Genomic DNA, 144,179 nt, shown 5'->3' on the forward strand with positions numbered 1-144,179 from the left:
CAAATCATTAGTCACAGAACAGACCGCCCCCCGCCACCCCGCCCAGTTCATTTGCTCTTTTCATTTTCCTAGATGTTACAAGGATAATCTGGAACACCTACTTAAAAAACTCTCCTTCTATAGAAGATTAATACAACTGTTGATAAAATTAGTCCAATGAGATTCTTTTAAGAATTGATATTTTTAATCTACATAATGTTAAACTGCCTAAAAAACAACATGTTCTTTGCTGCTCAGTAAAAACCCTATCTCAATTGGGGACAATAAGATGGGGAAAGGTGAGGTTCTGGCAGTCTGGAAGAAGTTTCTTCATGACATAGAGACAAGAAAATTGAGATGAGTCTACTCTGCTGTAGATTCCCTAAATGTTTCTGTGTTCTGTTTCAGTTCTATGGAAACTGAAAAAGGGCTCTGAGTAGTTCTAGTCAGTGTTGTCAAGCTCCATTTCTCCCAGTTCACAATGCCTCATCTTTTCCTTAAGGGATGAAGTCAAATAAACTCCCAGCCTGAGAGAGGTTTTAATACTACTTAACTAGTATAATGAAGGCACATCCCACCAGGTGTTACGGAATATATAAAATTAACCATTCCTGGACCTCATAGAAAGAAGACTTACATCTCATAAATACTATTTTCCCTCAACTTTTTATTCATTCCTTCTCCAGTTGCATCCTGAAATAGACTTTCAACACACCTCAGGCCTGGATTACTACCACAGATTCTCCGACTGCCATCAGTCAGCCTATAGGTTAACTTTCTTTCAAAATTCCTTTGTTGTTTCCTATCACATTGTACCAAAACTCTTCTGCCTAGCTTTAAGGCTATCATTTGGCTCATCCTTCCTACCAAACTTTATTTTGTACTATTTCCCAAACAGCAGGTCCCCTTCCCCTAGGATAACTGAAATTCACTTGCGCTTTCTTAGGGAAAAGTTGAAGAAACAAGGAAAAGAAAAACAGACACTGAAATCCCTAACAGCAAAAGTTTATTTACAATTGTAGTTAAGGAATATTTTTAATGCATGCCGAGAAAACAGTAATATTCCAAACGTATAGGTTACTCTCTGGTAAGGAGTACAAGATGACGTTGGGAAAGGCTTTGGCATACACAACAACTGGAATCAGGTTAACAGAACACCTGCACTATTAGAACGTTGTTATCAGAACACTTATATATCACCTACTTTATATGTCACACCAACTTCATAAACAGCTCATCTTCTAACTCATCACTGGCTATTTGAGTAAATAGCATTCAAGGTTAAACATTAAGACTGGGGAGTAGGGAAGAAATACAGAAGTCATAAGCATCACAACATTTCAGAGCCTATATATACTAATACAACATTAAGATTAAGAAACAGTATTCCAATTTTTTTCTGAAACAGCATTTGGCAATGTTTTAGCGCATGAGAAGACACTGCTTTGGTCCATCCACTCTTTCCAGCTTTTCAAAGTGTTTCCTGGCATTGCGGATATTGATCAGAGTAGCTGCAGAAGCTGAGGGTGGGGTAGGGAAGATAACCAACAGACTAAGTACAAGCAGCCAAAGGAATAATTGATTAGTAAAAACAAATCAACAAAAGAGAGCCAAATCCCTCAATGTATGTCACAGAGAACATAAGTCCCAAGTTAACCAGAGTTTAATTTTTCTGAATAAATAAAAGATTTGTTTATATTCTAAGCATAGTATTTTCAAAATAAATTTTCAAACTCTTTTGGTTTGGAGCTAATAGTAAAAAAGAACATTATCTTATGCTGTATTCTAATATTAACCTAAGATAGATAACTTAAGAGATAATTTAAACTTCTGGGAGCATCCTGGAAATACTGCTAGAACCTTTATTTCAATGGTTGTGATGGATATGGATATTATGGCATGGAAGCACCAAATATCTCTCTTTATGCCCATAACAGAAATATGTATATTTCTGTTATATATATATATAGGAATATACAATGACATATAAAATGGTTCAACATTTAATAGTTCAGAGCTTAGATTGACTAGTCTTTTAAAAATCTACCCCACATGGAGCATAAGTCATACATTTGGGTTCTTTTTCTTTAAAATCCTTAGATGTAGTAACTATACATAAGTAATTTTTTTTTTTTAAGATGTTGGGGGTAGGAGTTTATTAATTAATTAATTTATTTTTGCTGTGCTGGGTTTTCGTTTCTGTGCAAGGGCTTTCTGTAGCTGTGGCAAGCAGGGGCCACTCCTCATTGCGGTGCGCGGGCCTCTCACCATCGCGGCCTCTCCCGTTGCGGAGCACAGGCTCCAGACACGCAGGCTCAGCAGTTGTGGCCCACGGGCCCAGCCGGTCCGTGGCATGTGGGATCCTCCCAGAACAGGGCTCGAACCCGTGTCCCCTGCATTAGCAGGCAGATCCTCAACCACTGCGCCACCAGGGAAGCCCACATAAGTAATTTTTAAAGTTCCCATGAAGAAGACATAATACCCTAGAGTCTAAATTATCTTTAAGTTTCAAAATATGTCTATTAAATAAAAAGTATTTACCACTAGTACTAATTTTTTTTTTCATTGTGGTAAAATGCACATAAAATGAAATTTACCATTTTAACCATTTTTAAATGTATAGGTCAGTGGCATTAAGTACATTCACAGTGTTGTTCACTACAAATAGCTTTTCAGTATCTTTAATAATGTACTACCTCTAGGGAAATTAGTTTAAAGAATATGTGGCTTTGAACCTATGTCAGCTAAGTTTAAACTTACGAATGGATGGATCAGACATCACGACCATCACATAAGTGTTGGATGTAAAGATGTCAATGAAAGCAGCAAAGTTAGAGTTCCTGACTTCCATGCTCTGGAAAGAGGCAGCCAGCTTGCTATAGGAGAAAGGAGAAAAGCGAGTAAAGAACATAAAATAATAGCAACATAAGACATTCTTATCTTTCATGTTAAACATTTTCATAGCATTATATCTCAATCCACCACCTCATTAAGACAGTTAATCACTAATCCCACTTTGCTTTCCAAGGAAACTCTAATGACAAATTTAACACGTGCTGGAAAGTGACTTAGAAAGTGGACTAGGACTTGATACTGACTGTGAAATGAAAAGTGGGCTTAGACCTAGATTCATATTAAAAATCATGTTACCAAAGATTTCTCTAATATTTAAGAAGTTTATTCAGTTGAAATTTCCCTATCATTGAGATTAATAACTGTATCTTCTGAATGTTAGTTATGCTGAAATTCTAGAAATGATCCCATTTCTTTGAAAACAAAAAGGGTAATGATATTTATATGCCATTTGCTATTTCTTCTTTAAAATGTTAGAATAAACATGGCAGAAAGTCTCAAAGTGTGCTATGGCATAAAAGGGAAAAACTTACACTTATTCTATTGTCTGGGCATCAAAGTTTTACCAGGATAAGAATTTTGATTATTAAATCTTTACTAGATTATGATGTTCAGCCATTCCTTCTTCCTATATTCACAATGCTAAGATTCAAATTGTATTTAAACAAAGCTGAGACAATATGATCAGATATTTCTCGACTCTCTGCTTTGTGCCATTCTTGAATCAGTCCCTCACTATTTTAATTACTGTAGTTTTATAGTAAATCTTGGTATTTGGTAGGGTAAATTCTCCTTTCTTGTTTTTCAAAACTCTCTTGGACATTTTCTGTTTATCTTTTCCCAAATAGTATCAAACATCTTGAAGGGGTACTCTGCTTAGATATTTTTCATATGCTTCTTCTGCATCAGTTGACTTGGCATTAAAGATGTCTTTCACTTCAGTCAACTGTAGGCTCCCTTAGAGTTTAGCTCTATTTTTAATACAAAGAAGTATGCTGAATATAGAAGTGCAGTCTACTATAGTTATTTGAACCTCTCAAAAAATGACAATGTGTTCCATAGATAAATACATCACATAAGATCTCTTACCTGCAGCTCAGCTTAAATTGCTTAATAATGTTGCTGATTTTCTCAAATCTGTGGACATCACGCTGTTCTTTACATTGATAGTGAGAAATCACCTATGAAAAAGAGCAATGCCCTTTAAATCCATGCAGTGTTGTCATATCACACTCTACCACTCTTCAAGGCAATACATTTGTCAGTCTCTTGGTCACCCTGATTTTCAGGGTAGACTTGGCACCTGGCTTTACTGCCTCTATTCCTCTGTCCCATATCCTGTCAACATCTGCATAATTTCAACATCCCTACGGATGACCCATCCAGTACTGTTTGGTTATAATTTTATTAGATCATTTAAGTACTGTATTATCTATTTTGGTTCATTGCTGTCCCTTCTCACTTACTTTAATCATTAAATATTCATCTTATTTCAATACGATGGTCTTTGATTCAAAAAAAGTACAAATCAAAAAGGAAAAATAAAAATTCTTAGCTGTTCTTTTTTTAATATTTTATTTATCTATTTATTTGTTTATTTATTTTGGTTGTGTCAAGTCTTAATTGCAGGCACACAGGATCTTCGTCAAGGCATGTGGGATCTTTTCGCTGTGGCATGCAGGCTCTTCGTTGCGGCACTCAGGCTTCTATTTGTGGCACGTGGGCTCCAGGGTGTGTGGGCTCTGTAGTTTTCAGCATGCGGGCTCTCTAGTTGAGGTGTGCAAGCTCAGTAGTTGTGGTGCACAGGCTTAGTTGTCCCGTGGCATGTGGGATCTTAGTTCCCCAACCAGGGACTGAACCTGCATCCCCTGCACTGGAAGGTGGATTCTTTACCACTGGACCACCAGGGAAGTCCCTCTTAGCTGTTGTTGAGGTGTACTTAATGTATTTGATTTTAATGAAGGCTATAACCAAGTGGTTTTTCGTATCATATTTAAAAATCTTAACTGAAAGATTCTGACCTCTGAGGATTTACTATTTATAAATGAACCTATTCATGATGGACACCAATGCCAGCTGAAAATACTTCCCCTAACACTTTCAGATTAATGAAACCACACGAGTATTTCCCATAGGCTGATGTAAAGTCTCTAGTAGGAAGCAAAACTGAGTCATTTGCCAGAAGAAAATTCACAGGGCAATTCCCTGAAACCATGTGAAATTTTCAAAACATAATCCCTAGACCAATGGTGGAATAGGTTCCTGTTGCTTGACTTCAAGAGCTATAGTGAAAATGGTCAATCACAACTAAACTTAGCCCTCAAGAGAAAGCAAAAGCTACTTGTTACTGCCAGTGAAAAACAGAGTTTATATTAGGTTAACCTCTATGATCATGTGTGGTAGATGTGGCAGGAGAATACTGCTGAGGCAGGATTCTACCATGCCACGTGTCTCAAGATAGACAGAAGAGCTCACTTGCTTGTTGCTATTACCACTAGCAGGAAAGACAGGGCTCAGGGTAGTGAACTTCCAAGCAAGTGATCCCTGCCTATGGGCTGAGGCAGAAAGACACTCTAGTTAGGACTCCTTGTCTCAGCTGTACCAGTTAGCAGGAAGGATGACTCCCAAATATGCTACCATTAAAAATAATGTTTCTACAAAGGAAGGAGAAAAATTGTACTTTGCATTCTCTGCCCTCTGTTGGCTGCAATATCAAAAGAAATCAACGTTTAACAGTTTGCCAACTGTATGATAAACTTTGTGCTAGGGCTTAATGTTACCTTGTCCCATTTTAATCCACACAATAAACCTATGATATAGATATTATTATCTCCATTTTATAAAAGGGGAACCAAACTCAGAGAGATTAAGATATGTGTCTACCATATATATGCTGTCTACAAGAGACCCACTTCAGATCTAGGGACACATACAGACTGAAAGTAAGAGGATGGAAAAATGCATTCCATGCAAACAGAAATCAAAAGAAAGCTAGAGTAACAATACTCATATTAGACAAAATAGAGTTTCAAATAAAGAATGTTACAAGAGACAAAGAAGGATACTACATAATAATCAAGGGATCAGTCCAAGAAGAAGACATAACAATTGTAAATATATATGAACCCAACATAGGAGCACCACAATATATAAGGCAAATACTAACAGCTATAGAAAGAAAAGTCGACAGTAACACAATCATATTGGGGGACTTTAACACCCCATGTTCATCAATGTAAAGATCATCCAGACAGAAAATCAATAAGGAAACACAGGCCTTAAATGACACATTAGAATAGATGGACTTAATTGATATTTAGAGCATTTCATCCCAAAACAGCAGAATACATTCTTCTCAAGTACACATGGAACATTCTCCAGAATTGATCACATGCTGGGCCACATAGCAAGCCTTGGTAAATTTAAGAAAACTGAAATCATATCAAGCATCTTTCCCAAACACAACACTATGAGATTAGAAATCAACTACACGGAAAAAGCTGTAAAATACACAAACATATGGAGGCTAAACAATACGCTACTTAAAAACCAATGGATCACTGAAGAAATCAAAGGAATCAAAAAGTATATAGAGAAAATGAAAATGAAAGCATGAGGATCCAAAACCTATGTGACACCCCTAGACATCCCTCTAGGAGGGAAATTTATAGCAACACAATCTTGCCTCAGGAAACAAGAAAAGTCTCAAATAAGCAACCTAACCTTACACCTAAAGCAACTGCAGAAAGAAGAACACAAAGTTAATAGAAGGAAAGAAACCATAAAGATCAGAGCAGAAATAAATGAAATAGAGAGAAAGAAAACAACAGAAATGATGAATGAAACTAAAAGCTGGTCCTTTGAAAAGATGAACAAAATGGATAAACCTTTAGACAGACTCATCAAGGAAAAAAGGGAGAGGACTCAAATCAATACAATTAGGAATGAAAAAGGAGAAGCTACAACAGACACCACAGAAATACAAAGGATCATGAGAGATTACTACAAGCAACTATATGCCAATAAAATGGACAACCTAGAAGAAAAGGAGAAATTCTTCAAAAGGTACAATCTCCCAAGACTGAACCAGGAAGAAACAAAAAATATGAACAGATCAATTACAAGAATGAAGTTGAAACTGGGATTAAAAAACTCCCAACAAACCAAAGTCCAGGACCTGATGGCTTCACACGTGAATTCTATCAAACATTTAGAGAAGAGATAACACCTATCCTTCTGAAACTATTCCAAAAAATTGCAGAGGAAGGAACACTTGCAAACTCATTCTATGAGGTCACCATCACCCTGATAACCAAAAACAGACAAAGATACCACCAAAAAAGAAAATTACAGGCCAACGTCACTGGTGAACATAGATGCAAAAATAGTCCTCAACAAAATACTAGCAAACCGAATCCAACAATACATTAAAAAGGATCAGACCCAATGATCAAGTGGGATTTATCCCAGGAATGAAAGGACTTTTCAATATCCCCAAATCAATCGGTGTGATACACCACAGCAACAAACTGAAGAATAAAAACCATATGATCATCTCAATAGATGCAGAAAAAGCTCTTAACAAAATTCAACACCCATATATGAAAAAAGCTCTCCAGAAAGTGGGCACAGAGAAAACTTACCTCAACACAATAAAGGCCATATATGACAAACCTACACCTAACATCATACTCAATGGTGAAAAGCTGAAAGCATTTCCTCTAAGATCAGGAACAAGACAAGGATATCCACTGTCACCACTTTTACTGAACATAGTTTTGGAAGTCCTAGCCATGGCAATCAGAAAAGAAAAAGAAATAAAAGGAATCCAAATTGGAAAAGAAGTAAAACAGTCTCTGTCTGTAGATGACATGATACTACTATACATAGAAAATCCTAAAGATGCTACCAGAAAACTACTAGAGCTCATCAATGAATTTGGTAGTTGTAGGATACAAAATTAATACACAGAAATCTCTTGCATTTCTATACACTAACAATGAAAGATCAGAAAAAGAAATTAAAGAAACAATCCCATTTACCAGTGCAGCAAAAAGAATAAAATACCTAGAAATAAACTTACCTAAGGAGGCAAAAGACCTGTACTTCAAAAAACTATAAGATGCTGATGAAAGAAATCAAAGATGATAGAAACAGATGGAAAGAAATACCATGCTCTTGGATTAGAAGAATCAATATTGTCAAAATGATTATACTACCCAAGACAATCTATATATTCAATGCAATCCCTATCAAATTACCAAGGGCATTTTTCACAGAACTAGAACAAAAAATCTTAAAATTTGTATGGAGACACAAAAGACCCCGAATAGCAAAAGCAATCTTGAGAAAAGAAAATGGAGCTGGAGGAATCAGGATCCCTGACTTCAGACTATACTACAAAGCTAAAGTCATCAAAACAGTATGGAACTGGCACAAAAACAAATATAGATTAATGAAATAGGGTAGAAAGCCCAGAAATAAACTCACACACCATGGTCAATTAACCTATGACAATGAAGGCAAGACTATATAATGGAGAAAAGACAGTCTCTTCAATAAATAGTGCTGGGAAAACTGGACAGCTACATGTAAAAAAAATGAACATTCTTTAATACCATACACAAAAATAAACTCAAAATGGATTAAAGCCCTAAATGTAAGACTGGATACTCTAAAACTCTTAGAGGAAAACATAGGCAGAACACTGACATAAATTGCAGCAAGAGTAATGGAATACTAGAGTAATGGAAATTAAAAAACAAAAAGCAAAAAACAAATGGGACTTAACTGAACTCAAAAGCTCTTGCACAGCAAAGGAAACCATAAAGAAAGCACAAAGACAACCCATAAAATTGGAGAAAATATTTGCAAACGAGGTAGCAGACAAGGAATTAATCTCCAAAATTTACAAACAACACATGTGGCTCAGTATGAAAAAAAACAAACAACCCAATAAAAAAATGGGCAGAAGACCTAAATAGACATTTCTCCAAAGAAGACATACAGATGGCCAGGAGGCATATGAAAAGATGCTCAACATCAGTAATTATTACAGAAATGCAAATCAAAACTACAATGAGGTACCACCTCACACCAGTCAGAACGGCCATCATCAAAAAGTCTACAAACAATAAATGCTGGAGAGGGTGTGGAGAAAAGGGAACCCTCTTGCACTGTTGGTGGGAATATAAATTGGTACAGCCACCGTGGAGAACAGTGTGGAGATTACTTTAAAAACTAAAATTAGAGCTACCATATGATCCAGGAATCCCACTCCTGGGCATATATCCGGAGAAAAACATGGTTTGAAAGGATACATGCACCCCAATGTTCATTTCAGCCCCATTTACAATAGCCAAGACAGTGGAAGCAACCTAAATGTCCACTGACAGATGAATGGATAAAGAAGATGTGGTACATATATACAATGGAATATTACTCAGCCATTAAAAAGAATGAAATAATGTCATTTGCAGCAACATGGATGGACCTGGAGATTATCATACTAAGTGAAGTAAGTCAGACAAAGAAAGACAAATATCATATGATGCTGTTTATATGTGGAATCCAAGATAAATGATACAAATTAACTTGTTTACAAGACAGAAACAGACTCACAGACTTAGAGAAGGAACTTGTGGTTGCCAGGGGCGAAGGGTGGGGGTAGGGATAGATTGGGAATTTGGGATTGAGACGTACAGACTTCTATATTTAGGATAGATGGCCAACAGGGACCTACTGTATAGCATGGGGAACTCTGCTCAATATTCTGTAATAACTTAAATGAAAAAAGAATTTGAAAAAGGATAAGTGTGTATGTAAAAAACAAAAAAAGCAAGAAATGTGTCTAAAATCATGAAGCACTGGTAGAGCTCAGAAACCAATTACTTACTGTGAGCTGCTCTTAGAGTTATATTTGTTAAGCTGATCAGCAATTACTTAAGCAGTGCTTTGTGACAGCTCAAGTCAATTTTTATTAGTTATTTAAAAATTTTACTTATAAATATAATATTGGGTTTTGCATACCCCCTCATGGCCAAATACAGGTGCTAATATCATTGTTAAGCCGAATTTATAAGAAAAATAAAAATACCGACATACCTCTTTGCCCTTTCACCTCCCCATCTGAACTCTTAGCTACATCACTGAGTTGACCATTACATCTCTTCCATGTTAAAAGCTTTAAACTCAAAGAAAAATACCCATCATTTCATAATAAAAGTCAATAGGAAATAGGAATTCTTTAACACAAATGAACAATTATTCACAAAAATAATCTAAACTCTATAGTAAGGCTTACCTGCAAACATCTAAGTTTTACTAATTACTAAAGATCCACACACCAAATAACTTCTTTCAAGTTACTTGCTGACAATACTACTTTGTAAATAAGGCTATGCATGGTGAAGTAATGACAAGAGGGAAAAAGGTTCTTCCTGAAAGTGGCAACATATTCTCCGTTGCTGAATAGAAGAAGGTGAGTATGAAGTACATCTGCAGAGCAGAAAGTTCTCACCAGAAAAGTGGCTCTCTCAAATAGAAGCACTTCATCAGCCTCAATAATTTCAGCAAAATTCCTTAGGTTCATTTCCAGCTGCTGAACATTGGGAATCAGCTGATAAACAATGCTGGACCAAGCCTAACAGAACAGAAGCACAGTGTAATATTACTAACAGGTAGCCAGTCCCAGATCTTTGCAAATGAGTAAGTATACTATAACATACAGACAGCAAAATATGGTGACAATTGAGTCCCAAACAAATTCTGGCAACAAGTATAACACAAACGAAGTGAGAAAATGAAGATAATATTTGATTTTTATCCCTCAGTTGGATTTTTTAAAGTTTCAAACACTTTTGTAAAATACTTCTTTCCATTGATAATTAAAAATAAACAAATATTTAATTCCATCATATTGCCTTAGGGAAGTTGAAAACTCTGATATACTGGGCTAAAGAACTTCTAATCCAGCCATTCAAACAGATATGTAAGTCCAATAGTGTAGATTCCTCTAAAGATCAGAACCTAATAATGCTATATTTAACATACATCTAAGAATCAATTTTATGAAAATATCAGAGCCATGTAGAAAAATGACCCCCCCCTTCAATGGGATAACATACAATAGAAATTACAAGAGAAATTAGTGGCATTATCATTCCAAAAGGCTTATTGTCAGCTTTATAAATTATTGATCCAATTGAATTAAAAACAGTCCACTGCGTGTTTGCCTAAAACTGACTTCATCCAGAGGAGTATGACTAAAATAAGGAGTTGAAATTAACCACACCCTCCCTCTATTCTCTTAAGGCTCTTTTATTTGAATTTTCATTAAAATATTTCTTTCAATTTCGCTCCAATTTGTCTGGTAAGGTGTACAATGTTCTTCTCTCCCCTACTAGAGGGCAGGAACCTGGTCTTAGCCATCTGTGCGTCCAACAGCATCAAGCAGATTGCAATGAGTGCTTGTAGAATAAAACTTAATATAAAAATTTATGTCAGCTCTATGCAACGTTGATGTAAGAGAGAGTAGAGCCATGTCTCTGTTCCAATTAGTTTTATTACTTAGGCATGGGGGTTCAGGTTCCAAGTTCCCAGGTCGGTGTTAATGTCACTGCTGAATTTACCTTGGAGAAGGCACCAAAGCTAACCACAGCAGAGACATTGTCACTCACAGCAGTGTTGTGATTAGCCAATTGTCTTTGGTCGTGTTATGTATTGCCATCCTTCACACCGCAGTTGGTTCTTATCAGTGCGTCATGTCCATCCTTATTCACGGTTACCTGTTCTATGGGAATAAGGCTTTGAGAGAAATTCGGCCCAAATTAATCTAGAACAGTATTTCCTAGATAGGTATCTCAAAATGATCTGTTATTAGAGCGAGGCTGGGTCAACATATTGGGGGGAAAATGAATTAGTTAAAAAAATAAATCAGTGGCTATGTTTAAAGTCCAATTGTTTTTCTCCTTGGCAAATCAGGTTTCTGTGCTTTTGGTTGTAGATACTTGTCAGATGGAGTTGATACTGAGGCTGTAGCTACAAGTCACAGAGAAGGATGCTTTCCTACCCAGACTTGTCAATGGATACCAGAAGCAGTCTGACCACAGGAGGACCCAAAAGGAGCCAGTCTTTCAAATCACTAAATCAGTGGGAGAAAGGGAGGAAGCAGGATAAGGAGCCCATGTGCCAATAAGGTAATTTCAGCTTCAACCATAACACAGCTATTGTTTGTAACCTCTACAACTACTACAAGTAGTGTAGCATCCATTCCACCAATGGGAACAATCTCTCTGGTTGAAAGAATGCTAGTCTCTAATTTGGCATGAAAGTTGAAGCTATCATACTCTAGAAATAACATATCCCATTCTAAGACTCCCTTCTCCAATCTCTCCCCTAAATACTGTTCTTCTATTGCCATCCAAACTTAGGCAGACTAGCTTATATCCTGTAGAGGTACCTGAATATTAGATACAATTCCAGTCAGCACTGAGACCACAACAGGTCAAAATGGATGATGGCCAGTGAAACCTCTACTGTCATGAAGATCTGTATCAAATTAATCAGGACCAAACTGGGTTAATTCAGTGTGATCTGATAGGTATGTCGACCCAATCTAAGATCAAAACCAAAATTTCTTAAGGTTAAATTGGGTATTTTTCAAACAATTTATTGTAGATTATTTCTTCTTTTGGCTCAACAAATCTAGATGGCTATGAAAGAGTTTAAAATCTTTTAGTTTTGATAATACCCTTCTAGCTTTTTTTTTCATGCTCTTTAAATGAGAGAACTCAGGGAAACATACACACCTTATAGAGAGTTTCATCCCAGATAGATGTTCGGAAGCAAGAACATTCCAATGGGCGAGACAAACGCCTCAGATCTTCTTCTCGCTCTTTAAAAATCTGAAGTAAATAGACCAACATACTGGTCAGCATATAACTAACAGCTCTCCTCTCTCACTGCAAAATCTGAGGTGTAATATTTTAGCATATTTTAAACAAGGGCATTTCGTTTTTCCTCAGAGGAATTTTTAAATGTGTACGTTACTTTACAGACTAGGATGGCAGAAATGATTTCAAGTCAGGTCTACAAAGTGCAACGGCTACTAGAATTCTTCAGGACTGTGCTGCTTGTTCTGAGTACTCACTGAGAACACTATGCTGGAAAATAAAATTTACCATACAGAGGAATCTTAATAAAATATATCTAACATTCCAAATAATCCAATCGGGGTCATTTTTAAGATATCTATACCAATATCAAGATTTTATAAATCAAAATACTTCAACTTTTGTAGATATCTTACTCTCATACACACATGCATACACATATATTATTTCTGTATGGACTGTATTTATTTGGCTACATAGATATAACAACGCCTTACACACAAATATCTATTCTTGGCTATGTATCTATCTATATATATGCCCATATATACATGGAAAAATATCTATTTATACAAATATAAACACATACACAGATATTTTCCAGGACTGGGTGGGCTTATAGTGAGTGCACTGTTCACACTGTGATGGATAATTTTATGCAACAACTAGGTTAGGCCACAATACCCAGACATTTGGTTAAACACCAATTTAGATGTTGCTATGAAGGTATTTTTTAGATGAGATTAATATTTAAATCAGTGGACTTTTAGTAAAGCAGATCCCCCTCCATAATATGGGTAAGCTTTATATAACCAGTTGAAGGCCTTAAGAGAAAAAGACTGCCATTCCCCAGGAAGAGGGAATTCTGCCATCCAGACTGCCTTCTGACTCAAGCTGCAACAAGGGTCTCTCCCTATCAGTCGGCCCTGCAGATTTCAGACTTGCCAGCCTCCACAATCACATGAGTCAATTCCTTAAAAGTAATCAGTCTCTCTCTTATTCTCACTCTCTCTCCCTCTCTCTACACACACACACACACACACACACACGCACTTCTTATTGGTTTTGTTTCTCTGAGGAACCCTGACTAATACACACACATAGAGGGAAACGCCTATCTTGCTTGAAACTGATATTCAGGGAAGCACCCTAGCCATTTTATTCCAAAACCTCCAAGTCTGAAACTTTAATGAAAGAGAGTATACTTTTCTTAATTAAGCTTAAAATCCCACAAAGAATATTAATGTATCTTTGGGGATATTTACATAAGCATTTCGAAAACAATATGTTGATCACTAAAAATTACAAGTAATTAAAAAATCCATAAGGAGGTCATTTATTGGAATGCTCTAGGTTTTTCTGTTGCAAATTGGGCCAGGGAAACAAAACAAAAAACAGTAATAATAACAAACCCCTCACAAGCTCAAGATCAAGCTACATACAGAATTTTCTGCTGAATTAAAACAGAATTGATACGTAGTGAGAGGGAGAAGGAACTAAAAAGAATACTCAAAAGTCCTTTTCAGAGTCAAATACGGAACCCTGTCAAGTGGTTTCTGAAAGCCTGTAAGCTAATCTAGAAACACCAAAACATACTCAAATACTGGAACACTGAAGGCAATCCTGTAACTAATTATGGAAAAAAAAGTATTCCTGACCACAGTTATTACCAAAAAATTCTTAAGTTAAAGGGGATCCTTAGACTCCTAGGTTCCAACCCAAAGAGGAACTGTATTCTTCCACATCACCAGCATATTCTAAAACTGCTTTCCTCAACTTTACCCTTGGAAATAGAGGATCTTCTCTTTCAGCTTAGACTTTAAAATCCAATCCTCTTATTTTATATGGAGCAAACTAAAGCTAGACTCTATTTGTGACTTGCCAGTTCTGGGGTCTCATAGCTAGCTAGGAGTTTGCCCTTTCTACTGTGTCTTTTCTGGTTTAAATTTATGTGTACCAACTCCCATGCTAGAAAAGAAAATATACCATATCAGTGCAATTATGAGGGCCTTGGCATTGTGCCTAACACAGTATAGTTGGCATTTGAATTGGTGCATACCAGTTTCCTAGGTCAACCTAGTGAGCTATGACCTTTCTTTATCTCACCCCTGGTGGGTCTTCTGGCCTTGACAATAACTGCCTGCTCTAAAGGACAGTAAAACAGTGGTAGCAAATATATTTTAAAAATACATAAAGCTGCTTAGTGATATCACACGGTCAGGATCCTTTCCCAAATTTGAAGATTATTTGCTAAATGAACATTATATTTCCCTTACCACCATGGAACATTTGTTTATAAGTTTTTTTTTTTTTTTCGGTACGCGGGCCTTGCAGTGCTGTGGCCTCTCCATTGCGGAGCACAGGCTCCAGACGCGCAGGCTCAGCGGCCATGGCTCACGGGCCCAGCCGCTCCACAGCATTTGGGATCCTCCCGGACCGGGGCACAAACCCACGTCCCCTGCATCGGCAGGCGGACTCCCAATCACTGTGCCACCAGGGAAGCCCCAAAGCTTTTTTTTTTTTTTCCCCTGCGGTACATGGGCCTCTCACTGTTGTGGCTTCTCCCGTTGCAGAGCACAGGCTCTGGACGCACAGGCTCAGCAGCCATGGCTCACGGGCCTAGCCACTCTGTAGCATGTGGGATCTTCCCGGACCGGGGCACGAACCTGTGTCCCCTGCATCGGCAGGCGGACTCTCAACCACTGCGCCACCAGGGAAGCCCTGTTTATAAGTGTTTTTAAAAACAAATGTCAACTTCATTTTGAAAGCTTATGCTGAGATTTTTTTTTCCTAAAAAGAATGGTACAAATTTACCTATATCCCTACAGAAGAAGTCTACAAAGGATGTCAATTATTTGGTGCACCACCCTTTCTATTTCTTACCAGGTCTCGTTGATCCTCCTGTACCAGATCCATTTTATGCACCAAGCAAAAGATTTTGGCATCTGGAGAATTCTGCAGAATGGCCTCCAGGCATGACTGGTAATAGTGCATGTCCTTTTCCAGTTCTCGGCTTTCCACATCAAATACATAAATCAGAACCTCCACATTACGGAAGATGTTGTCTCGTTGGCTGGTGAAATAATTTTCCATGAAGGTGTCCTGTCTAGTAGGAAAAAAAATCTAGGTAATAAGCAAGTCATCACTTAATCACTCCTATTTATGATCTATTTTTGTTGGCTTAATCAGTGTGAAAGATAATCCTAAAGCTTCAAATTAAAGGGAAAATGATAGCAAATTAGGATGGCCTCACCTTCTTACTTCTAAGGCCACATCTTGTGCCACCTTTTGCTCCTCTCCTTGTGTTCCAAATATACTTTGACCTTCCCTCAGTTCTAGTGGCCCATGGTCTATCCACCGAGGGGCCTTTACATGTGCTTTACACTCTGTCTCACAATCTATCCCCTTAATTTTTGTGTGTGTGTGTGGTATGCGGGCCTCTCACCGTTGTGACCTCTCCCACTGTGGAGCACAGGCTCCGGATGCACAGGCTCAGCGGCTATGGTCCACGGGCCCAGCCGCTCCATGGCACGCAGGATCCTCCCAGACCAGGGCACGAACCCGCGTCCCCTGCATTGGCAGGCGGACCCTCAACCACTGCGCCACCAGGGAAGCCCTCCCCTTACTTTTATACCTAATTAACTCCTACTTGTTCCACTGGATTTCAGTTCAATTCATACTTCCTCACAGAAAATATCCCTGACCTCACTGACTTGGGCAAATCTAGTCACCATAGGCAATTATACTAACACACTGGTTTTATTTTTAACACTCACCGCAAGTGTGATATTATACATATTTGTGTGAGTTTTTAATTAGTGGCATTCAATCCCCTAGACAGCAAGCTCCATGAAGGTAAGGACCATGTCTGTTACAGTTTGACATTGTTTCCCAGCTTTTAGCATAGAGCTTGCCACAGAGTAGTTGCTCAATGAATATTTACTGAATGAATAATTAGTCAAACACTCTAAACTATATGAAAATGGCTCCAAGTTAACTTTTTAGCAGAATGTTCCTCTTTGCTCCTTAGGCTGTGTGTTGCTTCCCAAGAAATTCTCAATTGCCAGCTGGCTAGAAGAATACAGTAGTGTTCTGTCCTAAACAAAAAAATCAAGGGGTGGCATCAACAATATGGTGGAATGAAAAGCTACCTCTGTCTCTCCCCTTCAATCTACAACCACTAAAACATTCACAACTCAACAAAGGTACTTTTGTCCAACACACCAGGATGCTAGAGTATTCCACACACCTGTACATCTAAAGGTGGACGGACTGGAACAGATAGAGGAGGCAGAACTGAAGGAACGGTAGAGGTAGTGTCTATAATCCTGGCCCTCTGGCCATGGCAGCTAAGCCTGCAGCCCCAGAGAACCTGGTAGCAGCAGAGCAGACAGCACACACAACAACAGCCTCCTGGCTGCAGTGGCACCCATGGCCACATCTAACTGTACAGCAGTGGGAATGGGGCCTGCGGTCCTGTCCCTCCAGCCACTGAGGTGCCCAAGTCTCCAGCCCCCCTGCTCTCCCACCAGCAGTGGCAGAGCCTAAGAACCTTAGAAAACCAGATAGGGAAGAAGCACTGGTATGACCCTGGTTCCCTCCACCCCTTCCCCCTGTGGTGGCTGAGCCTGTGACTCAGAGGATCCTGGAAGCAAGGGAAGAACCCACCATCCAGGTGAACCAGGTAGCTTCTGCCAGTGACATAGGCAGAAGCAAGCTGCCAATGACCATGAAAACACCAGAAGTGATAATGAGAGTTGGGACAGGGGGCACACCTCTGACAGAGGCAGCTCAGGTAAGAGAAACCAAAAACTTGTGCTATAGTGCCACCTATGGATAAAGAAAAGACCCCTAATCTCTAACTTGTCTCACTTCACACGATCTGGCAGAAGGAAGTACCATGAAGAAGCACAGTAACACCGCACCACAAAAAGAAAATGACAATTCTCCAGAAACCAAAGTTAAAGTCACAGAATAATGTGATCTGATAGAGAATTTAAAATAGCTGTCATGAAGAAATTCAACAAGCTACATGAAAACTCAGAAAGGCACATCAATTAGCTCAGGAGTAAAATTAATAAACAGGAATGCTTTACCAAAAAGGTTGAAACTAAAAAAAAAAAAAAGAACTAAAATTCTGGAGCTGAAAAACTCAATAAATGAGATAAAGAATGCATTAAAAAGCACTGGAAATAAAGCAGACCATATGGAAGAGAGAATTAGTGAGTGTGAAGATAGAAATCTAGAAAAGATACAAGTAGAAGAGGAAAGAAAAATAAGATGCAAAAAAATGAGGAAATTCTACAAGAGCTATCTGACTCTTAGGTAGGGCAACATTAGGATGATGGACATCACCAAAGGAGAAAAGAGGGAGAAGGGAGCAGAGAGTTTATTTAAACAAATAATGGCTGAGAATTTCCTAAACTGTGCAAGGCACTGGATATACAAGTCCATGAAGCTAAGAGAACACGTGATTACCTCAATGCAAAAAGACCTTCTCCAAGACACATATTAAAACTGCCAAAAGTCTATGACAAGGAAACAATTTTGTAGGCAGCCAGGGAGAAAAAAATGGTGAACTACAAAGGAACCCAAATTAGGCTATGAGCAGATTTCTAAGCAGAAACTCTACAGGTCAGGTGGGAATGGAATGACATTATCAAAATACTAAAAGATAAAAGTTGTCACCCAAGAATACTATATCCACCAAAGTTATCATTCAGATATGAAGGAGAAGTAAAGACATTCACAGACAAACAAAAGCTGAGGCAGTTCATCAACACTAGACCTGCCTTACAAGAGATGTTGAACAGAGGTCGTACACCAGAAACAAAGACAAAAGTACACAAAACTTGCAGTAAGGTGATAGACAGACAGAATCAGAAGATTTCAACTATTTACCAGAAAAGGTTCTTAAACACTTTATTACAGTATAAAGGTTAAAAAAGGGAGAAAATGCAGAAAAAATAACTATAGCTACTTCAATTTGGTAACAAACTTACAATGTAAAAAGGGAAAGTTTGAGACAACAAAAACACAAAAGGGGAAGAGGAAAACCATACAGTTAAATGAAGATAAGATGCTATCAGCAGAAAAAAACTATTTATCCATGTGACATTTGATACAAACTTCATGTTAATTACAAAACATAAATCTAGAACAGAGACACAAAACAAAATGAGGAAACTGAGAAAAATATCATAGAAAACCACCAAACAAAAATGGAAGACAAAAACACAAGGAAAAAGAAACAGTGAGACCGTCCTGAGGAAAGGGAAGTTGGAGACTGAGTTGGTCACCACATTGGGATGCTCCTGGTAGGGAAGCAGCACAGAAACGACCGTGTGGCTGACAGGGTCTTGGTGTTCCATCTGGGTGTCAGGCCTGAGACTCAGAGGTGGGAGAGCCAAGTCCAGGACATTGGACAACCAGAGACCTCCCAGCCTGACTTAATATCAAACGATGAAAGCTCTCACAGAGATCTCCATCTCAATGCAAAGACCCAGCTCCACTGAACAACCAGCAAAATACAGTGCTGGACAACCTATGCTAAACAACTAGCAAGTCAGGAACACAAGCACACCCACTAGCAGAGAGGCTGCCTAAAATCATACAAAGTTCACAGACAACCCATACCACACCACCGGGCATGGCCCTGCCCAGCAGAAAGAAAAGATCCAGTCCCACCCACGAGAACACAGGTACCAGTCCCCTCCACCAGGAAGCCTACAGAAGCCACTGAACCAACGTCACCCACTGGGGGCAGACACCAAAACAATGGGAACTACGAACCAGCAACCTACAAAAAGGAGACCCCAAACACAGTAAGTTAAAAAAAAGAGAGAAGACAGAGAAAAATGCATGAGATGAAGGAGCAATGTAAAAACACACCAGACCAAACAAATGAAGAGGAAACAGGCAGTCGACCTGAAAAACAATACAGAGTAATGAGAGTAAAGATGATCCAAAATCTTGGAAACAGAAGGTAGAAAAGGCAAAAAAAAAAAAAAATTTCACAAGGACCTAGAAGAATTAAAGAGCAAACAAACAATGATGAACAACACAATAAATGAAATTAAAAATTCTTTAGAAGCAATCAACAGCAGAATAACTGAGGCAGAAGAATGGATAAGTGACCTGGAAGATAAAATAGTGGAAATAACTGCCACAGAGCAGAATAAAGAAAAAAGAATGAAAAGAATTGAGGACAGGTTCACAGACCTCTGAGACAACATTAAACACACGAACATTCGAATTATAGGAGTCCCAGAAGAAGAAGAGAAAAAGTAAGGGTCTAAGAAAATATTTGAAGGGATTCTAGTTGAAAACTTCTCTAACATGGGAAAAGAAATAGTCAATCAAGTACAGGGAGCGCAGAGAATCCCATACAGGATAAATCCAAGGAGAAACATGCCAAGACACATATTAATCAAACTATCAAAAATTAAATACAAAGAAAAGACACTAAAAGCAGCAAGGGTAAAGCAACAAATAACATAGAATGGAATCCCATAAGGTTAACAGCTGATCTTTCAGCACAAACTCTGCAAGCCAGAAGGGAGTGGCAGGACATATTTAAAGTGATGAAAGAGAAAAACCTACAACCAAGATGACTCTACACAGTAAGGATGTCATTCATATTCAACAGAGAAATTAAAATATTTACTGACAAGCAAAAGCTAAGGGAATTCAGCACCACCAAAACAGCTTTACAACACATGCTAAAGGAACTTCTCTAGGCAGGAAACAGAAGAGAAGGAAAAGCCCTACAATAACAAACCCAAAACAATTAAGAAAATGGTAATAGGAACATACATGTCAGTAGCTACCTTAAATGTAAATGGATTCAATGCTCCAATCAAAACACATAGACTGGCTGAACGGATTCAAAAACAAGACCCATATATATGCTACCTACAAGAGACTCACTTCAGACCAAGGGACACATAAAGACTGAAACTGAAGGGGTGGAAAAAGATATTCCATGAAAATGGAAATCAAAAGAAAGCTGGAGCAGGAATTCTCATATCAGACAAAATAGTCTTTAAAATACAGACAAGAGACAAAGAAGGACACTCATGATGATCAAGGGATCAATCTAAGAAGAAGTGAAAACAACTAAGTATTTATGTACCCAACATAAGAGCACCTCAATACAAAAGGCAAATACTAACAGGCATAAAAGGGGAAATCGACAGTAACAACAATAGTAGGGGACTTTAACATCTCACTTTCACCAATGAACAGAGATCATCCAAAATAAAAATAAATAAGGAAACACAAGTCTTAAATGACACATTAGATAAGATGGACTTAATTGATATTTATAGTACATTCCATTGAAAAACAACAGAATATGTTTTGTTCCCAAGTGCTCATGGAACATTCTGCAGGATAGATTCATATCTTTGGTAAAATCAAGCATGGGTAAATTAAAAAAATTGAAACCATGTCAAGTATCTTTTCCAACCACAACACTATGAGACTAGGTATGAATTACAGTAAAAAAAAAAACTGTAAAAAATACAAACACATGGAGGCTAAACAATACACTACTTCATAACCAAGAAATCATTGAAAAAATTCAAAGAGGAAATAAAAAAATACCTAGAAACAAATGACAATGAAAACATGATGATCCAAAACCTATGGGATGCAGCAAAAGCAGTTTTAAGAGGGAAGTTTATAGCAATACAACCCTACCACAAGAAACAAGAAACATCTCAAATAAACAACCTAATGTTACACCTAAAGCAATTAGAGAAAGGAGAACACAAAAACCCCAAAGTGAGCAGAAGGAAAGAAATCATAAAGATCAGCTCAGAAATAAAAAGAAATGAAGGAAACGATAGCAAAGATCAATAAAACTAAAGGCTGGTTATTTGAGAAGATAAACAAAATTGATAAACTGTTAGCCAGACTCATCAAGGAAAAAAGGGAGAAGACACAAATCAACAAGACTAGAAATGAAAAAGAAGAAGTAACATCTGACACTGCAGAAAGACAAAGGATCATAAGAGATTACTACCAGCAACTATATGCGAATAAAATGGACAACCTGGAAGAAATGGACAAATTCTTAGAAAAGCACAACCTTTCAAGATGGAACCAGGAAGAAATAGAAAATATAAACAGACCAATCACAAGCACTGAAATTAAAACTGTGATTAAAAATCTTCCAACAAACAAAAGTCCAGGACCAGATGGCTTCACAGGTGAATTCAACCAAACATTTAGAGAAGAGCTAACACCTAACCTTCTCAAATGCTTCCAAAATACAGCAGAGGGAGTAATACTCCCAAACTCATTATATGAGGCTACCATCACCCTGATACCAAAACTAGACAAAGATTTTACAAAAAAAGAAAACTACAGGCCAATATCACCGATGAACATAGATGCAAAATTTCTCAACAAAATAGTAGCAAACAGAATCGAACAGCACATTAAAAGGATCATACACCATAATCAAGTGGGGTTTATCGCAGGAATGCAAGAATTCTTCAATATATGCAAATCAATCAACGTGATACACCATATTAAGAAACTGAAGGAGAAAAAACATATGATAATCTCAATAGATGCAGAAAAAGCTTACAACAAAATTCAACACCCATTTATTATAAAATCTCTCCAGAAAGTAGGCATAGAGGGAACTTACCTCAACATAATAAAGGCCATATATGACAAACCCACAGCCAACATCGTTCTCAATGGTGAACAAATGAAACCATTTCCTCGTAGGTCAGCAACAAGACAAGGTTGCCCACCTGCACCACTATTATTCAACATTGTTTTGGAAGTTTTAGCCACGGCAATCAGAGAAGAAAAGGAAATAAAAGGAATCCAAATCAGAAAAGAAGAAATAAAACTGCCACAGTTTGCAGATGGCATGATACTATACACAGAGAATCCTAAAGATGCTACCAGAAAACTGCTGGAGCTCATCAATGAATTTGGCCAAGTTGCAGGATGCAAAATTAATGCACTGAAATCTCTGGCATTCCTATACACTAAGGATGAAAAATCTTAAAGAGAAAATACAAAAACACTCCCATTTACCACTGCAACAAGAAGAATTAAATACCTAGGAATAAACCTATCTAAGGAGACAAAAGACCTGTATGCAAAAAACTATAAGACACTGATGAAAGAAATTAAAGATGATACAAAAAGATGGAGAGATATACCATGTTCTGGGATTGGAACAATCAACACTGTGCAAATGACTTTACTACCCAAAGCAATCTACAATTCAATGCAATCTCTATCAAACTACCAATGGCATCTTTCACAGAGGTAGAACAAAAAAATTCACAATTTGTATGGAAACACAAAAGACCCCGAATAGCCAAAGCACTCTTGAGAAAGAAAACTGGAGCTGGAGGAATCAGGCTCCCTAATTTCAGAATATACTACAAAGCTACAGTAATCAAGACAGTATGGTACTGGCACAAAAACAGAAATACTGATCAATGGAACAAGATAGAAAGCCCAGAGATAAACCCACACAAATATGGTCACCTTATCTTTGATAAGGGAGTCACAAATATACAATGGAGAAAACACAGTCTCTTCAGTACAGGGTGCTGGGAAAACTGGACAGGTACATGTAAAAGAATGAAATTAGAACACTTCCTAACACCAAACACAAAAGTAGACTCAAAATGGATTAAAGACCTAAATGTAAGGCCAGACACTATAAAACTCTTAGAGGAAAACATAGGCAGAATACTCTATGGCATAAAACACAGCAAGTTCCTTTTTGACCCACCTCCTAGAGAAGTGGAAATAAAAATAAAAATAAACAAATGAGACCTAATGAAACTTAAAGGCTTTTGCACATCAAAGGAAACCATAAAGAAGACGAAAAGACAATCCTCCAAATGGGAGAAAATATTTGCAAACGAAGCAGCTGACAAAGGTTTAATCTCCAAAATACAGAAGTAGCTCATGCAGCTCAATATCAAAAAAACAAACAACCCAATGCAAAAATGGGCAGAAGACCTAAATAGACATTTCTCCAAAGAAGATATACAGATTGCCAACAAACAAATGGAAGAATGCTCAACATCATTAATCATTAGAGAAATGCAAATCAAAACTACAATGAGATATCATCTCACACCAGTCAGAATGGCCATCATCAAGAAATCTAGAAACAATAAATGCTGGAGAGGGTGTGGAGAAAAGGGAATACTCTTGCACTGCTGGTGGGAATGTGAATTGGTACAGCCACTATGGAGAACAGTATGGAGGTTCCTTAAAAAAATATAAATAGAACTACCATACGACCCAGCAATCCCACTACTGGGCATATACCCTGAGAAAACCATAATTCAAAAATAGTCATGTACCAAAATGTTCATTGCAGCTCTATTTGCAATAGCCAGGAGATGGAAGCAACCTAAGTGTCCATCAACAGATTAACGGATAGAGTAGATGTGGCATATATATACAATGGAATATTACTCAGCCATAAAAAGAAATGAAATAGAGTTATTTTTAGTGAGCTGGATGGACCTACAGTCTGTCATACAGAGTGAAGTCAGAAAGAGAAAAACAAATACCATATGCTAACACATATATATGGGATCTTAAAAAAAATGGTTCTGACAAACCTAGGGGCAGGACAGGAATAAAGACGCAGACACAGAGAATGGACTTGAGGACATGGGGAGGGTGATGGGTAAGCTGGAATGAAGTGAGAGAGCAGCACTGACATATATACATTAACAAATCTTGTACAGCAGAAACTAACACAACATTGTAAAGCAATTATACTCCAATAAAGATGTTAAAAAAAGAAACAATGATAGTATAGAACAAACAGAAATCAGAAGATAAAATGGCAGTACTAAGTACTCATCCATCAATAATCACCCAAAATGTAAATGAACTGAATTCACCAATCAAAAGACACACAGTAGCTGGAGAGGCTATGAAACAATACTCAACTCTGTGCTGCCTCCATGAGATTCACCTCAGATCTATAGGCTTTTTGTAAACAGACAGAAGATGATAGTCTTAGCGAATGTCAGTGAAAACAAAGTGGGTGTAGCCATACTCATATCACACAAAATGGACTTCAAGCCGAAAAAGGGTAGTAAGAGATAAAAATGACATAACAGTGATTAATATGGGAGCACCAAAATATATAAAGAAATTATTAACAGAAGTAAGAAAACAAATTGACAGCAATGTGATAATAGTAGGGAACTTTAACACCAATACCCCACTTACATCAATGGATAGATCATCCAGACAGATGGCCTTAAATGAAGGAAACACTGACCTTAAATGAAATATCAGACCAGATGGATTTGATAGATTTGTACAGAACATTCCATCGAAATGCAGCAGAATACAAATCTTTCTGCACATGGAAGTTTCTGAGAGATAGACCATATGTTGTAACACAAAACAAGGCTCAATAAATTTAAGAAGACTGAAATCATATCAAGCATCTTTTCTGACAATGGTATGAAACTAAAATCAACTACAAGAATAAAGCTGGAAAAATAACAAATATTTGGAGACTGAACAACATGTTACTGAACAATATTGGGTCAATGAAGAAATCAAAGGAGAAATCGAAAACTACCTGAAGGCAAATGAATATATGACATACCACAATCTATGTGATCCAGCAAAGTGGCACAAATAGGGAAGTTTATAGTAATACAGGCCTACCTCAAGAAACAAGAAAAATCTCAAATAAATAACTTTACACCTAAAGGAACTAGAAAAAGAAGAACAAAGCCCAAGATCAGTAGACGAAAGTAAATAACAAAGGTCAGAGCAGATATAAATAAAATAGAGACTAAAAGGACTAGAGAAAAGGTCAATGAAATTAACAGTGGGTTCTTTTGAAGGATAAAAAAACCTGACAAACCTTTAGCTAGACTCACAAAGAAGAAAGAGAGAAAATCCTGATTAAAAAAACAGAAATAAAAGAGAAGAGTAACAAAAGATACCACAGAAATACAAAGGATTATAAGAGAATACTATGAACAGTATATTCCAACAAATTGGACAACCTAGAAGAAATGGACAAATTCTTAGAATCATACAACCTTCTATAACAGAACCATGAAGAAATAGTTTGAATAGACTGATCATTAGTACAGAGATTGAAACAGTAATCAAAGAGCCACCAAAAGAACAAAGTCCAGGACCACATGGTTTCACAGATGAATTCTACCAAACATTCAAGGAAGATTTAATACCTATCCTTCCCAAGCTACTCCAAAAAACTGAAGAGAAGGGAACACTTCTTAACTCATTTTATGGGGCCAACATTACCATGATGCCAAAACCAGACAAAGCCAACACACACAAAAAGAAAATTACAAGCCAATATCTCTGATGCACACAGATGCAAAAATCCTCAATAAAATAATAGCAAACCAAATACAATGCATTAAAAGCATCATGCACCATGATCAGGTGGGATTTATTCCAGTTATACAAGGATGGTTCAACACCTGCAAATCAAGCCATGTGATATACCACATTAACAAAATAAAGTATAAAAATCATGATTATCTGAGTAACTGCAGAAAAAGCATTTGACAAGATTCAACACACATTTATGATAAAACTCTCAATAAAGTAGGTATAAAAGGAATGTACCTCAACATAATAAAGGCCATATATGAAATACCCAGAGCTAACATCATATTCAATGGTGAAAAACTGAAAGCTATTCCTCTAAAATCAGGAACAAGACAAGAATGCCCACCCTAGCCACTTTTATTCAACATAGTATTGGAAGTCCTAGCCAGAGCAATTAGGCAAGAAAAAGAAATAAAAGACATCCAAATTGGAAAGAAAGAAGTAAAACTGTTACTATTTGTAGATGACATGATTTTATATATAGAAAATTCTGAAGTCTCCACCAAAAAAAACTATTAGAAATAAGAAACAAAGACGTTAAATTTGCAGGATATGAAATCAATATACAAAAATCTGTTGTGTTTCTATACACCAATAATGAGCTAGTAGAAAGAGAGATTAAGTAAACAATACCATTTATAATTGTGACAAAAAGAATAAAATACCTAGGAATAAATTTAACCAAGGAAGTAAAAAAGAACTGTACACTGAAATCTATAAATCAATGATGAAAGGAATTGAAGAAACAAATAAATGGGAAGATATTCTCTGCTCTTGGATTAGAAGAATTAGTATCATTAAAATGTCTCTATTACCCAAAGCAACATAAAAACTGAATGCAATCACTATCAAAATTCTAACAACATTTTTCACAGAAATAGATCAAATAATCCTAAAATTTGAAATTTGTATGGAACCATAGAAGATCCCAAATAGCCAAAGCAATCCTGAAAAAAAGAACAAAGCTGGAGGTACATCACTCCCTGATTTCAAAATATACTACAAAGCCACAGTAATCAAAACTGAATGGTATTGGCAGAAAAACACACACAGAGCAAGGAACGGAATTGAGAGCCTAGAAATAAACCCATGCATATATGGACAATTAATTTACAACAAAGGAGCAAGAATTCACAGTGGAGCAAGAATAGTCTCTTCAATAAATGGTTTTGGAAAACATGAAGAGTGACATGCAAAAACGTGAAAATAGACCAATATCTCAAACCATACAGAAAAAATAACTGAAAATGGTTTAAGGATTTCAACACAAGATTTGAAACCATAAAAGTCCTAGAAGAAAACATAGGCAGTATGGTCTTTGATACCAGTCTTAGCAATGTCTTTCTAGATATGTCTCCTAAAAGGAAACAAAAGCAAAAATAAACAAATGGGACTACATCAAAATAAAAAGCTTCTGCATAGCAAAAGAAACCATCAACAGAACAAAAAGGCAACCTACTGAATGGAAAAAGATATTTGAAAATCATATATCTGATAAGCAGTTAATATCCAAAATATATAAAGAATTCATACAAACTCCTCAACAACAAAACAAGCAACCTGATTGAAAAATGGGAAGAGCAGGGCCTCCCTGGTGGCGCAGTGGTTGAGAGTCCATCTGCCAATGCAGGGGACATGGGATTGTGCCCCGGTATGGGAAGATCCCACATGCCGCGGAGTGGCTAGGCCCGTGAGACATGGCCACTGAGCCTGCACGTCTGGAGCCTGTGCCCCACAATGGGAGAGGCCACAACAGTGAGAGGCCCGCGTACTGAAAAAAAAAAAAATGGGAAGAGCACCTGAATAGACATTTTCCCAAAGATATACAGATGGGCAACAGGCACATGAAAAGGTGATCGATGTCACTGATTAGTATGGAAATGTAAATCTAAACCACAATAATATACCGACTTACGCCCCTTAGATTGCCTATTATCAAAAAGGCAAGAAATAACAAGTGTAGAAATAGCAAGTGTAGAAAGGGGAACCTTCATATGCTGTTTGTGGGAATGTAAATTGGTGCACAGACTATGGAAGAAATATGGAGAGTCCTAAAAAACCAAAAATATGGACTTCTCTGGTGGTGTAGTGGTGAAGAGTCTTCCTGCTAATGGAGGCGACACAGGTTTGATCCCTGGTACAGGAAGATCCCACATATCATGGAGCAACTAAGCTCATGTGCCACAACTACTGAGCCTGCACTCTAGCACCTGTGAGCCACAACTACTGACGGCCACGCACCTAGAGCCCATGCTCTGCAACAAGAGAAGCTACAGGAACAAGAAGCCTGCACATCACAAAGAAGAGTAGCTCCCACTCGATGCAACTAGAGAAAGCCCGTGTGCAGCAACAAAGCCGAAAATAAATACATAAGTAAATAAATAAGATGTAAAAATACATCAAGAATAGAACTACCATATGATCCAGCTATCCCACTTCCAGGTATTTATCCAAAGAATATGAAAACTCTAATTTGAAAAGATACATGCACCCCTATGTTCACTGTGGCATTATTTATAATAGCCAAGATATGGAAACCACCTAAGTGCCCATCAAAAGATGAACGGATGAAAAAGATATGGTATCGGAGGAGGAGCTTCAAGATGGTGGAAGAGTGAGATGCGGAGATCACCTTCCTCCCCACAAATACATCAGAAATACATCTACATGTGGAACAACTCCTACAGAACACCTACTGAACGATGGCAGAAGACCTCAGACCTCCCAAAAGGCAAGAAACTCCCCACGTACCTGGGTAGGGCAAAAGAGAAAAGAATAAACAGAGACAAAAGGATAGGGATGGGACCTGCACCAGTGGGAGGGAGCCGTGAAGGAGGAAAGGTTTACACACACTAGGAAGCCCCTTCGTGGGCGAAGACTGTGGGGAGTGGAGGGAGGAAGCTTCAGAGCCACGGAGGAGAGCGCAGCAACAGGGGTGTGGAGGGCAAAGCGGAGAGATCCCGCACAGAGGATCAGTGCTGACCAGCACTCACCAGACTGAGAGGCTTGCCTGCTCACCCGCTGGGGTGGGTGAGGGCTGGGAGCTGAGGCTTGGGCTTCAGAGGTCAGAACCCAGGGAGAGGAGTCGGGCTGGCTGCATGAACAGAGCCAGAAGGGGCTAGTGCACCACAGCTAGCCAGGAGGGAGTCCAGGAAAAAGTCTGGAGCTGCCGAAGAGGAAAGAGACTTTTTCTTGCCTCTTTGTTTCCTGATGTGTGAGGAGAGGGGATTAAGAGCGCTGCTCAAAGGAGCTCCAGAGATGGGCGCAAGCTGCGGCTATCAGCACGGACCCCAGAGACAGATATGGGATGCTAAGGTTGCTGCTGCAGCCACCAAGAAGCCTGCATGAAAGCACAGGTCACTATCCACACGTCCCCTCCTGGGAGCCTGTGCAGCCCGCCACTGCCAGGGGCCCGTGATGCAGGGACAACTACCCCGGGAGAACACACGGGGCGCCTTAGGTTGGTGCAACGTCATGCTGGCCTCTGCTGGTGCAGGCTCGACCAGCACTCCGTTCCTCTCCCTCCCCACTGCCTCAGTGAGCCAGAGCCCCCGAACCAGCTGCTCCTTTAACCCCGTCCTGTCTCAGCGAAGAACAGAGGCCCTCAGGCGACCTATAGGCAGAGGCAGGTCCAAATCCAAAGCTGAACCCTGGGAGCTGTGCAAACAAAGAAGAGAAAGGGAAATGTCTCCCAGCAGCTTCAGGAGCAGTAGATTAAATCTGCACAATCAACGTGATGTACACTTCATCTGCGGAATACCTGAATAGACAACGAAACATCCCAAATTGAGGAGGTGGACTTTGGAATCAACGATGTATATATTTTTCCCTTTTTCTCTTTTTGTGAGTGTGTATGTGTATGCTTCTGTATGTGATTTTGTCCTAGGGGTCTGTCCATCAATTTTTTTTTAATTTAAAAGTTTTTTTTCTTAATACTTATTTTTTATGTTAATAACTTTATTTTATTTTACTTTATTTTATTTTATCCTCTTTCTTTCTTTCCATTTTTTCTCCCTTTTATTCTGAGCTGTGTGGATGAAAGGATCTTAGTGCTCCAGCTAGGAGTCAGTACTGTGCCTCTGAGGTGGGAGAGCCAAGTTCAGGACAGTGGTACACAAGAGACCTCCCAGCTCCACGTAATATCAAATGGCGAAAACCTCCAGAGATCTCCATCTCAACACCAAGATCCAGCTCCACTCAACGACTAGCAAGCTACAGTGCTGGACACCTTATGCCAAAAAACTAGGAAGACAGGAACACAACCCCATCCATTAGCACAGAGGCTCCCTAAAATCATAATAATGACACAGACACCACAAAACACAGCACCAGACGTAGACCTGTCCACCAGAAAGTCAAGATCCAGCTTCATCCACCAGAACACAGGCTCTAGTCCTCTCCACCAGGAAGCCTACACAACCCACTGAACCAACCTCAGTCACTGGGGACAGACACCAAAAACAACGAGAAATACAAACCTGCAGCCTGTGAAAAGGAGACCCCAAACAAAGTAAGTTAAGCAAAATGAGAAGACAGAGAAACACATAGCAGAGAAACACATGAAAGAGCAAGGCAAAAACCCACCAGACCTAACAAATGAAAAGGAAATAGACAGTCTATCTAAAAAGGAATTCAGACTAATGATAGTAAAGACGATCCAAAATCTTGGAAATAGAAAGAAGAAAATAAAAGAAACGTGGAACAAGGACCCAGAAGAACTAAAGAGCAAACAAACAGTGATGAACAACACAATAAATGAAATTTAAAATTTTCTAGAAAGAATCAATAGCAGAATAACTGAGGCAGAATAACGGATAAGTGACCTGGAAGATAAAATAGTGGAAATAACTATGGCAGAGCAGAATAAACAATGAAAAGAATTGAGGACAACCTCAGAGACCTCTGGAACACCACTAAATGTACCAACATTCGAATTATAGGGGTCCCAGAAGAAGAAGAGAACAAGAAAGGGACTGAGGAAACATTTGAAGAGATTATAGTTGAAAACTTCCCTAATATGGGAAAGGAAAGAGTTAATCAAGTCCAGGAAGTACAGAGAGTCCCATACAGGATAAATCGAAGGAGAAACATGCCAAGACACATATTAATCAAACTATCAAAAATTAAATCCAAAGAAAACATTGTAAAAGCAGCAAGGGAAAAACAACAAATAACATACAATGGAATCCCCTAAAGGTTAACAGCTGATCTTTCAGCAGAAACTCTCCAAGCCAGAAGGGAGTGGCAGGACATATTTAAAGTGATGAAGGGGAAAATCCTACAACCAAGATTACTCTACCCAGCAAGGATCTCATTCAGATTTGATGGAAAAATTAAAACCTTTACAGACAAGCAAAAGTTAAGAGAATTTGGCACCATCAAACCAGCTTTACAACAAATGCTAAAACAACTTCTCTAGGCAGGAAATACAAGAGAAGGAAAAGACCTACAATAACAAACCCAAAACAATTAAGAAAATGGGAATAGGAACATACATATCGATAAGTACCTTAAATGTAAATGGATTAAATGCTACAACCAAAAGACAAAAACTGGCTGAATGGATACAAAAACAAGACCCATATATATGCTGTCTACAAGAGACCCACTTTAGACCTAGAGACACATACAGACTGAAAGTGAGGGGATGCAAATAGATATTCCATGGAACTGGAAATCAAAAGAAAGCTGGAGTAGCAATACTCATATCAGATAAAATAGACTTTAAAATAAAGGATGTTACAACAGACAAGGAAGGACACTACATAATAATCAAGGTATCAATCCAACAAGAAGATATAATAATTATAAATATATATGCACCCAACATAGGAGCACATAAATACATAAGGCAACTGCTAACAGCTATAAAAGAGGAAATAGACAGTAACACAATAATAGTGGGGGACTTTAACACCTCACTTACACCAATGGAGAGATCATCCAAAATGAAAATAAGTAAGGAAACAAAACCTTTAAATGACACAACAGATGAGACAGATTTAATTGATATTTATAGAACATTCCATCCAGAAGCAGCAGATTACAGTTTCTTCTCAAGTGCACACGAAACATTCTCCAGGACAGATCACAAATTGGGTTACAAATCAAGACACAGTAAATTTAATAAAACTGAAATCATAGCAAGCATCTTTTCTGACCACAATGCTATGAGATTAGAAGTGAATTACAGGGTAAAAAAACGTAAAAATCACAAACACATGGAGGCTAAACAATACGCTACTAAATAACCAAGAGATCACTAAAGACATCAAAGGAGCAAACAAAAAATACCTAGAGACATACGACAATGAAAACACGACGATCCAAAACCTATGGGATGTAGCAAAAGCAGTTCTAAGAGGGAAGTTTATATCTATACAAGCTTACCTCAAAAAACAGGAAAAATCTCAAACAAACAATCTAAATTTACACCTAAAGGAACTAGAGAAAGAAGAACAAACAAAACCCAAAGTTAGCAGAAGGAAAGAAATCATAAAGATCAGAGCAGAAAGAAAGGAAATAGAAACAAAGAAAACAATAGCAACAATCAATAAAACTAAAAGCTGGTTCCTTGAGAAGATAAACAAAATTGATAAACCATTAGCCAGACGTATCAAGAAAAAGAGGGAGAGGACACAAATCAATAAAATTGGAAATGAAAAAGGACAAGTTACAACAGACACCACAGAAATATAAAGCACCCTGAGACTACTAAAAGCAACCCTATGCAAATAAAATGGACAACCTGGAAGAAATGGACAAATTCTTAGAAAGGTATAACCTTCCAAGATTGAACCAGGAACAAATAGAAAATATGAACAGACCAAACACAAGTAATGAAATTGAAGCTGTGATTAAAAATATTCCAAAAAACAAAACTCCAGGACCAGATGGCTTCACAGGTGAATTCTATCAAATATTTAGAGAAGAGATAACACACATCCTTCTCAAACACTTCCAAAAAATTATGGAGGAAGGAACACTCCCAAACTCATTCTATGAAGCCACCATCACCGTGATACCAAAACCAGACAAAGATACTAAAAAAAAGAAAATTACAGATCAATATCACTGATGAATATAGATGCAAAAATCCTCAACAAAATACTAGCAAACAGAATCCAACAACAAATTAAAAGGATCATAAACCATGATCAACCGGGATTTATCCCAGGGAGCAAGGATCCTTCAATATTTGCAAATCAATCAATGTGATACACCATTTTAACAAATTGAAGAAGAAAAACCATATAGTCATCTCAATAGATGCAGAAAAAGCTTTTGACAAAATTCAACACCCATTAATGATAAAAACTCTCCAGAAACTGGACACAGAGGGAAACTGCCTCAACATAATAAAGGTCATATACGACAAACCCACAGCCAACATTGTCCTCAATGGAGAAAAACTGAAAGCATATCCTCTAATATCAGGAACAGGAAAAGCATGTCCACTGTCACCACTATTATTCAACATAGTTTTTGAAGTCCTAGACACAGCAATTAGAGAAGAAAAAGAAATAAAAGGAATACAAATTGGAAAAGAAGAAGTAAAACTGTCACTCTTTGCAGATGACATGATACTATACATAGAGAATCCTAAAGATGCCACCAGAAAACTACTAGAGCTAATCAATGAATTTGGTAAAGTTGTAGGATACAAAATGAATGCACAGAAATCTCTTGCATTCATATATACTAATAATGAAAAGTCTGAAAGTGAAATTAAGAAAATACTCCCATTTACCACTGCAACAAAAAGAATAAAATACCTAGGAATAAACCTACCTAGGAAGGAAAAAGACCTGTATGCAGAAAAGTATAAGACACTGAGGAAAAAAATTAAAGATGAAACAAACAGATAGAGAGATATACCATGTACTTGGATTGGAAGAATCAATACTGTGAAAGTGACTATATTACCCAAAGCTATCTACAGGTTCAATGCAATCCCTATCAAATTACCAACAGCATTTTTCTCGGAACTAGAACAAAAAGTCTTAAAATTTGTATGGAGACAGAAAAGACCCCAAATAGCCAAAGCAGTATTGCGTGAAAAAAACAGAGCTGGAAGAATCAGAGTCCCTGACTTCAGACTATACTAAAAACCTAAAGTAATCAAGATAATATGATACTGGCACAAAAACAGAAACATAGATAAATGGAACAAGATAGAATGCCCATAGATAAACCCATGCACCTATGATCAACTAATCTATGACAAAGGAGGCAAGGATACACAATGGAGAAAGACAGACTCTTCAATAAGCGGTGCTAGGAAAACTGGACAGTTACATGTAAAAGAATGAAATTAGACCCTAACACCATAAAAGCAGCAAGGGAAAAACAATAAGTAGCACACAAAGGAATCCCCATAAGGTTAACAGCTGATGTTTCAGCAGAAACTCTACAAGCCAGAAGGGAGTGGCAGGACAAATTTAAAGTGATGAAGGAGAAAAACCTACAACCAAGATTACTCTACACAGCAAGAATCTCATTCAAATTTGACTGAGAAATTAAAATCTTTACAAACAAGCAAAAGCTAAGAGAATTCTGCACCACCAAACCAGCTTTACAACAAATGCTAAAGCAACTTCTCTAGGCAGGAAACAAAAGAGAAGGAAAAGACCTACAATAACAAACCGAAAACAATTAAGAAAATGGGAATAGGAACATACATATCGATAATTACCTTAAATGTAAATGGATTAAATAATCCAACCAAAAGATACAGACTGGCTGAATGGATACAAAAACCCAGGTCAGACGTTGGAACACATACAGACTGAAAGTGGGGGGATGGAAAATGATATTCCATGCAAATGGACATCAACAGAAAGCTGGAGTAGCAATTCCCATATCAGACAAAAAAGACTTTAAAACAAAGACTATTACAAGAGACAAAGAAGGACACTACATAATGATCAAGGGATCAATCCAAGAAGATATAATAATTGTAAATATTTATGCACCCAACATAGGAGCACCTCAATACATAAGGCAACTATGAAAAGCTATAAAAGGGGAAATCGACATTAACACAATCATAGTAGGGGACTTTAACACTCCATTTTCACCAATGGACAGATCATCCAAAATGAAAATACATAAGGAAACACAAGCTTTATATGATACATTAAGCAAGATGAACTTAATTGATATTTATAGGACATTCCATCCAAAAACAACAGAATTCACATTGTTCTCAAGTGCTCATGGAACATTCCCCAGGATAGATCATATCTTGTGTCACAAATCAAGCCTTGGTAAATTTAAGAAAACTGAAACTGTATCAAGTATCTTCTCCAACCGCAACACTATGAGAGTACATATCAATTACAGGAAAAAAATCTGTAAAAAATACAAACACATGGAGACAAAACAGTACACTATTAAATAACCAAGAGGTCACTGAAGAAATCAAAGAGGAAGTCAAAAAATACATGGAAAAAAGTGACAATGAAAACAGGATGACCCAAAACCTACGGGATGCAGCAGAAGCAGTTCTAAGAGGGAAGTTTATAGCAATATAATCCTGCTTTAAGAAACAAGACACATCTCAAATAAACAACCTAACCTTACACATAAAGCGATTAGAGACAGAAGAACAAAAAAACCCAAACTTAGCTGAAGGAAAGAAATCATAAAGATCAGCTCAGAAACAAATGAAAAAGAAATGAAGGAAACGATAGCAAAGATCAATAAAACTAAAAGCTGGTTCTTTGAGAAGATAAACAAAATTGATAAACCATTAGCCAGACTTATCAAGGAAAAAATGGGAGAAGACTCAAATCAATAGAATTAGAAATGAAAAAGGAGAAGTAACAACTGACAATGCAGAAATACAAAGGATCATGAGACATTACTGCAAGCAACTATATGCCAAAAAAATGGACTACCTGGAAGAAAAGGACAAATTCTTAGAAATGCACAACCTTCCGAGACTGAACCAGGAAGAAATAGAAAATATGAACAGACCAATCAGAAGCACTGAAATTGAAACTGTAATTAAAAATCTTCCAACAAACAAAAGCCCAGGACCAGATGGCTTCACAGGCGAATTCTATCAAACATTTAGAGAAGAGCTAAAACCTATCCTTCTCAAACTCTTCCAAAATACACCAGAGGGAGGAATACTCCCAAATTCATTCTACGAGGCCACCATCACCCTGATACCAAAACCAAAGATGTCACAAAAAAGAAAAACTACAGGTCAATATCACTGATCAACATAGATGCAAAACTCCTCAAAAAATACTGGCAAATAGAATCCAACAGCACATTAAGAGGATCAGACACCATGATCAAGTGGTGTTTATCCCAGGAATGCAAGGATCCTTCAATATATGCAAAGCAATAAACGTGATACACCATATTAACAAATTGAAGGAGAAAAACCATATGATCATCCAACAGAGGCAGAAAAAGCTTTTGACAAAATTCAACACCAATTTATGATAAAAACCCTGTAAAAAGTAGGCATAGAGGGAACTTTCCTCAACATAATAAAGGCCATCTATGACAAACCCACAGCCAACATCGTCCTCAATGGTGAAAAACGGAAACCATTTCCACTAAGATCAGGAACAAGACAAGGTTGCCCACTCTCACCACTCTTATTCAACCTAGTTTTGGAAGTTTTAGCCACAGCAGTCAGAGGAGAAAAAGAAATAAAAGGAATCCAGATCGGAAAAGAAGAAGTAAAACTGTCACTGTTTGCAGATGATATGATACTATATATAGAAAATCCTAAAGGTGCTACCAGAAAATTACTGGAGCTAATCAATGAATTTGGTAAAGTAGCAGGATACAAAATTAATGCACAGAAATCTCTGGCATTCCTATACACTAATGATGAAAAATCTGAAAATGAAATTAAGGAAACACTCCCATTTACCACTGCAACGAAAAGAATAAAATATCTAGGAATAAACTTACCTAAGTAGACAAAAGACCTGTATGCAGAAAATTATAACACACTGATGAAAGAAATTAAAGATGATACACATAGATGGAGAGATATACCATGTTCTTGGATTGGAAGAATCAACATTGTGAAAATGACTTTACTACCCAAAGCAATCTACAGATTCCATGCAATCCTTATCAAACTACTAGTGGCATTTTTCACAGAACTACAACAAAGAATTTCACAGTTTATATGTAAACACAAAAGACCCCGAATAGCCAAAGCAATCTTGGGAAAGAACAACGGAGCTGGAGGAATCAGGCTCCTGGACTTCAGACTATACTACAAAGCTACCGTAATCAAAACAGTATGGTTTGGGCACAAAAACAGAAATATAGATCAATGAAACAGGAGAGGAAGCCCAGAGATAAACGCACACACATATGGTCACCTTATCTTTGATAAAGGAGGCAAGAATAGACAGTGGAGAAAAGACAGTCTCTTCAATAATTGGTGCTGGGAAAACTGGACAGCTACATGTAAAAGAATGAAATTAGAACACTCCCTAACACTATACACAAAAATAAACTCAGAATGGATTAAAGACCTAAATGTAAGACCAGACACTATCAAACTCTTAGAGGAAAACATAGGCAAAACAATCTATGATATAAATCACATCAAGATGCTTTTGACCCATCTCCTAGCGAAATGGAAATAAAAACAAAAATAAACAAATGGGACCTAATGAAACTTAAAAGCTTTTGCACAGCAAGGGAAACCATAAACAAGACGAAAAGACAACCCTCAGAATGAGAGAAAGTTTTTCCAAATGAAGCAACTGACAAAGGATTAATCTCCAAAATTTGCAAGCAGCTCATACACCTCAATATCAAAAATCAAACAACCCAATCCAAAAATGGACAGAAGACCTAAATAGACAATTCTCCAAAGAAGATATACAGACTGCCAACAAACACATGAAAGAATGCTCAACATCAGTAATCATTAGAGAAATGAAAATCAAAGCTACAATGAGATATCATCTCACACCAGTCAGAATGGCTATCATCAAAAAATCTACCAACAATAAATGCTGGAGAGGGTGTGGAAAAAAGGGAACCGTCTTGCACTGTTGGTGGGAATGTAAATTGATACAGCCAGTATGGAGAACAATATTGATATTAATTAAAAAACTAAAAATAGAACTACCATATGACCCAGCAATCTCACTACTGAGCATATACCCTGAGAAAATCATAATTCCAAAAGAGTCATGTACCAAAATGTTCACTGCAGCTCTATTTACAATAGCCAGGATATGGAAACCACCTAAGTGTCCATCGACAGATGAATGGATAAAGAAGATGTGGCACATATATACAATGGAATATTACTCAGCCATAAAAAGGAACGAAATTGAGTTATTTGTAGTGAGTTGGATGGACCTAGAATCTGTCATACAGAGTGAAGTAAGTCAGAAAGAGAAAAACAAATACTGTATGCTAACACATATATATGGAATCTAAGGGGAAAAAAATGGTCATGAAGAACCTAGGGGCAAGACGGGAATAGAGATGCAGACCTACCAGAGAATGGAGTTGAGGATATGGGGAGGGGAAGGGGTAAGCTGGGACAAAGTGAAAGAGTGGCATGTCCATATATACACTACCAAATGTAAAACCGATAGCGTGGGAAGCAGCCGCATAGCACAGGGAGATCAGGTTAGTGTTTGTGACCACCTAGAGGGGTGGGATAGGGAGGGTGGGTGGGAGGGACGCAAGAGGGTAGAGATATGGGGACATATGTATATGTATAACTGATTCACTGTGTTATAAATCAGAAAGTGACACACCATTGTAAAGTAATTATACTCCAATAAAGATATTAAAAAAATGTACATTAGTAAGTGAAAGAAGCCAATATGGGGATTTCCCTGGTGGTCCAGTGGTTAAGACTCCATGCTTCCAATGCAGGGGACACGGGTTCGATCCCTGGTCAGAGAACTAAGATCCCACATGCTGCGTGGTGCAGCCAAAAAGAAAAAAAGGAAAAAAAAAAAGACGCCAATATGAAAAGGCTACACACTGTGTGATTCCAAGTTTATGACATTCTGAAAAAGTTAAAACTGTGGAGATTGTAAGAAGATTAATGGTTGCCAGGAGCTAAGGTGGATGGAGGGATGCATAGGCAGAGCACATATGATTTTTAGGCCACTGAAACTACTGTGTATGATACTATGATGGTGGATTCATGTCATTATATATTTGTCCAAACACATAGAAAGTGCAATACCAAGAATGAACCCTAATGTAAACTATAGACTTTGGGTAATAATGTTGTGTCAATGTAGGTTCATCACTTGTAACAAATGTATCACTCTGATGGGGAATGTTAATAATGGGGGAGGCTATGCACATGTGGAGACCGGGGGTAATGGGAAATGTCTATACTTTTTGTTCAATTTTGCTGTGAATCCAAAACTGCTCTAAAGAAGTAAAGTACTAGGAAAGAAAAAAAGAAAAGATGTGGTATCTATATACAATGTACTATTACTCAGCCATAAAAAAGATGAAAACTTGCCATTTGCAACAACCTGGATGGATCTTGAGGGTATTATGCTAAGTGAAATAAGTCAGATGGACAAAGACAAATATCATATGATCTCACCCATGATATAAAAAACAAACAATAAATAAAATAAACAAAGTAAATAAAACAAAAACAAACCCATAGACACAGAGAACAGAGTAGTGGTTACCAGAGGGAAAGGGGCAGCGGGGAGGGCAGAAAGGGTAAAGGTGGTCAACTGTATGCTGATGGATGGATAGAAAGTAAATTTTTGGTTGTGAGCATGCTGTAGGGTATACAGAAGTAGAAATATAATGTTGTACACATGAAACTTATGTTATAAACCAATGTTACCTCAACAAAAATTAAATCTTAAAAACTAGACAAAAATAAAACAATTAAATAAATAAAGGAAAGAAAAAAGATTATATTTAAAGGTTTTTGTCATAGCCACCAAATACTGTGTATGTTAATCTACTATGGTGTAACTTTCAATGCTTTGCTCACTGTGTGGTACATGGTAGGTGATCAACAGAGGTTTGCTGAATGAATGTTGAATAGATTTCTAGAAAACCAGAATAATCAGCGTACTGGGGTGGGGGTTTCTCGTGAATTTAGTTTTCTACATTTCTGGAGGCTATCCTGAAAATCTATAGATTTTCTTTCCTACAGGAAAGAATCTAGCATGAAACCTGGCATATAGCATGCTCTCAATAAACAGCAGTTCCTTTAAAAAAAAATCATGAACCTAGCTTCTAGTCCTATACTTTGCTATTAAGTAGCTGTGCCTTATCTGTAAAAATGACAATAACGTTAGTGCCTAAAAGCAAAGGACTTGAACTAATCTCTTGACACAGATTACAGAATTGGAAGAAATGATACTGAGGAAGGATTTACATGGAGAAAGCTACTAGGGTGTTATCCGTCTGCTAGCAATAAGGAAGTCATTTTCTTATCTGTTATTCTTTCAACAAATATTCATTGAGCACCTATTCCATGGCTGGCTCTATACTAGGAGCTGAGAGACACTGAGCTAATTATAACATGTATTTATTTTGTAGGTACTCTTGATATATATATATATATATATATATATATATGGTATATATAATATATATACACCATATATATATACATATATATAATCTTAATCATCAAAACAACCACACGAGTTGGTACTACCATTATTCCTATTGTACGGATGAAGAAACTGTAGCTCAGAGAGTTTAAATGATCTATCCAAGATAACACAGCTAACAGAGCTGAGATACAAACCCCAATCTAACTCCATAGCTTAGGCTCCTAACCACTGTGCACTACATGTTGCTGCTTCAGTACAGAGATGCAAGGCAGCACCATATGCACAGTGAATGTGTATTTATGATAGGATATTCTGGAAGTGTCTTGGACATGAGAGGAAAAACTGTCTCCTATTCCTCCAACAGTGGGAAACTCAGCTGGAGAACTGAGGTCCAATCAACAGTGCTTAGACTGCCTGGAGATAATTATTGAAATAACCAAGAATGAGGCGGTATGGCGCGATGGCTAAGAGCTCAGGACTGGTGTGAGGCCACCTGAGATAGAAACCTAATTTCTTCACCAGAAAAAGAGAAGAATGTTCGATCCCATACTACAGATACCTAGATACAGCTTGTGTGAGTGCTGCTTAAACATGTCACATACAGAGGGCGTTTTCACAATGACATGAAAGTCAGAGATCTTTATTTAATCAAGTGCCAATTCTGAAGTAATTTCTATCTAATGTAGCTATTACAAATGATAGTTATTTTAATGTATTCTCTGTACTGATTATACTACATGCCATGATTATTGACATTGGCCTCATGAAGAATTAAGCAGATGGTACTTACCCACCACAGTCCCACAGGTTCAATACCAGGTTTCCCAGAAATCGAACATGAGAATGTTCTACATCAACTGGAAGATAAACATGACAAATCTAGTAATTGTAGCATGCGAGATGAAACTCAAAATAAGCAACGTGCTAACCCATGGAATTTAGAAGGACCAAAGTGGAGTGAAATGCTCAAAGCTACAACAAGAAGGTGATTTTCAGCTTAGTAGTGTGGTTTAGTGGCAAGGTGGGCACCTAAACTACCCTGAGCTACAGAACTGGCTCTTACGTAAGTCGTTTTACTTTTTAGTTGTTTTAGTGCTTAGAGCAGAAACAATCTCCAATTATAATACTGTTAAAATTTCAACATGTAAGACAGAAACATATACCATTTAATAGCTCTTTTCTGACCCACAAACACCTCCACAAAAATTTTAAAAATTTAAAAATTAAAAAAAAGACAACAAAAACCAAATACAAAACAAACATAAAACATAACCAAACTCGCTCCCTCTATTGATTTCCTTATTTTGGTTAATGACCCTACCATTTTCCCACTTTGAGGGGGTCATTTTTGACTCCTCTGTCCACATTCAATTAATTGTTATTCCTTTGTAATCTCTCTCAATTCCACTCTTTGTTTTACAACCTGCTACTAACATTAAGGAAGGCCCTTACCTTCTCAAGCCTATACAACTACAGTAGCTCCATAATTACCTCCCACCAGGAAGCCTTACTCACTTTACTTCATCCTATAGGCTACTACCAGATTCATCTTCTTAACACTACTTTGAACATGTCACTCCCCATTCAAAAAACTTTCAATGGCTCCTCCAGACCTACACGGGGGGCATTCAAGGTCCTTCAGAATTTGGCTTCCAATCTACCTTTATGTTCCCCAATGATTCACATTAACGAAGCCTTTTGCTCCAGTCCAATTTGGTTTATTCATAGTCCTCCCAAAACCCTCTACCACCCCAACCTCCAACATACCTTACATCAGGGGTCGCAAACTTGCTAATAGAAGCCAGGCCGGTAAACGTACAAGAGTGAAGCTGATCATGTATGGAGAGTAAATATCCACCCAAGGGGACGATGGAGTGGGTAGCAGTTACACAGCTCTAGCTCATTTGCCATGCAGGAACGTGGGCTCAGGATTACCAGATCTTTAAATTTTTCAATAGTAGTGGGAAATCCAGATTTTTAATGGAAACTTTTACATATTGATAACTAATTCCAATTTTTCTAAAACATTACACAGGCCAAACAAAACACATCTACAGGCCTTATCCAGCATACAGGCTGCCTGTTTGCGACCTCTGCCTTACACTTCCCTCCCCACCCTTTACTTTGCCTACTCTGTCCATCTGCCTAGAAAGTCCTCCCCACCTTTCTTCCAAAGTTAGATTCATCTTCTACGACCCAGCTTAAATCCCACCTCCTCTAAAAGCCCTACCTGGCCACCCCCACTTACCATCATCACTCCCTCTGAATTCATTTAAACATTTATTAAGCATCTACTCTCTGCCAGGCACTAAAAATCACAAGGAACAATAATGAAAATTCTTATCCTGGAAATTTCTCAAAGTCTAGCAATTATCATCTTTACAGTTTATGTAACAGTTAAACATCACACAGTGGTGTTTCTTCTATGACTACCTTGAAGCTGTTGCTTAAATTGACTGCTATCTAACTTTTGTGCAATTTTATCTTCTCATAACCTAGATCATAAGCAGCAAAGCATTACTTAAAAAAAACATGGGCATTGGAGTCAAACAGTTCTTAGTTCAAATACCAGCTCTACCTCTCTGTGTGACCTTGGGTAAATCACTTAACCTTTGAGTATTAGTTTCCTCTTCTGTTAAAAAAAAGGTTGGAGGCATAGTATTGACCTCACATTACTGTGAGGATTACAGGAGTTATCATACATTAAGTGCCTGGCACGTAGTAGGTGCTCAAACTACTTCCCTTCTCCCCTTTACTTCCCCCTCCTTGGAAAAGGAATCATATCTTACATGTCTTTGTATTTCCAACAGAGTCTACGAGAGAGTAGGTGCTCAAACTGCTATTAATTTGAAGACTATGTAAACGGTCTAGTACTAAAAAAAAAATGGAAAGAAGTGCTACTGAGAAAGGGAAAGACAATAATAAAAGAAGTGACAGGATTCAGCGACTGTTTAGATATGGAGCACATGGGATAGAAATCTGGTTTCTACTCCCATATCATAGAAATTGTTCTCATCAAGTGACCAATGGCCCCATTACCAAATCCAATGGACTTTTTAGTCCTTGTCTTACTTTCTGCAGCATGACACTGTTGACTACTCTCTTCTCAAAAAATTCTCTTCTCCTGGCCTCTGAGAGCATCACCTATAACCTCTCTGGCAGGTCCTCTTTCACAGGCTCCTATTCTTCTTTCTGTCCCTTAAATGCTGGAGTTCTTCAGGATTCCATCTTTGGCCACCTACTCTTCTATGTATTCTTCCCCCCAGGCAAGCTAATCAATTCATATCATCTTATTTACCACTTGGATACTGATAATCCATAAACATGTATCTATAATACAGATTTCTCTCTTCCCTTTCTGAATCATATACTGGACATCTTTACTTGCATAAACCACAAGTATCCCAAACTCAATGTATCCAAATATAACTCATCATCTGCCCATTCTTCCCACAAAATCTATCCTCTTTCAGTCCTCCTTAACTCAGTGAATTTAACCAGATGCCTAAGCCAAACACTAAGTTTCATCCTTGAGTCCACTCTTTCCCCCATCATTCCCCCCAAACCTACCAGCAAGTCACATTGACTCTACCTTTTAAATATCCCAAATCCATTTACTTCTCACCATACCCACTATTACCACCCTAACCCAAGTTAAGACCCTATCATCTCTTACCTGGTCTACTAAAAACATTTCCCTAATCTGTCAATCTGTTTCTTCCCTTGCCTCCCTCCAATCTATCCTCTATATTACAGGTATAATGATCTCTCCACAGTGCAGATTTTATTTCATTCTTCTTTAAAAAGAAAAAAAAATAACATGTCTCTGTCTATATATGACTCTATATACCCAGAAAACATAAGGCCAAAAGGATAACCTCAAATTACTAATGGTGGCTGTCCCTAGGAAGTAGGCCTGAGAATGAGGGACAGAGTAGACTCTCTACACTTCTGCAATGTTTGAATCTTTCACAAGTATTACTTTTCTAATTAAAACTGAAAATTAAAAATATTGAAATGTGATATTACTTTTGTTTGAAACTCTCTAAGGGTTGCCCTCTACCCTCAGTTTAAACTACCTGACTTGGCTTATAGAGCATTTTATGATCTAACCCCCAATTTCTGCCTCCCTCTTGAGTCTCAGGTCTCCTATAGGGCCCTCTGGCTCTCCTAATCTTCCTGTCCTGCTATCATAACAGCAACTGAAAAGAACCAAGAACAGAGCTTTGGGAAATCACATACACTTATGGGGCAGAAAGAAGAAAATACTCATTTTTTTAAAAGGAAGGGATGGTTAAAGATAAAGGAATAAAACTAGGGTAATAAAGCATTAAATAAAAGCCAAGGGATCAGAGAATTTTGAGAAGGCAGGAAATCTTGGAGCCGTCAACAGTGTTTGAGGCTAAAATACTTCATAATCACATTTTTATTGACAAGTTTACTATTCCAACAAACACATTTTAACAGCCCCCTGATAAATGAATACCACCATTTTGTATCCTTACTTCAAATTTCAAAACACAGTACACTCTAAGTTTAACAAAATTAACCTGGACTTTTTTCAGCAATGACAAACTAAAGAAACACTAAAACATTCAAGGTGATATAATATTTTAGAATAAGTACTCTTTCACTACTTTTAAAGAAAATCAGTAACTTCACAAAAAGGAATAGTAAGTAAGAATCAACACACTATATGTATTTTTAATTAGTCTATAAGTTTAGCAAGTAGAACCAAGACCTTTCTTCAGCAATGACAAACTAGCTAGTGATACACTAAAGCATCAGGCCAACATAATATTTTGAAGTATACTCTTATCACCTTTAAGAAATACAGCACTTACTAACAAAGTATTATTGATAAAGGTCCCACTTGAGATATTCTTAAGGTCAAGAGCCCCGTCCCATCCACAGGAAGCTCCAGAAAAACATTGTTAAAATAAATGGCCTGCTTCATGTACAGGGTTCATATAATTTGCAACATTCTCTTCATAACTTTTTAACAAATCTGCTGGATTATTTCAAAACTATTAAATAGCATGACTAGCTCTGAAATTTGGGTTTTAAGACTATTCACCAGACTTAGGTAGTAAATCAACTTTGCTGATTAGCTAAAAACAAAAATATTAATTGGACTAGAAAAAAAGTACATCAATGAAATGTGCAGAATTTAAAACATAAACAGAAAGAAGTCTGCCAGGAATTGTGGCTGTAGAACAATGAATACAGTAGGAGCACAGATTGACATTCTAGCTCTAACACTTATGAGTTGCGTGACCTTAACTTCTAAGTCATACTTTCTTCACCTATTAAAATGAAGTTAATATGAGAACTAAAGTAAATAAAACACCATACAATAAACATTAGCTTCCTCTGATCTACTGAAACCATGTGATTATTAGGTCTAGATATTAAACTTGGAAAAATAGAAAAAAATAAAATACAGCAAATCAAAACAGGGAGAAGTTTGGACAGGTACTTTCTAGAAGGAAGTCTCTTGAGACACAACAGGCCATAGGACCCCATCCTGGCCAAAATTTTTGATAAATAACTTAGATGAAAACTACATGAGATGCTTATCAAGTATACAAACTGCACAAAGCTAGGAAGGATAGCTAACATATCAAATGAGAGAATAAGTAGCTAAAATGAAAATAGGATCCAACCCCTTTTCTATGGATAAGGAAACTGAGGCCCAGTGAGATAGTAACTTGTTCTGTATTTAAGTTAACCTTTCATGGGATAAAACAATCAAAACTGAATAATTTAACAGAGATAAGCATTTATTCTTAGGTTCAAAATATTAACTTCACAAGAATCAGAAGGAGGATATGTTGTTTTAATAAAAATATATGTGAAAAGGAATTTTCTTTTTTTTAGTATGACTCAGTATGATGAAGGCTGCTCCACAGGAGAGTAGGGGATAGACTGTGCTAACAGTAGTGTGATGCCTATAGAACAAGAGACGTAACAGTCCTACTCTGCTCTGATTAGACCACATCTTCATTTAAATCTCATCACTAAAAAAATATAGACATATTCTAACAAGTACTTAAAAATGCTTCAAAATGATGTCAAACGAGGAATAGATGAAGGAACTGGAGATATTTAACTTAAGGAAGATAATATTTGGGAGGCAAGGAATGGCTAGGATAGATTGAGACATTAATCATACTAAAATATTTACTGAGGCTCAAGAGAACAGAAAGTGTACCAGCTAACAGAAATAAATGGAAATAGATTGAGGGCTCTAAGAAATAACTTTCTAATCATTAAAGCTTCCCTAATTATGAGAGTCTATTCTACACTCCAAGCACATTAAGAACAGAAATGAGGTTCCCTTCTCTTTTGTATCCTAGGTTCTGGAACATAGGGTGTTTTAAAAATGTTTGTTGTTCTTGAAACCAGAGATACCTTATGAAGTAGTGGGTGTCTTGTCCCTAAAAGTGTCCAAGATGCTAGCAACCCAGATCAGGAAAATTTGAAAGCCAGGTAAAGCAATGGTTTCGGCACCTAGAGGCCAAGGACCAAGGAAGAATCCAGAAATCCTTAGGTGCTACAAAATGAAAAGATGTTAGAGCCTAAAGACAGAAAGGGTCTCCCAGGAGCATAGATCCACTGAACTGGCAGCCATGGCAGCCCAGCTAGCCTATACCAAGAAACAAGATTTAACATTCAAACCATAAAGGGCAAGGAAACATTTCTCAAGTCAAAGCTATAACTCCAAAGAAAACATCTATATGTATCCAGGAAGAGAAGTAGCAGAGTACAGATCTGGGTAACCTCCCTCTGACAGCCTCCCAAACCCAACAATTCACCTTTTAATGAAGACTAGGACTACTGCTTTACAAAATCTTAATGTTATGCTTGTTAATGCCTATAAATTAATTTCTGTTTATATAATAACTGTTAAAAACAAACACCCTCCCCCTCCTAAAAAATGAACAAACAAAACGACCCCTATGCTTGTTGAGAAAGAGCAGGATTAAAAACGAAGTTGGACAAGGTTATCCTATTTGGTAAGCAACCTAGAAAGGAAAGAACCTCCCCAAGAGAGCAAGCAGTAATAACCAGAATTAGGTCACATCCTTCTGAAAAGGAATGAAGAAAAAGGAAACATGCTCAAAAACAAATCTGTCAATCTCTGCATCCCCAAGTTACTGCAACCAAGTGTGTTATGCGAATTATTAAGATCACCTGACTTTACAATAAGATAAAACATCTTACTTGTTGCACCAAGGCGACGTGTGTCTCTTGCAATATAATTTGCAAAGATAATAGACCTCATGCTGGTCTTACCAGACCCACTTTTACCCATCAACAGCACCTAAGGACAAAATGGGGAAAAAGAAAGGAAAGAAGTCAGCAATCAAGAGCAAATCAAGTCTAAAGGGATCTATTTCTCTCTTGCACTTGACGTTTCACTGAAGTGACAGTACTAATAACCTAGAGTGGATACTTGTAACTGACTAGTTCTCTGACCAGTGGTGAATGCAGAGGTACCGAGAATTCCAGAGGCCAGCCACTTACCTGTCAGGAGTCACACATTCTCTTCGTGATAGAACCACAGTGAATTTATTATGCTATTAATATATACTATCATGCATTCAGTACTATGTTAGCAAAATATCAACTTGAGAGGAACTCTCATAATGTAATGTTTTATGCACTGAACTATCTGGCAGGGTATTTCAGTATAACTGAAAGTTCTTTCTCCTCCTCAGGATCAACCTGACCACCTCTGCCCTTAATTTCATCCCTTTTACTTACCCTCATGATTTTGTTCCATTAATTACTCTTTTCTTTTCAAGAGTGTCCCATCGCCTACAGGATCAAGTCTTTAAACTACATATAAGACCCTCCTTGATCTGGCTTATCTACTCCTCTGCCCTCATCTTCTGATGCTCCTAGCCTGGAACTTGTCGAGTCCAGCCATACTGAACTGAACTGCTTTTAGTCCCTTTGATTGCTCCTGGTCTTTTTTTCATGCTGAACTCTCTACCAGTAACTTTCCACTCCCTTTTCTTCCTTCAGCTAAGCTCCATTTACCCTTCAAGTCTTGGTTCAGTAATCATCTCAAGAACTTCTCTGATCCCAATGCCCTAGGCTGGCTTAGATGTATTTCATCTCTGTCCTCCCATGACATTCTTATGACACTGCTAAAACCATAATGCATTGCAGTTATCCATTTTTTTTTTTTTGGTCTCTCACAAGACTCTGAGCGCCTGAATGGCAGGGAAAATCCCCTTTGAGTCCTCAGTGCCTAACATATAACAGATGCTCAAAATATGTTCATCAAAAGAATGAGCAAGCTATCAAAACAAAGGTATAAAACAAGCAATTTTTTAACAATGGAAAGGGTGAAGGTAAACACCTTCTTGTCAATGACAGCATTTAATAAAGACAGAAAAACACCTATCAAAGATGCTGTAGATTCTTGCAGTAGAGGGGAAATTGGGTGAGGTAACTTCTAAGAGTCTTTTCTAACTCAAAATTTATGAAATATAATTCCAATTACCTTGATTTTCAAATGAGAGGATACATGTTCTATCTTCAATTCCAAGGTATTTTATAAAAATTTCTCATTACAAATATAGGGAGTATTAATAAAAGGGTACTGCACTCAGGCTTAATCTATTTAGCTATATAACTTTATCTCACTAAGGAAACGTTACTGAGGAGATAGTCTAAAGTTGTTAGAAAAACGTTTTGCTTTTATTCTTTATCATTTACAAATTTCTGGTATTTTTAGGCATCCTTGTTGATAGCAACTTTAGACCAGCTCATCAAGAACATTTCCTTAGCAAACTGAAGTTATATAACTGACTTATTAGATAAAGTTAAGGCTAAATACAGTGTGTTTCTTTTTTTTTTGTTAATTGAAGTATAGTTGATTTACAATATTGTGTTAGTTTCAGGTGTACAGCACAGTGATTCATTTTTTTGGCAGATTATATTCCATTATAGGTTATTACAAGATATTGGGTATAATTCCCTGTGCTATACAGTAAATCTTTGTTGCTTATGTATTTTGTGTATAGTAGTTTGTGCCTGTTACTCTCATACCTCTAATTTGTCTCTCTCCCCTTTGTAACCACTAGTTTGTTTTCTATGTCTGTGGGTCTGTTTCTATTGTGTATATAGATTCATTAGTATTATTTTTTAGATTCCATATATAAGAGATATCATATAGCATTTGTCTTTCTCTGACTTATTTGACTAAGCATAATATTCTCTAGGTCCATCCATATTGCTGCAAATGGCAATATTTCATTATTTTTTATGAGCTTTTGTTGTTTAAGAAATCTTACTTTAATAGCTTATGAAAGACTTACCAAGGCTAACTGTATTAAGTACTAATCTAAGTGCTCTACCTGCATTTGCTTGTTTAAAAACTTCATAATAATTCTATGAGACAGGTAACCTTATTATCACCATTTTATAAATGGAGAAACTGAAAGCCCAAAAGATTCAGAAACTTACTCTAGAACTGTGCCCTTATCGATTCTTCTTAAACCCAAAGGTGAGGCACAGTACCATAAGAGAACAAGGGAAGGAGTGTCCAATTCCATTTGGAGAACTCACATGAAACCTAATAGTGATAACATTTGAGTTGGGTTCAACATAAATGTGCAGGCAGAGGCCTGTGCAGTGTGTGTGTATGGCTTGCACAAAATGCAAATTAATTTGTAAACTTGGAGAAAAACAGATTCTGCGTGGCTATGATAGGGTGCAAAGGTGTGGCTGATGGTTTAGTCAGGAATAGATTTTTAAAGGGCATTCTATGAGATGAAAGCTTTTGGATTGTATTCTATGGGCTTCAGGAAGTTACAAAAAGTTCTTAAGTATGTGAATGACTTACTTAGATTTCTATATTAGAAAAATTAAATCTGATAGCAAAGAAGGGGACAAGAGTCAGGGAGAGCATGTAGAAGGTTCCTACAACAGTCAAGGAAAGATGACCACAGATATGACCACAGATGACCAGAGATATGACCACAAATATGCTTCCTGAACAGTAACTTCTTACCTTTACCTTCATGTTTTTGATGTACCTAACACATCTTACCTTTTTCTTCATGGCTGTATTTGGTAGCACCCACCTGCAGATATAAACCAAAAGACAGAGTTTCCATGATCCAGTTGCCTTAGAAATTGGAATTAACGTAGAGGTGCAAAAGAGCACATTTAGTACAACAGCTGAGTACAGCTGTGTGGGGGACCTCAGTTAGGTAGAGGCCCTCATTTTCCTAAATTATAAAAGTGGGTTTATGCTCCCTCTACCCTAATTATGTGCTCAGGAAATAGCTCCTGGAAGATTTATTTAGGAATATAAATGAGCCATTAAAATTCAAGATTCAATATTTTATCACCTTAAAAAATTTATCAAAGCAATATTTACAAATGCTTTAATAAATCAAACAATATTGTCATATTTGAATATCCTGTTTTTCAAAGTCAGCATATTTCTAAAAATCTTAAGTCCTTCAGGTGTCCTTCCAAGTCATATTTCACTCATCACAGGCACAAAGTATATAAATTCTCAAATTCAGGTATAAACCGGCACAGAAAGCACTCTCGAGCCACTGATCTCTGCCCAGGAAAAGCCAACCCTCTTCCTAGTCTTCTTATCGTCAACATGATGACGTAAAATCTCCTTTATTGACAATTCAAAGCAATTCAGAACTGCCTCCTCAATTAGAACACTCCCCCCTCCCCGGAGTGATATCAGGCCTGTCCTAAGGATTGTTTCTCCCCAGTTAGCAACCAGACCTCTTGCTAGTTTATCCAATCACCAAAAGCAACCTTACTGATAAATCGAAAGAATTTATCATAGGCGGGGTATTCTAATTCACAATACTCTCTTCAGTTAGAACGTCCCCCCTGCCCCCTCCCTTCCAGCTTTGACTTAATACCCTTCACCCACCCAAGCGATCCTTCCGGTTCCCCTATGGGAGGATCCATTCTCGTCCCCAGATTCTCTTTCTCCATCTTTTTCTCAGAGTCAGATTCTTCCATCGTGCAACAAGTCCTTTCCAGTCCCTTCTAAATCCGCAGTACTCTTTTTTTTTTCCTGTTCACCCCCTCAGCCGCCTATTCTCCTTGCCTGCGGCCCTTAGGCCTGCTCTAGTCTTGCCTCCACCTTTGTCCACTGGGGGGCTGCTTTCCCCACCGTTACCTTTACCGCCTCGAACTTGGCCTCAAGGCACCGCCGAGCTGACCAGCTCAACGGCTAAGTGATTCGGTGATGCAAAGGAAGAGATGGAGGATGAGAAGGAAAGAGGGATGGGGGGGGGGTTCGTTTCGCGTTTGGGCCTCAGGCCCCAAGGTCTCGAAACCCAAAGGGGACTTCACCCGCAAAGAGGTGGGGACGAGGAAGGCGGAGGTGGCATAAAGAACAGACCCGTGCCGTAGGCACTAAGCGATGAATGCCTCAGTCGGCTCGTTTTTCCCGAGCCTGGCCGCTCGGGAGAGTCCGCCGGAGGTTGCGGTGGCTACGACCTAACCGCCCACCCTTCAGGAGCGCAGGTACCTCACCGCAGCCACCCTACTGCAGGCCAGGATCACGTGGACACCTGCCGTAAACCCGGAGCTTGTCACGTGACTGCCGCTTCCCTAGGGGCGGGTGGGCTGAGAAGAATACCATAGAGATTGCGCGGAGAAAGAGCGCCGCCTGTCGCCGTCACGTGGCCCGGGCTCTTACAAAGCCACAGGCTTGGTAGGGCGCTGCCAGCTTGAAGGGGCGTTCATTGTAGGCCACCTGGTGCCACGCCCCGCCTGCCGCGGGGAATTAAAGGAGCCGGTTGCAATTTTAGTGCCTCAAAGCTGGCCTTTTTTTTTTTTTTTTTTCTAACTGCTATTTCATTCACCCTTAACGTTTTTCAGTGGGGAAGGCCTAGCATTGTCTTTTTTTCTCCCTGTTTTCTTAAGTCTTTGTTTTCCTGTTTTTGTTATTAGCCCCGTCCTTGTAACTGAGCTTGTAATTAAATGAGTTAATACATCCAAAGTGATTACAACTGTGTCTTTCACGTAGTGCTCAATAAAAGTAATTATTGCTGGAATCAGGGATTCATCAGGAAATTTAGGACTTATCTCCCCACTTTAAAACTGAAAGGGAAATGAATTATCATACACCATAGTAAAAGTCAATAGACAAAATCTAGAGTTGATGATTGAAGGACTACTGGTAGGCATATACATACTGTATTTAGATACAGAGACTACAAGATAAAACGGCTGAAGTAGTTTAAAGGGGTTGCTTCTGGAGAGGGGCAGGAGATAGGAAGTGAGGGGACTGTTGCTTTTCATCTTATTCTCTTTTGTGATATATATATATATTTAAACCACATATATATGTGATATATATATACTTATATATTTATGTATTTAAACCACATGTACATATTCCTTGAAAAGAAAGGAAAGAAGGACTGGAGGGAGAGGAGGAAGGACGGAAGGAAAGAAAGGGAAACTGGACAAAAATGGGGTGCTGTCTTGCCCCCAGACGTCCCCATTTACCCTCCTATATGATCCTTTCTTACCACAACTGATATGCCTCAAGAAAAATTCATTGTATTCTGACCATGATTCCTTGGCCCTATCACTTGCTAAATCTTCTTCCTCCTCTCTACCACCCGACCACAAACCAGCTCCTGTTCTAATTTTCCCTGTGTGGTGAAAGACCCTGAGTCCCAAACCAGGAAGTCATTTTATTATTTTTTTTCTTCCCGTTTTATTGAGATGTAATTGGCACACAGCACTGTATAACTTTAAGGTGTACAGCATAATGATTTGACTTACATACATCATGAAATGATTATCACAATAAGTTTAGTGAACATCCTTCATCTCATATAGATACCAAATTAAAGAAATAGAAAAAAATTTTTTTCTTTTGATGAGAACTCTTAAAATTTACTCTCTTAACAACTTTCAAGTATGACAGCAGTGTTAATTATATTTATCATGTTGTACATTACATCCTTAGTATTTACTTGTCTTATAACTGGACGTTTGTACGTTTTGACAGCCTTCATCCAATTCCTCCTCCCCCCACTTCCTGCCTCGCCTGGCCTCTGTAACCACAAATCTGATCTTTTTTGCTGAGTTTGTTTGTTTAACTCATTCAACAGTGAATTTATATTAATGATTTTTCCACCTTAAGAACTGCATATGTACACATTATTTCTCAAAATACAAACTAAGGAGGGTACTAAAAGGAAAAATTATCTCATATTTAGTCAAAACAGAAAGAATCACTTTCAAAATTTTGAGTGTACATATGTATACTAGTACATATGCTTTCATATTCTACTTCTTTATATTCATTTGTCACTTATTCAACAAATCTTCATTGAGTGCATATGCTAGGCACTGTGAACACAGAGATCAAGCCATGATCCCTTCTTTCAAGAAGCTTTCAGTCTAGATAGGAAAAAATAAATAAAAAGAAAATTAAACTATAGTGTGCTAAGTACAGTACGAATGGAAAAGGGGGAAAGGAGGTTTCAAGAGAAACGTAAAAATAGTTGGGAAGAATCTCGAAGTAGATGATTCCTGTGATTGGCTTCTTTGAAGAAAATATGGATCAACCATTTAAGAAAGAAAAAAGAATTTTACAAGCAAAAGAAGAAGTATTTGCAAAAGCAAAGAAACAAATTAATATGCTATTTTTATGTGTTGCAAGTAATTTAGTATGAGTAGAGCATAGTGTATAGGAATATGGTAACATATCTAGAAGTCAGGGGCCAGAAACCCACTAAATATTGTTGACATTAGATTTTAATACTGAAGAGGATAGAAAAACACAAAAAGGTTTTAAGTAGACAGCAATGATCAGATTCACAATTTAAAGAGATAAATCTGCAGGAGTTTCAAGACTGGGTAAAATGGGTAAGAGGATGATGACATCAAAGGTGGCTGCAGTGGTCTACATCAGGGGTCCCCAACCCCCAGTGCCAAAAAGGTTGGGGAACGCTGGTCTACATGGTAATAACGAGGGTCCTATTGAGGTATTACCACTGCAGATGGAGCCATGTCAACAATAGAACTGGCAGGACTCAGTAACCAACTGGAAGTCTCTGGCCTAGGGATACAAGTATTTTATGATGACTTCAAGAGTTCTTGCTTGGTGAAGTGGTTGATGTAGGAAAAAAGAGGATGTGGGAAAGATTTATTAATTATCGTCTGATAAATGCAGTTATGGAAATTTTGAATTTGATGGGCTTACAGTTTTATCCAATCAGATCACTCTAATGAAGAGTTTAATTTGTGGATTTTATCTAAGAGGAAAGACTCAGACTGGAGATAAGCAATTTGTTATTGACAAAAATGTGTATTCTTCTATTTGGGGGGAGTTATGTGTTATATATGTCCATTTGATCACCCCTTTTGATTTTTTATGAAGAAAAATATTTATATTTGCTTTGCCAATATTTTGCTTAGGACTGTGTACCTATGTTCTCAAGTAAGGGTGCTTTTTAAGTTTCTCTTTTTTTGTTGTTTTAGATTATCCTTATCTAATGTTATTATTAGAGTTATGTTTGTCTCATGAAGATTGAGAGATTATTTCTTTTTCTCTCTCTGTGAGGATTATATTAAAATTGGATTATTTATTCTCGGATATTACCATTTCAGGTATTTTCTTTGTCAGAAGATGTTTAACACATTCAACTTCTCTAATGATTTTTAAGACTATTCAAATTTTATATATATACTATATATATTACATATGTGTATATATAATATACATTATATATATAGTTATAGGTTTTACATTTATAAAGTTTTATATATATAGTTGTCAATTTTAACATATTGCTTTAAAATGAATATATCTATTTCATCTAAGTTCTCTAATACACAGGTATGCAATTGTCCATAATATCCTTTTAATCTTTTTTTTAATCTCTGAAATATCTATAGTTAGGTCTCTCTTCCCAACCTTCATGTTGTTTATTTCAATTAAGTCAACAATAAACTTCACAAGCCGGACGAATATACTTTAGAGAATGAAAGGAGATGCTATTACTTATACCATAACAACAGGTGTCACCCTAGAGTATCACAGCAAGATGGGACATATGGCCTCTGGATGAATATCTAGTTAGCTTCATATTCTTGATATTTGGCAGTGACACTTATTTTTTATCTGACATTTCTTTTAATTTAGCCATTCTCATGGTTGTGCCATGCAAAGTGTTTTAATAAAAAATAAAATTAGGCATATCATTTAAAATTAAATATTCAATGCAATGAAAGGATGCTGTTATCCATATTTTATAGCCTGTTCTAAATACTAATTATTAAATAAGATTATATGTAACTTCTTTGTGAAAATCTATCTATATTACAATTGATAAGAAATGAATAGATAGCATTCATTGAGGATTTACTGTATATGGACCTCATGTATTCCTCATTAAAATATGTGTCCAATATTATCTCCACTTGAAAGACAATAAAACCTGAGGCTAATTTCGCTCACAGTGCCATAGTTGAGAAGTGATGGAACTATGATCCAACTTGGGTCTCTCTGAAATTTTCCAACTCAGAGTTACTATTTAGGATACTAAAAATTCCCAATAATAAGTAAATAATCATTCTATATTCAAAAAACTTTTCAAAATATAATTAGCTGTGAAACTTGTCTTTTTAATATTAAAAAACTGCCTTTGATTGTCTTATTAACATTAGTGAAATATTATTCATTGAAAAATTTTAAGTTATCTATTCCATATTAAGATACATAAATGCCTAGGAATTCTTCCATTAATGTTTGAGAACTTTCAATCACTCATTCATTTAAGCTAAACCTCAGAATGAAGCACATTCTACTGACAGTGCTAAGTAAAGTTCTGATTGCTAGACATACAATGTTGAACTAAAGAGAGACATCTCCCACTTTCAAGAAGCTTTAATTGTAGAGGGAGAGCAGAAAATAATGAAGTAGGGAGAGCAGAAAATAATGAAGTAAGCCAACATATAATGAAATTTAAAGTAGTAATTAGTTCTACAAATAAATAACAGTGAAGTAGTATGAAGACATAAAGAGTGACCAACAAGGATGTGATCATAGATCAGACCTGAATGAACCAATGGAGAAAGTCCCGTGAAATTCTGTAGCTAGCATGCCAGGCCAGGGGAATAGAATGGGCAAAGGCCTCCCCACAGGTGGAAAACAGACAAGTGCTTTCAGTTTGGCAGCAAGACAGTAAGCAACAAGCATGCCAGGGGATAAATTTAGAGAGGTAAGATATAAGATTCCACTCAAAATGAAATGTTAAACATTTTCTGTTTTGTTTATTACTGAGAACTATGCACAATATGCTCCTTGCCATATCTGACCACTTGTTATCCTTCAAATTCATGACATTCCTGCTATCGCTCATACTCTGGAAGAAGCAAAATATACTTGGTAGTAAGAGCCTGTATATCCTCTTCAGAACAGAAGCTGAAGGGAGATTGATAGATGCAGGATAGATAGGAGAGACACATCCCAAATTGAGGGTCGATAATAACTTTGCAGTGTGTCAATTTCTCTAGGCTAAACTATGCTCCCAAGAATTCTTTCTAGTATGTGCCTGAATGGGGAATAAAGGACAGTTCAAAAAATATTCTTTTGCAATGGTTTAAAGAATGAAAGTAGCCGTGGGCACACGCACGCACACCCACACAGCTTCTCCCAGTCAAACGAATCTTCAGTTGTTGCTCTGAAGGGAGTTTTGCAGATGTAATTATCATTCCTAATCAGTTGACTTACTTACTTTATTTATTTATTTGTTGGGGTATAGTTGCTTTACAATGTTGTGTTAGTTTCTGCTGTACAGCTAAGTGAATCAGCTATACGTATACATATATCCCCTCTTTTTTGGATTTCCTTCCCATTTAGGTCACCACAGAACACTGAGTAGAGTTCCCTGTGTTATACAGCAGGTTCTCATTAGTTATCTATTTTATACATAGCAGTGTATATATGTCAATCCTGATCTCCCAATTCATCCCACCCTGCCTTTCCCCCCTTGGTGTCCATATGTTTGTTCTCTACGTCTGTGTCTCTACTTCTGCTTTGCAAATAAGTTCATCTGTGCCATTTTTCCAGATTCCACATATATGTGTTAATATACGATATTTGTTTTTCTCTTTCTGACTGACTTCACTCTGTAAGACAGTCTCCAGGTCCATCCACGTCTCTACAAATGACCCAATTTCATTCCTTTTAATGGCTGAGTAATATTCCATTGTATATAGGTACCACATCTTCTTTATCCATCCATCTATTAATGGACATTTAGGTTGCTGTTTTTTAAGTATAATTGACCTACAAGACTATGTTAGTTTCTGTTACACAACATAGCAATTCGCTATTTCTGTGTATTTTAAAATGATCTCCATGGGAAGTCCATACAAATCTTTGTATGTCACCATACAAAGATTTTACATAGTTATTGGCTATATTCCCCACACTGTACATTTCATACCCATGACTCATTTGTTGGCAACTGGAAGTTTGTACCTCTTAATCTCCCTCACCTATCCTTCCTGATGATTATATTTCAAAGGAATGGCTCTCAGATCCTTGAGAAAGACAATTCTGAGTTGTAGCGGATACATATTCACAGTTGTAAGCTCTTTTGATTAAATGCTCTGAAAAAAGTAGGTCAGTGTCCTGTCATCAGGCTGGACCAAACCGTAAATTCTCCTTGCAGTGTTGAGATTTCTCAAGCAGGCTTTTTAATGAGGGTAGGGGTGGGGTTAATTGGGAATTGGGGGTCATCCTAGGGGCTTGGCAAGTCTCTTGATGCAGGGGTTTGGACAGAGTTATGTGCTGAGACTTCTGCAGTTCTCATTAGTCCATTTTCTACAATCTCTATGCTCCTCCCTATACTTACTGCTGCTGCTTTTGTCCCAGCTGTTATAATATCTGCCCTGGATAATTGCAATAGCCTCATAAGTGATTTTCCTACAGTGGCAGTTTCAAAGGAGTTTGGAGTGGGTGGAATAATCTTCATCAATCATCTCACCCTTCAAAAAGCATTCAGTGTAATAATATGTGCTTGTTATGTAAAGGCAGCTTTCAATATATCCTTCAACCCCTACTAACACCAGGGTTCACCAGCCACATTGCTCCCTTAAACCACTCTTTTATAGAAAGTCACTGTCTCCCTGTTGCTAGTCTCCATTTCCTTCTCCAAACCATCACACTTTTGCCCATTCTCACTACCTCACTCAAGTTCCATGTGTAAAAGGTGAAGAAATGGAGAAGGGATGAAGAAGAAAAGGGGAAGAAGTTGGGAGATGGGAAAAGGGAAGGAAGAGAGAAGAAGGGAGAAGAGAAAAGAAGAGGAATAGAGGTAGGAAGATGGGAGTGGAAGAAAGGGATTTGAAAAAGATTGAGGAACTAAACCAAATTAAGAGTTGATTCCAGAGAATAAATAAGACTGTTGATACAATGCATTCCTATACGGTCTAGAAGTTAAGATTCTGGTTTTCACCCAAGTATCATTGGTACTTACTTTTACATTTTCATTAAAGAGTCTTACATAGATAGGAGATGAAGGTTACTTTTTATTTATGTCAAGTTAAGTTTTAGACTTTTTATTATAGGTTCTTTTCCAAAGGTGTTGATTAAGCTCTGTGGAGTTATTCATGTGTTCGTGAAACAAATATTTATTGAACAGTGCCAGGAACTGTGTTAGACGCTAGAGGTACAAACATTCCTTTATTTCAGGTACCACTTCCTGTCAGATGCTTATATCTAACACCTCAGCTTCACTATACTCATACACACTTATATACACATACAAACATATCAGCATTCCATCTGTCCAGACACCACCCCATATGTTTTTAACCATCCATCTCAGCAAGAAAAAGTAATATAGTGCCCCTAGATCCAATAAGATGTGTTTCCTTTTATTCCCTAAGTTCATTCTAGTCACCTTATCCTCAACCACACCCATGGGTCTCCAATTCCAAAGTGTCCCTCATAACTTCCCTGCCTTTCTTCTCCTCCAAACTTCCCTTCTTCCTCTGTTCCCATAGCTCGCTGTTACTGCCCAGAGTCCCATGAGCTTATTCCTACATCCTGTGGGCAGCTCTTTCTTCTGCATTCCCACTCCTTTGCTTGAAATATCAGGAAATAATCTTTCAGTTAACTAGACTTAAATATTTGATGAATGAAAGTCTAATGGAGGGACTTCTGGTTTCCTGCCCAGCACGTAAGGAGCTTATGAGTTGCTACACAATGCTAACAACAAGTAAAAGGTTGAGCAAACTGAAAAACCAACAAGACTTCTTGGATTCATCAGAGACAATGAAGTCACAGGGCAAACTGCTTCCATTAAAATTGTAGAGAGAGATGGATGGATACAGAGAATGATAACTCTCCAGAGCAGAAACCCACACAGAGACCTCTGTGGGAATTGCCACCAGGGTAGGTAAACCTGAATTTTAATTGACAATTTGCTGGAGGCTCAGTGTGGACAAATCTGAAAGTTAAAAACTCCAAAACAGCCTAGTCATAGTGGGAGGCTCCACACTTTTGTGAGTTTTATCCCCAGGAGTTCTACCAGGTCCTCACAGTGAATATCTCCTTCTACTGGCAGTGGGAGAGGAAAAGTAACCATTTTGAAATAAACTAGAACTTTCTGTCCTTCTTAACAAGGCCTCTCATCAGGAGAATCTATTTTACTAGAGCATAACCTACTGGAGTTTCATCAGCGCCTTGCCTACATGAGGGAAATTTTTGAACTACTCAACTGTGAATTTAAAATAACTATGATTAATATACTAAGAGCTCTAATGGAAAAATAGATAATATGCAATAACAGATACGTGATCTAAGCAAAGAGATGGAAATTTTTAATGAAGACTAAAAAAAGGCTTGAGATCAAAGGCACTGTAACAGAAATGAAGAACGCCTTGTTTGCACTCATTAGTAGAGTAGACATGGCTGAGGAAAGAATCTCTTACCTGGAGGATATGTAAAAAGAAACTTCCAAAGCTGAAAAGCAAAGCGAAAAAAAGACTAAAAGAATAACAATAATATCCAAGGACTGTGCGATAACTACAAAAGGGGTAATATATGATAATGGGAATATCAGAAGGAGAAGAAAAAGAGAAAGAAGAGGAAGCAATATTCGAAGCAATAACGACCGAGAATTTTTCCTAACTTCATGTCAGACACCAACTCACAAATTCAGGAAGATCAAAGAGCACCAAGCAGGATAAAGGCCAAGAAAAGAAAAAAAAAGTCTACTGCTAAGTATATCATTTTTAAATTACATAAAAATCAAGGATAAAGAAAAAAATTTCGAAAGAAGCCAAACACCCCCACACAACTTATCTATAGAAGAGAACTGTTAAGAATTACAATTCACATCTCCTCAGAAACCTGCAAGCAAGAAGAGAGTGGAGTGAAATAGTTCAAATGTTGAGAGAAGAAAACCCACCAACCTAGAACTCTGTACCCTACAAAATTATTCTTCAAAATGAAGGAGAAATAAAGACTTTTGAGACAAACAAAAATCAGAGGAAATTTGTGACCAGTAGATCTGCATTGCAAGAATTGTTAAAAGAAGATCTTCAAAGAGAAGAAAAATGATATAGTTCAGGAACTGAGATATAGATAAAGAAGGGAAGAACATTAAAGAAAGAATAAGTGAGAATTTATTTTTCTTACTCTAACTGATTTGCTAGATAGCATTCTTTCAAAATAATAATAGCAGTAATATATTTGATGATTATAACATATATAAAAGAAATGAATAACAGCAATGAGACAAAGAATGGAAGAAAAGAATTAGGAGAATTTTGTTATTATAAGGTACTTGTACTACTATACCGTGAAGTAGTATAGTGTTATTTAAAAGTGAAATTGGATTAGTAGTAAAAGTATATTGCAAAATCTAGGTCACCACTAAAATAAATTTTAAAAGAAATAAACTTAATATGCAAAGAAAGGAGAGAACATGGAATGAATTAAAACCACAAATGGCAGAAAAAGAGTGGAAAACAAAAATAGGAAAGAAGAACAAGGGCAATAAGTAGAAAACAGTAAAACGTATGGTAGATCTTAATCCAGTATATCAATAATCACTTTTCAAGTTGATGGTATAGGGCTTCCCTGGTGGCACAGTGGTTAAGAATCCACGTGCCAACGCAGGGGACACGGGTTTGATCCCTGGTCCGGGAAGATCCCACATGCCACGGAGCAACTAAGCCTGTGCACTACAACTACTGATCCTGTGCTCTAGAGCCCTTGAGCCACAACTAGTGAGCCCACACACCACAGCTACTGAAGCCCGCATGCCTAGGGCCCCTGCTCCACAACAAGAGAAGCCACCACAATGAGAAGCCCGAGCACCACAACAAAGAGTAACCCCACTCACTGCAACTAGAGAAAGCCCACGTAGAGCAACGAAGACCCAATACAGCTAAAAATAAATAAAATTAATAAATTTTAAAAAGAGAATATTGCACATTTTATAATAAATACGTTACATCTCATACATTCTGTGCCTTTGAAAAAAAAAGTTGATGGTATAAATCAAGCAAGAAGGCACAGGTTTTCAGAATGGATCAAAAAACAAGATCCAAGTACATGTTGTTATAGAGAGGAAAAGGTTTTTCTTAACCCTCTCAGGGACCATGGCTGGATCTGAATATTAAATTAACAATTACAGACTAGCAAAGGAAAAGCATGAAATTTAATATGTTTTATGTGACATGGGAGATTTCATAAGGAAATAAACACCTGAAGAAACACTTAGACCTCAGAATTATTTTTCTTAACATCTTTATTGGAGTATATAGCTTTACAATGGTGTGTTAGTTTCTGCTTTATAAAAAAGTGAATAAGCTATACATATACATATATCCCAATATCTCCACCCTCTTGCATCTCCCTCCCACCCTCCGTATCCCACCCCTCTAAGTAGTCACAAAGCACTGAGCTGATCTCCCTGTGCAATATGGCTGCTTTCCAATATATATGTCCATGTCACTCTCTCACTTTGTCCCAGCTTACCATTCCCCTTCCCTTGTCCTCAAGTCCATTCTCTATCTCTGTGTCTTTATTCCTGTCCTGCCCCTAGGTTCTTCAGAACCTTTTATTTCTTTTTTTTTTTTAGATTCCATACATATGTGTGAGCATAGGTTATTTGCTTTTCTCTTACTGACTTACTTCACTCTGTACGACAGACACTAGGTCGATCCACCTCACTACAAATAACTCAATTTCGTTTCTTCTTATGGCTGAGTAATATGCCATTGTATATATGTGCCACATCTTCATTATCCATTCATCTGTCGAAGGACACTTAACTTGCTTCTAAGTCCTGCCTATTGTAAATAGAGCTGCAATGAACATTGTGGTACATGACTCTTTCTGAATTATGGTTTTCTCAGGCGATATGCCCAGTACTGGGATTGCTGGGTCATATGGTAGTTCTATTTTTAGTTTTTAAGGGACTTTCATACTGTTCTCCATAGTGGCTGCATCAATTTACATTCCAAACAACAGTGCAAGAGGGTTACCTTTTCTCCAAACCCTCTCCAGCATTTATTGGTGGTAGATTTTTTGATGATGGCCATTCTGACTGTTGTGACATGATACTTCATTGTAGTTTTGATTTACATTTCTCTAATGATTAGCGATGTTGAACATCCTTTCATGTGTTTGTTGGCAATCTGTATATCTTCTTTGGAGGAATGTCTATTTAAGTCTTCTGCCCACTCTCGGATTGGATTCTTTGTTTTTTTGATATTGAACTACATGAGCTGTTATATATTTTGGAGATTAATCCTTTGTCACTTGTTTCATTTGCAAATATTTTCTCCCATTCTGAGGGTTTTCTTTTCAGCTTGTTTACGTTTTCCTTTGCTGTGCAAAAGCTTTTAAGTTTCATTAGGTCCCATTTGTTTATTTTTGTTTTTATTTCCATTTCTCTAGGGGGTGAGTCAAAAAGGATCTTGCTGTGATTTATGTCATAGAGTGTTCTGCCTATGTTTTCCTCTATGAGTTTTAGAGTGTCTGGCCTTACATTTAGGTCTTTAATCCATTTTGAGTTTATTTTTGTGTATGGTGTTAGGGAGTGTTCTAATTTTATTCTTTTACATGTAGCTGTCCAGTTTTCCCAGCACCACTTATTGAAGAGGCTGTCTTTTCTCCATTGTATATTCTTACATCCATTATCAAAAAATAAGGTGACCATATGTGCGTGGGTTTATCTCTGGGCTTCCTGTCCTGTTGCATTGATCTACATTTTTGTTTTTGTGCTAGAACCATACTATCTTGATTACTATACCGTAGTAGTATAGTCTGAAGTCTGGGAGGCTAATTCCTCCAGCTCTCCTTTTCTTTCTCAAGATTGCTTTGGCTATTTGGGGTCTTTTGTGTTTCCATAGAAATTGTGTAATTTTTTGTTCTAGTTCTGGGAAAAACGCCCTTGGTAATTTGATATTGACTCTATTGAATCTGTAGACTGCTTTGGGTAGTATAGTCATTTTCCCAATGTTGATTCTTCCAATCTAATAACATGCTATATTACTCCAATTATTTGTATCAACTTTAATTTCTTTCATCATTGTCATAGTTTTCTGCATACAGGTCATTTGTCTCCTTATGTAGATTTATTCCTAGGTATTTTACTCTTTTAGCTGCAATGGTAAATGGGAGTGTAACTTTAATTTCTCTTTCAGATTTTTTCATCATTAGTGTATAGGAATGCAAGAGATTTCTGTTCATTAATTTGGTATCCTGCTACTTTACCAACTTCATTGATTAGCTCCAGCAGCTTTCTGGTAGCATCTTTAGGATTCTCTATGTATAGTATCATGTCATCTGCAAACAGTGACAGTTATACTTCTCCTTTTCCAATTTGGATTCCTTTTATTTCTTTTTCTTCTCTGATTGCTATGGCTAGAACTTCCAAAACTGTGTTGAATAATAGTGGTTAGAGTGGGCACCCTTGTCTTGTTCCTGATCTTAGATGAAATGGTTTCTGTTTTTCACCATGGAGAATGATGTTGGCTGTGGGTTTGTCATATGTGGCCTTTATTATGTTGAGGTAAGTTCTCTCTTTTCCTACTTTCTGGAGGGTTTTTATCATAAATGGGTGTGGAATTTTGTCAAAAGCTTTTTCTGCATTGATTGAGATGATCATATCATTTTTCTCCTTCAAGATGTCAATATGTTTACCACATTGATTGATTTGCGTATATTAAAGAATCCGAGGATTCCTGAGATAAACCCCACTTGATCATGGTGTATGATCCTTTTAATGTTCTGCTGGATTCAGTTTGCTAGTATTTTGTTGAGGATTTTGCATCTATGTTCATCAGTGTTATTGGCCTGTCGTTTTCTTTCTTTGTGACATCTTTGTCTGGTTTTGGTATCAGCGTGATGGTGTCTTCGTAGAATGAGTTGGGGAGTGTTCCTCCATCTGCTATATTTTGGAAGAGTTTGAGAAGGATAGGTGTTAGCTCTTCTCTGAATGTTTGATACAATTTGCCGGGGAAGCCATCTGGCCCTGGGTCTTTGTTTGTTGGAAGATTTTTAATCACAGTCTCAATTTCAGTGCTTGTGATTGGTCTGATTATATTTTCTGTTTCTTCATGGTTCAGTCTCGGAAGGTTGTGCTTTTTTAAGAATTTTTCCATTTCTTCCAGGTTGTCCATCTTATTGCCATACAGTTGCTTGTAGTAATCTCTAATGATCCTTTGTATTTCTGCAGTGTCAGTTGTTAATTCTCAGTTTTCATTTATAATTCTATTGATTTGAGTCTTCTTCCTTTTTTTCAAGATGAGTCTGGCTAATGGTTTATCAATTTTGTTTATCTTCTCAAAGAAACAGCTTTTAGTTTTATTGATCTTTGCTATTGTTTCCTTCATTTCTTTTTCATTTATTTCTAATCTGACATGCATGATTTCTTCCCTTCTGCTAACTTTGGGGATTTTTTGTTCTTCTTTCTCTAATTGCTTTAGGTGTAAGGTTAGGTTGTTTATTTGAAATGTTTCTTGTTTCTTGAGGTAGGATTTTATTGCTATAAACTTCCCTCTTAGAACTGCTTTTGCTGCATCCCATAGGTTTTGGGTCATCATGTTTTTCTTGTCTTTTTTTTTTAGGTATTCTTTAATTTCCTCTTTGTTGTCTTCAGTGATCTTTTGTTTATTTAGTAGTGTATTCTTTAGTTTCCATGTGTTTGTATTTTTTAGATTTTTTTTGTTCATGTAATTGATATCTAGTCTCATAGACTTGTGGTCAGAAAAGATACTTGATATGATTTCAATTTTGTTAAATTTACCAAAGGTTGATTTGTGACCCAAGATATAATCTATCCTGAAGAATGTTCAATGAGCACTTGAGAAGGAAGTGTATTCTGTTATTTTTGGATGGAATGTCCTATAAATATCAATTAAGCCCATCTTTTTTTTTTTTTTTTGGCAGTAATAGTATAGTTTATTGTGAATTTTCAAAGTAAATGCACATTTAGTATAGAAAAATTTTTATATGCAAATATATTGAAACTGCTTATGCATTCTTTTTTTTTTGATTAAAGTTTTTATTTATTTATTTATTTTTTAAAAAATTTTTTACTTTATAACAAATTTAATCAGTTATACATATACATATGTTTCCATATCCCCTCCCTTTTGCGTCTCCCTCCCACACTCCCTATCCCACCCCGCCAGGCGGTCACAAAGCACCGAGCTGATCTCCCTGTGCTATGCGGCTGCTTCCCACTAGCTATCTACCTTACGTTTGGTAGTGTATATATGTCCATGCCGCTCTTTCACTTTGTCACAGCTTACCCTTCCCCCTCCCCATATCCTCAAGTCCATTCTCAAGTAGGTCTGTGTATTTATTCCTGTCTTACCCCTATGTACTTCATGACATTTTTTTTTCTTAAATTCCATATATATGTGTTAGCATACAGTATTTGTCTTTCTCTTTCTGACTTACTTCACTCTGTATGACAGACTCTAGGTCTATCCACCTCATTACAAATAGCTCAATTTCATTTCTTTTTATGGCTGAGTAATATTCCATTGTATATATGTGCCACATCTTCTTTATCCATTCATCCGATGATGGACACTTAGGTGGTTTCCATTTCCGGGCTATTGTAAATGGGGCTGCTATGAACATTTTGGTACATGTCTCTTTTTGAATTATGGTTTTCTCAGGGTATATGCCCAGTAGTGGGATTGCTGGGTCATATGGTAGTTCTATTTGTAGTTTTTTAAGGAACCTCCATACCGTTCTCCATAGCGGCTGTACCAATTCACATTCCCACCAGCAGTGCAAGAGGGTTCCCTTTTTTTTTTTTTTTTTTTTTTGCGGTACGCAGGCCTCTCACTGTTGTGGCCTCTCCCGTTGCGGAGCACAGGCTCCGGACGCGCAGGCTCAGCAGCCATGGCTCACGGGCCTAGCCGCTCCGCGGCATGTGGGATCTTCCCAGACCGGGGCACGAACCCGTGTCCCCTGCATCGGCAGGCGGACTCTCAACCACTGCGCCACCAGGGAAGCCCTGAGAGGGTTCCCTTTTTTCCACACCCTCTCCAGCATTTATTGTTTCTAGATTTTTTGATGATGGCCATTCTGACTGGTATGAGATGATATCTCATTGTAGTTTTGATTTGCATTTCTCTAATGAGTAAAGATGTTGAGCATCCTTTCATGTGTTTGTTGGCAGTCTGTATATCTTCTGTGGAGAAATGTCTATTTAGGTCTTCTGCCCATTTTTGGATTGGGTTGTTTGTTTTTTTGTTATTGAGCTGCATGAGCTGCTTGTAAATTTTGGAGATTAATCCTTTGTCAGTTGCTTCATTTGCAAATATTTTCTCCCATTCTGAGGGTTGTCTTTTGGTCTTGTTTATGGTTTCCTTTGCTGTGCAAAAGCTTTTAAGTCTCATTAGGTCCCATGTGTTTATTTTTGTCTTTATTTCCATTTCTCTAGGAGGTGGGTCAAAAAGGATCTTGCTGTGATTTATGTCATAGAGTGTTCTGCCTATGTTTTCCTCTAAGAGTTTGATAGTGTCTGTCCTTATATTTAGGTCTTTAATCCATTTTGAGCTTATTTTTGTGTATGGTGTTAGGAAGTGATCTAATCTCATACTTTTACATGTCCCTATCCAGTTTTCCCAGCACCACTTATTGAAGAGACTGTCCTTTCTCCACTGTACATTCCTGCCTCCTTTATCAAAGATAAGGTGACCATATGTCCGTGGGTTTAACTCTGGGTTTTCTATCCTGTTCCATTGATCTATCTTTCTGTTTTTGTGCCAGTACCATACTCTCTTGATTACTGTAGCTTTCTAGTATAGTCTAAAGTCAGGAAGACTGATTCCTCCAGCTCCGTTTTTCGTTCTCAAGATTGCTTTGGCTATTCGGGGTCTTTTGTGTTTCCATACAAATTGTGAAATTTTTTGTTCTAGTTCTGTGAAAAATGCCAGTGGTAGTTTGATAGGGATTGCATTGAATCTGTAGATTGCTTTGGGTAGTAGAGTCATTTTCACAATGTTGATTCTTCCAATCCAAGAACATGGTACATCTCTCCATCTCTTTGTATCATCTTTAACTTCTTTCATCAGGGTCTTATAATTTTCTGCATACAGGTCTTTTGTCTCCTTAGGGAGGTTTATTCCTAGATATTTTATTCTTTTTGTTGCAATGGTAAATGGGAGTGTTTCCTTGATTTCACTTTCAGATTTTTCATCATTAGTATATAGGAATGCCAGAGATTTCTGTGCATTAATTTTGTATCCTGCAACTTTACCAAATTCATTGATTAGCTCTAGTAGTTTTCTGGTAGCATCTTTAGGATTCTCTATGTATAGTATCATGTCATCTGCAAACAGTGACAGCTTTACTTCTTCTTTTCCAATTTGGATTCCTTTTATTTCCTTTTCTTCTCTGATTGCTGTGGCTAAATCTTCCAAAACTAGGTTGAATAAGAGTGGTGAGAGTGGGCAACCTTGTCTTGTTCCTGATCTTAGTGGAAATGGTTTCAGTTTTTCACCATTGAGGACGATGCTGGCTGTGGGTTTGTCATATATGGCCTTTATTATGTTGAGGAAAGTTCCCTCTATGCCTACTTTCTGCAGGGTTTTTATCATAAATGGGTGTTGAATTTTGTCGAAAGCTTTCTCTGCATCTATTGAGATGATCATATGGTTTTTCTCCTTCAATTTGTTAATATGGTGTATCACGTTGATTGATTTGCGTATATTGAAGAATCCTTGCATTCCTGGAATAAACCCCACTTGATCATGGTGTATGATCCTTTTAATGTGCTGTTGGATTCTGTTTGCTAGTATTTTGTTGAGGAGTTTTGCATCTATGTTCATCAGTGATATTGGCCTGTAGTTTTCTTTCTTTGTGACATCTTTGTCTGGTTTTGGTATCAAGGTGATGGTGGCCTCGTAGAATGAGTTTGGGAGTGTTCCTCCCTCTGCTATATTTTGGAAGAGTTTCAGAAGGATAGGTGTTAGCTCTTCTCTAAATGCTTGATAGAATTCGCCTGTGAAGCCATCTGGTCCTGGGCTTTTGTTTGTTGGAAGGTTTTTTATCACAGTTTCAATTTCAGTGCTTGTGATTGGTCTGTTCATATTTTCTATTTCTTCCTGATTCAGTCTTGGCAGGTTGTGCATTTCTAAGAATTTGTCCATTTCTTCCAGGTTGTCCATTTTATTGGCATAGAGTTGCTTATAGTAATCTCTCATGATCTTTTGTATTTCTGCAGTGTCAGTTGTTACTTCTCCTTTTTCATTTCTAATTCTATTGATTTGCGTCTTCTCCCTTTTTTTCTTGATGAGTCTGGCTAATGGTTTATCAATTTTGTTTATCTTCTCAAAGAACCAGCTTTTAGTTTTATTGATCTTTGCTATCGTTTCCTTCATTTCTTTTTCATTTATTTCTGATCTGATTTTTATGATTTCTTTCCTTCTGCTAACTTTGGGATGTTTTTGTTCTTCTTTCTCTAATTGCTTTAGGTGCAAGGTTAGGTTGTTTATTCGAGATGTTTCCTGTTTCTTAAGGTGGGATTGTATTGCTATAAACTTCCCTCTTAGAACTGCTTTTGCTGCATCCCATAGGTTTTGGGTCGTCGTGTCTCCATTGTCATTTGTTTCTAGGTATTTTTTAATTTCCTCTTTGATTTCTTCAGTGAGCACTTCGTTATTAAGTAGTGTATTGTTTAGCCTCCATGTGTTTGTATTTTTTACAGCTCTTTTCCTGTAATTGATATCTAGTCTCATAGCATTGTGGTCGGAAAAGATACTTGATACAATTTCAATTTTCTTAAATTTACCAAGGCTTGATTTGTGACCCAAGATATGATCTATCCTGGAGAATGTTCCATGAGCACTTGAGAAAAATGTGTATTCTGTTGTTTTTGGATGGAATGTCCTATAAACATCAATTAAGTCCATCTTGTTTAATGTATCATTTAAAGCTTGTGTTTCCTTATTTATTTTCATTTTGGATGATCTGTCCATTGGTGAAAGTCGGGTGTTAAAGTCCCCTACTATGATTGTGTTACTGTCGATTTCTCCTTTTATGGCTGTTAGTATTTGCCTTATGTATTGAGGTGCTCCTATGTTTGGTGCATAAATATTTATAATTGTTATATCTTCTTCTTGGATCGATTCATTGATCATTAGGTAGTGTCCTTCTTTGTCTCTTCTAGTAGTCTTTATTTTAAAGTCTATTTTGTCTTATATGAGAATTGCTACTCCAGCTTTCTTTTGGTTTCCATTTGCATGGAATATCTTTTTCCATCCCCTTACTTTCAGTCTGTATGTGTCTCTAGGTCTGAAGTGGGTCTCTTGTAGACAGCATATATATGGGTCTTGTTTTTGTATCCATTCAGCCAATCTGTATCTTTTGGTGGGAGCATTTAGTCCATTTACATTTAAGGTAATTATCGATATGCATGTTCCTGTTCCCATTTTCTTAATTGTTTTGGGTTTGTTATTGTAGGTCTTTTTTACTTCTGTTGTGTTTCTTGCCTAGAGAAGTTCCTTTAGCATTTGTTGTAAAGCTGGTTTGGTGGTGCTGAACTCTCTCAGCTTTTGCTTGTCTGTAAACGTTTTAATTTCTCCATCAAATCTGAATGAGATCCTTGCTGGGTAGTGTAATCTTGCTGGAAGGTTTTTCTCCTTCATCACTTTAATTATGTCCTGCCACTCCCTTCTGGCTTGTAGAGTTTCTGCTGAGAGATCAGCTGTTATCCTGATGGGGATTCCCTTGTGTGTTATTTGTTGTTTTTGCCTTGCTGCTTTTAATATGATTTCTTTGTGTTTAATTTTTGACAGTTTTATTAATATGTGTCTTGGCGTATTTCTCCTTGGATTTATTCTTTATGGGACTCTCTGTGCCTCCTGGACTTGATTCACTATTTCCTTTCCCATATTAGGGAAGTTTTCAACTATAATCTCTTCAAATATTTTCTCAGTCCCTTTCTTTTTCTCTTCTTCTTCTGGAACCCCTATAATTCGAATGTTGGTGCGTTTAATGTTGTCCCAGAGGTCTCTGAGACTGTCCTCTGTTCTTTTCATTCTTTTTTCTTTATTTTGCTCTGCAGCAGTTATTTCCACTATTTTATCTTCCACCTCACTTATCCGTTCTTCTGCCTCAGTTATTCTGCTATTGATCCCATCTAGAGTATTTTTTATTTCATGTATTGTGTTTTTAATCGATGCTTGATTCATCTTTAGTTCTTCTAGGTCCTTGTTAACTGTTTCTTGCATTTTGTCTATTCTATTTCCAAGATTTTGGATCTGGGAAATAGAATCTTGGATCATCTTTACCATCATTATTCTGAATTGTTTTTCAGGTAGACTGCCTATTACCTCTTCATTTGTTAGATCTGGTAGGTTTTTATCTTGCTCCTTCTCCTGCTGTGTGTTTTTCTGTCTTCTCATTTTGCTTATGTTACTGTGTTTGGGGTCTCCTTTTTGCAGGCTGCAGGTTCGTAGTTCCCGTTGTTTTTGGTGTCTGTCCCCAGTGGCTAAGGTTGGTTTAGTGGGTTGTGTAAGCTTCCTGGTGGAGGGGACTAGTGCCTGTGTTCTGGTGGATGAGGCTGGATCTTGTCTTTCTGGTGGGCAGGTCCACGTCTGGTGATGTGTTTTGGGGTGTCTGCAGACTTTTTATGATTTTAGGCCGCCTCTCTGCTAATGAAGCCCATCTTTTTAATATATCATTTAAAGCTTGTGTTTCCTTATTTATTTTCATTTTGGATGATCTGTCCATTGTTGAAAGTGGTGTGTTAATGTCCCCTACTATGATTGTGGTACTGTCGATTTCCCCATTTATGGCTGTTAGCATTTGCCTTATGTACTGAGGTTCTCCTATATTTGGTGCATCCATATTTACAATTGCTACATCTTCTTCTTTGATTGTTCCCTTCATCATTATGTGGTATCTTTCTTTGTCTCTTGTAATAATCTTTATTTTAAAATCTATTTCATCTGATATGAGAATTGCTTCTCCAGCTTTCTTTTGATTTCCATTTGCATGGAATAACATTTCATCATCTCATTTCGCTCTGTATGTGTCTCTAGGTTTGAAGTGGGTCTCTTGTACACACCATATATATGGGTCTTCTTTTTGTATCCATTCAGCCAGTCTATGTCTTTTGGTTGGAGCATTTAATCCATTTACATTTAAGGTAGTTATCGGTATGTATGTTCCTATTCCCATTTTCTTAATTGTTTTGGGTTTGTTATTGTAGGTCTTTTCCTTATCTTGTGTTTCCTGCCTAGAGAAGTTCCTTTAGCATTTGTTGTAAAACTGGTTTGGTCGTGCTGAGTTCTCTTAGCTTTTGCTTGTCAGTAAAGGTTTTAATTTCTCCATCGAATCTGAATGAGCTCCTTGCTGGGTAGAGTAATCTTGGTTGTCAGTTTTTCCCTTTCATCACTTTAAATATGTCCTGTCAGTCCCTTCTGGCTTGTTGAGTTTCTGCTGAAAGTTCAGCTGTTAACGTTATGGGGATTCCCTTGTATGTTATTTGTTGCTTTTCCCTGGTTGCTTTTAATATTTTTCCTTTGTGTCTAATTTTTAATAGTTTGATTAATATGTGTCTTGGTCTGTTTCTCCTATGATTTATCCTATATGGGACTCTCTGCACTTCTGAGGCTTGACTGACCATTTCCTTTCCTATATTAGGGAAGTTTTCAACTATAATCTCTTCAAATATTTTCTCAGTCCCTTTATTTTCTCTTCTCCTGGGACCTCTATAATTCTAATGTTGGTGCGGTTAATGTTGTCCCAGAGGGCTCTGAGACTGTTCTCAATTCTTTGCATTCTTTTTGCTTTATTCTGCTCTGTGGTAGTTATTTCCACTATTTTATCTTCCATTTCACTTATCCCTGCTTCTCGCTCAGTTATTCTGCTATTGATTCCTTCTAGAGAATTTTAAATTTCATTTATCATGTTGTTCATCATTGTTTGTTTGCTCTTTAGTTCTTCTATATCCTTGTTTCATGTTTCTTGTATTTTCTCCATTCTATTTCCAAGATTTTGGATGAGCTTTACTATCATTACTCTGAATTATTTTTCAGGTAGACTGCCTATTTCCTCCTCATTTGTTTGGTCTGGTGGGTTTTTACCTTGCTCCTTCATCTGCTGTGTATTTCTCTGTCTTCTCATTTTGCTTCACTTACTTTTCTGGGGGTCTTCTTTTTACATGCTGCTGGTTCATTGTCCACGTTTTTATTGGTTTCTGCCCCCATTGGCCAAGGTTTGTTCAGTGTTTTGTGTAGGCTTCCTGATGGAGGGGACTGGTGTCTGTTTTCTAGTGGATGAGGCTGAATCTTGTGTTTCTGGTGGGCAGGATTGCATCTGGTGGTGTGTTTTGGGGTGTCTGTGACCTTATTATTATTTTAGGCAGCCTCTCTGCTAATGGGTGTGTTTGTTTTCCTGTCTTGCTAGTTGTTTGGCATAGGGTGTCCAGCACTGTAGCTTGCTAGTCATTGAGTGGAGCTGGGTCTTAGCATTGAGATGTAGATCTGTGTGAGAGCTTTCACCATCTGATATTACAGTGAGCCAAGAGGTCTCTGGTGGACCAATGTCCTGAACTCGGCTCTCCCACCTAAGAGGCATGGGCTTGACACTCGGATGGAGCAGGAAGACCCTGTTAGCCACACAGTTGAGAAGAAAAGGGAGAATAAAAGAAAGAAAGGAAAGCAAGCAAGCAAGAAAGAAAGAAAGGAAGAAAGAAAGAAAGTTATTTAAAAATGTAAAAATTACTAAAAATTAAAAAGTAATAAAAAAAGAAAAAGAAAGAAGCTAGCAACCAAACCAAAAACAAATCCACCAATGATAACAAACTCTAAATACTATTTTAAAAAAAAAAGTACAGACAGAACCGTAGGAGAAGTGGTAAAAGCAACGCTGTACAGACAAAATCACAGAAAGTCCACCTCCTCAATTTGGTATGATTCTTTGTCTATTCTCTTATTCCAGAGATGCAGGGTACATCAAGTTGATTGTGGAGATTTATTCCACTGCTCCTGAGGCTGCTGGGAGTAATATCGCTGTTTCTTCTTTGTTGGCACAGCTCCTGGGGTTCAGCTTTTGATTTGGCCCTGCCTCTGTGTGTTGGTCACCTGAGGGCATCTGTTCTTCACTCAGACAGGATGGGGTTAAAGTAGCACCTGATTAGTGGGCTCTGGCTCACTCAGTTCAGGGGAGGTGGGGAGGGGAGGTGTATGGAATGCGTGGTGAGCCTGCAGAAACTGGTGTGACATTGCACCAGCCTGTGGCAAGCTGTGTGTTCTCCTGGGAAAGTTGTCCCTGGTTCATGGGACCCTGGCAGTGGCAGGCTGCACAGGCTCCCAGGAGGGGTGGTGTGGATAGTGACCTGTGCTTGTACACAGGCTTCTTGGTGGTTGCAGCAGCCACGTTAGAGTTTCATGCCCGTCTCTGGTTCCGTCCTGATATCTGCGGCTCACGCCCATCTCTGCAGCTCGTTTAGAAGGTGCTCCAAATCCCCTCTCCTCGAGCACCCCAAAACAATTGTCTCTTGCCTCTTAGGCAGTTCCAGACATTTTCCCAGACTCCCTCCCAGCTAGTTGTGGTGCACTAACCCTCTTTAGGCTGTGTTCACACAGCCAGCCCCAGGCCTTTCCCTGGGATCTGACCTTCGAAGCCAGAGCCTCAGCTTCCATCCTCCACCAGCCCCGGTGGGTGAGCAGACAAGCCGCTCAGGGTGGTGACTGCTGGTTGGCACTGATCCTTTGTGCGGGAATCTCTCTGCTTTGCCCACTGCACCACTGTTGCTGTGCTGTCTTCCAATGCTGCAAAGCTTCCCCCCTGCTACCCCCCGATCTCCCCCCCACCCTGCCGTCTCTGCCAGTGAAGGGGCTTTCTAGTGTGTGGAAACTTTTCCTCCTTCACAGCTCCCTCTCAGAGGTGCAGGTCCTGTCCCTATTCTTTTGTCTCTGTTTTTCCTTTTTTCTTTTGCCCTACCCAGGTATGTGGAGAGTTTCTTGACTTTTGGGAAGTCTGAGGTCTTCTGCCAGCATTCAGTAGGTGTTCTGTAGGAGTTGTTCTACATGTAGATGTATTTCTGATGTATTTGTGGGGAGGAAGGTGATTCCCACATCTTACTCCTCTGCCGTCTTGACCTCAGTATTTTAATTAATTAATTGTTTATTTTTTATTTACTTCTTTATTTTTAAATTTTTTATTGAAACTTAATTGACTTACAATATTGTATTAGTTTCATGAGTACAACATAGCGATTTGATACTTTTTTACATTACAGAATGATCACCACAATAAGTCTAGTGAATATCTGTTACTATACAAAGTTATTGCAATATTATTGACTATATTTCCTATGCTGTACATTACCACGACTTATTTGTTTTATAACTAGAAGCTTGTACCTCTTAATCTCTTTCATCTATTTCACTCATACCCCACCCCATCCTTTCTGGCAACCACCAGTTTTTTCTCTGTATCTATGAGTCTATTTCTGTTTTGTTATGTTTGTTCATTTATTTTGTTTTTTAAGATTCTACATATAGGTGAAATCATATGGTATTTGACTTTGCCTGAGTTATTTCACTTAGCATAATACCCTCTACATCCATCCAGTTTGTTGCAAATGCAAGAGTTCATTCTTTTCTATGGCTGAGTAATATTCCATTGTACATATATGCCACGTGTTCTTTATCCATTCATCTCTTGATGGAAACTTATGTTGTGTCCATATCTTGGCTATTATAAATAATGCTGCAATGAACATATGGCTGTATATCTCTTTTTGAATTAGTGTTTCTGTTTTCATTGGGAAAATACCCAGAAGTGGCATTGGTGAATCATATGGTAGCTGTATTTTTAATCTGAGGAACAGACATACTGTTTTCATAGTGGCTAATCAATTTGCATTCCCACCATGCAGTAGGGTTCCCTGCTTTCCACGTCTCTGCCAACACCTATTGTTTGTTGTCTTTCTGATAATAGAGTAACATTCTTGTTTCTCTTGTTTGCTCAAATTTCTTTAGGTCAAAATATGCAATATTCCAAGGTTCCTCATTTTGGGGTAGCATGTCCTGAACCTTATTTACAAGACACCCACTTTAAATATAAAGACACATATAGACTAATCATAAAGGAATGGAGAAAGTTATAAGATAGTAATATTAATAAAAAGAAAGCTAAAGTACCTATATTAATTTTAGACAGGACAGATTCCAGAGGAAGGACAGTCATCAGAGATAAAGTGAGGCATTACATAATGATGAAAGCGTTAATACACCAAGAATACATAACAGTTCTAAATATGTATACACCTAACTACAGAGCATCAAAATCTGTGAGGCAAAAAAAAAATGATAAAACTGCAAATAGAAACACCATTCCACTATTATAGTTTGAAACTTCAACTCTGCTCTATCAGAAATGGATTGGTCTAGCAGGCAGAAAGTTAGTGAGAACATAGCTGAACTCAACAGCAGTGTCAATCAACTGGACATAACATCTATAGACTACATCCAACACCAGCAGAGTACACATTCTTCTCAAGTTCACATAGATCATAAGCTAAGAGAGAGAACTTTGGGCTCCATAAAACACACATTAACAAATTTAAAGGAATTGAAAACATACAATGAATGCTCTGAGACCACAATGGAATCAAAATAGAAATCAATAGCAGAAAGATAGTTGAAAAATATCCAAATACTTGGGGGTTAAACAATGTACTTCTAAATAATATATGGGTCAAATAAATTTTAAGAGAAATTTTAAAATATTTTTAACTAAATGAAAATATAATTTACTAAAAATTTATGAATGCAGTGAAAACATTGCTTATACGGAAATAGTAATGTTAAATGCATATATTGCAAAAGAAGAAAGATCTAAAATTAATAAGCTTCCATCTTAGGAAACTAAAAAAACAAATGGTAAATTAAATCCTAAGTAGGCCAAAAAAAGAAATAATAAAAATTAGAGCAGAAATCAATAAAATATAAAATGGAAAATTAATAGAGAAAATCAATGAAACCAAAAGCTGGTTCTTAAAAAAACAATAAAATTGCTCAATAAAATAATTATTATTATTTTTTTACCTATTGGAATTTTACTTATAATTTTTTATAACAAATTTAATCAGTTATACATATACATATGTTCCCATATCCCCTCCCTTTTGCGTCTCCCTCCCACCCTCCCTATCCCACCCCTCCAGGCGGTCACAAAGCTCCGAGCTGATCTCCCTGTGCTATGCGGCTGCTTCCCACTAGCTATCTACCTTACGTTTGGTAGTGTATATATGTCCATGCCGCTCTTTCACTTTGTCACAGCTTACCCTTCCTCCTCCGCATATCCGCAAGTCCATTCTCTAGTAGGTCTGTGTCTTTATTCCTGTCTTACCCCTATGTTCTTCACGACATTTTTTTTCTTAAATTCCATATATATGTGTCAGCATACAGTATTTGTCTTTCTCTTTCTGACTTACTTCACTCTGTATGACAGGCTCTAGGTCCATCCACCTCATTACAAATAGCTCAGTTTCGTTTCTTTTTATGGCTGAGTAATATTCCATTGTATATATGTGCAACATCTTCTTTACCCATTCATCTGATGATGGACACGTAGGTTGTTTCCATCTACGGGCTATTGTAAATAGGGCTGCTATGAACATTTTGGTACATGTCTGTTTTTGAATTATGGTTTTCTCAGGGTATATGCCCAGAAGGGGGATTGCTGGGTCATGTGGTAGTTTTATTTGTAGTTTTTTAAGGAACCTCCATACTGTTCTCCATAGTGGCTGTACATTTCACATTCCCACCAGCAGTGCAAGAGTGTTCCCTTTTTTCCACACCCTCTCCAGCATTTATTGTTTCTAGATTTTTTGATGATGGCCATTCTGACTGGTGTGAGATGATATCTCATTGTAGTTTTGATTTGCATTTCTCTAATGAGTAAAGATGTTGAGCATCCTTTCATGTGTTTGTTGGCAATCTGTATATCTTCTTTGGAGAAATGTCTATTTAGGTCTTCTGCCCATTTTTGGATTGGGTTGTTTGTTTTTTTGTTATTGAGCTGCATGAGCTGCTTATAAATTTTGGAGATTAATCCTTTGTCAGTTGCTTCATTTGCAATTATTTTCTCCCATTCTGAGGGTTGTCTTTTGGTCTTGTTTATGGTTTCCTTTGCTGTGCAAAAGCTTTTAAGTTTCATTAGGTCCCATGTGTTTATTTTTGTCTTTATTTCCATTTCTCTAGGAGGTGGGTCAAAAAGGATCTTGCTGTGATTTATGTCATAGAGTGTTCTGCCTATGTTTTCCTCTAAGAGTTTGATAGTGTCTGGCCTTACATTTAGGTCTTTAATCCATTTTGAGCTTATTTTTGTGTATGGTGTTAGGGAGTGATCTAATCTCATACTTTACATGTCCCTGTCCAGTTTTCCCAGCACCACTTATTGAAGAGGCTGTCCTTTCTCCACTGTACATTCCTGCCTCCTTTATCAAAGATAAGGTGACCATATGTCCGTGGGTTTATCTCTGGGCTTTCTATCCTGTTCCATTGATCTATCTTTCTGTTTTTGTGCCAGTGCCATATGTCTTGATTACTGTAGCTTTGTAGTATAGTCTGAAGTCAGGGAGACTGATTCCTCCAGCTCCATTTTTCGTTCTCAAGATTGCTTTGGCTATTCGGGGTCTTTTGTTTTTCCAAACAAATTTTGAAATTTTTTGTTCTAGTTCTGTGAAAAATGCCAGTGGTAGTTTGATAGGGATTGCATTGAATCTGTAGATTGCTTTGGGTAGTAGAGTCATTTTCACAATGTTGATTCTTCCAATCCAAGAACATAATACATCTCTCCATCTATTTGTATCATCTTTAATTTCTTTCATCAGTGTCTTATAATTTTCTGCATACAGGTCTTTTGTCCCCTTGGGTAGGTTTATTCCTAGATATTTTATTCTTTTTGTTGCAATGGTAAATGGGAGTGTTTCCTTGATTTCACTTTCAGATTTTTCATCATTAGTATATAGGAATGCCAGAGATTTCTGTGCATTAATTTTGTATCCTGCAACTTTACCAAATTCATTGATTAGCTCTAGTAATTTTCTGGTAGCATCTTTAGGATTCTCTATGTATATTATCATGTCATCTGCAAACAGTGACAGCTTTACTTCTTCTTTTCCGATTTGGATTCCTTTTATTTCCTTTTCTTCTCTGATTGCTGTGGCTAAAACTTCCAAAACTAGGTTGAATAAGAGTGGTGAGAGTGGGCAACCTTGTCTTGTTCCTGATCTTAGTGGAAATGGTTTCAGTTTTTCACCATTGAGGACGATGCTGGCTGTGGGTTTGTCATATATGGCCTTTATTATGTTGAGGAAATTTCCCTGTATGCCTACTTTCTGCAGGGTTTTTATCATAAATGGGTGTTGAATTTTGTCGAAAGCTTTCTCTGTATCTACTGAGATGATCATATGGTTATTCTTCTTCAATTTGTTAATATTGTGTATCACATAGATTGATTTGCGTATATTGAAGAATCCTTGCATTCCTGGAATAAACCCCACTTGATCAGGGTGTATGATCCTTTTAATGTGCTGTTGGATTCTGTTTGCTAGTATTTTGTTGAGGATTTTTGCATCTATGTTCGTCAGTGATATTGGCCTGTAGTTTTCTTTCTTTGTGACATCCTTGTCTGGTTTTGGTATCAAGGTGATGGTGGCCTCGTAGAATGAGTTTGGGAGTGTTCCTTCCTCTGAAATTGTTTGGAAGAGTTTGAGAAGGATGGGTGTTAGCTCTTCTGTAAATGTTTGATAGAATTCGCCTGTGAAGCCATCTGGTCCTGGGCTTTTGTTTGTTGGAAGATTTTTTATCACAGTTTCAATTTCAGTGCTTGTGATTGGTCTATTCATATTTTCTATTTCTTCCTGATTCAGTCTTGGCAGGTTGTGCATTTCTAAGAATTTGTCCATTTCTTCCAGGTTGTCCATTTTATTGGCATAGAGTTGCTTATAGTAATCTCTCATGATCTTTTGTATTTCTGCAGTGTCAGTTGTTACTTCTCCTTTTTCATTTCTAATTCTATTGATTTGAGTCTTCTCCCTTCTTTTCTTGATGAGTCTGGCCAATGGTTTGTCAATTTTGTTTATCTTCTCAAAGAACCAGCTTTTAGTTTGGTTGATCTTTGCTATCATTTCCTTCATTTCTTTTTCATTTATTTCTGATCTGATTTTTATGATTTCTTTCCTTCTGCTAGCTTTGGGGTTTTTTTGTTCTTCTTTCTCTAATTGCTTTAGGTGCAGGGTCAGGTTGTTTGCTCGAGATGTTTCCTGTTTCTTAAGGTGGGATTGTATTGCTATAAACTTCCCCCTTAGAACTGCTTTTGCTGGTCCCATAGGTTTTGGTTCATCGTGTCTCCATTGTCATTTGTTTCTAGGTATTTTTTAATTTCCTCTTTGATTTCTTCAGTGATCACTTCGTTATTGAGTAGTGTATTGTTTAGCCTCCATGTTTTTGTATTTTTTACAGCTCTTTTCCTGTAATTGATGTCTAGTCTCATAGCATTGTGGTCGGAAAAGGTACTTGATACAATTTCAATTTTCTTAAATTTACCAAGGCTTGATATGTGACCCAAGATATGATCTATCCTGGAGCATGTTCCATGAGCACTTGAGAAAAATGTGTATTCTGTTGTTTTTGGATGGAATGTCCTATAAATATCAATTAAGTCCACCTTGTTTAATGTATCATTTAAAGCTTGTGTTTCCTTATTTATTTTCATTTTGGATGATCTGTCCATTGGTGAAAGTGGGGTGTTAAAGTCCCCTACTATGAGTGTGTTACTGTCGATTTCTCCTTTTATGGCTGTTAGTGTTTGCCTTATGTATTGAGGTGCTCCTATGTTGGGTGCATAAATATTTACAATTGTTATATCTTCTTCTTGGATCGATCCCTTGATCATCATGTAGTGTCCTTCTTTGTCTCTTCTAGTAGTCTTTATTTTAAAGTCTATTTTGTCTTATATGAGAATTGCTACTCCAGCTTTCTTTTGGTTTCCATTTGCATGGAATATCTTTTTCCATCCCCTTACTTTCAGTCTGTATGTGTCTCTAGGTCTGAAGTGGGTCTCTTGTAGACAACATATATATGGGTCTTGTGTTTGTATCCATTCAGCCAATCTGTGTCTTTTGATGGGAGTATTTAGTCCATTTACATTTAAGGTTATTATCAATATCTATGTTCCTATTCCCATTTTCTTAATTGTTTTGGGTTCGTTATTGTAGGTCTTTTCCTTCTGTTCTGTTTCTTGCCTAGAGAAGTTCCTTTAGCATTTGTTGTAAAGCTGGTTTGGTGGTGCTGAACTCTCTCAGCTTTTGCTTGTCTGTAAACGTTTTAATTTCTCCATCAAATCTGAATGAGGTCCTTGCTGGGTAGAGTAATCTTGGTTGCTGGTTTCTCTCCTTCATCACTTTAATTATGTCCTGCCACTCCCTTCTGGCTTGTAGAGTTTCTGCTGAGAGATCAGCTGTTATCCTGATGGGGATTCCCTTGTGTGTTATTTGTTGTTTTTGCCTTGCTGCTTTTAATATGATTTCTTTGTGTTTAATTTTTGACAGTTTGATTAATATGTGTCTTGCCATATTTCTCCTTGGATTTATTCTGTATGGGACTCTCTGTGCCTCCTGGACTTGATTAACTATTTCCTTTCCCATATTAGGGAAGTTTTCATCTATAATCTCTTCAAATATTTTCTCAGTCCCTTTCTTTTTCTCTTCTTCTTCTGGAACCCCTATAATTCGAATGTTGGTGCATTTAATGTTGTCCCAGAGGTCTCTGAGAGTGTCCTCTGTTCTTTTCATTCTTTTTTCTTTATTTTGCTCTGCAGCAATTATTTCCACTATTTTATCTTCCAGGTCACTTATCCGTTCTTCTACCTCAGTTATTCTGTTATTGATCCCATCTAGAGTATTTTTTATTTCATTTATTGTGTTTTTAATCGATGCTTGATTCATCTTTAGTTCTTCCTGGTCTTTGTTAACTGTTTCTTGCATTTTGTCTATTCTATTTCCAAGATTTTGGATCTGGGAAATAGAATCTTGGATCATCTTTACAGTCATTATTCTGAATTCTTTTTCAGGTAGATTCCCTATTACTGCTTCATTTTTTAGGTCTGGTGGTTTTTTATCTTGCTCCTTCACCTGGTGTTTGTTTTTCTGTCTTCTCATTTTGCTTATGTTACTGTGTTTGGGTTCTCCTTTTTGCAGGCTGCAGGTTCGTAGTTCCCGTTGTTTTTGGTGTCTGTCCCCAGTGGCTAAGGTTGGTTTAGTGGGTTGTGTAGGCTTCCTGGTGGAGGGGACTAGTGCCTGTGTTCTGGTGGATGAGGCTGGATCTTGTCTTTCTGGTGGGCAGATCCACGTCTGGTGGTGTGTTTTGGGGTGTCTGCGGACTTTTTATGATTTTAGGCCACCTCTCTGCTAATGGGTGGGGTTGTGTTCCTGTCTTGCTAGTTGTTTGGCATAGGGTGTCCAGCACTGTAGCTTGCTGGTCGTTGAGTGAAGCTGGGTGCTGGTGTTGAGATGGAGATCTCTGGAAGATTTTCGCCATTTGATATTATGTGGAGCTGGGAGGTCTGTTGTGGACCAGTGTCCTGAAGTTGGCTCTCCCACCTCAGAGGCACAGCACTGACTCCTGGCTCCTCAATTTGGGATGATTTGTTGTCTATTCATGTGTTCCACAGATGCAGGGTACATCAAGTTGATTGTGGAGCTTTAATCTGCTGCTTCTGAGGCTGCTGGGAGAGGTTTCCCTTTCTCTTCTTTCCAGGTAGGGATTTATCAGAATTTCTGTAATTCCTCTGCCTGTGTGCTGGATTACTTGATGGTTTTCTCAATAAAATTATTGATCTTAAAATTGTAAGATCAATAAAATTTTGTTTCTTGCCAAGGTAACTAAGAAAGAAGAGATGACAACAATTTACTAATATCAGAAATGAATGAAGGCACATCACTACAGATTACATGGAAATAAAAACATTATATAGGAATACTGTGAACAACTCTATGTCCACATATTTGATAACCTAGATGAAAGGGACGATTCCTTGAAAGACAAAATTTTCCAAAACTCACACAAGAAGAAATAGACAACCTGAAATAGCCTATATCTATAAAACATTGACTTTTAATTAACTTCTAAAAGAGAAAGCACCTGACCCAGTTGGATTCACTGGTGAATTCTACCAATTACTTAAGAAAGAAATTGTATTGCTTATCTACAATCTCAGAAGATAGAAGAAGAGAGACTTCTTCCTACGTTATTCTATGAGGCCAGCATTGCCTTAATACCAAAACCATATAAAATTTACAAGAGGGCTTCCCTGGTGGCACAGTGGTTGAGAGTCCGCCTGATGATGCAGGGGACACAGGTTCGTGCCCCGGTCCGGGAAGATCCCACATGCCACCGAGCGGCTGGACCCATGAGCCATTGCCGCTGAACCTGCGTGTCCAGAGCCTGTGCTCCACAACGGGAGAGGCCACAACAGTGAGAAGCCCACGTACCGCAAAAAAAAAAAAAAAAAAAAAAAAATTACAAGATAAGAAAACTATAGACCAATGCATTGTTATTGGACCTGTGGGACTGTGGTGGGTAAGTACCATCTGCTTAATTTTTTGTGAGACAAATCGCAGTAATCATGGCATCTAGTATAATCAGCATAGAGAATACACTAGAGTAACTATTTTTTGTAATAGATAAATTAGATAGAAATTACTTCAGAATTGACACTTGATTGAATAAAGATCTCTGACTTTTATGTCATTGTTAAATGCCCTCTTAAACATGTGACATGTTTAAGCAACAGTAACACAAGCTGTATCTAGGTATCTGTAGTATGAGATAGATTACCCCCATCTTTTGTGGGTGAAGAAGTTAGGTTTCTGTCTCAGGTGGCCTAACACCAGTGATGAGCTCTTAGCCATCATACCATACCACCTTATTCTTTGTTATTTCAATAGCTCTTATGAACATAGAGCAAAAATCCCCCCCAAAATATTTACCAAATCAAATCCAATAATGTATAAAAAGAATTATACATCATGACCAAGTGTGATATATCTCAGTATGCAAGTCTGGTTCAACATTTGGAAATTAATTAATGTAATCCATTACATCAACAGACTAAACAAGAAAAGTCACATGATAGCATCAATAAATGCACAAAAATATTTGACAAAATTCAACACCGATTCATGATAAAAACTAAGCAAACTAAGAATAGTTTAATGCTGATAGACTTAAAGCTTTCCTACTAAGATCAGGAACAAGGCAAGGATGTCACCTCTCACTACTCTTTTTTACCATCATAATTGAAGTCTTAGCTAATACAGTAAGACAAGAAAAGGAAATACAATGCATACAGATTTGGAAGGAATAAATAAAACTATCTTTGTTTGCAGTTGACTTGATCATGTATGTAGAAAATATGAAAGAATCAATGAAAAACAACTGGAACTAAAAAGCAATTATAGCAAAGTTGCAGGATACAAGGGTAATATAGAAAGTCCATAGATTCCCAACATACCAGCAACAAACAAATGCTTTTTTAAAAATTAAAAACACAATACTATTTACATTACCACCAAAAAATTTGTACACTTAGGTATAAATCTTTAAAAATGTACAATATCTATGTGAGGAAAACCTCAGATTCTGATAAAGAACCAAATTCATGTATAGATATTTCATGTTCATAGATAAAAAGACTCAATATTGTCAAGATGTCAGTTCTTCCCAACTTGATCTGTAGATTCCATGCAATCCAAATCAAAATCCCAACAAATTATTTTGCAGATATTAACAAACTGATTCTAAAGTTAACATGGAGAGATAAAAGACCCAGAATAGCAAGCACAATATTGGAGAAGAACAAAGTTGAAACACTGACACTACCCAACTTCAAGACTGATTATAAAGTCACAGTAATCAAGAGAGTGTGGTATTAGAAAAAGAAGAGACAAATTGACCACTGGGACAGAATAGACAGCTCAGAAAAAGACCCACATATATATATAGTTAATTGATCTTTGACAAAGGAGCAAAGGCTGTACCATGGGGCAAAGACAGTCTTTTCAACAAAAGTTGCTGGAAAACTGTACATCCACAAGCAGAAATATAAATGCAGACACAAAACTTAAACCCTTCACAAAAATTAACTCAGAATGGTTTGATCATAAACCTAATATAAAATGGAAAACTATAAAGGTCTTAGAAGAAAATATAAGAGAAAACCTAGATGACCTGGGGTGTGGTGATATGTATTTAGACACGTATCAGTGACATGACATGATCCATGAAAGAAATAATGGATAACTGGACTTCATTAAAATTTTAAAACTTCCCTTCTGCAAACGATATTGTCAATGCAATTAGAAGACAAGCCACAGATTGGGAGCAAATATTTGCAAAAGACACATCTGATAAAGGACCGTTATCCAAAATATACAAAGAACTCTTAAAACTTAACAATAGCAAACAACCTCGTTAAAAAATGGGACAAAGACCTTAAGAAACACTTCTCCAAGAAAAAAGAGACAAAGATGGCAAATAAGGATGTGAACAGATTCTCCACACCATATGTCATCAAAGAAATGCAAATTAAAACAATGAGATACCATTACATACCTATTAGAAAGACCAATATCCAGGTCACGTACAGCAGTAAATGCTGACAAAGGTTTGGAATGACAGGAACTCTCATTCATTGCTGGTGGGAATGCAGAATGGTACAGCCACACTGGAAGACAATTTGGTGTTTTCTTACAACACTAAACATACTCTTACCATATGATCCAGCAATTGCACTTGTTGATATTCACTCAATGGACCTGAAAACTTATGTCCACAAAAAACCTGCAGAAAGACTTTTATAGCAGTTTTTTCATGACTGACAAAACTTAGCAACTAGGATGTCTTTCAGTAGTGAGTAGATAAACTGTGGTGCATCCAAATAACGGAATGTTATTCCACACCAAAAAGAAATGAGCTATCAAGCCATGAAAAAACATACAGGAATCTTAAATACATATCACTAAATGACAGAAGTCTATTAAAAGGCTACATATTTTATGATTCTAGCTATATGACACTCTGAAAGAGTAAAAACTATGAAAACAGTAAGAAGATCAGTGGTTGTCTGGAGTTGTGGGGCCAGAGAGATGAATAGTCAGAGCACAAAAGATTTTTAGGGCAGTGAAACTATTCTGTGTAATACTATAGTGGTGGAAACATGTCATTAAACAGGTTTTTCCAAACTCATAGAATGCACCACAGCAAGAGTGAACCCTAATGTAAACTGTGGACTTTGGGTGGTAATGATGTGTCAATGTTGTCTCATCAATTTTAACAAATGTACCACACTGGTGAGAGGTGTTGATAGTGGGGGTTGCTGTACCTGTGTAGGGAGAGGGAGTATATAGGAACTCTCTATACCTTCCACTCAATTTTGCTGTGAACCTAAAACTGTTCTAAAAATCTATTTAAAAGAGGAAAAAAAGTGAGGGAGAAATGAAAACATTCTTGGGTAAACCAAAGTTGAGGGAGATCACTACAACTAGAGTCCTTCAAGGTGAGAGAAAAGAACATTAGAAAGTAAATTGAAACCATGTGAACCTATAAAGTTCTCTGGTAAAGGTAAATATATGTAAAATATAGAAACCTGTATTATTATTATTTTGGTTTGTAACTTCACCTTTAATTTTTCATAGGATTAACAGACAAAAACATAAAAATTGTAAATCTATGTTAAAGGATACATAATAAATAAATATGTAACTTGATACATCAGTGAAATAAAGTTGGGGGCAGAGCTATAAAAAGTAGAATTTTTCATGTGATTTAAATTAACTTGTTATCACTTTAAAATGGATTATTGTAATTTTAAGATATTTCCGGTAATCTCCATGGTAACTACAAAGAAAATATCTATAGAATATACAGAAAAGGAAATGAAAAGAAAATCAAAATGTGTCACTACAAAAATCAACTAAATGCAAAGGAAGTCAGTAAGGGAGGAAATGAAGGCCACAAAGGCTATAAGAAATTCAAGAAACAACAAAATGGCAATAGTAAGTCCTTCCCTATCAGTAATTACTTTACCTGTAAGTGCATTAAACTCCCCAATCAAAAGAAATAGACTAGCAGTGTTGACTGCCAGATATTTCTCCAACAAAGATAGGTTTATTTGGGATCAGCTGAGAATTGCAATTCAGGGTCTGCAACATAAGGAGCCATGTACAGGTCCCCCCATGGAAAGGGAAGGAGAACTCTTTTATAGAGGAGGAAAGGAAGTTGGGAGGGCTTTAGTAAACAAAAAGTCCTTGGCTTTTCATTGGCTTAGTCCTTGCCAGGAAAAAAGAGTTTTTCCTTCTTTCTGTTGTGCCTTCTGCTATTGTTGCAGGGCAAGAGAGCTCCCCCTTCTGGTCTCCTGACTCTATTCAATTGAGGTTTCTGTTTATTACATTTTCCCCTTTTGATCAAGATTTTTCTCTGAAAGCATTGCTGATCAAGAGTCAGGTTTTCTAGTTTCAATGGCTTTTTGTCCCTCAGTGCTGCAAAGGACCTTTCCTGGGTGCAGTGTCTCACATCAAAAGGAATGAGTACAGATTGAAAATCTATAGACATCACATTTGAATAACAAGGAGGGGTAAGAGGGAGAAATTTCAGGTGCTTTTAATCTAAAGTCCATTGCCGGAGTCCAGCTCCAGCGAGTCCAGGGATACCTGAGGGATGGATAGCGTCGGCGAGGGAAATAATTCTATTACACTTCTTAAAGTATCAGCATTGCATGTTTCTCTTTCTCATGTCTTTATTCTTCATTCTTCTTCTATTGTTTACAATCACAGGTTTATATATTGTAGTTGATTACATTACCAGGTATGTAGCCAAACAATCTTAGCACAATCAAACCTCAAAATGTTCTATAAAGATTTTTTTTTAAAAAAATCCCCTAGTTTCTAGATGTCCTATTAAAATATTTCCCCAAGTTCCCATTAATCACAGGTTGTTTCTTAATAACCAAGCCAAGCAGTTATATGATTATTTCAATTGTAAATGTTGGAGCTACTCGGTCCTATTTCTCTTCTTGCATGGGTAACCTTTTACAATGGTTCCATGAAAATATTTACAATGTACCTGCATGCTCTTTCTCGTTGTTTCCTTCAACTGAGACAGTGTTTTCTCCCTATCCTGGCAACCAATTCTGCTCTGGTCATTTGCTTTTCTATGATTAATCTTCCTTTATAATAGAACCATAAATTTCCTATGTCATCAGGAACTCCAGCCCATGGCCATAACTCCATACTAGAGGGTGTTTTTCATAAAAACATCCCTTTAGTTCCAGGCTCTTAATTCTTTACCCATTTCCCCGGGACTTTAGTGGGTACTTCCCATTCCATGGTAGTTTCAGGAGGGGGAGTCCTAGAGGAATTTTTCTTTCACGTGGAGCAACATCCCCCCAAAATTGCCCCTGTATGTAAATTTATTATCATAAAACATAACAACGGAGCTGTAGTCCACCTTCCTGGCACGGCGCTGCCTTGCAGTTTCGCCTTCCGTTGCTCATGACTTTGTCATGGTGCAATGGCTCCAGGATGGCTTCCGACATCTCCCCCTTTTTTATTTTTTAAAAGTGCAGTATGTAGCTCCACGGAAAGTTGTTTGATGCTTTTAATAGTTATTCTGATGATGACTGGAAGTAAAAATATCAGAATTAGTACAACCACTGCAATGATTCCTCCATTAATGAGCATTGAGAATAAGGTTTTATGTGACACAAATGACTTAATACTTTCAAAAAAATTCTGAGCAGACTGTGCCAGAGATAAATCTAAGTTTGTATTTCCTATGTCATGAATCTCTTGATGTAATTTAGTAAGGTCTAAACTAACATCTGTTTGGTTCCAAACTCCCATAATCTGAGTCTGAATTTGTTCCCAAGAATATAATGATTCATTCACTTTTAGAGGAGTAACACAAATCCATCTATATTTTTTATGACACCTCAAAGCTAATCTTACTTTGAGCGCTGTTAATTCCTGCTCTATGTGTAAAATTGCTTCTTCTAAGGCATCCACCTTTGCTTCTAACTTTCTGTCTATAACTTCCTGAGTAGCCAGAGCTAAAGATACATTTTTTGAAAGCTCATTTACATGTTGAGCTGTATGTACTTGTTGAGCTAAGGAACTTATTGAAAGAGAAAATGATGCTATTACAGCTATAAATGTAAATATTCCTAGAATCAAAGCTGCAACAAATCTCTTTAAACGTAATAAAACTTCAGTTTCATGCAAAGCTTGTAAGCCATAATCATCATACCAGGCAGAGGATAATTTTACAGGCAACATAATGTATGGTGGTCATTTAAGAATCATTAAAACTCGTACATTCATAGAGGGATTTATACAACTTGTCAAAATACAGTCATAGCAATGTGTCCAAAAAGTAGAATCAGAAGTATTATGATAAATATTTCTATCCACATATTTTGGGCCTACCAAGAATACATAAGGCACTGACACACAACCCTGCATAAAATAAATGCCCATATTTTTAGGTCTATGAAGAATAACTGGCAATGATGCAGCAATAGCTTTCCAAAGCTGGGTCTGTGCATAATACATATTATCTTGAGCCATAGTTAGGATAGGAGGCACCCATCCTCCAGTGTGCCATCTATTAACACGCACAGAAGCAGGAATGAATGAATTATTCCAATCATAACGTGCATGATGTTGTAAATAAGATCTATAATCCTTAGATGGATCAGAATTACTCCAGTCATGCACATTTTTTGTGGTATCCTGTATGGGAATATCTATTCTTGAAGAATATATACAATAATTCCATGTAGGAAATCCTGTATTGGTATCTACAGCATCCCAGTTACTATCCAATTGGTCTTCCGGAGATTGTAATATAGATGATTGTACTCCTGTACGAATACCATAAGGAGGGTTAAAAGGAGGAAATTTTAAAGAATGAGAGGAAGGTTGATTATATGATGGATCTTCTCCGGGTGCTAGATAAATCAAAGACCAAAGAAGTCTCTTATTAGATTGACTCGAAGGAGAAGCAGTAAGCTGTCCTTTAAGAAAAACCGGTATACATCCATGCTTATGAGAGGCTACAGAATTATTAATTGATGGAAATACAAAACGGTGATTCATCAGCTGACGTCTCCGGCTGTGGTGGCTTGTGCCTGACTGGAAAGTGGTAAGGCGGGGGCGGAGGGCCCTACATGTCTGATAAGATGGTCAGGCACCCACAACGGCGAGTCAGCGTCCTGTGGAAATACACAAGCATACCCTCTGCCACTGGTTAGTAAAATATCAGGTCCTTTCCATTGACCAGTGAGCAGATCCTTCCATTTCACCCTAGGTTTAGGTTTATTAATATCGGGTTTCCAATACCTCATCATGGCCGTATTACCTTGTGAATCAGTATTCAAATTATTTAATACAAATAGTGCGTGTTGAAGAATGTGATGTGGAGAACTGTACTTGAATTCCCCTTGCTGTAATTTTGTAATTTGAACTTTTAAAGTATGATGGGCTCTTTCCACTATTGCTTGACCCTGAGGATTATAGGGGATTCCCGTAGAATGGGAAATATTAAATTTTTCACAAAAGTCTTTAAAAGCCTTTGAAACATAGGCAGGAGCATTATCAGTTTTTAGAGCTTTTGGAATGCCTAGAAAGGCAAAACAGAAAAATAAGTGTTGCATAACATCCTTAAAAGCTTCTCCGGTTCTTGCTGAGGCAAGAATTACATGAGAATAGGTATCCACTGAAACATGTACATAAGATAGCTTTCCAAAAGTTGGCACATGAGTTACATCCATTTGCCATAACATATTAGGTAATAATCCTCTAGGGTTGACCCCCATGGGCAAACTGGATGAATAAGTTGGACAATGTGGACAATTTTTAATTATAGATCTGGCTATCTCCTGAGGCAGTTGAAACTGATATCGCAGAGCTGCGGAATTTTGATGATGCAAATTATGTGAAGCTCGTGCCTCCTCATTACAAGGGAAAGCTACAATTCGTGTCAAAAGGTCAGCTTGGCTATTACCTTCACATATGCTTCCAGGCAAGTTAGAATGTGACCTTACATGACCGACATAATAAGGTAAAGAACGTGCCCAAACTTGTTTTTGTAAACAATTTAAAAGATCAAAAATTGTAGTTTTATGCTCTGGCAAGACTGCGGTTTCTATATGAGGAAATAGCTTAACCACATACTGTGAGTCTGAATATAAATTGAAAGTCTGGTTTTGCAGCTCAGCAAAAGCATGTATTATTGCAATTAATTCTGCTTTTTGAGCAGAAGTTTCCTGAGTTTGAATTACCTTTGGAACATTATTAATAAGTAAAGCAGCTTTTCCATTAGATGATCCATCTGTAAAAACTAAAGCTGCATCTTCTATTGGCTGATCAACATAGCATTTAAGAAATATAACTGGATGTGTAGCAAAAAATTGTAATAGTGGATGTTTTGGCAAATGAAACAGAATTTGTCCAGTATAAGAACTAAGAGCTATTTGCCAGTCTTCATCATTCTGTAATAAAATTTGTAGTTGATCTTTATTATAAGGGATAATTATATTAGTTACATCTTTTCCAAACAATTCCTTACTTCTTTTTCTTCCTTTAGCTATTAAAGTTGCTGTTAACATAGGATAGGAACTAACTATTTTCTTTGAAGTAGCTGGTAAATGGATCCATTCCAAAGGTCCTTCCTGCCAAAGTATACCCGTAGGTGTGACTGGAGTGGGCAAGATTATCAAACACCATTTTTTTGTGTAATCTATTCTTTGTAAGAAGCAGTTGTTTAAAGCAGATTCAATAGACTGTAAAGCCTTTTCTGCTTCAGGAGTCATATTTCTAGATGAGGTTGGATCTGAATTTCCTTGTAATACGTTAAATAAAGGCTTCAATTCTGCTGTAGTTATTTTTAAATAAGGTCTAATCCAATTAATATCTCCCAATAGTTTTTGATAGTCATTTAATGTTCATAAATTATCTTTCCGAAGTTGTAATGGTTGATGTGTCACAGTTTGTGTATGTATTATTCTCCCTAAATAAGTCATAGGTGGTTCAGTTTGAATCTTTTCTGGAGCTATTTGGAGTCCATTTTTTTGTAATACCTCTGTTAAATGCTATAAGACTTCTTGTAAATATCCTCTATCTGAATGGGCCAACAATATATCATCCATATAGTGTATCATATATACTTCCGGATTATTAATTCTTATTTCTGTTATAGCCTTATCCACAAATTTTTGACATAAGGTTGGACTATTTTTCATTCCCTGAGGTAATACCTTCCATTGATATCTTTGATAAGATTGTTTAAAGTTAGTAGAGGGTACACTAAAAGCAAATCTTTTTCTATCTTGAGGGTCCAAAGGAATAGTAAAAAAGCAATCTTGTAAATCTATAATAATTATTTTATAATTTATTGGAACAGCAACAGGAGAGGGCAATCCAGGCTGTAAAGCTCCCATATCTTCCATAGTATTATTAATTGCCCACCTGAGAGACAGACTCGAGCCACTTGGACCCAATCATATGATGTCATCCATCTGTTAGCAAAAGTATCTAGCAAAGTGAGTGTATAGGGAGCTAATGGTCCATAATCAGCATATGCAGCCTTTAATTCTTTGAGAATCTTATAAGGCAGAGGTTCCCATGTCACCCCATCACCAAAGGCTCCTTCAAAACCTACAGGGAAACAAGCAGCAAATTCTGGATCATCAAAGACCCGAATTCTTCTGGAATGCATCTTTAGCTTAATATTAAATGTATTTTTAATCATTTTGTTAGTTGGAGGAGGTGGAGGTGGTCTCAAAGGCATGTCTTGTTTATAATCTGGTAATGCAGGATAACTAACTTTTGGCAAAGGTGTTTTTCTCTCAGAATTAATAACAGGAAAATCCCAAGGATCTGGCTCTCTATGATAAGCAGCAGCAGCCTCCTCCAGGTCTTTTTGATCCTGAGGGGACAACTCATCATCATCATCATCATCATCTATTTCACATTTTTCAAATGTAGCTGCCAATACATTCTTAAGAGGTGGTTTTGGAGGTATTAAGGGAGTACTTTCATCTGGAGTTCACATATAAGGTATTCTCTGTCTTTCTTGTACTGGATCTAAAGTATCTCTAATGAGATTCCATAGAGCAAAAGTATCTACAGGAACTTTTTCAGGACCATGAAGTGAATAATATGTTTTTAATTGATCCCCTGACTTAGCCCATGTATCCAAATTAACTGTACCTTCCTCTGGGAACCATGGACATTGTTCTTGAATAAAGCTTAAAAAGTTAGCTAATTGACTAGTAGTTACCTTAATACCTCTTCCAGATAACATATGTTTAATAATATCAATAAATAATTTTCTCTCTTTAGATTCCTTATGACCCATAGTTAACTTACCTTTTATAGAACTTATTAGATTATCCACCCTTCACTTACCTTGCCTATAATCTGCAAGGGAGTCTGCAGCACCCTAGGTGGAAGCCTAGCTATCCCGAACTCACTCTATTTACACTTACCCTTCAGGTCCCTGTTCGGGCGCCACTTGCCGGAGTCCAGCTCCAGCGAGTCCAGGGATACCTGAGGGATGGATAGCGTCGGCGAGGGAAATAATTCTATTACACTTCTTAAAGTATCAGCATTGCATGTTTCTCCTTCTCATGTCTTTATTCTTCATTCTTCTTCTATTGTTTACAATCACAGGTTTATATATTGTAGTTGATTACATTACCAGGTACGTGGCCAAACAATCTTAGCACAATCAAACCTCAAAATGTTTTATAAAGATTTAAAAAAAAATCCCCTAGTTTCTAGATGTCCTATTAAAATATTTCCCCAAGTTCCCATTAATCACAGGTTGTTTCTTAATAACCAAGCCAAGCAGTTATATGATTATTTCAATTGTAAATGTTGGAGCTACTCGTTCCTATTTCTCTTCTTGCATGGGTAACCTTTTACAATGGTTCCATGAAAATATTTACAATGTACCTGCATGCTCTTTCTCGTTGTTTCCTTCAACTGAGACAGTGTTTTCTCCCTATCCTGGCAACCAATTCTGCTCTGGTCATTTGCTTTTCTATGATTAATCTTCCTTTATAATAGAACCATAAATTTCCTATGTCATCAGGAACTCCAGCCCATGGCCATAACTCCATACTAGAGGGTGTTTTTCATAAAAACATCCCTTTAGTTCCAGGCTCTTAATTCTTTACCCATTTCCCCGGGGCTTTAGTGGGTACTTCCCATTCCATGGTAGTTTCAGGAGGGGGAGTCCTAGAGGAATTTTTCTTTCACGTGGAGCAACATCCCCCCAAAATTGCCCCTGTATGTAAATTTATTATCATAAAACATAACAACGGAGCTGTAGTCCACCTTCCTGGCACGGCACTGCCTTGCAGTTTTGCCTTCCGTTGCTCATGACTTTGTCATGGTGCAATGGCTCCAGGATGGCTTCCAACAGTCCATATGTTTGCAAGATCATAGACATTGGAGAGCACCTGTAGTTATATGTCATCACCAAATATTTGACAGACTAAGTTCCAACAGGCCTGGTCCAGATGTCTTAGGAAAGCTGTCTCATCAGATGTCCTCTGCTTCAATTCCAGGAAATCTTTACTTTCAGGTAACCAGATGATGTGCATGTCCATTCAGGGTTTGGTACTTTCTTTAGATGTGTTACATGAATCTAGAAGTCCATTCCTTGGAATTGGCAGCACAAGGGTTGATTAGCAGTACCTGATAGGGGCCTCTCCAGTGAGGTAGAAGAAAGTTCTGGAGGTGTCTTTTTCAGTAGATAAATCTCCAAGTTGCAAGATGTGATGCTTAAGGTCTTCATCTCCCAACGGCACGCTGTGAAAAGATTGCTCTACCAAAATATGGTTAATTTTAATAGAAGCAATTAGGCCCTTGCAATACTGGAGTAGCTTTCCTTTTATCAGTTGTGGGTCAAAACAAGAAGGAGGGCTTCCCTGGTGGCGCAGTGGTTGAGAGTCCGCCTGCCGATGCAGGGGACACGGGTTCGTGCCCCAGTCCGGGAAGATCCCACATGCCGCGGAGCGGCTGGGCCCATGAGCCATGGCCACTGAGCCTGCGCATCCGGAGCCTGTGCTCCACAACGAGAGAGAACACAATAGTGAGAGGCCCACGTACGGCAAAAAAAAAAAAAACAAAAAAACAAAAAAACAAACAAACAAAAAAAAACAAGAAGGAGACTTGCGCATTGGGCATCATGTGACTCTCCCAAAGGGTGAGAGTTTATGAGCTCCAAAATGCATGGATCTATGATTTAGCAGGACCAATGGCAATGCTTTTGGCTAATGTATTTGGAGAACCTCTACAAATTTTGCCACTTGAGTCTTAATAATGCTGTGTGTTTGACTAAACCAGAGGTTTGAGGGTGGTAAGCAGACTGAAAGTGTTGTAAAACTGGCCAAAGAACACAGACTTAAAGAAGAAATGGGGTCTTCAACCACTATGAAGTTTTTTTGGGGGGGAGGGTTTACTTTTTTTACTTACAGTTTTATTGAGATATAATTGACATAAAGCACCGTATAAGTTTAAGGTGTACAGCATAATGATTTGACTTACATACATCATGAAATGATTACCACAATAAGTTTAGTGAACATCTATCATCTCATATAGGTACAAATTTAAAGAAATAGAAAAGAATATTTTTCTTGTGATTAGAACTCTTAGGATTTACTCCCTTAACAGCTTTCCCATATAACATAGTGTTAATTATATTTATCATGTTGTACATTATATCATTAGTACTTATTTATCTTATAAATGGAAGTTTGTACCTTTTGACTGACTTCATCCAATTCCCCCTTCCCTCTCTCGCCTCTGGTAACCACAATTCTGATCTCTTTTTATATGAGTTTGTTTGTGAAATACAATTGACCTACAGCACCATGTTAGTTCCTGTTACACAAAATAGTGATTTGATATTTCTATACATTTCAAACTGATCACCATGATAAGTCTAGTTATGATATGTCACTATGCAAAGATATTACATAGTTATTGACTATCTTCCCACGCTGTACATTTCATGCCCTTGATTCATTTATTTCCAACTGGAAGTTTGTAGTTCTTAATCTCTCTCACCTATTCCTTTCCTCCCCCTACCCTCATTCCCTCTGGCAAGCACCTGTTTCTTTTCTATATCTATGACTCTTGCTTATGGCTTTGTTATATTTGTTCATTTGTTTTGTTATTTTTAGATTCCAAATATAAGTGAAATTATACAGCATTTGTCTTTCTTTGCTTGATTTATTTCACTTAGTGTAAATACCCTTTAGGCCCATTCAAGTTGTTGCAAATGGCACTATTTTATATATTTTTATGGCTGAGTAATATTCCATTATACACACACACACACACACACACACACATATAATTTTCTTTATCCATTCAGCTATTGATGGGCACTTAGGTTGCTTCTATAGTTTGGTTATTTTAAATAATGCTATAATGAACATTGGGGTGCACATATATTTTCTAATTATTGTTTTGTTTTCTTCAGGTAAATACCCAGGAGTGGTATTGCTGTATCATATGGTAGTTCTATTTTTAATTTTTGAGGAATTTCTATACAATTTTCCATGGTGGCTACACCAATTTACATTCCCACCATAGTGCATGAGGGTTCCCTTTTCCCCACATCCTTGCCAACACTCATTATTTGTTGTCTTTTTGATAATAGCCATACTGACAGGTGAGGTGACATTTGATTGTGGTTTTGATTAGAATTTCCCTGATGATTTGTGATGTTCAGTATATCTTAGTAAACCTGTTGGCCATCTGTATGTCTTCCTTGGAAAAATGCCTATTCATCTTCTCTGCCCATTTTTCAATCAGGTTGTTTGGTTTTTTTGTGTGTAGAGTTGTACGGATTCTTTGTGTATTTTGGATATTAACACCTTATCGGATATATCATTTGCAAATATCTTCTCCATTCAGTAGGTGGTCTTTTCAGTTAGTTTATCATTAGCATAAAATAATGCAACTGATTTCTCTATATTGATTTTGTATCCTGCCAATTTACTGAAATTGTTGATTAGTTCCAACAGTTTTTAAATTAACTCCTTGCTTTTTTATATATATAAGATCATATCATCAGCAAATCATGATACTTTTCCTGCTTCCTTTCCAGTTTAGATGCCTTTATACTTTTGTCTTGCCTAATTGCTCTTGCTAATAATTTTGGCACTATATTGAATAGGAGTGGTGAGAGTGGGCATCCTTGTCTTATTTCTGATCTTAGTTGTAAAGCTTTCAATTTTTCTCCATTGAGTATCAGGTTAGCTGTGGGTTTGTCATATATGGTCTTTATTATGTTGAGATATGTTTCTTCTATCCCAATCTGTTAAAGGTTTTGTCATGAAAGTATGTTGTATTTTGTCAAATGCTTTTTATGCATCTATTGAAGTTATCATGTGATTTTAATCTTTACATTTATTGATGTGATATATTACATTTTGATTTGTATATGTTGAACTATCCTTGCATCTGAAGAATAAATTCCACTTGGTCATGGTGTATAATCCTTTTAAAGAGTTCTTGAATTCAGGTGACTAATATTCTGTTGTGAATTTTTGCCTCTATATTCATCAAGTATATTGGTCTACAGTTTTCTTTTCTTGTGCTTTCCTCATCTGTTGTTGGTATCAATGTAATGCTGGCTTTGTAGTGTGAGGTTGGAAATATTACCTTCTCCTTGATACTTTGGAAGAGTTTAAGGAGGATTGGTATTAATCTTTCTTTAAATGTTTGGTTGAATTCACCAGTGAAGTCATCCAGTCCTGGAGTTTTCTGTGTTGGGGGGTTTTTGATTATTGAGCCAATCTATTTACTTGTTATTGGTCTGTTCAGGTTTTCTATTTCTTCCTGATTCAGTCTTGATAGGTTATGTGTTTTTACAAATCTATCCATTTCTTCTAGGTTTTGTATTTTTTGGCATATAATTGTTCATAGTGGCCTCTTATCATCTTATGTATTTCTGTTGTATCAGTTATAAGGCCTTCTGCCTCATTTATAACTTTATTTTTTTCTTAGTTATTCTAGCTAAAGATTTGTCAATTTTATTATTATTTTTTTTTACAGAAACACTTCTTAGTTTTTTGATCCTTTCTATTTTTTTCTGGTCTTTATTTCATTTATTTCTGTTCTGATCTTTATTATTTGCCTCCTTTTGCTAACTTTGGGCCAAATTTGTTCTTCTATTTTCTAGTTACTTGAGGTATAAAATTAGGTTGCTTAATATCTTTCTAATGTTTTTTTTTCTTTTTCTTTTTTTTTTTTTTGGTATGTGGGCCTCTCACTGTTGTGGCCTCTCCTGTTGTGGAGCACAGGCTCCGGACGCACAGGCTCAGCAGCCATGGCTCACGGGCCTAGCCACTCCACGGCATGTGGGATCTTCCCGGACCGGGGCACGAACCCACGTCCCCTGCATCAGCAGGCGGACTCTCAACCACTGCGCCACCAGGGAAGCCCTCTAATATTTTAATATAAGCATTGATCTCTATAAATTCTCCTCCCAGAACTGTTTTTCTGCATCCCATATAATCTGATATGTAATATTGACATTTTAATTTATTTCAAAATAGCTTTTAAGTTCCCTTTTGATTTTTTCTTTGACCCATTAGTGGTTCTGAAGTGTGTTGTTTAGTATCCACATATTTATAGATCTTGTCACTTTCCTCTTGATGTTGACTTCTAGTTTCATACCACTGTGGTCAGAAAAGATAGTTGGTATGATTTTCATCTTCTTAAGTTTGCTAATTGTGTGTGTGTGTATGTGTGTGTGTGTGCACGCACTATTATATAATCTACCCTGGAGTATGTTCCGTGTGCACTTTTGAAGAATGTGAATTCTGCTTCATTTGAATGAAATGTTCTGCACATATATGCTAAGTATATTTGTTCTAAAGTATGATACAATTCCAATGTTTTCTTGTCGATTTTCTCTCAGGATGATCTATCCATTTCTAATAGTGCAGTATTAAAGTCCCTTACTATTATTATGTTGTTGTCTATATTTCCCTTTAGTTTTGTTTGTATCGGCTTAGTATATTTTGGTGCTCAGATATTGGGGGCATATATATTTATGAATTTATATTTTCTTGACGATTGACGCCTTTATTATTATATAATGTCCTTCTTTGACTCATTAGCATTTTTGGCTTGAAGTCTATTTTGTCTTATACAAGTATGGCAATGCCCACTCTCTTTTTCTTTCCACTTGCTTGAAATATCATCTTTCATCCCTTCAATTTGAACCTATATGTATCTTTAGAAGTGAAGCTCACTTCTTGTAGGCAGAATGTAGTTGAGTCTTATTTTGGTATCAATCCAGCCACTCTGTGCCTTTTATTTTTTTATTTTTATTTTTTGTGGTACGTGGGCCTCTCACTGTTGTGGCCTCTCCCGTTGCAAAGCACAGGCCCCGGACGTGCAGGCTTAGTGGCCATGGCTCACGGGCCCAGCCGCTCTGCGGCATGTGGGATCTTCCTGGACCGGGGCACGAACCCGTGTCCCCTGCATCGGCGGGTGGACTCTCAACCACTGTACCACCAGGGAAACCCCACTCTGTGCCTTTTGATTGGCTATTTTATCTCTCCATTATTACTTTTTTCTTCTATTTCTGTCTATTTTTGTAAGTTGGTAGTTTTCCATGAGGGATTGCTCAATCTCCTCTTTTTTACATTTTGTGTCTCTATCCTAGATTTTTGCTTTGTGGTTACCATGAGATTTACATAAAACATCTTATAGATAAAATAGTTATTTTTATGCTGATAGCAATTTATCTTCAATCGCCTGTAAATGTTCCACCCTTTTGCTACTCCCCTGTTTGATTTTGATGTCACAAATTATATCTTTTTAAGCTGTGGATTTGTTACCAAATTGCAGCAGTTATAGTTATGTGTATGCTCTTTCTCTTTAACCTTTATGCATTAATTGTTTAATATACTATTCTAAACTAGAGGTAGTTTTCTAATTCTGTCTATCACCTTAATCAGAGTTTTGCATACCTTTGACTTTTCAGCTTAAGGAGCTCCGTTCCGTATTTCTTGTAAGTTATTTCTAGTAGTGGTGAGTTCCCTTGGCTTCCTTTGTTTGGGAAAACGTTAATTTCTCCTTCATATCTGAAGAATAACTTTGCTGGATAGAGTGCTCTTGGTTGGCAATTTTTATCTTTCAATACTTTAAATGTGTCATTCTGCTGTCTCCTGGCTAGTATAGTTCCTGCTGAGAAATCTGTTCATAGCCTAATGGGGCTCCTTTGTAGGTTACTGGTTCCCCCCGCCGCACCTTGGTCACCTTTAAAAATCTTTCTTTATCATTGATTTTGACAGTTTCATTATATTTTGTCTTGCAGAAGGTCTATTTCATTGCTAAAATAAGGAGTTCTATTAGTTTCATGAAGTTTATACCCAGTTTCTTCCCCAGTTTTGGGAAGTTCTCAGCAATCATTTCTTAATAAACTCTCTGACACCTTCTCCTTCTCTTCTCTTTGTCTACCCATTAATCTTATTTTGGTCTTTTTAAAATGGAGTCTTAGAGCTCTTGTAGAGTTTTTTTCACTTTTTAAAAATCTTAGCTCTCTCTCCTCTTCCACCTGAGTAATGTCTAAGTTCCTATTTTTGAGCTCACTTATTTTATCTTTCATTTGATCTGCTCTATTTGTAATATTTTCTAATGCATTCTTCTTATTATTTGTTGAACACTTAAGCTCCAGAATTTCTGTTTGGTTCTCATTTAGAATTTCAATCTCTTTGGTAAGATACTCCTTTGCTTCATAAATTTTATTCCTGAGTTTATTGAATTGCCTTTCTGATGTTTCTTGTAGCTCACTGGATTTTTTCATGATAGGTAATTTGAATTCTTTATTAGTTATATGAAATATTCTGTATATTTGGTTGCCAGAGAATTGTCATTTTCTTTTTGTATCCTGTATTATGATGATTTTTATACTGTTTGATGCATTGTGCCACTCCCACTGCATTTGAAGTAAAAAAAGGCCATTCTTATTTAGGTAAGCCTTTACAAATAGTTTTATTTTATTAGTTTTTAATTTTTATTTTCTATCAGAGCATAATTAATTAACAGTGTTGTGTTAGTTTCAGGTGTACAGCAAAGTGATTCAATTATACATGTACATGTATCTATTATTTTTCATTTCCCATTTAGGTTATTACAGAATATTGAGCAGCATTCCCTGTGCTATATTAGGACCTTGTTGGTTATCTATTTTAGATATAGTAGTGTGTACATTTCAACTGCAAACTCCCAATCTATCCGTCCTTCCCCCCGCCACCCCCCCTGTAACCATAAGTTCTCTAAGTCTGTGAGTCTGTTTCTGTTTTGTAAATAACTTCAATCAAACATTTAGAGAAGAGTTAACACCTATCCTTCTGAAATTATTCCAAAAAATTGCAGAGGAAGAAATACTCCCAAATTAATTCTATGAGGCCACCATCACCCTGATACCAAAACCAGACAAAGATACCACAAAAAAGAGAAAATTACAGGTCAATATCACTGATAAACACAGACACAAAAATCCTCAACAAAATACTAGCAATCTGAATCCAACAATACATTAAAAGGATCATATGGCATGATCAAGTGAGATTTATCCCAGGGATGTAAGGATTTTTCAATATCCCCAAATCAATCAGTGTGATACACCACATCAACAAATTGAATAATAAAAACCATATGGTCATCTCAATAGATGCAGAAAAAAAGCTTTGGACAAAATTCAACACACATTTATGATAAAAACTCTCCAGAAAGTGGGCATAGAGGGAACTTACTTCAACATAATAAAGGCCATATATAACAAACCTACAGCTAACATCATACTCAATGGTAAAAAGTGGAAAGCATTTCCTCTAAGATCAGGAACAAGACAAGGATGTCCAATCTCACCACTTTTGTTCAAAATAGTTTTGGAAGTCCTAGCCATGGCAATCAGAGAAGAAAAAGAAATAAAAGAATCCAAATTGCTAAAGAAGAAGTAAAACAGTCTCGGTTTGCATATGACATGATACTATACATAGAAAATCCTAAAGATGCTACCAGAAAACTACTAGAATTCATCATTGAATTGGGTAAAGTTGCAGGATACAAAGTTAATACACAGAAATCTGTTGCATTTATGTACTCAAACAATGAAAAAATCAGAAAGAGAAATTAAAGAAACAATCCCATTTACCATTGCATCAAAGAGAATAGGGAGGGCTTCCCTGGTGGTGCATTGGTTGAGAGTCTGCCTGCTGATGCAGGGGACACAGGTTCATGCCCCAGTCCGGAAAGATCCCACATGCCGTGGAGTGGCTGGGCCCGTGAGCCATGGCCACTGAGCCAGCGCATCCGGCGCCTGTGCTTTGCAGCGGGAGAGGCCACAACAGTGAGAGGCCTGCATACCACAAAAAAAAAAAAAAAAAAAGAATCAGGAATTCCCTGGCGGTCCAGTGACTAAGACTCCACAATTTCAATTATGAGGGCCTGGGTTCAATCCCAGGTCTGGGAAGTAAGATCCCACAAGCCATGTGCTGCAGCCAGAAAAGAACAAAATACCTAGGAATAAACCTACCTAAGGAGACAAAAGACCTGTATTCCAAAAACTATAAGACACTTATGAAAGAGATTGAAGATGACACAAACTGATGGAAAGATATAGCATTTTCTTGGGCAGGAAAAATCAATATTGTTAAAATGACCATAATGCCCAAGGCAATCTATAGATTCAGTTGTGAACCCTATCAAATTACCAATGGCATTTTTCACAGAACTAGAACAAAAATTCTTAAAATTTGTCTGGAGACACAAAAGACCCCGAATAGCCAAAGTAATCTTGAGATTAAAAAAAAAAAAAAAGAAAATACGGAGCTGGAGGAATCAGACTCCCTGACTTCAGGCTATACTACAAAGGTACAGTCATCAAAACAGTATGGTACTTGCACAAAAAACAAAATATAGATGAATGGAATAGGATAGAAAGCCCAAAAGTAAACGCACATATCCATGGTCAATTATTCTATAACAAAGGAGGCAAAACTATAAAATAGAGGAAAGATGTCTCTTCAATTAATGGTGCTGGGAAGACTGGACAGCTACATGTAAGAAAATGAAATTAGAACATTCTTTAACACCATACACAAAAATAAACTCAAAATGTATTAAAGACCTAAATGTAAGACCGGATACTCTAAGACTCCTAGAGGAAAACATAGGCAGAACACTCTTTGACATAAATAGCAGCAATATCTATTTTTTTAACATCTGTATTGGAGTATAATTGCTTTACAATGGTGTGTCAGTTTCTGCTGTCTAACAAAGTGAATCAGCTATATATATACATATATCCCCATATCTCCTCCCTCTTGCATCTTGCTCTCACCCTCCCTATCCCACCCCTCTAGGTGGTCACAAAGCACTTAACTGATCTCCCTGTGCTATGTGGCTGCTTCCCACTAATTATCTATTTTACATTTGGTAGTGTATGTATGTCCATGCCACTCTCTCACTTCGTCCCAGCTTACCCTTCCCCCTCCCTGTGCCCTCAAGTCCATTCTCTACGTCTGCAGCAATATCTTTCCTGAGCCATCTCTTAGATAAATGGAAATTTTAAAGAAATGGGACTCAAAAGCTTTTACACAGCAAAGGAAATCATAAACAAAACGAAAATACAACTCACAGAATCACAGAAAATTTTGCAAATGATGTAGCAGACAAGGAATTAGTCTCCAAAATTTACAAACAGCTCATGTGGCTCAATATCAGAAGAACAAACAACTCAATCAAAGAATGTGTACAAAACCTAAACAGACATTTCTCCAAAGAAGACATACAGGTGGTAGGAGGCACATGAAAATATGCTCAACATCACTAATTATTAGAGAAATTCAAATCAAAACTAAAATGAGATATCACCTCTCACCAGTCAGAATGACCATCTTCAAAAAGTCTACAAACAATAAATGCTGGAGAGGGTGTGGAGAAAAAAGGAACCATACTAAACTGTTGGTGGGAATGTAAATTGGTAGAGCCACTATGAAGAACAGTATGGAGGTTCCTTTAGAAACTAAAAATGGTGCTACCGCATGATCCAGCAATCCTTATCCTGGGCATATATCCAGAGAAAAACATGGTTCTAAAGGATACATGCACCCCAAGGTTCATTGCAGCTCTGTTTACAATAGCCAGGACATGAGAGCAACCTAAATGTCCATTGACAGGTGAATGGATACAGAAGATGTGGTACATATACACAGTGGATATTACTCAGCCATTAAAAAGAATGAAGTAATGCCATTTGCGGCAACATGGATGGACCTGGACATTATCATACAAAGTGAAGTAAGTCAGACAGATAAAGGCAAATATCATATGATATCACTTATATGGGGTGTCTAAAGCCTTTTTAAAAAGCTTAGTTTCCAACAATTCAATTAGTTGGCAGAAGAGCTCAAGTTTTTTGTTTCTCTTACTGGAGTTGACTTGCTGCTAAATTAGGGAGTGTGCACATATATGCATGCAGGGGAAGAAAAGGATTGGCAACAGAGTGGATGAGATGTGTGCTTTGATCTTGAGGTTTTGGGTGTGCCCACAGCTCATCGGGGGGATCCTCATGTGGGTGAGTTCCAGAGGTCTTACTGGAATTATGGGTAGACAGCAGGAAATATGTTAATTTAGTTTTATTTGCTTTTTTCCCTTTTCTTTTCCACTCTCCTGAGTCATGGAGGTCTCTCCCAAAAAATCCAGGTTTTACTGAAGAGCAGTGGGACCCTTCAGTTGAAACCCCTATGCCTGGACATACTTTCACTGACCATTTTCACTTTCTACCTCTTCTGCTAGAGTGATCACTGTCACACCAGTGTTGCTGCTGCAACTCCACTGGCTTCACAGACTCCTGAAGGTCCAATCTAGTCACATTTGGATGCAAGGAGGGATGGATCTCTCTTGTGTCCTAGTATGCAGTGCAGAAACACCTTTGTTCAGTTATAAATGTCCAATTAGGTGCAAATAAAAGGGGAGGGAAAAGGAGCAAGTCACGCCTCCATCATGCTGACATCACCAATCTAGGGAAGGTCTTTTTGCATTGAGGTAATAGGCATTTTATTAGCTTCTTGAACTTTGTATGTCCAATTCCTTCTCCAGGTTTGGGAAGTTTTCAGCTATTATTTCTCTAAATACACTCTCTGCTCCTTTCTCCTTCTCTTCCTCTGGTAGACCAATTACTCTTATATTTGTTTTTCTCATCATATCTGATAGGTCTTGTAGGGCTTCTTCATTTAAAAAAAATCTTAGTTCTCTCTCCTCATCTAAGTAATTTTTAAATTCCTATCCTCCAAGTTGCTAATTCTTTCTTCAATCTGATCTGCCCTATTTCCTAAGCTCTCTCATTCATTTTTCATCTCATTCATTGAATTCTACAGTTCCAGAATTTCTCTGGTTCATTTGAAAAATTTCAATCTTTTTGGTAAATAACTCCTTCTTTTGTTTCTAAGGTTTTTTTTAAGTGCCTTTCTGGGTTTTTGTTTAGATTGTTGAATCACTTCACAATAGGTATTATGAATTCTTTACCAGTTAGATTGAAATATTCCATATCTTTGGATTTGTTTGCTGTAGAATTATTTATTATTTTCTTTTTGTGACACCATATTAACATGATTTTTCATAGTGTTTGATATGATGTGCCTCTGACATCACATTTGTCGTAGCACACACCTTTCTTAGTTTTTACTTTGATTTTATAGTTCAACAAAATGGCAATTAGAAACATCTTTTTCCAGAAGGTGGAGCTATAGATCAAGGTTTTTGTTTCTCTTTTCCTGTGCCTGCTCTGGGGCTACACTCAGGAAAGCACATTAAAAAGTTGTCATAGAAAATGCTGGTGACAGAGTGGGGGAAGGTGTAGGCTTAGCATTTGGGGATTTGTGGGTTCCCACAGTCTAGTAGGGGGATCCTCAAGTGAGGGTACTCCCAGAGGTCCATGGGCCAACCTCCTGCTAAAATTCCAAAGCAGACAGCAGGGAACATGTCCCTTCAATGACCTTTGTTATTCTTGTCTGCCTCTTTCCCTTCCCTCTCTCTCCCCCAGTCACAGATATCTCTCCTCACAAATCCGTGCTGCTGGATAGAAATGGATTCCTCCAGCTGTGCCCTTACATGATGGAATTGGCTAGGGAGTTCTGTGGGGTCTCTTTTGCAAAAACATAATTCCTTTTATTATGGGTTCACCTTCATGACTTAAGCACCTCCTAAAGGTCCTAACTACCAATACCATCATGTTTGGGAGTCAGTATTTCAACATATGAATTTGTGGTAGGGAAAACATTTAGATAATAGCAAATATATAACAATTATAAATATATATGCACCAGCTTCAGAGGCCCTATTATATAAGGCAAAGATTGATAGATTGAAGGGGAAAAAAAAGACAGCTCAAATGATACTAGGAGATTTCATACTCCACCTTCAAAATTGTATAAAAGAACCAGAGGGCCTCCCTGGTGGCGCAGTGGTTGAGAGTCCGCCTGCCGATGCAGGGGATGCGGGTTCGTGCCCCGGTCTGGGGGGATCCCATGTGCCGCGGAGCGGCTGGGCCCGTGAGCCGTGGCCGCTGGGCCTGCGTGTCCGGAGCCTGTGCTCCGCGGCGGGAGAGGCCACAGCGGTGAGAGGCCTGCATACCGCAAAAAAAAAAAAAAAAAAAAAAAAAAAGAACCAGAAATAAAATCAATGAAAAACATTACAGCCTGAAACAACATTATAATAGGACATTTGGACATAGTAGACAAATATAAAGCATTCCACTCCAAAAGAACAGAATGCACATTTTAATCAAGTACATATGAAACATTATCCAGGATAGACCATATGGTCATCCACAAAAACGTTTAATAAATTTTAAAAGATTAAAATCATAAAATAATATTTTCCATTAATAATAGAATGAAACTAGAAATCAATAGCAAAAGAACACTAGAAAATACACAAATATGTTAACATACCCTTAAGCAACCAATGGGCCAAAGAAGAAATCACAAGGAAATTAGAAAATATTCTAAGACAAATGAAAACAAAACCAAGATATAACAAAAGATGTGGAATGCAGCTAAAGTGTGGTAAGAGGGAAATTTATAGCTGCAAATGTTTACATTAAGAAAATAAAGATCTCGGGCTTCCCTGGTGGTACAGTGGTTAAGAATCTGCCTGCCAATGCAGGGGACACGAGTTCGAGTCTCGGTCAAGGAAGATTCCACATGCCGTGGAGCAACTAAGCCTGTGCACCACAACTACTGAGCCTGCGCTCTAGAGCCCATGAACCTCAACTGCTGAGCCCGTGTGCCACAACTACTGAAGCCTGCACACCTAGAGCCCATGCTCCACAACAAGAGAAGCCACTGCAATGAGAAGCCCATACACTGCAATGAAGAGTAGCCCTCACTTGCCACAGCTAGAAAAAGACTGTGTGTAGCAATGAAGACCCAACACAGCCAAAAATCAATAATAAATAAATAAATTTATAAAAAAATAAAAGAAAGATCTCAAATTAATAATCTAATTTTACACCTTATGGAACTAGAAAAAGAACGAACTGCTCCCAAACTTAGAAGGAAGGAACTAATAAAGATTAGAGCAGTGATAAATAAGTAGGTAATACAAAACAATAAAGAAAATCAATAAATCTAGTTGATTCTTCAAAAAGATCAATAAAATTGACAAATCTTTAGCAACATTGACTAACAAAGGGGCGAGACGCAAATAACTAAAACCATCAAGGAAAGAGTAAACATTACAACGAATTTTATAAAACAAAAAAAGATTATAAGAGAGTGCTATGAATAATTGTGTGCAAACAAGTTAGATAGTGTAGATGAAATAGACAAATTTTTAGAAACAACAACGTACCAAGACTTAATCATGAAGAAATAGAAAAATATGAACAGACCAATTACTAGTAAAGACATTGAATCCATAATCAAAATCCTCCCAGCAAAAGAAAAGCCAAGGACCACATGGCTTTACTGGTAAATTCTACCAAATAGTTAAAGAAGAATTAACACCAATTCTCCTAACCTCTTCCAAAAAAATTGTTATTTTTTTTCAAATTTTTGAAAATCCAAACTCATTCTTTGGGGCCAGAATTACCCTGATCCTAAGCCAGACAAAGACACTGCAAGAAAAGAAAACTACCAACCAATATCTATGGTGAATATTGATGCAAAAATCCTTAACAAACATTAGCAAAGACAATTCAACAGCACATTAAAGGATTATACTTCATAACAAAGTGCAATTTATTCCTGGAATGCAATAATGTTTCAACACGTGAAGGTCAATCAATATAATATACCACATTAATAGAATGCAGGGAAAAATTCATCTTAATAGATGTAAAACTATTTGACAAAATTTAACACCCTTTCATAATAAAACCAGTCTACTAAAACTATGAATAGAAGGAAACTATGTCATCATAATAAAAACCATATATAAAAATCCAACAGATAACAGAATACAGAGTAAAAGCTTTTCCTCTAAGATCAGGAACAAGGAAAGAATATCTGTTTTCACCACTCTTATCCAACATATTACTGGAAGTTCTATCCAGAGCAATTAGGCAAGGAAAAGAAATAAATTGAGTTTTCCAAATTGGAAAGAATGAAGTAAAGTTATCTCCGTTCACAGATGACATAATCTTATATGCAGAAAACATGAAAAGTTTCATAAAAAACTGTTAGAACTAATAAGCAAATTCAGCAAAGTTGGAGTATATAAAATTAACTCAGAAAAATTTGCATTTGTATATAATAGTGAACAATCTAAAAAGTTAAAATAATTCCATTTATAATAGCATTAAAATAATAAAATTATTAGGAATAAACTTAAGCAAGGAAGTAAAAGACTTGTGCACTAAAAACTACAAAATGTTCCTGAAAGAAAATAAAGACAAAACTAATAAATAGAAAGACATCTCATATTTACAGATTGGAAAACTTAATATTTTTAAGATATCAATCCTACCCAAATGATCTACTGGTTCAATGAAATACTTAACAATATTCCAAAAGCATTTTGCAGAAATAGAAAAATTTATCCTAAAATTTATATGGAATCTCAAGGAACCTTGAAGAGTCCAAATAATCTTGAAAAAGAAGAACAAAGTTGGAGGTTTCACACTTCCTGATTTCAAAATTTATTCAAATAGTGTTGTATTGGCAGAAAAACAAACATATAGATCAAAGGAATACAATAGGTATCCCAGAAAATAAACTCTTGGGTATATGATGAAATGATTCTCAACAAGGGTGTTGTATTAGTTTGCTAGAGCTGCCATTACAAAGTACCACAGACTAGGCTGCTTAGGCAATAGAAATTTATTTTTGTGCAATTCTGGAGGCTAGAAGTCTGAGATCAATATGCCAGTAAGATTATTTTCTTGTAAGGTCTTTCTCCTTGACTTGTAGATGGCTGTCTTCCTTTGGTGTCTCCACATATCTTCCCTCTGTGTGTGTCTGTGTCCTAATTTCCTCTTCTTATTAGGGTACCTGTCATTGTTAGATTATGGACCACCTTAATGACTTCATTTTACTTAATTACCTCTTTAAAGACCCTATCACCAAATAGAGTCACTTTCTGAGGTACTAGGTGTTAGGACTTATATGAATTTTGAGGGGACACAATTCAGCCCATAGCATATGCAAAGAGTATTAAATGGGGAAAAGACGGCCTTTTAACAAATGATGCTGGGAAAACTGGGTATCCACATTCAAAATGATGACAACGGACCCTTACCTTACACCATATGCAAAAAGTAACTAAAAATGGATCAAGCATCTATATGTAAGAGCTAAAATTATAAAACCTTTAGAAGAAAACATAGGAGAAATCTTCATGAAATTGGATTTCACAGTTGTTTACTGGATATGACACCAAAAGCACAGGCAACAAAAGAAAAAAAAAACAGGCAAGTTGAATTACCTCAAGATTTAAAACTTCTGTGCATCAAAAGGGACAATCAACATAGTAAAAAGGCAACCCATGGAATGGGAGAAAATATGTGCAAATCATATATCTGATAAAGAGTTAATATCAAAAATACATAACTCAACAAAAACACCCCAATACAAAAAGGGGAAAGAACTTGAACAAACATTTCCCCAAAGATGATATACAAATGGACAATAAGCACATTAAAAGATGCTCAGCTTCACTAATCATTAGGAAAATGTAAATAAAAATCAAGTTGAGACACTACCTCACACTCATAAGGAAAGCTACTATCAAAAAAAAAATGAGAGAGAAATAACAGGTATTGGTGAGGATGTAGAAAATTGGAACCCTTGTGCACTTTTGTTAGGAATGTAAAATGGTGCAGCCACTATGGAAAACAGTATTATGGTTCTTTAAAAAATTAAAAATAGAAATGTCTTATGATTTAGCAATTCGATTTCTGGGTACTTACACCCCAAAATTAAAAGCAGTTTTGAAGAGATATAGAAATAGAAGCATCTCAATTGTCCATTGATGAATGAATGGATAAATGAAATATTGTATATACATAGAATGGAATACTATTCAGCCTTTAAAAAAGGAAAGAAATTCTGACACACACTACAATATGTGTGAAACTTGAGGACGTATGCTAAGTGAATCAAGCCAGTCACAAAAAACAACTATCTTATTATTTCATTTACATGAGGCACCCAGAGTAGCCATATTCATACAGAAAGTAAAATGGTGGTTGCCAGATTGAGGGGTGGGGCTATTGGAGAGTTAGTATTTAATGGATAAAGTGTTTCAATTTTGCAAGACAAAAATGGTTCTAGAGATGGACAGTGGTGATGGTTGCACCACAATGTAAATGTACTTAATTCTACTGAACTGTACACTTTAAAATTGTTAAGATGGTAAATTTTATGTATATGTATTTTACCACTATTAAAATTTTGACAAAGAAGAAAGAAAAAAAGAGAATATAACTTTTCTCATAGGGCTCTAGTAATGATTAAATGAATTAATATATGTAAACATTCAATAGCTTTCAGGTATTATTAATCTCCTTTGGAAATTAACACAATTTTTGTCATGCTTGATTTGTAAATGTTTACTTAACTGAAATGAATTGACTGAACCTAGAGGTGGGCAAGTTTTATTCCTAATTATTTCAGATCTCAATTTAACTCAGCTTGTCCTCTGGAGGTTGCTGTGTAATTTCCTCAGTAAATTCCTGGGTTATCTTTTCGTATGGTTTATGGTTTCCTTTGTTGTGCAAAATTCTTAGTTTAATTAACTCCAATTTGTTTATTATTTTTTTATCTACATTACACTGGGAGATGAATCAAAAAAGATATTGCTGCAATTTATGTCAGAGAGTGTTCTACCTATGTTTTCTTCAAAGAGTTGTATACTGTCCAGTTTCAAATATCTAAATGTGAGACTGGACACTATATCATCTTTGATTAGTATTTTTATCATGAATGGATGTTGAATTTTGTCAATTTTGTTTTTACATCTACCGAGATGATCATGTGATTTTTATCCTTCCTTTTGTTAATGTGGTTTATCAGACAGATTGATTTGTGGATATTTGCCAATCCTTGTATCCCTGGAATAAGCACACTTGATTATGGTTTATGATTTTTTTAACATATTTTTGAATTCGGTTTAGTAATATTTTACTGAGGCTATTTTATCTATATTCATGAGAGATATTGGTCTGTAATTTTCTATTTTTTTGTAGTGTCTTTGCATGGTACTGGTATCAGGGTGATGGTGGCTTCATAGAATAAATTTGGGAGTGTTCCCTCCTCTTCAATTTTTTGGATTAGTTTGCAAAGGAGCAGTATTGTCTCTTCTTTATATTTTTGGTAGAATTCCCCTGTGAAGCTGTCCAGTCATGGATTTTGTTTGATGGGAGCTTTTTTTTGGTTATAAATTCAATTTTTCTACTAGTGATAGGTCTGTTCAAATTGTCTATTTCTTCCTGATTCAGTCTTGAAAGTTTGTATTTTCCTAAAAATTTATCCATTCCTTCTAGATTGTACAATTTATCGGCATATAACTTGGTAGTGTTCTCTTATGATATTTTTTGTATCTCTGTGGTATTGGTATTTTCCCTCTTTCAATTCTTTTTTGTTTATTGGGGTCTCCTCTCTCTTTTTCTTGATCAGCCTGGCTAAAGGCCTATCAATTTTTTATTTTTTCAAAAAAACATTTTTTAGTTTCATTGATATTTTCTATTGTTTTTTAAATCTCTATTTTATTTACTTCCTCTCTGATCTTTATTGTTTCTCTCCTGCTGACTTTAGGCTTTGTTTGTTCTTTTTCTAACTCTTGGTGGTAGATTAGGTTGTTTATTTGAGATTTTTCTTATTTCTTGAGGAAGGCCGGTATTGCTCTAATCTTCCCTCTTAGAACTGCTTTTGCTGCTTCCCATAGATTTTGGTGTGTTTTGTTTCCATTTTCACTTGTCCCCAGGTATTTTCTGAATTTCTCTTTGGTTCCTTCGGTGACTTACTGCTTTTTAGTTACATGTTGCTTTGTCTCCACATGTATGTGTTTTTCCCAGTTTTCTTCCTGTAATTGATTTCTACTTTCATACACAGGGGAAGGGGGGCGGAAAACAAGCTTGATTTAATTTCTATTCTCTTAAATTTGTTGAGACTTTCTTAGTGGCCTTGCATGTGATTTATCCTGGAGAAAGTTCTATGGACACTTGAAAAGAATGTATATTCTGCTGTTTTTTGGATGGAATGTCCAGTAGTATCTATTAAATTCAACTGGTCTAATGTTTCATTTAAGATGACTGTTTCCTAATTGATTTTCGGTCTGTTATGATCTATTTATATAAGTGGGATGCTAACTTTTCCTACTATTATTGTATTATTGTCAATTTCTCCCTTTATGTCTGTTAATATTTACTTTATAAATGTATGTGCTCCTATATTCAGTATATATATATATATATATATATATATATATTAACAAGTTTTGTTTCCTCTTCTTGTACTGATCACTGCATCATTATATAATGCCTTTTTTGTCTTTCGTTATAGTCTATTTTGTCTGATATAAGTATTGCTACCCCAGCTTTTTTTATTTCCAATTGCATAAATATCATTTTCCAACCCCTCACTTTCAGTCTGTGTGTGTCTTTAGCTCTGAAGTGAGTCTCTTGTAAGCAATATGTAGATGGATCTTATTTTTTATCTAATCTGCTACCCTATGTGTTTTGAATGGAACAATTAGTCCATTGACATCTAAAGTGATTATTTATAGGTATGTAATTATTGCCATTTAAAGTGATTATTTATAGGTATGTACTTATTGCCATTTTTTAAATATTAATTTTTATTGGAGTATAATTAACTTTTATTGGATATACAATGTTGTGTTAGTTTCTGCTGTACAGAAACTGAAACAGTTATACATATACATATGTCCACTCTTTTTTAGATTCTTCTCCCATATAGGTCATTACAGAGTATTGAGTAGAGTTCCCTGTGCTATACCACAGGTTCTTATCAGTTATCTATTTTATATATAGTAGTGTGTATATGTGAATCCCAATCTCCCAATTTATATCTCTCCCCTTCCTCCTTGGTAGCCATAGTTTGTTTTCGACATCTGTGACTCTATTTCTGTTTTCTAAATAAGTTCATTTGTACCCTGTTTTTAGATTCCATATATAAGTGATATTATATGGTTTTGTCTTTCTGTGTCTGACTTACTTCACTCAGTATGACAGTCTCTAGGTCCATCCATGTCGCTGCAAGTGGCATTATTTTTTTTTCTGTTTTATGGCTGAGTAATATTCCATTGTACATATGTACCATGTCTTCTTTATACATTCATCCGTCGATGGATATTTAGGTTGCTTCCATGTCCTGGCTATTGTAAACAGTGTTGCAATGAACATTGGGGTTCATTTTGTTACTTGTGTTTTGGTTGATTTTGTAGATCTTTCTGTGTTTTTCTTCTTCTTTTAGTTTCTTCCCTTGTGTTTTAATGATTTTTTGATTGGTATTCTTTTCCTTCTTTCTCTGTAGTTTTTGTGTATCTACTTTAGGTTTTATATTTCTGGTTATCATGGGGTTCATGTATTTTAAACTGGGTAGTCATTCAAGTTCAAACACATTCTAAAACATCTACATTTTTTACTCCCTTTCCCCAGTTGTGTGTTTTAAATATCATATTTTACAACTCCATGTTTATACCTTCACAGTTTATTGTAGTTATAGTTGATTGTATAGTTTTTGGCTCATAATCTTTTAACTTTCTTATTTAAGTGGTTGATCCACAGCTTTTACTATATGTTTTTCCTTTACTACTGGGATTTTAACTTTTCTATGGAGTCTTACTTCTTGTTGTAGCCTTTTCTTTTCCATTTAGAGAAGTCCCTTTAATATTTTTTTTGGTAGGTTTAGTATTGATTAACTCTTTTAGTTTGTGCTTGTCTGAGAAGTGATTTGTGTCTCCTTCTATCCTAAATGAGAATCTTGCTGGGTACAATAAACTAGGTTGTACGGTTTTCCCTTTCAGTACTTAAATATGTCATGCCACTATCTTTCGGTCTGCAAAGTTTCTGCAGAAAAATCAACTTATAAGCTTATGGGGGTTCCCTTGTATATACTTATTTGTTTTTCTCTAGTTGCCTTTACAATTCTCTGTTTAACTTTTGCTATTTTAATTATGATATGCCTTGGTGTCCATCTTGTTTGGGACTCTTTGTAACTCCTGTACCTTGATATTCATTTCTTCTTCAGGTTTGGGAACCTTCAGCCATAAATTTATCTAATACATTTTCAACCATTTTCTCTATCTCTTCTCCTTCTGGGACCCCCTATTACACAGATGTTGTTATGCTTGATGTTGTCTCAGATGTCCCATTAACTTTTCTCATTTTTTAAAATTTATTTTTCTTTTTGCTATTCGGATTAGGTGATTTCTATCAATCTTTCTTTCAGGTTATTTATGTGTTCTTCTGCACCAAAGAGTCTGCTGTTAATTCTCCTAGTGTTTTTTTTTTTTAATTTCAGCTGTTGTATTCTTCACTTCTGGCTGGTTCTTTTTTATATTTTCTAGTTCATCTTTTTTCTATTGGTTTCTGCTTTATAACAAAGTGAATCAGTTATACATATACATCTGTTCCCCCATCCCTTCACTCTTGTATCTCGCTCCCTCCCACCCTCCCTATACCACCCCTCCAGGTGGTCACAAAGCACCGAGCTGATAACTCTATGCTATGCGGCTGCTTCCAACTAGTTGTCTACCTTATGTTTGGTAGTGTATTTGGTCCATGCCTCTATCTCGCTTTGTCACAGCTTACCGTTCCCCCTCCTCATATCCTCAAGTCCATTCTCAAGTAGGTCTGTGTCTTTATTCCTGTTTTACTCCTAGATTCTTCATGACATTTTTTTCTTAAATTCCATATATATGTGTTAGCATATGGTATTTGTCTTTCCCTTTCTGACTTACTTCACTCTGTATGACAGACTCTAGGTCCATCCACCTCATTACAAATAGTTCAATTTCGTTTCTTTTTATGGCTGAGTAATACTCCATTGTCTATATCGGTCACGTCTTCTTTATCCATTCATCTGTTGATGGACACTTAGGTTGTTTCCATCGCAGGGCAATTGTAAATAGAGCTGCAATGAACATTTTGGTACATGTCTCTTTTTGAATTATGGTTTTCTCAGGGTATATGCCCAGTAGTGGGATTGCTGGGTCATATGGTAGTTCTATTTGTAGTTTTCTAAGGAACCTCCATACTGTTCTCCATAGTGGCTGTACCAATTCACATTCCCACTAGCAGTGCAAGAGTGTTCCCTTTTCTCCACACCCTCTCCAGCATTTATTGTTTCTAGATTTTTTCATGATGGCCATTCTGACTGGTGTGAGATGATATCTCACTGAAGTTTTGATTTGCATTTCTCTAATGATTAATGATGTTGAGCATTCTTTCATGTGTTTGTTGGCAGTCTGTATATCTTCTTTGGAGAAATGTCTATTTAGGCCTTCTGCCAATTTTTGGATTGGATTGTTTGTTTTTATGCTATTAAGCTGCATGAGCTGTTATAAATTTTGGAGATTAATCCTTTGTCAGTTGTTTCATTTGCAAATATTTTCTCCCATTCTGAGGGTTGTCTTTTGGTCTTGTTTATGGTTTCCTTTGCTGTGCAAAAGCTTTTAAGTTTCATTAGGTCCCATTTGTTTATTTTTGTTTTTATTTCCATTTATCTAGGATGTGGGTCAAAGAGGATCTTGCTGTGATTTATGTCATAGAGTGTTCTGCCTATGTTTTCCTCTAAGAGTTTGATAGTTTCTGGCCTAACATTGAGGTCTTTAATCCATTTTGAGCTTATTTTTGTGTATGGTGTTACGGAGTGATCTAATCTCATACTTTTACATGTACCTGTCCAGTTTTCCCAGCACCACTTATTGAAGAGGCTGTCCTTTCTCCACTGTACATTCCTGCCTACTTTATCAAAGATAAGGTGACCATATGTGCGTGGGTTTATCTCTGGGCTTTCTATCCTGTTCCACTGATCTATCTTTCTATTTTTGTGCCAGAACCATACTGTCTTGATTACTGTAGCTTTGTAGTATAGTCAGAAGTCAGGGAGCCTGATTCCTCCAGCTCCATTTTTCGTACTCAAGATTGTTTGGCTATTCAGGGTCTTTTGTTTTTCCAAACAAATTTTGAAATTTTTGTTCTACTTCTGTGAAAAATGCCAGAGGTAGTTTGATAGGGATTGCATTGAATCTGTAGATTGCTTTGGGTAGTAGAGTCATTTTCACAATATTGATTCTTCCAATCCAGGAACATGGTATATCTCTCCATCTATTTGTATCATCTTTAATTTCTTTCATCAGTGTCTTATAATTTTCTGTAAACAGGTCTTTTGTCTCCTTAGGTGGGTTTATTCGTAGATCTTTTATTCTTTTTGTTGCAATCGTAAATGGGAGTGTTTTATTGATTTCACTTTCAGATTTTTCATCATTAGTGTACAGGAATGCCAGAGATTTCTGTGCATTAATTTTGTATCCTGCAACTTTACCAAATTCATTGATTAGGTCTAGTAGTTTTCTGCTAGCATCTTTAGGATACTCTATGTATTGTATCATGTCATCTGCGAACAGTGACAGCTTTAATTCTTCTTTTCTGATTTGAATTCCTTTTATTTCCTTTTCTTCTCGTATTGCTGTGACTTAAACTTCCAAAACTAAGTTGAATAAGAATGGTGAGAGTGGGCAGCTTTGTCTTGTTCCTGATCTTAGTGGAAATGGTTTCAGTTTTTCACCATTGAGGACGATGTTGGATGTGGGTTTGTCATATATGACCTTTAATATGTTGAGGAAAGTTCCATCTATGCCTACTTTCTGCAAGGTTTTTATCATAAATGGGTGTTGAATTTTGTCAAAAGCTTTCTCTGCGTCTACTGAGATGATCAAATGGTTTTTCTCCTTCAGTTTGTTAATATGGTGTATCACGTTGATTGATTTTTGTATATTGAAGAATCCTTGCATTCCTGGAATAAAACCCACTTGAGCATGTTGTATGATCCTTTTAATGTGCTGTTGGATTCTGTTTGCTAGTATTTTGTTGAGGATTTTTGCATCTATGTTCATCAGGGATATTGGCCTGTAGTTTTCTTTCTTTGTGACATCCTTGCCTGGTTTTGGTATCAAGGTGATGGTGGCCTCATAGAATGAGTTTGGGAGTGTTCCTCCCTCCACTATATTTTCGAAGAGTTTGAGAAGAATAGGTGTTAGCTCTTCTCTAAATGTTTGATAGAATTCACCTGTGAAGCCATCTGGTCCTGGTTGTTTGTTTGTTGGAAGACTTTTAATCACAGTTTCAATTTCAGTGCTTGTGATTGGTCTGTTTCAATTTTCTATTTCTTCCTGATTCAGTTTTGACAGGTTGTTCATTTCTAAGAACTTGTCTATTTCTTCCAGGTTTTCCATTTTATTGGCAGAGTTGCCTGTAGTAATCTCTCATGATCTTTTGTATTTCTGCAGTGTCAGTTGTTACTTCTCCTTTTTCGTTTTCAATTCTATTGATTTGAGTCTTCTCCCTTTTTTTCTTGATGAGTCTGGCTAATGGTTTATGAATTTTGTTTATCTTCTCAAAGAACCAGGTTTTAGTTTTATTGATCTTTGCTATTGTTTCCTTCATTTCTTTTTCACTTATTTCTGATCTGATCTTTATGATTTCTTTCCTTCTGCTAAATTTTGGGGGTTTTGGTTCTTCTTTCTCCCATTGCTTTAGGTGCAAAGTCAGGCTGTTTACTCGAGATGTTTTCTGTTTCTTAAGGTGGGATTGTATTGCTATAAACTTCCCTCTTAGAACTGTTTTGCTGCATCCCATAGGTTTTGGGTCGTCGTGTCTCCATTTTCATTTGTTTCTAGGTATTTTTTTTATTTCCTCTTTGATTTCTTCAGTGATCACTTTGTTATTAAGTAGTGTATTGTTTAGCCTCCATGTTTTTGTATTTTTTACAGATCTTTTCATGTAATTGATATCTAGTCTCATAGCATTGTGGTCGGAAAAGATACTTGATACAATTCCAATTTTCTTAAATTACGAAGGCTTGATTTGTGACCCTAGATATGATCTATCCTGAAGAATGTTCCAGTAGCACTTGAGAAGAATGCGTATTCTGTTGTTTTTGGATGGAATGTCCTATAAATATCAATTAAGTCCATCTTGTTTAATGTATCATTTAAAGCTTGTGTTTCCTTATTTATTTTCATTTTGGATGATCTGTCCATTGGTGAAAGAGGGGTGTTGAAGTCCCCTACTCTGAGTGTGTTACTGTCGATTTCCCCTGTTATGGCCATTAGTATTTGTCTTATGTATTGAGGTGCTCTTATGTTGGGTACATAAATATTTACAATTGTTATATCTTCTTCTTGGATCAATCCCTTGATCATTATGTCATGTCCTTCTTTGTCTCTTCTAATAGTCTTTATTTTAAAGTCTATTTTGTCTGATATGAGAATTGCTACTCCAGCTTTCTTTTGTTTTCCATTTGCATGGAATATCTTTTTCCATTCCCTTACTTTCAGTCTGTATATGTCTCTAGGTCTGAAGTGGGTCTCTTGTAGACAGCATATATATGGGTCTTGTTTTTGTATCCATTCAGCCAGTCTGTGTCTTTTAGTGGGAGCATTTATTCCATTTACATCAAGGTAATTATTGATATGTATGTTCCTATTCCCATTTTGTAATTGTTTTGGGTTCTTTATTGTAGGTATTTTCCTTCTGTTGTGTTTCTTGCCTAGAGAAGTTCCTTTAGCATTTGTTGTAAAACTGGTTTGCTTGTCTGTAAAGGTTTTAATTTCTGCATCAAATCTGAATGAGATCCTTGCTGGGTAGAGTAATCTTGGTTGCAGGTTTTTCTCCTTCATCACTTTAAACATGTCCTGCCACTCCCTTCTGGCTTGTAGTGTTTCTGCTGAAAGATCAGCTGTTAACCTGACTGGGATTCCCTTGTGTGTTATTTGTTGTTTTTCCCTTGCTGCTTTTAATATGTTTTCTTTGTTTTTAAGTTTTGACAGTTTGATTAATATGTGTCTTGGCGTATTTCTTCTTGGATTTTTTCTGTATGGGACTCTCTGTTCCTCCTGGACTTGATTCACTATTTCCTTTCCCATATTAGGGATGTTTTCAACTATAATCTCTTCAACTATTTTCTCGGTCCCTTTCTTTTTCTCTTCTTCTTCTGGAACCCCTATAATTCGAATGTTGGTGTGCTTAATGTTTTCCCAGAGTTCTCTAAGACTGTCTTCAGTTCTTTTAATTCTTTTTTCTTTATTCTGCTCTGCAGCAGTTATTTCCACTATTTTATCTTCCACGTCACTTATCCTTTCTTCTGCCTCAGTTATTTTGCTATTGATCCCATCTAGAGTATTTTTTATTTCATTTATTGTGTTGCTCATCGTTGCTTGATTCATCTTTAGTTCTTCTATGTCATTGTTAACTGTTTCTTGCATTTTGTCTATTCTATTTCCAAATTTTGGATCATCCTTACTATCATTATTCTATATTCTTTTTCTGGTAGACTGCCTATTTCCTCTTCATTTGTTAGGTCTGGTGGGTTTTTATCTTGCTCCTTCACCTGCTGTGTGTTTTTCTGTCTTCTGAATTTGCTTATCTTACTGTGTTTGGGGTCTCCTTTTTGCAGGCTACAGGTTCGTTGTTCCCGTAGTTTTTGGTGTCTGTCCCCAGTGTCTAAGGTTGTTTCTGTGGGTTGTGTAGTCTTCCTGTTGGAGGGAACTGGTGCCTGTGTTCTGGTGGATGAGTCTCCATCTTGTCTTTCTGGTGGACAGATCCACGTCTGGTGGTGTGTTTTGAAGTGTCTGTGGCCTTATTATGATTTTACTCAGCCTCTCTGCTAATGGGTGGTGTTGTGTTCCTGTCTTGCTAGTTGTTTGGCATAGGGTGTCCAGCACTGTAGCTTGCTGGTCGTTGAGTGAAGCTGGGTGCTGGTGTTGGGATGGAGATCTCTGGGAGACTTTCACCATTTGATATTATGTGCAGCTGGAAGGTCTCTTGTGGACCAGTGTCCTGAAGTTGGCTCTCCCACCTCAGAGGCAGAGCACTAACTCCTGGCTGCAGCACCAAGAGCCTTTCTTCCACCCGGCTGAGAATAAAAGTGAGAAAATGTAGAAAGAAAGTATTAGTAGAAGAAGAAAGAAGGAAAGAAAGAAAGAGGGAAAGAAAGAAAGAATGGAGGGATGGAGGGAGGGAGGGAGGAAGGAGGGAAGGTAAGCAATAAAGAAAAAGAGAAGATGAAGTAAAATAGAATAAAGTATGACAAAATATTATAGAGTTATTAAAATGAAACAAAAATAATAAAAAAACGGACAGATAGAACCCTGCGACACATGGTGGAAGCAAAGCTATACAGACAAAATCTCACACAGAAGCATACACATACACATTTACAAAAAGAGGAAAAGGAAAAAATCATAAATCTTGCTCTCAAAGTCCACTTCCTCAATTTGGCATATTTCGTTGTAAAAAGAGGAAAAGGGGAAAAAATCATAAATCTTGTTCTCAAAGTCCACCTCCTCAATTTGGGATGATTCATTGTGTATTCATGTATTCCACAGATGCAGGGTACATCAAGTTGATTGTGGAGCTTTAACCTGCTGCTTCTGAGACTACTGGGAGAGATTTCCCTTACTCTTCTTTATTCTCACAGCTCCCGGGTCTCAGCTTTGGATTTTGGCCCCGCCTCTGCGTGAAGGTCGCCGGAGGGCGTCTGTTCCTCGCTCAGACAGGACGGGGTTAAAGAAGCGGCTGCTTCAGGGACTCTCGCTCACTGAGGCCTGGGGGAGGGAGGGGTTTGGAGTGCGGGGGCGAGCCTGCAGCGGCAGAGGACGGCGTGACATTGCACCAGCCCGAGGCGTGCTATGCGCTATCCTGGGGAAGCCGTCCCTGGTTCCCGGGACCCTGGCAGTGGCGGGCTGCACAGGCTTCCAGTAGGGGAGGTGTGGGTGGTGACCTGTGCTTGCACACAGGTTTCTTGGTGGCGGCAGCAGCACCCCAAGCATCCGCACTTTCAGCCACGGTTTGCGCCCATCTCTGGAGCTCCCTTAAGCAGCGCTCTTAATCCCCTCTCCTTGCGTACCAGGAAACAAAGAGGGAAGAAAAAGACTCTTGCCTCTTTGGCAGGTCCAGACTTTTTCCCAGACTCCTTCCCGAGCAGCCGTCGTGCACTAACCCCCTGCAGGCTGTGTTCACGCCACCAACCCCAGTCCTCTCCCTGCGACCCGACCGAAGCCCGAGCCTCAGCTCCCAGCCCCACCCACCCCGGCAGGTGAGCAGAGAAGCTTCTGAGGATGGTGAGTGCTGGTCGGCACCGATCCTCTGTGCAGGAATGTCTCCGCTTTGCCCTCCGCTCCCCTGTTGCTATGCTCTCCTCCGCGCCTCCGAAGCTTCCCCCTCCCCCACCCACAGTCTCCTCCCCCAAAGGGGCTTCCTAGTGTGTGGAAACCTTTCCTCCTTCACAGCTCCCTCCCTCTAGTGAAGGTCCCATCCCTATTTTTTTTTGTCTCTGTTTATTCTTTTTTCTTTTGCCCTACCCAGGTACGTGGGGAGTTTCTTGCCTTTTGGGAGGTCTGAGGTCTTCTGCCAGTGTTCAGTATGTGTTCTGTAGGAGTTGTTCCACGTGTAGATGTTTTTTCTGATATATCTGTGCTGAGGAAGGTGATTTCTGTGTCTTACTCTTCCGCCATCTTCCCCCTCTCCCTCAAAGAACATTTTGATTCACCTGGTTGGCTGCTTTGATGACTACTGTCAAATTCTAGAATTATTTCTCCCTTTCAGGAGAAGGAAATTCTGCCATGTTACTTCTCTAGGAAATCTTGGCCTAATAAATGGATGGAGGTGAAGCAGGGGCTGCTTTATGTTAGTGGGCTGAACACTGAAAGTGTGGCTTCAGTGTCAGTTAGGACTGGAAGAGATTTATCCACAAACTGGAGAAATATTTCTCCAAGTTGTTGAGGAGGGAAGATTGGGAAGAGGTCCTGTAGTGCCTCAGTGTCCCATCATTGAGAATTAGGAGGATGTTGGAAAGCTGGTTAGAGGCTGAATGTGCCTAAAGTACTTACATTTTTAGCAATCTGTTTTCCAATGCCTTGGCTCTTTGCAATAATACAGAAACTTGGATGGATTTTGGTTTGTTTGGGAGCCTTCATTTGATGGATCTGAGGAGTAAGAATTTTGGCTGTCTTCCTTTACATGACACATCTAGAGTACAATAGAGCTGGTTTGCAAGATTAACTAAATCTGGAGTGGACATAGTTTCCTATTCCATCCTGGTCCTTTTACACTAGATGGGAAAGATCCATTTTAGCACATTAATAAACATAGAGTTAAAAGATTGAATCAACATCTGAAGGAAGACCAGACTTTCCTTTAAAAACAATCTGAAGTCAATTGTAATAGTCACAAACAGATTTTTGTGTGGAAACCTGGAATTTTGTTCCAATCAATAGGCCTTGGAGAAGCCCTAGGTATGGCCCAATGAAGTCTCCTAGTGATTGCCCAAGTCCTGTCTCCAGTTGTAATCCTAGAGGCCTTTCAGGAAATTTGCAATTAGGGGTTTTCATCCAATGCTGGGCCTGGCCTTCCCTAACAAGCATATGAACTAGCTGATGTAAGTCAGAGAAACCAGGTTGATAAGTTTGAGTGACTATATTAAATTCCTCAGCAAATCTGTGAGGATCTTTGGTTACTTGAGAGCATCTTTTCAGTTCAGCTTTAGTCCATGGAATATAAGAAATTAAGGATTTAGGGGCTTCCCTGGTGGTGCATTGGTTGGGAGTCTGCCTGCCAATGAAGAGGACACGGGTTCGTGCCCCAGTCCGGGAGGATCCCACATGTCATGGAGCGGCTGGGCCCATGGGCCGTGGCCGCTGAGCCTGCGCGTCCAGAGCCTATGCTCCGCGATGGGAGAGGCCACAGCAGTGGGGGCCCTGTGTACCGCAAAAAAAAAAAGAAAGAAATTAAGGATTTAGCTCCAGTGTCCTCAGAATGCTTAATTTTAAAGAGACAAGTTATGATTTTTTCAGAGAAAAAGTGTAGGTGGGGGGAGAGTTTCAGGGAAAGAGGAAAATTTGGTGAGAGAACTAGCATGAGGGAACTAAGAGCATAGAGGAAGTACTGGTGATATAGAAAGAAAGGAGGCAGGGCCTGAGCATGAGCAGCTGGGGGAGAGGATGAAGATGGAGCCAGAGTTGGAGCATGAGACAAAGGAGCTGGGGAGGAGGAGCACGAAGCTTTGGAAGTCACCTTATCTTTCTTTAACCATTTATTTGCCTCAGTTAATCTTAAAACCTCATTTTTCAGAGGCACGTTTTGGCTCCTGATAATGTTTGGAAGCCTCAAAATACCAATGAAATATGCATACTATTCAATTTTGGAAATTTTAGAGCTATGGTTGTCCAATTCAATTTTAAGGAAAGTAAGTTTGGGGATTTCAAAAGCTCCCCATAATGGCGTTTTTTGTTTTTGTTTTTGTTTTTTTTTTTTGCGGTACACGGGCCTCTCCCTGCTGTGGCCTCTCCCGCTGCGGAGCACAGGCTCCGGACGCGCAGGCTTGGCGGCCATGGCTCACGGGCCCAGCCGCTCCGTGGTATGTGGGATCCTCCCGGACTGGGGCATGAACCCGTGTCCCCTGCGTCAGCAGGCGGACTCTCAACCACTGCGCCACCAGGGAAGCCCCCCCATAATGGCTTTTGATGTTCTAAATTTCTTTTGGTTAGGTCTGTCCATTTAATTATAAATGTGCATGAGAAAGGACTATGGTTTTAAACGTAAAATCAGCCAGCGTCCCTGTAAAGGGGGAGCACCCTCAAAATATTTAGATAACTGGGATCTCATTTCTCACAAGTTTTTCTTTGTTGTCGAGTAAAAGCATAATTTTCAGCAGTCTAAACAGATCAAGCAGCTTGAACAGGTTGGAACTCAAACAGCTAAAGTATCTCAAACAGCTTAAACAGCTGAAACAGCACGCAGGCCTAATACCAGCTAGTTCTAAGGGAACAGTCTAGTCCCCAAGGAGTCAGGCCAAAGGTTACACAGCAGAGCTGAAATGGAACAGCCCAATTTTGGAAGAGTCAGACTGAAGGCTTAACAGTGCAGTTACAGTAGAAAAGTCTCTATTCCAAAAGGAATGAGGTAAAGGCTAGTCATTTCCAGGAGGACCATCCCCTGTTCCAAAACAAATCAGGTCAATGGCTAGCATAGTTCCAGTTGGAATAACCTTTTCTTTAATCAATATTTTTTTATTGAAGTATAGTTGATTTACAATGTTGAGTTAATTTCTGCTGTACAGCAAACTAATTCAGTTATATATATATATATTATTTTATATATTTTTTCCCATTATGATCAATCATAGGATATTGAATACAGTTCTCTGTGCTATACAGTAGGACCTTGTTGTTTATCCATTCTATATATAAAGCTTATATCTGCTAACCCCAACCTCCCACTCCACCCCTCTCCCAACCCCCTCCCCCTTGGGAACCACCAGTGGAATAGCCTGATTTCAAAAAAAAAAAAAGAAAGAAAAGAAAAATCAGGCTGAAGTGCCAAATGAGTACTCACATACAGAACAAGTCCTTAACCAGAAAGGATGAAACTTTTAAATAGATCCTAAATAAAACCGTGAGAGCTTCAAAATTCAAAAAAGGCAGAAACTTGGATCTAGGAGAAAGACTTATCCTTAAACCCCAGGGTCAAGGAGAGAAGCAGTGAGCAGCAATGGGCTCAATGTTGGTATTGTACCTGTTTGCTCACCAGTATTGGAGTCATTGGGAGTCTTTTCCGAATCCCCGTATGGACCACCAAAATGTTGACCTAAAACAATTAGGCTAACATGTATTTCTACAGCAAAATTTGTTTTATTTGGGATCAGCAAAGAATTGAAGTTCAGGGTCTGCAACCATCGTGAGCCACATGCAACTTCCCTCAACAAGGGGAGGACAACTCTTTTAAAGAGGGAAAACGGAAGTTAGGAGGGCTATAGTAAACACAGAGTTCAATGGAGGAATTAAGAGTTCAACATATAGTGGCTTTTCATTGGCCAACTCGTGAGTCTCTCATTGGCTGAGCTCTTGCCAGGGAAGAAGAGGAAGTGTTTCTTCTTCCTGTTGGGCTCTGTTTTGGTCCTAGGGTATGAGAGCTCCCCCTTCTGGCTTCTCAACTCTCTTTCAAATAAGGTTTCTGTTTGTTAATTTTTACTTTTTCATTCCCAAAAACCCAAAGAGAGAAAAGCCAACTGGTGGCAGTGTTTGACCTCTAGCCCAGAGTAATTAGTCTTCTGTAATGCAATTAATTCTAAATGGCGAGAGGGGCAGCTTCAAGATGGTGGAAGAGTAAGACGCGTAGATCACCTTCCTTCCCACAGATACATCAGAAATACATCTAGAGGTGGAACTGCTCCTACGGAACACCTACTGAAAGCTGGCAGAAGACCTCAGACCTCCCAAAAGGCAAGAAACTCCCCACGTACCTGGGTAGGACAAAAGAGAAAAGGAAAAAAAAAACAGAGACAAAGAATAGGGACGGGACCTGCACCAGTGGGAGGAAGCTGTGAAGGAGGAAATGTTTCCACACACTAGAAAGTCCCTTTGCCAGCAGAGGCTGCAGGTGGTGGAGGGGGGAAGCTTTGGAGCCACGGACAAGAGAGCAGCAACAGGGGTGCAGAGGGCAAAGCGGAGAGATTCCCACACAGATGATCGGTGCCAACCAGAACTCACCAGCCCAAGAGGCTTGTCTGCTCACCCGCCGGGGTGGGTGGGGGCTGGGAGCTGAGGCTCGGGCTTTGGTCAGATCACAGGGAGAGGACAGGTGTTGGCGGCGTGAAGGGGGCTAGTGTGCAACAGCTAGCCAGGAGGGAGTCCGAGAAAAAGTCTGGCCTGCCAAAGAGGCAAGAGTATTTTTCTTGCCTCTTTGTTTCCTGGTGCACAAGGAGAGGGGATTAAGGGTGCTGCTTAAAGGAGCTCCAGAGAGGGGCACGAGCTGCGGCTAAAGGCGCGGACACCGGAGACGGGCATGGGATGCTGGGACTGCTGCTGCAGCCACCAAGAAACCTGTGTGTGAGCAGAGGTCACTACCCACAACTCCCCTCCCAGGAGCTTGTGCAGCCCGCCACTGTCAGGGTCCCGTGATACACGGACAACTTCCCCGGGAGAACACATGGCGCTCCTCAGGCTGGTGCAACGTCATGCCAGCCTCTGCCAATGCAGGCTCATGCCGCATCCATACCCTTCCCTCCCCCCGGCCTGAGTGAGCCAGAGCCCACGAATCAGCTGATCCTTTAACCCCATCCTGTCTGAGCAAAGAACAGACGCCCTCAGGCGACCTACATGCAGAGGTGGGGCCAAATCAAAAGCCGAACCCCGGGAGCTGTTCGAACAAAGAAGAGAAAGAGAAATCTCTCCCATCAGCCTCAGGAGCAGTGGATTAACTCTCCATAGTCAACTAGATATACCCAGCATCTGTGGAATACCTGAATACACAATGAATCATCCCAAATTGAGGAGGTGGACTTTGGGAGCAAAGATATATTATTTTTTCCTCTTTTTCTCTTTTTGTGAGTGTGTATGTGTATGCTTCTGTGTGAGATTTTGTCTGTATAGCTTTGCTTTCACCATTTGTCCTAGAGGTCTGTTCGTCCGTTTTTTTTTAATTTTTGATAACTTTTTCTTAATAATTATTTTTATTTTAATAACTTAATTTTATTTTATTTTACCTTATTTTATTTTATTTATCATCTTTCTTTCCTTCGTTCTATTTTTTCTCACCTTTCTTCTGGGCCGTGTGGGTGAAAGGTCTTGGTGCTGCAGCCAGGAGTCAGTGCTGTGCCTCTGAGATGGGAGAGCTAACTTCAGGACACTGGTCCACAAGAGACCTGCTGGCTCCATGTGATATCAAATGGCAAAAATCTCCCAGAGATCTCCATCTTAACGCCAAGACACAGCTTCACTCAATGACAAGCAAGCTACAGTGCTGGACACCCTATGCCAAACAACTAACAAGACAGGAACACAACCCCACCCATTAGAAGAGAGGCTGCCTAAAATCATAATAAGGCCACAGACATCCCAAAACACACCACCAGACATGGACCTGCCCAACAGAAAGACAAGATACAGACTCATCCAGCAGAACACAGGCACTAGTCCCCTCCACCGGGAAGCCTACACAGCCCAATGAAACAACCTTAGCCACTGGGGACAGACACAAAAAATAACGGGAACTACAAACCTGCAGACTGAGAAAAGGAGACACCAAACACAGTAAGTTAAGCAAAATGAGAAGACAGAAAACACACAGTAGATGAAGGAGCAAGGTAAAAACCAACCAGACCTAAAAAAAGAAGAGGAAATAAGCAGTCTACCTGAAAAAGAATTAATAATAATGATACCAAAGATGCTCCAAAATTTCGGAAATAGAATAGAGAAAATACAAGAAACGTTTAACAAGGACCTAGAAGAAATAAAGAGCAAACAAACAATGATGAACAACACAATAAATGAAGTTAAATCTTCTCTAGAAGGGATGAACAGCAGAATAACTGAAGCAGAGGAACAGATAAGTGACCTGGAAGATAAAATAGTGGAAACAACTCCTGCAGAGAAGAATAAAGAAAAAAGAATAAAAAGAATGTAGGATAGTCTTGCAGTCATCTGGGACAACATTAAATGCACGAACATTCGAATTATAGGGGTTCCAGAAGGAGAAGAGAAAAAGAAAGGGACTGAGAAAATATTTGGAAAGATTATAGTTGAAAAGTTCCCTAATATGTGAAAGGAAATAGTTAATAAAGTCCAGGAAGCACAGAGAGCCCCATACAGGATAAATCCAAGGAGAAACGTGCCAAGACACATATTAAACAAACTATCAAAAATTAAATACAAAGAAAACATATTAAGGGCAGCAAGGGAAATAAAACAAATAGCACACAAGGGAATCCTGAAAAGGTTAACAGCTCATCTTTGAGCAGAAACTCTGCAAGCCAGAAGGGAGTGGCAGGACACATTTAAAGTGATGATGGAGTAAAAGCTACAACCAAGATTACTCTACCCACCAAGGATCTCATTCAGATTCGATGGAGAAATTAAAAGCTTTACAGACAAGCAAAAGCTGAGAGAGTTCAGCACCTCAAAACCAGCTTTACAACAAATGCTAAAGGAACTTCTCTAGTCAGGAAACACAAGAAAAGGAAAAGACATACAATAACAAACAGAAAACAATTAAGAATATGGGAACAGGAACATACATATCGATAATTACCTTAAATGTAAATGGACTAAACGCTCCCACCAAAAGACACAGACTCACCGAATGGAAACAAAAATAAGACCCTTATATATGCTGTCTACAAGAGACCACAATTCAGACCTAGGGACACATACAGACTGAAAGTGAGGGGTTGGAAAATGATATTCCATCCAAATGGAAATCAAAAGAAAGCAGGAGTAGCAATTCTCATATCAGACAAAACAGACTCTAAAATAAATGCTATTCCAAGAGACAAAGACATACACTGCATAATGATCAAGGGATCCATCCAAGAAGAAGATATAAAATTGTAAATATTTATGCACCCAACATAGAAGCACCTCAATACATAAGGCAAATTCTAACAGCCATAAAAGGGGAAATCAACCATAACACATTCATAGTAGGGGATTTTAACACCCCACTTTCATCAATGGAGAGATCATTCAAAATGAAAATAAATAAGAAAACACAAGCTTTAAATGATACATTAAACAAGATGGACTTAATTGATATTTATAGGACATTCCATCCAAAAACAACGGAACACACATTCTTTTCAAGTGCTCATGGAACATTCTCCAGGATAGGTCATATCTTGGGTCACAAAACAAGCCTTGGTAAATTTCAGAAAATTGAAATCGTATCAACTGTCTTTTCCGACCAAAACTCTATAAGACTAGATATCAATAACAAGAAAAAATCTGTAAAAACTACAAATACATGAAGGTTAAACAATACATTACTAAATAACCAAGAGAAAGAAATCAAAGAGGAAATTGAAGAAATCAAAGAGGAAATCAAAAACTACCTAGAAACAAATGACAATGGAGACACGACGATCCAAAATCTATGGGATGCAGCAAAAGTAGTTCTAAGAGGGAAGTTTATAGCAATACAATCTTACTTTAAGGAACAGAAAACAACTCAAATAAACAACCTAACATTGCACCTATAGCAATTAAAGAAAGAAGAACAACAAAACCCCAAAGTTAGCAGAAGGAAAGAAATCATAAAGATCAGCTCAGAAATAAATGAAAAAGAAATGAGAGCAAAGATCAATAAAACTAAAAGCTGGTTGTTTGAGAAGATAAAATAAATTGATAAACCATCAGCCAGACTCATCAAGAAAAAAAGGGAGAAGACTCAAATCAATAGAATTAGAAATGAAAAACGAGAAGTAACAACTGACACTGCAGAAATACAAATGATTATGAGAGATTACTACAAGCAACTCTATGCCAATAAAATGGAAAACCTGGAAGAAATGGACAAATTCTTAGAAATGCACCACTGGCTGTGACTGAACCAGGAAGAAATGGAAAATATGAACAGACCAGTCGCAAGAACAGAAATTGAACTGTAATTAAAATTCTTGCAAAAAACCAAAGCCCAGGATTAGTGGCTTCACAAGTGAATTCTATCACACATTTAGAGAAGAGCTAACACCTATCCTTCTCAAACTCTTCCAAAATATAGCAGAGGGAGGAACACTCCCAAACTCATTGTTTGAGGCCACCATCACCCTGATACCAAGACCAGACAAAGACGTCACAAAGAAAGAAAACTACAGGCCAATATCACTGATGAATATAGATGCAAAATTCCTCTATAAAATACTAGCAAACAGAATCCAACAGCACATTTAAAGGATCATACACCATGATCAAGTGGGGTTTTTCACAAGAATGCAAAGATTCTTCAGTATACATGAATCAATCAGTGTGATACACCATATTAACAACTGAAGGAGAAAAACAATATGATCATCTCAGCTGATGCAGAGAAAGCTTTCAACAAAATTCAATACCCATTTATGATAAAAACCCTGCAGAAAATACACATAGAGGGAACTTTCCTCAACATAATAAAGGCCATATATGACAACCCAACAGCAAACATCATTCTCAGTGGTGAAAAACTGAAACCATTTCCACTAAGGTCAGGAAGAAGAAAAGGTTGCCCACTGTCACCACTATTATTCAACATAGCTTTGGAAGTTTTAGCCACAGCAATCAGAGAAGAAAAAGAAATAAAAGGAATCCAAATTGGAAGACAAGAAGTAAAGCTGTCACTGTCTGCAGATGACATGATACTTTATATAGAGAATAGTAAAGATGCTACCAGAAAACCACTGGAGCTAATCAATGATTCTGGTAAAGTAGCAGGATACAAAATTAATGCACAGAAATCTCTGGCATTCGTATACACTAATGATGAAAAATCTGAAACCGAAATTAAGGAAACTCTCCCATTTACCACTGCAACAAAAATAATAAAATATGTAGGAATAAACCTACCTAAGGAGACAAAAGACCCGTATGCAGAAAATTATAAGACACTGATGAAAGGAATTAAAGATGATACAAATAGATGGAGAGATATACCATATTCTTGGCTTGGAAGAATTAACATTGCGAAGATGACTCTACTACCCAAAGCAATCTACAGATTCAATGCAATCCCTATCAAACTACCACTGGCATTTTTCACAGAACTAGAACAAAAAAATTCACAATTTGTACGGAAACACAGAAGACTCCGAAGAGCCAAAGCAATCTTGAGAACGAAAAACGGAGCCAGAGGAATCAGGCTCCCTGACTTCAGAGTATACTACAAAGATACATTACTCAAGACAGTATGGTAGTGGAACAAAAACAGAAATATAGATCAATGGAACAGGATGGAAAGCCCAGAGATATACTCACACACATATTGTCACCTTATCTTTGATAAAGGAGCCAAGAATATACAATGGAGAAAAGGCATCCTCTTCAATAAGTGGTGCTGGGAAAACTGGATAGGTACATGTAAAAGTACGAAATTAGAACACTCCCTAACACCATACACAAAAATAAGCTCAAAATGGATTAAAGACCTAAATGTAAGGCCAGAAACTATCAAACTCTTAGAGGAAAACATAGGCAGAACACTCTATGACATAAATCACAGCAAGATCCTTTTTGACCCACCTCCTAGAGAAATGGAAATAAAAGCAAAAATAAACAAATGGTACCTAATGAAACTTAAAACTTTTGCACAGCAAAGGAAACCATAAACAAGACCAAAAAACAACCCTCAGTGTGGGAGAAAATATTTGCCAATGAAGAAACTGACAAAGGATTAATCTCCAAAATTTATAAGCAGCTCATGCAGCTCAATATCATAAAAATAAATAAATAACACAATCCAAAAATGGGTGGAATACCTAAATAGACATTTCTCCAAAGAAGATATAAAGATTGCCCACAAACACATGAAAGAATGCTCAACATCACTAATCATTAGAGAAATGTAAATCAAAAGCCCAATAAGATATCACCTCACACCAGTCAGAATGGCCATCGTCAAGAAATCTAGAAAAAATAAATGCTGGAGAGGGTGCGGAGAAAAGGGTACACTCTTGCATTGTTGGTGGGAACGTAAATTGATACAGCTACTATGGAAAACAGTATGGAGGTTCCTTAAAAAAACTACAAATAGAACTACCATACGACCCAGCAATCCCACTGCTGGGCATATACCCTGAGAAAACGATAATTCCCAAAGAGTCCTGTACCAAAATGTTCATAACAGCTCTATTTACAATAGCCAGGACATGGAAGCAACCTAAGTGTCCATTTATGGATGAACGGATAAAGAAGATGTGGCACATATATACAATGGAATATTACTCAGACATAAGTTGAAACGAAATTGAGTTATTTGTAGTGAGGTGGATGGACCTAGAGTCTCTCATACAGAGTGAAGTAAGTCAGAAAGAGAAACGGAAATATCGTATGCTGACACATATATATATGGAATCTAAGAAAAAAAAAGTCATGAAGAACCTAGCGGCAAGATGGGAATAAAGACACAGACCTACTAGAGAATGGACTTGAGGATATGGGGAGGGGGTACGGTAAGCTGTGACAAAGTGAGTGAGTGGCAGGGACATATATACACTACTATACGTAAAATAAATTGCTAGTGAGAAGCAGCCACATAGCACAGGGAGATCAGCTTGGTGCTTTGTGACCACCTAGAGGGGTGGGATAGGGAGGGTGAGAGGGAGGGAGATGCAAGAGGGAAGAGATATGGGAACATATGTATATGTATAACTGATTCACTTCGTTACACAGTAGAAACTAGCACACCATTGTAAAGCAATTATACTCCAATAAAGATGTTAAAAATAGTTGTAAATGGTGAGAGAATAAATACATAGTACCTATTATATACAGCAGGCGCTTTCCACATAGATTCTCCCTTGAATTTTATAACCATCCTTAAAGCCAATATTATTTCTATTTTACAGTTGAGGAGAAAGAAGGTATGAAATAAGTTGTTTGTGGTAGTAAAATAATGTGCGAAGTTGACCAAGTCTAGGCCCTTTATGTGCTCCTCTCCATCATGCACCCAGCTGTGTCCCTACCAGACTAATCTCTTTAAGGGCATTAACCCTGTTCCGTTTCTCAGTGTTTCTGTGAATGATTTCCCCTCGACTTGGGTGTGGGAACAACTGATCCCATGATTTATTTGGTCATTTGAGAGCTCCTCATCCTAAAGTGGGTGTGTCCATTTGCTTTTTGTTTTTATAATCACAGAGCCTAGTGAAGCTGGGAGCTGTGACAACATGGGGGCAGGGAGGCTGATGAACTGAGTTCCAAGTTTTAAATGCACATTTGTTATCCCCTATTTTCAAAAGCTCCTCTGTGAGTGTACAGTGTGACCTTAGCAGTACTGTCAACAGTGACAGTGGCGCTACGGTTATTGCCAGTATTAAATTCAACAACTAGAAACGCGCAGAAGTCGCCTCAGCCTCCTTCCAGGTGCCGACTGCTGCCATTGGTTCTGGGACGAGGGGGGTCATCCAAGCCTTCTTCCAGAAAGCTTTAGTTGGCTGCTGCCACTGCCCCAGGCTCCACCGCATGCGTGGCTGAGCAGCCCCTCCTCACCCTCTTCCTTCAGTCCTTGCTAAAGAAACCCAGCTCAAGACCAGCAAAACTACCCCCATCGCTGCCAAGGACTAGGAAGCTGGAACCTTCGAGCCCGAATTTGGCCTTGCCCACACTGAACCCCTCTCTGTCCCTACCACCCCTCTTGAACCCTGCATGGCTTCCCCTACCCTGACCCCGTCATGTTGTTGCTGAACCTGAATCCCACCATGTTGTCATTCCTGACCCCGTCTCTGGAACCTGCTGCCATCAGCCTTTTGGTCCCTGTAGCTGTCTCTGCCGCCTCTGTCACTTTACCAGTGGAGTCAGTATTCAAAGATTTGGGAAGCGAACGCCTCATATCCGCAGAAAGCATCCAGCTTTGGCAGAATGTCCTATTAGGTAATTTTGATGCCTTTCAAAAAAGATCCCATATTTAGACTGTTTTTACAATGCTATGGTACCATTTGGCCCTCCTGCCTTCATGGCAGGAAGATGTGTCTGTGCTAGTGAAGTAACTTGCACTTTTAGATAACTTATAAGTGCTCTACAAAGCAAGCTATTTGCTTGATTTAGTATCAGGAAAGAAAAAGAACATGTTAGGCAAGTATTATATTATTTCAAGAAAATATGAATTTCTGTTTCAAAGATGTAAGGACAGAAGAGTTTCCTGAAATTGGCCACAAGCAGTTGAAGCCTTTTCCCAAAAAGGATTCTAAAAGTGACACAGAAGTTGGAGAAAAGTGATTACTAGTGTCCTTCAAACTGACCCCCCCAAATCAAGTACATAATTTTGAAGCATATTTAGCAGAAGGGATAACAGTTAAAAGGCAGTTTGCCTACTGATACAGAAGAACCGTGGGTTCTTGAAGAATTAGAGAAAGGAAGATTTGATAGCTAAGTTTGATAGAAATTCTCATACTGTGTTTAAAGATGAAGAAGAGGATGAAATCTCTTCAAAGGAGAAAGGCAGAGAAAAGAGGCATGTAGACGTTATGTAAAATAACCGACTTTCTTATTCAGACAGTTCTTCAATTGAGGCTACAAATGTAGGCTGCAGGATCAATGGATGATGACACTAGCTTAGATGTGCCATCCATGTATTTTTCTCATTCTGCTCAACCTGAAAGTTTGGGTCCAAATAAATACAGGAAAAAATATCACTTACAAATTCAATGAGAAGGCAGTGGCAAGCAAGCATAAGGGAAAAAAACATCTGTATTAACTATATACCAGGTCTGACAAATACCAAAGCACCTACTGACATTTACAAAGCTTTCATTTATGTGGTGAGTGGTGAACATCGCCCCACTTCCCCAAAACTGATTTTGAAGACTCCCAAGGGAAAGAATAGTTACAACAGTGCAAGCACTGCTGCTGGCATCAGTGAACAAGGATGACCTCTGGAGAGCAGTAACTATGAAGAAGTCACTTTAAGTACCATGATAGTGGTGAAGAGGAAAAGCAAGAGCAAGAAATTCTTCCAAAGAAAGATCTGCCTTCATCTGAATCATCTGAGATAACTGAAGAAGTGAAGTGTCATGCCCAGCCACTGCGTTTTCCTACTAGAGCAGAAAGAAGGTTCAGGAAAAATGGAATAGAGGGTTTCAAAGCTTAAAGGTGCAAAGTTGCAGGAGAAAATTCAGGTTCAGTTCTGAAAATACAAGTCTGTGTTGGAAAAATTAAAGAACAGACATATTACATTATTAGAAATGTAGTTTGTGATAAAATTTGTTTTGTTAATTTCACAATGGGCTCTTTAACTTATGTGTTAATTTTGAATAAAAAAGAGAAGCAAATGTTGAATACTTATAGCCAGAATATTTTATTAATTCCAAGATATTCTGTTAACTTTGTTTGCCTAATGTTACAAAAACAGCATCTACAATTATTTTTTCAAAGAATACTGTTTAAACGTTGATTTTGCAACTCAACCTTAATATACAGTTTTGTATGAGCTATAATATACCATTACAAAAAATGTAAGCTTTTCAACTGATTTACAACTCTATTGAATTTATTGCTTTTGTATTTTACAGGCATTTTTGTACCTCCATTATTGAAGGTTTTGCAACTAAATGCATACTTAAAAATCTAATATATTTTCTCCTGGATATTTCTTTAACGATATAATAACATAAAAGGCAGAAAGCAATGCTTAAATCTGATAAAGTAAACTACTTGTATGGAAAAGATGTTAAAAAGAATTTTGAAGTTAGAAAGCCAAATGCTGAAATGCTTATTATTGCTTGTTTTTATTTTTAGTAAACACCACTTATACCTCCTAGTTCCTAATAACCCACAAGACAAAGTCAAACATCTAAGTAGTACAGGAAAGACCTCTTGCTTACCTTTCTCGTGACTCTTGTCTCTAACATAACTAAGCCGCATTGAACTTTCTACCATTCCCCCAAACACTGCATTTTCTTTGTTCACACTGTTGCTTCTGTAATGTCTTTTCTCTAGTTTATATGCCCACCAAATCCTTATTTATTCTTCAAAACTAGCTCAAAAGGTATTTCCTTTACAATGCCTTTCCTAGGAAAAAAATATCTCCCCATTTTCATGGCAACCTTGTACAACTATTTCATTACATTTATATTACAAATATCTGTTTATATGTCTGTCTCCCACTAAACTCAGCACCTAAGATGGACCTTGACACCCTGATATTTCTTCAATAAAGGTTTGATAACTGAAAGAATGGAAAGCAAAGTTTTGTCATCAAAAGGCTTGGGGTAAATACAGGCTCAATTCAAAGGCTTTCAATATCCAAACTAAAAGTAGCTGCTTGGAATTATTTGTCAGTACTGGAGTTGGATGGCAACAGAACAAGCCTGAGAAGTCCAGGATCAGAAAGAGCAAAGTAAGGCCCTGAAGGGTAAAATGGGTCACCAAAAAGGTGATATAGCTGATGAATGGTAGAAGGGGGACATTTGACTCTTTAGGCTTTGAACATCATACCCAGTTCTCTTTAAGCATATACATCATCGCATGGCATTTGAGACTCTCGAAGGCCTAGATCCATCCTGCATTTGAGGCTTTATACTTCACCATTTGCTTTCATGGGTCAGCATACTCTCCAGTAAACAGAATTCTTTTTTTCATTAAATATGTCCTTCCCTCCTTAACTTCCATGCCGTTGTTCCTAGGATTTCCTACCTGTGCTCAAAATGCAGAACAACTGCCACTGCCCTTATGCAAATTTCCATGCTTTTGCCTCCTCTGTATCCACCTCTCACTTTATTTAATACCATCCTTCTAGCAGTAGTTAAATACAGGCTTGGCACCTAGCAGGTGGGGTAAGCTTAGGGATTAATGAGGGCCAATCAAGGCAAAGGTAGGCACAGTAAGGATGGCAGTGTTCCAGAAATGGGGCAGTGGTTGTTCAAAGGTCAAAGAGGGAGGTCATCATATCTGGCTGGCTCATGCACTGTTGAATGCTCTCCCTCCTAAAGGAGGCTAAGGCACGAGTCTTCTTCTGAAAGTGGCAGTGTCCCTCCTCAGTAAGCCTCCAGAGTACAGACCTTGTCCTTGCCTTTGTCCCATGCACTGGCGCCTTCTCAAATCTGCCCAGGAAGCAGAGGTTGCGGCGGATGTTGTTCTTCCAGCTACCTGGAGCTGTCCAGAAAAAGGGGAAATGCTGTTGGATGAAACTGTAGATCTCTTGCACATGGAGGCCACATGGGGGGCCGTTTCTTAGTGCCAGAGCAATTAGTTGACTGCAACTGAGGGGCGGCTGGGGCCAGGACTTCCTCTCCTGGATGTCGCCTTGCCATAGCTTCTGGCTCTGGAAGCACTCCCCTTTGTTTGGGGATTGGAGGGCCACAGAGGTGTTGTTACCTTGTTCCTCAGTCTCCTCTTCTGTGAGCTCCCAGTCACTGGGGGAAGAGGTGAACTTCTTCTGTGGGGGAGACTGCTTGCTGCAGGAAGATGGCAGGGACTCCATCACTGTGGTCTCTGAGCAGTTAGACACTTCATCCTTTGGGAGTAGCTGAGGGGAAGGATGTATGCTTGCCAGATCCTTTTTCTTACTGGGCTTTGGGGCCTCCTGGCTGCCAAGGGGGCACAAAATGTTGGGATTCACCCACATCCACAGGTTGGGTTCAGAGTTAGGACTATCTTTTTCAGGACTGGGTCTCCTATCTTGAGGTAATTTTACGGTCTCCATTACTCTGAGTCTGTATTTGTCAGGGTCCTGCTCAGCTAAGGGGCACTGGTCTGTGGTGCAAGGCAGGAAGAACTCATTTCCTATGTCCCAGTCCAGCAGCCCTGGGACCTGGCCATGGAGACTGTACCAGAACTCAGGATTTTTTATTTTTAGATCCATCTTCAGTGGAGAGATAGGTGGAGAGAGACTTCCGAAAGGACAGAGGTCTCTGAGACACTTCTCAAAGCCCTTTTTGAGCCACTGTTTTTTTTTTATAAGCAGATATTCATTTTTCATTAATTAATTAATTAATTAATTATTTTTGGCTGCGTTGGGTCTTCGTTTCTGTGCAAGGGCTTTCTCCAGTTGCAGCAAGCGGGGGCCACTCTGCATCACGGTGCGCGGGCCTCTCACTATCATGGCCTCCCTTGTTGCGGAGCACAGGCTCCAGACAGGCAGGCTCAGTAGTTGTGGCTCATGGGCCTAGTTGCTCCACAGCATGTGGGATCCTCCCAGACCAGGGCTCGAACCCATGTCCTCTGCATCAGCAGGCATACTCTCAACCACTGCACCACCAGGGAAGCCCCAAGCCACCGGTTTTGATGCAGTATATCTCATCTAGAGAGTTTATCAGAAGGCCGGATAGAAGTACTGGAAAAGGGCGCACCAATGTCTCATTGATTAATGGTTAGACTTGGAGAAACCCCAGTGTTCTGGAACAGAACTTAAAACAAAGAAGTAACTAAAAAGGAGCTTTTTGGAAGGAAAACAGTTCAAGGTGGAATTCCTGAGCTTTCACTGGAAGCAGGGAGTCCCCATATGAGGACCTACAAATTTTGAACTATGTGCAAACTAAGGTGAATTGTATAACAGGTGCTTGTCTGGCATATCTTTCAACTCTTGCTGAGTTCATTTAATGAAGGAACAAACATGTGCACAGATCAAATTATATTTTGTGTCGTTCTTAAATGTTTTAAAAAATCATTTCATTTTTAAAGTGCCTTTTGTCAAGTGCTTTCACATAGATGATCTCCACTGATTCTCATGACAGTCCTGTAAGATAACATAGTGGGTATTATTAACCCCATGTTACAGATAAGGGAACTGATACCTACATAATAATTAAGACTACATATCTAAGTAAGTCGCAGAGCTAGATCCACAGCCTATATCTTCTGACCCTTTCATTATACCCACTTAATCACATTCAAATTACTAAATAAAGGAAGCAGCAATATGTGTAACCTGAGTTTTAGAGTAAGATGGTATCTATCAGAAGATAATCTCTGTTAGTCTCAAATCCATGCTAGAGATAAACTGTGCCATTTTCAATCTTATTTTGGGAAACGGCTGACTTACCTCTCTCAGGTCACTTTCTCAGGAACTGAGTTCTGAACTGTACTCTGAAGACAGTAGGCTCAAAGTTTAGCTATGACATGCCAGTTCCTAAAAGCTCCAGAGTTTGACTTTCCAGTAAGTTCATCCCAAGGGTATTCTTAGGAAAAACAAAATGGGACAGTTTAATTTAACTGAGTCTGCACAAAATCCATCTATAAAGTATATGATTTTGTTAAAACCATCACATAGACCTATACCTCAATAATATCCAGCAAATATCAACAGGAGCTCTTGGGGGACACACTAATCCCCCTATTGTTTCCTCCCCACTCTTGTCCTATTCTACCCCAAATCATCCTCCATACAGACAGCCAGATTGATCTTTCTACTGTATAAATATAAAAATTAATAATAACATCAACTGCTAATACTTTTTTTTTTTTTTTTTTTTTGTGGTACGCAGGCCTCTCACTGTTGTGGCCTCTCCCATTGCGGAGCACAGGCTGTGGACACACAGGCTCAGCGGCCATGGCTCATGGGCCCAGCCGCTCTGTGGCATGTGGGATCTTCCTGGACGGGGGCACGAACCCGTATCCCCTGCATAGGCAGGCAGACTCTCAACCACTGCGCCACCAGGGAAGCCCTGCTAATACTTATTGAATTCTCTAAGCACTATATGTGATTTAACTCATTAATCCTCAAAACAACCCTATGAAATAGGTACTCTTGTTATTCTCCCTTTATAAAGGAAACAATATAAGATAAAAAACCTTAAGTCACACAGATAGTAAAAGTCAGAGCTGAGTTTCAAATTCAGGTAGCCTGACAGTGCTTTTACTCACTATACTATAATATCTTCTGTTTCTCTACTCCAGTATAAAATCCTATGACTTAATGCAGCATAAAAGGCCCTCCAGAATCGCACTTCTGTTTACCTTTCCAGGCTAATTAATCACCTCAGCTTCCTTCCTTCATAATCACCTCCCAGAAACACTGAACTTCTGGGATTTTCACCACACCTACCCCCATCTTTTGTCTATGTCCCTTTGCTCAAGTTGCCACCTCTACTTGGAATTGTCTACTCCCAATTGCGTTGGCTTGGCTGATCCCTACTCATCTTTTAAGACTCAGGGATGCTTTCTCTAATAAAAATGCTGCTTCCACCTCTCCATAGGGAATTAATGGATCCCCTTCCCAGTTGGGAACTGAGCAGGGGACTAATCCTGAAATATTCAGCTTATTATGACAACCCCAGAGAGCTTGGCAGCATTTTAGCTCTAGTAGTTCTTTATCCCATAAGTAAGGCCTCTAGTGTTGTACAATTTTTCTTCCATCTTCACCAGGGAACACACTCCAATCTTAAGACTAGTAAAACTAGGTCATCACTGTGTATTTTATTTCTTTAAGCCTCATTAAAACATTTAATATGTAGGAATTGAGCATCTACCATGTTGCAAGCAGTATGTAATATGTCTGGCAGATGAATAAGACACAACTCAACAGGATACCACAGCTAAATAGAGGAAGATAGACAAGTAAAGAGAAAAAAACACAGTGTGATGAGTGCTAGACACTATGCTAGGAGAGCATAGAGAGAGAAAACCTAACCCAAATGATAGGAATTAGAAGGGCTCCCCATAGGAGGAGTTGCTTGAGCTAAGGCTTAAAACGTATGTTACACAGGGACAGAGACATGGGGAATAGGCTAGCACATGCCAACCAAGGACTTGGTACCTTGTCTCTTAAGTGTGCTCCATAAAAAGAAGTCAGAACATTTTGCATACCCTGTGGAAAAAATAAACTCATATTTGTGGGTATCCTGTTTTCTAGGCTCCTACCCACCTCAAATGTTGATACAGGCAAAAATGTTAGTGATTGATGAAACTGCATCATATGCAAAGTAGGGTACACACACACACACACACACACACACATATTAATGGTCCAACAACACCAGCAGTGGAAGTAGCACTTTTGCCTGCCATCAATTTTTAAAAGCATTCCTGTGCCCAGACTTTCGTCTCCACTAAAAGAACTGGTAAAGGAGGTAGTTGATACATGTTTGGGGGCAGGAAAAAATCAGATATGTCTAATCAATAAATCCTCTTGTTACAAAGAAGAATGCTTTCAAGCACATCAGAGGCAATGTTAAAAGAATGCACAGTCAGGGTTTCTCTGGTGGCACAGTGGTTGGGAGTCCGCCTGCCAATGCAGGTGACGCGGGTTCGTGCCCTGGTCCGGGAGGATCCCACATGCCTCAGGGCGGCTGGGCCCGTGAGCCATGGCGGCTGGGCCTGCGCTTCCGGAGCCTGTGCTCCACAACGGGAGAGACCACAACAGTGAGAGGCCTGCGTACCAAAAAAAAAAAAAAGGATGCACAGTCAAATTAAAGGGGCTCCTGCTATCAAACTGTGACTTTTTGATGCATATATTATGATTAATTAAAACTGGTTTAGTCTTTAAAGGGCTAGGCGTACATAATGATACCCAAATTTTTAAAAGAGGTAATTGTAATAAAAAAGAGCAAATATTTAAGTTTTCTTGCTTTTACATAAGAAACTCTTAAAATGCATGCATGATTTTTTTTTCATTTTAAGTATATGTCTATTTATAAAGTATAGATATGTACTTGTTTCTATTGGAGGGTAGACAGGAAACAATACATAAGAAAAAATGAGTAAGCCATATGTTGTTCTAGAAAAACAGGTACCATACCAATGGGTAGTGTGTTTGTTTGTATGCTGCCTGAGCTGTTTGCCAAACCATGCACCCTGGTCCTGGGGCTGTGTAAATCCATAGCAAGTACCTCTTTCTAATTCATACAGAGGAGCCATCCAGTCACCATATGCCCACAAATTATATCCTGTCAGAGACAGCATCATTTTTATAATTCACACATAGACAAGCAGTCATGTATACCAAGAACTGGTAGGACAGATTAATCTAGCCCTGATGGTCAAACATAATAATGGGTCCAATAGGGTATTGAAAGATGATTAACAATATAATGTTAAGAAGATAGCTACCTAGGAAGATTTAACCCATCATCTCCTAGGAGATGGATCCTCTAAAAAGCCCTACTAATTATAATAAATTCAAATAAAAATATATAAACCTTAATAGTACTAACAGACCAGATAAATATAGCAAAAAGACAGAATAATGTGTACTTACAACATGCAAACATTAAAGAATGCTTCATTTTGTTAAAGACAGTCACCCCCCAAATAACTCTACATGACAGAGAATCAGAAGTAGCATGAAATATCAAAAACAAAACATTATTATTAAAAGGATCTTAGCCAAGGCCCCATGGTAAAAATTGCCTTTAACTACACAACCATGTCCTAAAATTCCCCCAAAGAATCAATTAGTTGATAACCCATATTCTGTTACCTCAGCTTGTCTGAGATGGTATTTCTCTTCTCCTCTCAGTTGTGTAAGATTATCGAAATCCTAGGAAAATGTAAAAAGAGTGAAATTTTAGGGAAATATCAAAATGAGCATAATAACCTAAAAAAGGAAAAATGTAAGGGCAGCAATAAAGAGGAAACAAATTAAACCCATGATGTTTGTATTTTAGAATAGGCTTAAATGAAGACCATGAATATATTTGTAACCATTGTATTCATGTAAGTTTAAAATGCTATTTAAACTGAAGTGTTTTTAAAAAGCCATGTTAAATTTGTAATTGCAGTTTAAAACTTATAGGAAATTTAATTAATCAAATTGGCAATCAATGTTTAGATGGTCAATAAAAATTAGTTTAAAAATTTTTATCACTCTTTGACATAAATCACAGCAAGATCCTCTTTGACCCACATCCAAGAGAAATGGAAATAAAAACAAAAATAAACAAATGGGACCTAATGAAACTTAAATGCTTTTGCACAGCAAAGGAAACCATAAACAAGACCAAAAGACAGCCCTCAGAATGGGAGAAAATGTTTGCAAACAAAGCAACTGACAAAGGATTAATCTCCAAAATATGCAAGCAGCACATGCAGCTCAATATCAAAAAAACAAACAACACAATACAAAGATAGGCAGAAGATCTAAATAGATATTTCTCTAAAGAAGATATATAGATTGCCAACAAACACATGAAAGGATGCTCCACATCACTACTTATTAGAGAAATGCAAATCAAAACTGCAATGAGGTATCACCTCACACTGGTCAGAATGGCCATCATCAAAAAACCTAGAAACAATAAATGCTGGAAAGGGTGTGGTGAAAAGGGAACCCTCATGCACTGTTTTTGGGAACGTGAATTGATACAACCACTATGGAAAACAGTATGGAGGTTCCTTAAAAAACTAAAAATAGAGCTACCATATGACCCAGCAATCCCACTACTGGGCATATACCCTGAGAAAACCATAATTCAAAAAGAGTCATGTACTGCAATGTTCACTGTAGCACTGTTTACAGTAGCCAGGACATGGAACCAACCTAAATGTCCATCGATGGATGAATGGATAAAGAAGATGTGGCACATATATACAATGGAATATTACTAAGCCATAAAAAGAAATGAAATTGAGTTATTTGTAGTGAGGTGGATGGACCTAGAGTCTGTCATACAGAGTGTAGTAAATCAGAAAGGGAAAAACAAATACAGTATGCTAATGCATATATATGGAATCTAAAAAAAATGGTACTGATGAACCTA

General features: G+C 37.7%; 2 protein-coding genes across 8 annotated transcripts; both read right to left on the reverse strand.

Moving 5' to 3' along the window:
• Positions 1-1,005: 1,005 nt before the first annotated feature.
• Positions 1,006-52,416, reverse strand: RRAGB (Ras related GTP binding B). 7 transcript variants are annotated; one of them, XM_081221493.1, is made up of 11 exons: positions 52,332-52,416; positions 50,757-50,790; positions 47,915-48,014; positions 43,477-43,560; positions 41,478-41,544; positions 15,609-15,831; positions 12,642-12,737; positions 10,352-10,474; positions 3,922-4,013; positions 2,740-2,855; positions 1,006-1,499 (listed from the first exon to the last, which is right to left on the reverse strand). In XM_081221493.1, exons 2-11 carry the CDS (start codon positions 50,766-50,768, stop codon positions 1,402-1,404), a joined length of 1,011 nt encoding a protein of 336 aa, XP_081077619.1. In that variant the 5' UTR covers positions 50,769-50,790; positions 52,332-52,416; the 3' UTR covers positions 1,006-1,401. The 7 variants fall into 7 exon arrangements, with proteins under 7 accessions (XP_081077619.1, XP_081077618.1, XP_081077620.1 ...); XM_081221492.1 differs by lacking the exon at positions 52,332-52,416 and adding an exon at positions 52,221-52,276; XM_081221494.1 differs by lacking the exon at positions 52,332-52,416 and adding an exon at positions 52,226-52,272.
• Positions 52,417-137,404: 84,988 nt separating this feature from the next.
• FOXR2 (forkhead box R2) lies at positions 137,405-138,346 on the reverse strand (the record flags this gene model as incomplete). Its single annotated transcript, XM_081222510.1, has 1 exon — positions 137,405-138,346. One exon carries the CDS (start codon positions 138,344-138,346, stop codon positions 137,405-137,407), a length of 942 nt encoding a protein of 313 aa, XP_081078636.1.
• Positions 138,347-144,179: the final 5,833 nt, after the last annotated feature.

This window comes from Mesoplodon bidens (genome assembly GCF_964165515.1).
Source record: "Mesoplodon bidens genome assembly, chromosome: X".
NCBI lineage: Eukaryota > Metazoa > Chordata > Mammalia > Artiodactyla > Ziphiidae > Mesoplodon > Mesoplodon bidens.

Coding starts and splice junctions, on each gene's coding strand:
- RRAGB (XM_081221488.1), bottom strand. CDS start 51,706: ATGGAAGAATCTGACTCTGAGAAAAAGATGGAGAAAGAGAATCTGGGG. Junction 50,791..51,614: donor GAACCGGAAGGATCGCTTGG/GTGGGTGAAGGG, acceptor TTATATCTGCAG/GTGGGTGCTACCAAATACAG. Junction 43,561..47,914: donor ACGTCGCCTTGGTGCAACAA/GTAAGATGTTTT, acceptor TTTTTTTTTTAG/TACTAGACCGTTTACATAGT.